Here is a 119,375-nt window from a genome sequence, read left to right on the forward strand (position 1 = left end):
TCAACTTCACATCATATCAGACACTGCATTATGGCAGCTGAATTGATTACTTGTGTAATTGAAGGGCACCGATAGGAAAATTTTTAATCATTTTAGTGACTAATCAGCTTTATATAGAAAATGTCTTGCTTTAGTGGCACCATACAGGTGACATACTCTCAGGCCATAGCATTTTTGCCCACTTAAGCCACTTTTTATTTTTGTCATCTTCATTGGCAGTACAATCCTACAGACGTACAAAAGGCAGAGCATAAGCTGAATGTTGACTAAAAAAGGATTTCTTTTGAGTATCAGACTCCTGTTTGCAGTACCTAATCAAAATCCATCTAGACAAAAGTAGCTTTCTTTCTGATGGGAGTTTTTGTGGGCCTGTTCTTCTTCTTTTTTTTTTTTTTTAACTTTAATTTAAACTCACCATAAGAAGTCAGTCTTTTCTTCATATTCAAGAGTCAGATGGAAAGATCCACAAACACTTTTGGTATCATATTGTTCTTTTATTTTCATCTGCACTTGCTGCCCATCTGCTAAGGTAGCAAAACCTCTGCTGCAAAAAAAGTGCCTAACTTACTGCTGCAGAGCACATTCAGCAATTTCCATGTCTTGACACTGAGGTGCTGTTCAAAAGTTTAAAAAGCAGTACCTAAAGGATTCTGAAAATCCTTCCCTTTCACTTGAAGTCTTATTAAGACCTTCTCCACTGCTGTCACATTCCATGGAACAAAGAGCAGCTCAGGACATTCCTGAAACTTACTTGTTTTTTTAAAAAAACTCTAATCATCTTCACAGTTTCAAACCACAAAACCTGGATTAAGCCCACTGGCTCATTTTCACAATACAAGCCTGCATATCTTTGGCATTCATGTCTGCACTCCATTCACCTGACAGAAAATACCCTCTTCAATGCTATTTGCAAAATTATGGCAGATCCAAGTTTCACAATAAGGATGTGTCCCTGTCAATCCCTTAGGGCAGACTTATGAAGTAAGAGCAGCTCTATTTCATTCTCTCTGCCCTTCCCATATCCTCAGCCCTGAGAGTCCTCATCTCCTCACTCTTTTCCGACAGTGCCATACACTGTGCTTCTCCAGGCTTTCATTTTCTCCTAGGTCTCTTCTTTACAGATTTCTCCTGTTGTTTCCTGCACTAAGCCTCTGCCCACCATCAGCAGCTCCTGCCTGAGAAGGATGACCAGCTCAAGCAATTTCACCCCTGCTCCTCTCACTGAACAGAGGACTGCAGTGGTTTTGTGGCATCCCAACTTTCCCCTCTCCCAACAGGAAGGTGAGCCCTTCCCCATTCCCCATGACCCAGATATGCAGAGGCAATAAACTCCATTGTATTAAATATATTATACACTATGACCACAAAATGGTCCTACTCAGAGTTTATGGAGGAATTTCTTCCTACAGAAACTCTTGCTTTGTTGTAACAGGCACGGCACCACACAAGCTAGTTCATGCAAAGAGACATTACATGAATTGGGCAAATAAATATTCCAGCCAGTCCCGAGTAACAATGGATTCAATCAGGTTATGGCTACTGCTCCAGGTCTTTCTCTCCTTCTAGTAAGTCATCTAAAGCCACCTCCATGCCTTCAGTTTAAAAAAAAAATATTTCTAATTGCCAAACAGGCATCATTTTTGTGTGTTCATCTCAGGATTCTCTAAGTACCTCCTTATTTTACCATGGTGCAATGAGTGAGCAGCCCAGGGGACAGGTGTTGGACCACTACCACTGTTTAGCAATTTTTCTACTCTCTCACTGCTACCCATATGGATCATCAACAGCGGGGATCTCTTCCATTCCCTGCAAAGCACTGGAAGACAGAAACTGCTGTCAGCTGCCCTCAGAAACCTGTAGCAGGGTTCAGATTCAGAGCAGCTCACTGTTCCTTGTCCTCAGCCTTCTCACAGTCCTCACACCCCCAGAGCCAGGCCAGGCTGGCACACAATCCTATGGGCACTGTCTGTGGCCCAGCTCTCACAAATCTTCCAGAGGAGCTGGTGCCCTGGAGGGTGCTACTACCTCCCTGATAGACCTGCAGCCAGAAAAGATCATTTATTCCTCATGAGGGCCAGCTAGCAGGTCAGCTTCTAAAAGTAAAGGTGAGGCTCAGGGAATCCATCTCACAGTCACCATAAACTGCACTGTGGCTCCAAGTGTGAGCAGTGGGGAAAACCTGGTCCCTCTGATTTGGCTGGTAAAATGTGATTTATTCAGTAGAGGTGGGAATTTTTGCATTAACACTTTCAGGAGTTTCAACTCACTCATCCGGTGGGTTACATGTGCTGGATACAAGCAGTTTCTTTAAATTAAATTGACTGATTAAATTAAATTGATAATCATCAGTATCTCAGTGAGATGAGTCATACACTGACATGAAACATGTTAGTGAGAACTTTTAAATTTTTCACTGCACTGCTTCACCACAAACAGTTCTTTGCCAACTAAATTAACCATCAATTCTGAGCCCTAGAGTGCTCCAGAGAACCACACGAGGCCTCCCCATTTTCTCCTATGAAATTCAGAAAGGTCACAGGTCTTTTATGTTCAGCCTTAAGAGCAAAAGCTACAGGGATAACTGGGTGAAGGTATAATGGCTTGTGATTATCAGAATGACCCAATAGTCCCTGCTGGCTTATTTGCTGCTATTTATCTATTTGCTGCTATTTATCTATAAACTCACCCAAGAGTGAGACTGCTCCTAAGTGCCATCAAGCAGACCAAAGAAGTCAGCACTTGAAAATGCCAGAATGCACTGGAGTGATGCTGGACTTCTACTGAAAAGTGGTTTTTTTGTCTTTAATTTATTCATTTGAAGTAATAATCCTTATAAGCATAATTATCACGGAAAATGAAACAAGAGAGTTGTCTATCCTTCTCTAAATTTTATTGGAATTGCCTGCAGATTTGTCACCAACAGAGATTCTACTTTGTTGGCCCCGCTGTTAAAGAAAATACAGACTGAAGTAAGCATTTAACTTTATGCTGTATAGTCAACTTCAGTAAAATCAAAAATAAAAAATGAGATTATCTAGACTGTGCAATATTAAAGGGCTTTGTAGATCACTGAAGAAATGGGTTCAGACATTGCATTTTCCCTGATAAAGCACAGTAACTACCAGGGACTACTGTGTGATATATGTGGGAATAGGGTAATACAGGCCTAATTCTTATCCCAGAAGGAACCCTTGGGAAGCTCACAAAACCAAGCAAACATTCAGCTGAAAGGCCAAAAAGCTAAAAAGACCCTCTAGAACAGGGGTATTGTTTGGAGAAAAGATGCACACATGCAGGTCCCTTTGGGCCAAGAAAAAGTAGGTAGAGCACTGTAACAACCTTGAGGCTTCTCTGGGCTGCACAGGAGTTTGAACTGCCCCAACTCCACTCCAGGCCCTTCCCACAGACCCCAAAGTTGTGCAAAGTTTGGCTCAACTAAACAGAAAACTGGTCCTGGGGATTGTATTTTACTGCATTTTCTCCCTTCCTATTTAGCCTCTCTTCCTATGATTCTACAGAAATCCTCAGAGAACGTATTTCTTTAGCTGTTGTTGTTGTTCCATTACAAAAATGCTGCATTAAAACTCATTTTCTGGAAATAAAATCCACTGTAGAGCAAGATGGTCAATATTTGCATTCTTTAGGAGGGATACTGCAGACATTCAGTATGTAGAACAGGGACTAAATGCCTAGGAAAAAAAACAAGCTGCAGGAGGATGCAGATGGTTGATAGAGGAAGTCAGTATAAGGTCACAGCTGAATTTGAGGTCAGAGCTGAATTTAAAATAGAAGAAGAAAGGAAAACTGTTAGGAACTAAAAATAAAATAAACAAACAATCTCAATAAAGCAAGAGCCCATATTTTAACCATTAATATTTCATTGTAATCTAGATCTTCAATCAGAAACTATGCTGGACAGGTAGAGATTGTGACATTGCAACCAAGTCCAGATTTCCATGATGTTTGCCTCCCAGAAATTCATCAGCTTCTGGACTTACTATGATGTGGTTTTCATTATGAACAAATTCCCTTTTTGTTTTTTAATTGAGTAGTAGGCTGAACACAAAGGTGGTTCTCTGCTACTGGTATATCACTGTATCTTGCAGCTCTTATACATCAAGAAAATAGTTTGTACCATTAATGATATGTGATCTAGTGAACAAAGATTTATAATTTTTTTCTAAATATTCAATAAACAAAATCATATGGCAGGATATGTTTCTGTATTTACACACTCCTTTATCACACAAGGATTGTAAAAAATTATATATGCAACTCCACTCAAAAGAACAACCCTAATTTCATAACTTTTTATTTCTAATTATATATTGTCATCATCAAAATGGAATGAGATTAAGAAAATCCACAACAATCTCAGCAGAGCACACTCAGTTCTGAGTGTCATAAATACTTGCACATATCCTTCCCTCGCCATTTCTCTTTTTAAGTTCATGTGTATCAGCAACAAATCTTTTTTGTTGGTTTTACAGGCTCTTCTCTCCCCTATAAAGTCAGAAGTTCAGGTAGTTTCAATCATTTCTGGTTTTCTTAGGGAAAAAAAAATGGAAGCAATTTTTTTACCTTCCAAGCAATTTTTTTTAATACCATAAGCAAAATACACAAGCCCTTTTGTCTGAAGAAAGAAGGTATTTAATTTCAGGAATCTGTCACAAGGAACAAGCATGGTTGGGTTCTGTGTATCTTCTAGAGTCCCTCCAAAGATCAGCTGGAATGATCTTCCACTATCCCTGAGGACTCCAGTCATGTTTTATACAGCTGAGATGGAGGATCTACCTGCTTCTTTCTCTTGATATTACAATTTTCACTGCCTCAGGAGAGACAGAGAGCTGGAAATAAAGCACCTCAAGTCAGAATTTGTTCACTGGGCTTTGAATCTGTCTCTTGAGCCTCAGCATGTGCAGCTAAAGGAGAACCAGCCTGAAAAAACCTCCAGCTATTAGTGAAAACCATTGGAAGCAAACCCTCAAATACTCAGAGGGCCTTGGAAAGAATTGATACCAAAAATTAATCTCAGCAGTGAAGAAGTTCCTCTGATCTCCATTATAAACTGAAAAAGAACAGCAGGATTTATATAACAATACATAATTAAAAAGTGGCATAGAAGATACTGAGTATTTCACTAATGTTAGTTCTTAGAGTGTTGTTTGAATTCTGCGGTCAAATACATGAGTTCTCTGAGCCTGACAGAGATAAAGCACAAATAACTGAATCTAATTCCTGCTTCTAAGCCTTTTCCCTGAGCAATAAATGTACTAATTGCAGAAAGCAGGATCTAGCTTTCCTTTTGTGCTCTACATGTTGTCACACATGGATGGAAATAATTAGCATAATTAGCAGAAGGATTTTGGCTCAAAAAGTTCTGTGAAAGCCTAAGTCTTTTGGAGACATATAATAAATAAACATTTATTAAGAAAGGCTGGTTGGGGCTAGGTCCATCTATGAGATGTTCTCATTGCTTTGGCTCTCATGCTAAAATCTTGGATGTACCTGAATGAACTCCCATCTAAACCTGCTCTCAGCAAGCAGAACAGAGGTGTGTGCATTGTAGCCCATTCCCAAACCAGCTTTATGAGCCTAGCTGGGTATCTCTGCAGCCTTCTAATTGAAATACCAAGGTTTCAGTTCCAGAGATGACACCCCAGTACAGCTCTGGTTGTGGAAGCATAAAAGTGAAGCTGAAATCTTCCAGCGTAGAAGAAAATGAAATGTCAAAACCTCAAAAAACTTTCCTGAAACCAAATTTCTGTTGTGTAGCCAGCCTCTATTGTGACACTCTATGAAGTAAATTGTCTTTTTACTGAACCAGACAGGAAGAATGAAAAATCTATAGCTAATTTAAAGTCTGCCTGCTACACACAATATCTAAAATATTTTCCAAATGCATAGTGGCAGAACAGTTCTCCTAAACAAGGGATTTGCTCAGTTGCCCTCCAAATCATCATTGATACTCCCTTAACTGTTGCTTAGTCTCTAAAAAAGTTCATTAATTTTCTTTCAGAATGTTTCTTACCAAGGTCCTGAGGTAAAAAAAAAAAAAAAAAGTATTTGAAAGCAAGTTACATGAAAGGACATGACATCTCCCAGCCTGAACAAAATTAGGGAACCTTTAGCAAAGTTCCTATCCCTTCTCTCTCTTTTCTTCCCCCCTTTCTTTTTCCACATGAATAAACTCTCAAGAGTTAAGCTCTGACATCCCCGGATTTCTATTACACTAAACACTACAGCCAGAGAAACAAGGAGTGGAAATCTGCCCTGTACCCATGATAATAAAGGATTCCCAGTACAAGAGGGCTGCAATGGTTTGTAAGTACACTGTCCTTTGGAGACACAGATCCCCAGCTCCTGCCCCACAGAGCCAAGCTCAGGAGTGTGCACTGAGATTATTGCTTAGGCTTCAATGCAATTCACAGATTTCCAATCCACTGCTAGGACTGCCACCTAATTACTACAGCTCTCCAGGGAGAAAGAGAAGTATTAACCCTGCTTCAACCCCTTTAATGAAAACCTGCAAAGAAAGAGCTCTTCACACGTGGCAGCTCAGCCCCAGCTGCACCTGTGCAAGTTTGTGCCTGGCCTTTGACACAGCCTGAGCACTGCAGGGGCAGCAGCAGCATCTGCCCGGAGCTGCCACAGGCACAGACTGCACCGCCACAGAGGTGTGTGGTGCTCCTCTTGGGCTGAAGTGCAACACTGGAAAAGTAGAGGTGACACTCAGGAGTGGGAATGACCTTCTGGACCGAGCTCTCAGAAACCATTGTCCCAACAGAGCTCCTTTTAAAGCGTTGCAGAAGTGAAGGATAGTAAATCCAAATCCATTGCGCACAGAACTCTTACTCCTCAACATGAAGTGATCTGGTCATCCTCCTCACACTAATGGTGCTAACCTGAATTTCTGTGACACCTTTCCAGCACCAAACAAGATTAAGAATAGTGTTTTGAAAACTCTGAGAAGCATCACCATGTGGGACTCATAAAAGTGACTCACACAAAGTAGAAACCAGAGCATTGCAGCGTTACCAACAACTTGAATCTTCACATGCAAGCTTCGAGACTAAAGTTAAATCCTGCCAGGATCACAAACTGTCACATCTATTCCTGTTAGTCATTTCTTCACTTTCCAGAAGCACCTCTTAGCAATGGGGACTGAAATGACTGATGTTTTCAACCTTCCCCTTTTCTTAGAAAGGGTGGCTTCTTTCTGGTTCCTAAAACCACAGACTTCAATTCCATCAAGTCTCTGTCCATCATGGGGATCTCCAGATAAGCTTCTTTGGAATGTGAGTCAAGGGAAAGGCAGCATAGACTGGTGGCTTTTTCCCTCAGCTGAAGGTACTCAGGCTGACAGGCATCTGATGCTTTCCATGTAGTATTTTTGTTCTGTACTAAAAAGCATAAAAATCTGTGGGTGTATGTATATTTTTATTGCACCAGCACCACACAAAACAGAAAGCAAGAAGTAGTGCATAAAAATTGCAGTAGGGGAGAGCAGAGACAGGCAAAACTATTGAAAAATAAATAGATTTGCAGGATCTAGATACTTTATGGGTGTGTAGAAAAGGACACCTGAAGTACTACTGACTGTCACTATGAGTGTTCCTGCTTTTAGTTCATCAGGAATACCAAGCTAAAGCAGCCTGGAAGTGAGAGTGACAGTAGCAATTCATACACTTGTGAACAAGTCTTTTTTCTCCATCAGGAAATCTTCAACTTGGGAATATGAATACCAAGGGAATACCATTAGGTACATCCCATTAAAAAAACCCTGACCAAACTGCCAGAACTCCAAATATGGTCCCTGGATATGCATGAATTCTGTCTCTAGCGAGTACATAGGGACAGAGTGCTCATGTTCACAGTGCCAATTTGTCCTAGATTTGATGATATCTGTAGCCTACTCAGACCTGGAGTTACAAGAGCATCATAAAACACCAAGAAATACAGGAAAAACAGCATGCTCAGATCACACCCAACATGCACAAGAACGTGTAGAGTAAATCCAGTGCACATTAGATGTGTGTGCTTCTTTTCAGGAAATCTTGGTCAGAACTCTGGTAGCTGTAATTACAGGTTTTTACCTGTAAGAATATATAATGATTCTCATAATAAATCAGAAGTGTTCCTCTAAAGTAAACAATGGAATTTGCTCAAATGGATTCCCCGTCAGAGTACTTCAGAGTAATGTGAATTTCAGGGAGCAATAAACCCGGGATGTGTGACTGCACACAGCTGGAGCAGCAGTGCAGCACGCAGGGAGGTGCAGGCACATCTGATGTTGGGCACTGCTCCCTGTGTGCTGATGTGTCCCCATGGAAAGGGTGGCACTCACTCTGCATCTTAATATGCTGCTGTAGATCAGCCCATCCCCAATTCTCCCCCCAAAGCAGTTTGCTGAAGCACGACCACAGGCTCCAGCTTGCTTCTCCTCTCAGCTACGCTCACCCTCTGCTCCAACTCCTCCACTCTCCCTTCTGTTCCGTTAGGTTTATTTTCATCACAGCTACAGAAGTTCCGTGCTGAGCAAGTAAAATTATCGGTCCTTTTCTAAAAATCTTTTGATGTTTCCCAAAATAACTGCATCTACCAGACCTGTGAACCAGACTTTCACTAGTATTCAAAGGCAGAGAAGATAAACAGTACTATATATGAAATCAGAGTATGTTCCCCAGTGCAGAAAGTCCTTTCCAATAAATCTTTTTCTGGTATTTTACTGCTCATAACAACACAGATACATACTGCCCCCTTTTTTTTCCCCCTGGGAAGAGGACAGTTTACTTGAAGCCACAATCAAATGAATCACATTTCCACCTTGTAAAAAATTAAAGCAGCAAATTAACCCTCAGATGAGAGATACATCACACTGCAGAATATTAGATTAACTTCAAGCAATCCATCAAGTAACAAAGGAAGAAAGACTCATCCATTTATCCTAGATAATTTCTATTGCTGAAAGTTTTTTCACTGCTATCTGCAGAGAAAATAGCTTCTCCCTGTCTATCAGTCCTGGGATGTGCCTAGAATAGGAGGCATAAAAGCAGCTCAGACCCTCCAGATGGAGGCCCAGCTTTACCTCAGAAGCTGCAGAGGCACAGGGTCTGCCTGAGACCTGAGCACATCTCTCTCAGCAGTGCTGACCAGTTAATACTTCACCAGAGCTGAGCTTGTTCCTCACTGCTGGCTCTTCTCCCTGCCTCTCCCCCTCTACCAGGTTACTGACATCTTTTGATTTTTGAGTTTGGTGTAAACTTTCTTTCCCAGTGCAAAAATTGCTCCCTGGGCATTTGTACAACACCCAGCACAAGCAGCACGAACAGAACACAGTCACACCCAGCACAATCACAGGAACAGAATCACAAGAATCTTGTGCAATGTCTCTTACAACAGATTTGTGGGATTATGTGCAAATAAAAGAGCATTTCAGCTTGACAGTGCTGTTCTGTAAATTTGGATTCCCAAACCATTTTATTTTGTCATAATCTTTGAAACTGATTAGTTTGCATATAAAATCACAGTTCATTTGGCACAGGATTTCCATACCTGGCTGCTTGTCAGTGCTTTGTGCAGTGTTATGAACCTCTGTTCCACCATTAGTATTCACTGCAGCAAGATGATGAATGACATTGAAGATGTGTTTATCTGATGTGATTCCTTACTTGTCTTCACCCATTTACTATGTACCTCATTTTGTTTCCTTTGTTGTCTTCAGTCTTTTACCAAGGAAAACTGCTAATTTTTTTTCATGATTACCATTTTCTACATATCAGTGACCCTGATCCAGCTTCTTTGAAAAAATTCCTGTTGAAGAACACACTGGAACTGGCCCCTGTGGAGGATGAATGTGTCTGGCATGCCTAATGCTGCAGTACCACCACCTACGCATCCTCTCTGGTTCTTGTCTCTTTTGGGACTTCACACTTTACCAGATCTGCCAAGAAAATGCTAACATTTACCCCCCCCTTGCTTGCATTTCAGAAATATCCCAATCTCTGGCCCTGCTGACAGTGTGTGGCAGTCCTGCCTAAGCCTCAGTCTGCACTCTGACCTCAATAAACAGCCGTACCTTTGATACCCAAAAGCCAACAAGAACCAGCTCATCTTGTCAATCTCTGAACCAGCAGCAAGGTCCTCATCATTTTGTGACATGCAGCTTAATCCATGACTGATCTTAGTCCCTTTTAAGCAGTCAAGCATATGTGCTCTATTTCTGCATCATCTGTAAAAAGCTTTATTTTTTTTTCTGGATGTGACAATGCAAACATACTGCAATACACACAAGAATTTTCCCCATTCCAGGTAGCAATCTTTACCTTAGGACTTTTATTTCCCAATTCATATGCAATTTGCAGTACATGTCATTTCAACTGGGAAAAACAAATAATGCCAGAAAGAATTCAGCTCATCCTCCCTCTCCATAAGCCCAGCCAAAGGGACCGGCTTTTTAATTATCGAGCAAGAGAGCCAGTAAAACATCTCCACCTCCTTTACAGGATCCTCAGGCTCCAAACTCATTATCAGATTGCTTTTCAAGAGTCAGCAAATTAAACTCCCTCCAGCATTATAATCACCACAGTGATTATAATTCCGTGGCGCAGTGAAGTTTTAGGACGCTACAGACTTGGAGCCACTGTTACAACCACAGACTGCAACACGCAGCCCCCACCAAGCAGCACCACGCTGGCAAACTCAATCTGCTTACTGGAACAATCTTTAAATAGTATTAACTGGCAGACAGCATTTCCTCTAGCTCAGGCTGCAGTAACACTAGGGGGTTGTAATGCATCCTGAATAGAGCACAGCACATGCTTCGTAAGCTGTCCTATAACTGGCTCTTATTTATTAGAGATTCAACTCTCCCAGAAAGTGGGCTTAGGAAGGCAATAGGAAAAAAAAAAAAAAAAATCTGTACATTATTTTCAAACTATTGCTTCAAAACCAGCAATTTTTAGATAATTTTTTTTTTAAGCCATGCATTTTTTTAATAACCATTACAAAATAATAATTGAGTATATTTCAGAAAGCATTCTATTTGATCAAAAACAGTAAGTCAGAGATGGCACTTTCAGGCTGTAAAGTTTCATTTACATAAAAAAAAAAAAAGAAATCCTCTTTTATATTTTAGCCACAGACTTGAGTGTGAAGGGCTTGGATCATTTCTCAAGCACTTAGCACTTGCCAGGTGAGGTCCAGGTATGGATAAAATTTGGCTAGACTGTAGAATCAGCTTCTAGGAGCACTCTTAAATCTGGCTGTAAGTAGATGCCAATCGTAATCAAGTCTCTCTTGGAGCTCCGTCCCTTATCAGATTCAATAATCGCTCTTCTGAATGACAGCAGAAGGAAATTCATTAAATAAAAACTGTTTTGAAGTCTGAAAGGATCTCTCCCAGAGTGATAATTACAATGTTTCCATTTCTGTTAATGACATCTAAGAACTGGAAACAAAAGTAGTGGTGGAGGATTAAGTAATTATGGAGTATTAGATGCACTTGAAGAGCAGGGTCACAGAAAAAGGCAAGAGGAGGAAAGAGTGAGCATGCTGTGGGCTGCTCATCAGCTTGAAAGCTATAAAATATTCCCCCTTATTCACAGCGTGGTAGCTGTAAAGGACACAGGCTCACAGTGCAGATCAGCTGTTCTTTATTGTCCCCATTCTGGAGAGCTACAGCTTTTATGGGTAAGTAAAGCTCTTGTTAACTATAGATAGATACAATCTCAAGTCTGTGATTAATTTTCTCTCATCTAGAAATTGCAGATGTATGTGACAGAAATAGAAAACTAATTTGGGATCATTTAAATATGCAAGTATAGTTCTATGATAAGTGCAATACTATAGGTGACCTAAAATTCTTGTGTCTTTTCAAAACAATACTTAACACTTACAGTCAGATGAAAATTAAGACTGGTTTAAAGAAAACTAGCAAATCATGAGAACAGCAGTGAAAAGGGAATTTAAAGCACTGGAAAATGCTGAGTTCTTACGAAATTTAAGTATTTGAAAGAAAACTGAAAATTCATTGGTCTCTATTGACAATATAAGACCCATGAAAGCAAATATGCTCACATGTGCCTCTGCACACACAGTGCACTTTGCCAGGCACTGCTGGGAGGACTGCAGCTGCATTTAGGTGGTCCAGCCTTTGAATGTGCTTCTTTATGACTCAACCCTCAGCACAGGTAAAGCTGGAGTACAAGCCCTTAGCTATGACCTTTCCACGTGAAATAATGTCTTTCATACTGGATTTAAAATATACCTTTGAGACTTTAATTTCCATTAGTCTCCAGATCATTCCAAGGTATTGGTTAACTGGATCAAAGGGTTGAGTCTTCCACCTTCATTCACATGATGGCAACTCACGTCACAGCTGGACCTTGTGACATCAGCAGAACTAATCTTAGTATCTATTGAGTATACTCAATATGTTTAAGGGTGAAATAATCTCTCTCTAAGAGCAGTATGACAACTGAGCTGCCATTTAGGGTAATTGCCTAGTCAATTAAATGATTATTCAAGTCAAGTTTAACACCTCAGTAGTTTTGGGACACTGATAAAAAAGCAGGTCAAAATTTAATTTAAAAGCACTTTAAACAGTCAGAGAGATGGGCACAAAATGTAAGTGGATAAACCAGTATTAGACAGGTATTGCTTCTGGCTAAACTACTCTATTTGTACAGGTCATTTCTGTAGGACTGACTTCCTATTGCAATGCAGGTGGAGACAGCTGAACTAGGTAGCTTGTTTCTTCTACTCCTACATCATTTATGTGTGCCTGTCCTACTTTCTGGATGTTCTGCTCAGAAGGCTTATCCTTTTGATATATTTGCTGGTAGTGGCTCAAAGTTTTTATTCCCACTTTTGTTCCTGCTCTTTCCAGCCTGCTTTTGCTCACACAGCACTGTTTCTGTTGCCCAAGTACAAAACTCTGGGCAGGATAATAAGAAATGACAAACAGAAACCCACACACTTCTAATTACAGGTTTGTCAATCTTTAAAAACAACAACAACAACAACAAATCCATTCATGTAAAATCATGCAACAATTCAGGCAATTTTTAGATGTAGGCTCTATTACCTTCCTTACAACCAAAAATACTAAAGCCAGCCCTGACAATATTACAAATTCCTTGTGTGTGTGCAGTTTTCAGCATTCCCCAGCACCCTGCCACTTGCTTCAACAGCATTATAAACCCATAATACATCAGAACCATAGGGAAATCCCACAGCTGCTGCTTTTAATTCAAGTTGGTTTTCCTTGTAGATTTTAAAGCATTGTATCAGAGGCACTTAAATAAATCAGAGTCAACAAACTTATTGCTGTCCAGCACCTAATGAAAATTCAGCCACTCTTATTCTGTAGAACTAGAAATAGATTGCAGCAGAGGCAGTAAAGCCATCCTGACCTGTCGAGGCTGCAGGAGGGGAGACAGGGTCCCAAAAGCAGTTTTGAACCAACCCACCAAAGGCTCTCAGCCTCTTTTCTGAGGTGCTTTGTGAAACAAAGCTCTGGCACTTGAGGAGGGATGAGATTGTGTCTGAAGGCTCATATCCTGCATGTGTTGCCATCTTCTCTATTTCTGAGGACCTGTTTGTATCACAGGGCCACCAACAATCTGAAAAAAATAACAAAAAGTAAAAATCAATCCCCCTCTTCTCGCTCCATTGCAGTCCAAGTAACTTCTTATATCCATTCACCTAAACCTATCATTCTTGTGCTTTGGGATCCTTTCACATGCATTAAAAAACCTAAATTAAGTGAATAAAATACAGTGCTGCTTGGAAAGAGCTAAATTATCTTTTCACTATTCTAATACCAAAATCCAATTTTCAGGGGGAGCTGTTTTCTAATGGAGAGACAATTTAAATTAAATCTATAAAGAAAAAGTGCTTCATTCAGGGCACAGTCTAGGGAAGGACAGTGACAGTGTATTGTTTATAAACTGGAATGGGGACTTTACTATGGTCCTTTGTAGTTAAGAGTACAAAACTATGTCTTTTCCAGTCTAAAAAACATCTGGGAATAAAAGCAGCTCAGCTTTACTGAAAGATCTGTAGAAACTCCTTCAAAAACACCAATTCTAGACAAGAAAAAAGAAATACCCATTTAAAAGAAATTAGCCCATGTTATAAATCAGAGAATATATTAAGACTATAAGAAATATCAGAAGTACTTGGAATCGGTGCTGTTCAATGCAGATGTTGAAATATCTAGCATCCCAAAACTATTTTATCCAAGTAATTTTATCATTCTTTATCTTGTTTGTGCAAAAGAGTAGAGCAATAAGAAGAAACCTTTCACAAAGTAGTTCAGCCAAGGCAAGCTCATCACAGCAGTAGAATCTCATGACTTGCTCAGACAGTCCCTGTCTCCCTTTATTAAATGTTTCTTTTTAGAAACATTAGAAAAGCCTCTCACACAAACTTTGTTAATTTTTATATTAATAAAATTATTTCGATAATTTCTAATTCTTGCAATCATTTCTTCTGGACAAATAAAAGTGAGAGAAACCTGCCAAGATTTTTGAACCTGATAGTTCTAGGTAATGCCCAAAAAGCTTGCACAGCATCATGAAAACACAAATTTGTCCAGGAAAATCTTATTGCAAACTTCAGGCAACACCAACCCACTTGTAAAGCAGAGCTCAAACCTACTCACACAGCACAGGTAACCAGGTCAACATAATGAATTAAGTTAAAGCAAACAAGAAATTACCCAGCAAAAATTACACATTTTCAAAATTGTTAAGACACCTGTGTCCATCTGCATACATTTAAAATCTGATCCTTCTTGCTCTGCTGGGAACAAGCTTTAACTATAATTTTATAGATATTGATAATGTGATGCACCAATAAGCAGATTCTGCTGAGCAACCCAGGTTTGGAGCAGAGCTAAATTGTAGGTCATACCTTACAGCAGAATGTTACTTGCATTAAGCACCAACAGAACTTATAAGGCCATAGCTTTTAAAATGTGTGTCAGAATTCAGAATGATGTTTTATTACAGTACAAAGTCTCTTATGTTACATAAAAATAGCCAAACACACCCACTAAGCAAGAAAAAATATTCCTGGCATGTCCATTATGCAGCCAACTTCAATACTGTCTTCCAAGGATCATCTTCTCATCTCTCTCACTATAAAGTGGGTCAAACACACATGTCAGGGTCAGAATTGTAATGCTCAGCACTACAAAATTTCAGGCTGTGCCACAAAAAATATTTACATTTAACAGAATTTAGGCAAATTCTCACTACTGTCCACTTCATTCTGGAGATCTCTGAGATTAGTAAGGTACCTCACCCCATAAGTCATGCAATACCCTTATCTTCAACAGTGCAGGAACAAAATCCTCCTCTTTCCATGTTTTTTTTCCAGATCTTGAGTGGAGTCATACAAGAAATTAGCAAGAACAAGACAGGTGCAGGTGGAGGACAAGTTGCAGACAAAATATACTTTTTTGGCATTGCACCAGAGAAGCAAAAGAGAAATGAATGCCCTTTCAAGGCTGGCAATGTATCTTTGCACTACAGATCTTCAAACAACATTTGTCACACACAAGCAGAACAGACAAAAGCTCAGGCCTGTGAGTTTATTTGCATGGAAGCAATCATTAATTAAAAGCTAGAAGTCCAGGAACTTTAATCTGGACAGTGGGACCTTTGTGCTGTGCCTGTTTAGGCGGAGTCAATAATTGCATTTGCTCTGTTATTTGTCATCTCTCCACGTAGCTCTCCTGCCACTGGGCACCCCTTGCTCTGCCAGCTGTGCCCAACATCCACCCACACTCCCAACAGATTGTGTTTAGCAGGGAGAGCTCAGGACTGGGCTGATGCTTTCATATCAGCAAAAAAGTTCCTTTTTTTCACAGCTGTTCTTTTGCTTGGCTAAAAAGCCCCTTGTAGGAGCTGTCAGCCAAAGGAAATTAGTGTTTTCTCTGCCATGGAGTCTAATTGGTTTTTTCTCCACTGACAGCTCTTCAAGCTAAATTTAGGGAGCCAGGAAAATTAGGCTGAATGCTGTTTGGCTGAGACTATGGCCTACTTCCCATACATACATGATAACCACAGGAAAGGGTCCCTTTAATTCACTTTATGCCACAAAACTTAAGATGTATATTAACTGCATGATCAAAGGTATATTTAGAGACCAACATCACTCAACAAATGCAGAAAACCAGATCTCCAGTGAGCAAGACAGAAATTTCATTCATTTCCATAAATGAAGCCAATTTATCCCCAGCTGCCACAATTTGTCTGATTGCTTATCTGCTCACATGTACCTTTGCTGCACTGACAATTTACTCCTCTTTCACAATACATGAAGAAATCAACAGCTTCTGGGACCAAACAACTGAAGTTGTTTGAAAGAAGTGGAACTCTGATTTAAACCATCAAGTTTCCTGACCCCTTGTTTATAAAAAAAAAAAAAAAACCTACCTGAAAACACTACCCAAACACAAATTATGCTGATGGTGTTTTACTCATTGCTTTTGAGTGCAGCACATTTGTGGCTATTCCTGTCCAGCCTCTGGATCTAGAATTTCCTTACCTTGCATCATGAATTGGAGCATCTGGGAGCCCAGGCTCAGCATCAGCCTGTGAAGCTGGTGTGTGTCCAACAGACCTATTCCCTAAGCACTAAGTCAGTTAAATGATCAGACTTTTGGTACCCTTACACTAAGGTGAATTTTATCCCTATTCTCCAGCCTTCAATAAAAGGAGTAAGTTTAACAGAACACAATTAAGCAGCTTTTCATGCTCTTCAGGACATATGTTCACTCTGACTGCACTTGGCTGGCTTTATTTTGACTTATCTCACTGACCTGTTGCAGGCTATCATATTTTTCCTCTTATCTGTTTTCAGTCAGGGTTTTGAAGCTATTTTTCTTGTTGACTCCACAGGACATAATATCAGCCACAAGCCTATGGGATCTGCTTTCTACCCACAGCTTTCCTCACACACACTTTTTCTGTACTCCTCCTTGGTGGGATTCAATTATACAAGAACAAAGCCAAAAATTATAAAAATATTGAGTTGCTTTTCCCCTCCCAAACAATCTCCATTTCACGATCAATTGCCATTTTTTTTCTCACCATAACAATACATCAATTTGGGTTACCACAATAATATCAGTATCTCCTTTTACCAGGGCCTCTTCTGAGCCTGCATTTCTCTGCTAGTTTTCTGAAAACTTCTTCTGTTCATCTCAGTTTTCTCTTCTACTTTGCCACTAAGTGATTTCTTTACCTCATTAAAAAAAAAAAAAATAAATAAAAGCCATGCTTGACACCACATCAAAGACCATTTGTGGCTGTCCTACCTGACTTGTGACATTTAGGAGTATTGTAGACATGGATTATGGAAAGTCTTTTTTAAATCCTTGTGATTAATAGATAAAATTAATGTAAGTACTAGCCAGCCAGGCTTAAATTCCTGTCTTCATCAGCCCTTCCACCTGTGGGTCAGGCTAAACAGTGAAAATCTCCTTTAAAACCTGTTGCTTTCTCATGTTCCTTGAACAGTAAAAGGTTCAAAGGTCAATCCCACAGGACCAATACTTTAAGGAGCTCAGGATGGGCCAGTGCAGTGCAGAAAGGCTGCAAAAACAATGAGAAAAGTCTATATTTTGGGAACAACACAGTGGGCTTTCCTCTGGTTTCCAGTTCTAGGCAAGACATATTTTTAGTGCACACTTATGTATTCGGGCCATTAACATTGAGAAAAATTACACATAGTCTAGACCAGGAGGAAAGAATATTGGGGAAAACATGGGCCTTTCAGATTCCAAAAAGTGAGTGGAAGGAGATATTTCAATTCCCAGATAACTACAGGGCTCCAGCCTTCTAGGAAAATCTATACTCATACATTTCTACTCCTTTCCTCCTTGAAGAGAGTTACTGAAGAATGCAGAGGAGCAAGAGTTAAAAACCAGCCAGGTCAGGATTCGTTCAAAATTATATCCCTTTCATCCTCAGGATATTAGTTTTAAATTCTCTCCCTGGGTCCTTTTTAATCTCATGATTTTTCTCCTCCATCTCATCACCCTTGAGTGCAGTGACAAAGACACAAAATGTATCTTTTAACATGGCCGTAAGTGGCTTTCCATGGAGACATAGATAATAGCTTATCTGATTTATAGGACAATTTTCTTGCCATGGGTTTGAAAGTCTGAAGAGATGGAGGATCTGTTCCTCCAATACTTTACTTCATGCACCAAGATAAGATAGTTCTATCAGAAAGAATATAAGTCAGCCCAGTCCCAAAACAGCTGCATGACTTTCTAGAGATGAAATACAATAATTCACCACTGGAGAAATTAAAAAAAAAAAAAAAAATCTTTCCTTGAATTGAATTGCACCTTTCTCCTCCCTTCCCTTGTAACAAAATCAAAAGCAGCAGCTTTTGCTGCCCTCGGTTACTGTAAAATGCTATAATCATGTAGCTGCACCGCTCACAGCCAGCAGGAATGTATTTGACCTTACAGGCTTTATTTGCTCTTAACACACACACATTTGCCAGCCCTCCTGGACTTCTCCATCTCCAGTTTACGCCTTTATGTTTCATATGAAACAAATTTAATATCACATTCCCAGACAAGGAGACCTGGAGCTTTATCTTGACTATGATACAATAATATTTCTACTCAGCATACAGGTACACTCATTACCATAGGTTTATTTAGGACATGCCCCAACAAACCAGGAATTGTTTTATCTGTTTTAGGGAAGAGCATTAAAAAATGCTGTGAGAGAATGAAGACTTACAGGTCCATGATTTTGCAGGCTGCCACACTAACATGAATGCAGGTCACCTTTTCTTTTTGCTTTGTTCTTACTTACATTGCTAGACAGACACAACAGCTATTTTGCAGTATTATGAGTTGAAATTTTAGTTTCTTCAGGCTACATCTGATGCTTTTCAGCTACTCCTGCAGAAGACTAGGGGTTTTTCAACCCTAACCCTCATCCCTCAGCTGTTACACAGGATATGTCAAAATAGAGACTTGTGTTTCCTGTCCTGCTGATACAATACATTTATAGAAAACTATAGTCAAGAGAAGGCCAGATGACAATTTCAACAAGAATGAGTTATTTTTTCTCAGTTCAAACTTATTTTGTGGCACTTATCTCCATGTTCTAAAAGCTAAACTACAAACAAATTCAACATAAATTCTTCAATGAATTTAAGTGCAATTAAACAAGATGAAACCTCCACCAAAGAAAATCCCTGTGCAGTTGATTACTAGAAGTTAAGAAAGCATACCTGGAGAAGTCTGTATAGTGTCTTCTTTTACTGTTCTTTAATTGTCTATTACTAGAGACATTAGACAGTGCTAAGTAGACCTCCATTGTGAGCAGCTACCACACCTTTATACTCTGGAAAAACACATTACCTTGTTTTTCTGCTTTGAATAATCATGATGATGATAATTATCCATGGAAGACCCTTCTAAAGTATATTAAAGAAAAGTGACAGAAGAACAAGTTCAGTATGTGAAATTACTGGAGGAAGAGGCAGAAAATACAAGGCATTTGACTGGATTAAGTTGTTTCAAGCCCTCAACTTGGCTCATACAGACCTCATGCTGCTCAGGACCCAAACAACAATAAGCAATATCAAGAGTAGCATTCATATTGAAGGATAGAGTCCATAGTTCCTCCAGAAAAAAAAGAGAAAATAGTTTCCACACATGTGAGCAGCTATAAAAAGGAAAAAGATCAGAAGTCATTGCTGTTTTAGAAGGGGGCAAAATCAGTTGCTGAAAGAGTGAGATGTGTGGGATTCTCTCGCTCCCTGAGGACTTTATAGGTCAAAAGTAGCACTGAGAATTGACTCAGCAGTGATTCAAGGGCTCCAAAGAGCTCACTCCTCGTGGCTCTTTCCCCACAGCAGAAGCCAGCTGAAATTGCTGTGCTACAGCACGTTTTCTGCACTGTTGTCTCTGCTCTCATTGGGATTATCAAAAACCAACTCCCACAGCAAAAGTCCGGTTCCTATGCCTTACTCAGTATCATGTACAGATCTACGTGTGAATTAATCATCTATGCCTTCAGCTCAGGAAAAAAGCCTTTTGTACCTCAGCCTCAAGAGATTTCTAAACTCAGGCCCTGCAGGCAATGAGTGCCCATTTCCCTCTCTTCTACAGTGAATTACTAAAGCTGGAGAGCAATGGTCTAGCAAAAAACGCTGATTCAAGAGAACGAGCAGTATTCCTTTGGAAGATGTTTATTCTGCTAAAAGGCTGCTCAGAGGCCAGGCAGGCAGGCACTCCCTGCTGGCTGACCAGCTGCCTGGCCTGGCTGGCACCCTTCCAGCCCCTGGCTGGCAAAGAACCACTTCTGCAAAAAGCCTGAACAAATCCTTCTGCTTTGCCTCCAGTTCCACCGTGTCAACAGTCTAGTCCAGCACGGGATGAAACAAATGTCAACACCCCAGAATTTTCCACAAAAGAGAAATAAACACACTTTTCTGGTCTGCTTTAGTCACAATCTGCATAAGCTCTACTGCTTTTTCACTGCCATAAATAACTGTATTAAGTGTCAGCTTCACTGTCCCTGCAGAGTCATGGACTTAAACACAAGGAGTACTGAGGAATCAGTCCCAAGCTGGTTAAGTTAATCAAGATTTTATGAATAACAAGCAGGATAAAATTCTGAATCCCTTAGTGTTAAAATGCTGAACCCTTTTCTGGTTTAGTTAAATGCTGCTTTCTGTGAGGCTTTTATTGAGTAACTCTTCAGTCAGCTACTGCTCATACTCCTCATTTCAAAATACTACAGCCAGAAGGGTGATTTACAAGGACTTTGTCATCATGCATATGGTGTTATTCTACTGATCTATTCCCTGGAGAAATGACAAAGCATCTGGATTTCTAGTTACCACTGTACTGACCCAACCAGTCACCAGTACATGTCCCCTGTCATTTGTAAAACAACCTCCTCCATTTTAAGAAATCCAGTTTTCTTTCCATAGCTTTATAGAACCTAATTAGAAACATCTTAGAAATATATTTGCAAACATCACTGTTGCTCTAGTTAGAGAACACAGTACTAGAAGTCAAATGCCAACACATTTTGGATCTTGATAAGATGAAAGCAGAGTTCAGTAGATAATTCAATCTCACAGGCTCCTAATTTATTTCAGGTTGCTCAATCAGCAGTTGTAGCCTTCTGTCCACTCCCACTAGGTCTTTGTTTAAGATCAAACCTGATTCAACTGTCAGGTTGCTCAGGTAGTTTGTTTATTTTCTGCTTTTTGTGTAAAAGAAGCTGCATTCTACTGTACTTCATTTACACAAAATTATTTATTCAGCAGATTTTGGTAGGAGAACTGGACCTGATGAACTCAGCCATTTTTCTAGAGATACCAGTTTCTTCAAAGCACAAAAGCAAAACTATTTTTAAATAACTGCTTTTAATTTTTTAAGCCAAATAATTTTTCTTCTCAATAGGCAGCTTTTAATTATGTTCAACTCCCTTTACTCACCCTCTTTTCAAAACTGCTCAGGACACTTCTGTTCCTCAGAGGTAAATTCGTGTATGCACTAAATTAATGCATTTTCATTTTTAAAAAATCTCATATTAATTAATGGATACATTGGGGACAGAGAATACAGTTAGTCCACCAAACAAAGATAAGTGATCAATTATTAATCCTCATCAAATAATTTCTGAGGCATGACCCATGAGTCAGCATTTTCAATGAAACCCTTTGGAAAGCAGAAATGCTATTTTACTACAGTTTTGGAAACATCCTGCATTATACCCTACTAAACTACTTCAGACATCAGTTTTCCAGCAATATTTCTTACATTAACTTCAGCCACTTTAGGTCTTTTTGTTTTTGGAAAGTAGATGGAGGAATCCTCATATTGAAAGGACAGAAGATTTGGAACAAATCAATAAAATAAGTGGTAACCACCTGTCAGAATTGGATGCTATACTACAGAGTTTATAAGAGATTAAAAGATGATTCATCAAATCATTAACTGTGAGACACAGAATATCACTGAGATCAACAACAGCATTAATAAAGTTGGAGGCAGTAAGAGTGGGATGAGTTTACAGAAATAGCTGCAAGGAATGTGGGAAATTAAAGTGCAGAAGTCTGCACAGGTAAATTGTAGGATTATAGTAAAGCACATAGATACTAAACACAGACATGATGAAAAAGGATAGTCTCTCTGACTTCCTGTGGAGGTAAGTAATGCTCAACCTGTCTCTAAACACATTTTTAAGGAGCTGGTAAGAAGGTAAATAAAGGAGATATTGTTAATGCATTTCAATTTCTACAAACCTTTCAATAACCTTTGTCTAAGTTGTCTTGGGATATGAGAGATGATTATCTGATGAAGCCTGAAGAGCTGAATAAAGGCTGCTTTTACAATAGAAACCCAAAATTATTAGAGGTTACCTTTGCTGGAACCTGTGTAATTCAATATATTCATAAATGACCTAGAAATAGCAGAATGGTAAGGAGCTTTTTTATTGTTTGGAGTATTCAAAATTGACTGTCGAGAGCTACAGGAAAATTGTATCATCCAGTGTGACTTGGGATAAAGAGGCACATCAAGCTCACTTGTCTGCAAATGCTAAACAACCTACATGGGGAAAAGATGGCCAAAATATAAATGATGGTGGGGTTTGAGTTAACTCCTGCAGCCTGGAAGAGATCATTTTGATTAACTGCACAAAAGCCATTCTCAAACAGACAAAGAATTAACAGAGTAGAAAATAAAACATGACAATCTCTGTCTGAATCCCTGTCCACCTGAGTCTTGAGAACACTTTCAAATTCTGGATCTTCACAAAGAATGAAAGTGAGCCAGAAAAATATTCAGGCAAGTTATCAGCATTTCTGTAAGTACTAAGCAAACTGGCACAGGAATAACAAAGGAGGACTATAATGAAAATCCACCTGATCATGAAAGACATGGAAGAGGAAATAGTGAAGGATAATTCCTTTCTTGTACTACAGCAACTCAAATTCGACCTTTTTGGTAATTATTTTAAAATAATGGGAAGCATTTTCCTCTTACAACAGTGAAACTGTGGAACTAAATGTTACTGTGTGATGTGGAGATAAAAATTCTAAATTAACTTATATAGGTAAAAAAAAAAATCAAATAAAAGTTGATCAACAAGTATTAGATATATATTGATGTAAATACTAGGTATGTTTCTAAAGGCCAAAGTTGCCAGAAACAAAGGGAGAAGTGTTTTACCTCATCTCTTCTTTCAGGGCCTGCTCCTGGCCACTGCCACGTTAGATACTCAGTTGTTAAGCTGCAAGTACTGTCTTTATCACAAACAGGTATTTAGAAATGACAGGCTTGATTTGGGCCCTGTAATTATTCCTCTCTCCTCCCCACCTCAAACTCTGGCACAATTATTATATGTTAATTTCTGTTTCCAGATAGAATTCATCCCTGCATGTTTATGCCTGCACAAGAGCTATGTGCTGTCTGAGAAGTGACCAAGCCTTTGACCTCATGTTCTTGGAATAAATGAGCATACTTAGATCATGATCCTTCAGGAAATTATTTTATAATAAGATTCCGGCACTGAAAAGAGCTACCACAAGGAACTCAACATTTTCCATGCTGGCTCACCAAAGTTTTCTATCCCATTCTGTTTAGAAACCCTGAGCAAGCACCTGGAATACCTTGGGCATTGTGGAGATGATACAGAAGCTGAAGATCAGATCCTTGAGAGTTTGAATGGGATTCTCCTGGCTATCACTGAAGATAGTTAAGTATCACTCTGGATTACCAATTAACCATTTGCACAATTCAAAAGAATTCATGGCAGGTTTTGCTTACTGAAAATCTGTATTTCAAAAAGTGATTGCTGCTGGAATTACAGCTGTTTTCAGGCTGTGTTGCTTTCTTTTCTCTCTATATAAAACTCACAAAATTACCTGTGACCAGATAAAGTTACTAAAATACCAAAAGCTCCAGAGAAATTCCAGGTTTAATATTCTATTTACTACAAACTCCTAGGATTAATTTAGGGTGACCCCCATCAGGTCGGACATTTTAAAATTAGTTTCTAATCTACTTATTCAAAAGTCCCTAAAGCCTTTCTCCTAAAATGACATAAACCTGCATTTATTTGAGTCTCCTGGCAGATGGTGATTTACTGCCTTCAGGACAGCTGGCCGTATTTTTGATGGAAAAAGGCTAAGGGAATTGTCTGCTCTAATTGCCAGCCTAATAAAAGATGCTGTGCCTACCTACAGAATTAATTGCTAGGCTATACCTCAGGAATAGCATCTTAATCCCTGACTTCCCCTGCCTTATGCAGGCATCCTTTTATAGTCAGAGAAGATGAAACTGTTTTCCTCTTTGCTTTGCCACCCCTGCTTCAATTCAGCATAAAGCAGAGCAATCAGCTGGAACCACACATGCTGCAATTCAAGCAGATGACTGTGCCCATATATTCAGACTCAGACAGCCTTTAAGAACCTTGTTAAACCAGAGAAGCTTGGATCCCACAGATACCCACTCAGAACCCTGAGAAACAAAGGAGCACGTGAATAAAGCAGCTGCAAACCTACGGCAGGTATTGCTAACACTCTTATCATTGCAGAGCAGAGATCCTTCCACCTACTCAGAGGGAGTGGGATCTTCCCAACTTTGGCAAAAATCCTGAAGGGCAATCCACCATGTGCAGTGAGAGCTGCCCACGTGCTTTCAGAGATAGCCAAAAATGGTAAGTTGTGCTCCAATATTACTACAAGGCATTTTACAGCACATTAGCTCCATGTTTCCACTCTTGGATTTTGTTTCATGGCTACCAGCTACTGCTATTGCAATTGTTTTATTCCTAAATGGCAAAAGCCTGGAATTCCCTCTCTTTTATCTATGCAGAGGAAATGAAGAAACCATGTATTGAAGCAGATTTGGTTCCAACACTGATACCTTTGCTGGAGAGCACAGACCAAGAAATGCTGCTTCACGCTGGGAGGGCCATTGGCCGTATCTGTTACGATAATCGTAGGTATCCACTGAAGAGAATCTGCTTTTTCCTGCCTCTAAGGCACTCTTTTAAAAGGCATTGTAACCTGCAACTCAAAATAACTTCATGAGACCTGAGCACATCGTGCACTTCAGCCTCCAGTTAGGTGTACAATTCACAGGGCTCACAGTCACCTGTCTGAATGCACCCCAAACACTGCCTGAATTCTGGGTTTCTCCCCTACATTTTTTACTTCAAGGTGGCACATCTCTGTCAGAACTGCTTTGAAATTACAAGAGCAGAGCCTCACACATATCTTAACCAATTTTGCAGACTTGCCTTGGGTCCAAATCCTGAATGGCCTGGACTTCTTCTATAATAATAAGGACATCTATAAAGCAAGGCACTTGTTTAAAAAGTGAGTTAGAAAAAAATAGAAATTAAAAAAAAAAAAAAAAAACAACCATGAGACATTTATCTATGCAAGGAATGGTCTTCCTCTGAGGACCACTGCTTGCATGCAGATTTTTGTGCTCCAAATTGCCTGGACACCAACTTGCTTGCTGGTCTCAAAAGTTAAACAATTTTCATTTACTTGCCCAGAAGAGTTAAAGATTTTTTTTTATCTTTAACTCCCAGACTGACCAAAATATTTACTGTATACTGAAAGCAATATGGAAATTTTCACCCAGTATCTTGTACCCATTACCCTCTGCCTCCAACCTACCTTCTGTAATCCTTCTGGTGTGGATCTGCCCAACTTTACTTAGAAAGTTGTGGGTTTACAGTGTTCTTATGAAATCCAGGCACGATAGGTACCTGGTATAGATTCCACCAAGCTCCCTGCGAGTTGTGTGTATTCACCAGGGAATGACACAACAGTTTAAAAAAGCTTTTCCCTACAATTACATTCCCAGCTCATGCAACTCCTGTACACAGCATTTCTGCAGCATATGGCCCTCCTGCACATCTGCTTCCCTCCTGGCAGAGCACAGCCCCAGCACAGCTTTGCCAAGATGATGGTGACATGCTTTAATAAATCCTATTACTAACACAGCAGTAAATGCATCAAAGAGAAGAAAAATTAACTTCACCAATTCCCTGTCTGAATTCCAATTGCCTGTGCTACAATAGCACCAGACCCTTCCTGGTGTCTGCCATGCACTCTGTCACCCAAGCAGCAGCCCAGCTCCCAGAAAGACACTGCTGCAAAAGCAAATGTCATTGTACTGTCAAGCAACCATCACGGTCCAACTTTGTATCTTATAGTTCTTGGCATCCTCTAAATCATTTCAGCTATTAAGCTTTCATTCATTACAAAACAAACCACAAAAAAACAAGAAAACAGTTATCAGGGTTTTCCTCAGCAGACACATGTGGTTGGACACAGTGGCTTAATACCTTAAGTCAAAGCTGAACCAGATTTAGGAAAAATCTGCTCCAAACTCACATTTCCTCCATGCACACATTAGCCCAAAGCCACCAAACTAAAAGCTCTACAAATTCTAATAGTGTGAGAAAGAACCAGGCCACCTTGCTGCTATAAACATCTCAGCTGGACCCTTTCCACTGATTTAATTAGTTCCTGATTTAACCACCTTTAACAGCTCTGCTTTGCTGACCAGGTGGCCTTCAGGAAGAGCTGGTGAAGGTTGGAGTAATCCCATCGCTGGTCCGGATATTAACTGACTATGCAGAGAGTGAACCACTTGTCCACGTTGCTCTATTGGCCTTGTTCAACCTGGCAGACCTTGGTAAGTTTTTTTAAAGTTTTTGCAACTTAGAAAAAAATATAATCTCCACACTGTCACTGCCTTTCCATGCCCAGAGGTTTGTGGGCTTTGCTTGCTTTCTCCTTTGTTTTTGGGGTGAGGTGGGGGATGTTTGGGCTTTGTTTTTAAAACACTGCTGATATCTAATCAGGAACTGGCCATAGTGTCTGGACTGGAGAAATAACTACTCTTTTATGGAATACCAGCTGTCACTTATACTACATTAAAACAATTAAGTTTTAACAGTCAGATTTTGACTCCAAATAAAGAGATAGCATAACTTCATATGATAAATAAACAGTTTCATCTACTCCAGATTTGGTACATTAAAAGCTTGTTTAAAAAAATTTCATTTCTACTTAATTATTAAGTTTCTATACCTTACTGAAACAGCTTCCATTTCAATTTACACAAATTTCAAAGCAAAAGCATCTCCACTAATTTTAAATCTTTTTTACCTACTTTACGCAAGTTGTGAGTAGTAATGGAAGAAAAAGACCATATACAAAATTATTACCACTCTCTATATATGGTCTGGCTAAAATTTGATCTACTGCTTCCTGAATTTAGGGGGAGATGCAGGACAGGGGACATGATATCACACTGTCACATTATTCTCCTTATTATATCTGTTATATTATTTTATTGTATTATTATATTGTTTTATACCATACTCAACTGAAATGTATTCTGTGAAACACTGTCAAGCTTTGCCAACATACATCTTGCAGATGTTTATGATCCCAGCAAGACTAGAAGCACCTAAGCAAGGCCAAAAATAGACTACTACAGCAAACAGATATGTACCAATTGTTATATTAAATAATCATACTACAGACAGACTTGTACAACTCAGTGAAATGAAACCAGGATTAATTTGACACCTATGAGATCTACAGAAATTACAGAAAAACAGATGACCTGGGGGGAGAAGGGATAGAGTTCTGCTGTCTCAGTGCTGTCCAAAGAAACAGAAGATTCTACAAGAACAGAAAGCCTTCAAAAACAGTGTTTAATTACTTCAGATCATAGAGAGGTATCTTTCAACATTTAATCAAATAAAAAAAAAAATTCAAAATTCTGACTTTATCACACACAGATTCAGCCAAGGAAGCTCTAAGCATGACAAAAGTTGCTGAACAGCTGGTGAAACAACTGAGGAGAGCAGAGAGCCATGAGAGGTTAGAAATGGTCTTTGAGGTCCTGCAAGCACTTGCAGAAAATGGTAAGGCTCCCTTTGGTCTGGGTGGAACTGGGTATTGTACTGGTTTAAGCTCTGGGTTCCAAGTTTGCCATGGGACCCTGCTAACCGAACCAGCAACCCTTTCAGGAGAAATAAACCCCAAGAACACGTGAGATCCTGGCCCAAATAACACCTGGACAGGTGAGACAACAAAGAAAGGAGGGAGAGAGTACCATTCCACTGCATTTCAGTAGATCCAAAAGACAGCAGATTCAAACTTACTCTCCACAGTGGGGAGGAGGAAAGCAGAAACACAGATTTTTTTTTTTTTTATTTTAAAAATCAGAAAAACTGGGTAAAAAAAAAAAAAAACAAACAGAAAAATCAGTTAAATCCCAGTTTGGACCATTTACTTAAGAGCTGGGCTTGCTGCAGATTGAGGATCCCTTCCTGCTCAGAATATTCTGTGAATCTGTGAAGACACATACTCTTAGCAGCAGTGCAACAAACACTGCCCCACTAAAAGTATCTAGATATCTGACACAGATTTTAAAGGCGTGAAAGCTCATGACTGGCAACACAAGAAATGTCAAAGAGCAATGCAGAAAGCTTTGCTCATTCTGCCTTGGTGTCATCCTAGCTCCACATAGCTGTTACAAACAAAACCAGAACAGTGACTGCACCTGAAAAACAACTGGCTAAAGTTCAAGGATTTAGCTTTCTAGTTTGAAATGCTTCCACAAAGAGCCAAGACACTTTTAATGTGCTTTTCCTGTCATCTCTACAGATGCTCTGAAAGTGCAGTTGGTGGATGCAGGTGTGCCAGAGGTGCTGTCTGAGATCCTGCTGAGGCTCCAAGGCAGTTCACAAGCTGAAGATACATGCATTGTCAAGGCTGCATCAGATCTCATTGTCTCTCTGCTTCTTGGAGGTAAAAAAGGAAATATTACAGGCCAGGTACACAAAGAATCAACATCCAGAAGTCTCTTTAGCAGAGGAGTTGCCATCTCTGTTGTTTCTTTTACTTATTAGGGACCCATCCACAATCTCTTTTACCATCATTGAAGGAATTCTTTTTCATTTCTATAGCCTATAGCCCAGTGCTTGTGCCTAACAGCAGCCTGGATTATATTACTGCTATGCTGTATTTTGAGTATTACAGATTAAAAAATAAACTGTCAACAACTGGCCATTTACACTGTATCCCACCACTCTCACCCCAAAGCAATCAACACAAAGGTCTTTAATTATTACCCTTAACAACAAAGTCATCACTGACTGACACAACAGTTCTGTTTGGGGCTAGTTATAACCAGATATGAGATATTCTCTATTTCTCACAACACAAATAAATACATACAGAAGGTTTTTGCTACAGCCTGTGGCATTGTCTCTTAGAGCAGATACTTGCACCACATCCAGGCACTTGCAGGTGCCAAGACAGGGGCAAGGCTTATAGCTCATTTTACAAAAGGAATGGTAAGGTTGGTTATTCTCTACCCTTCAAAGATGGAAAGATGTTTGTGAGTGCAGAGAAAACCAACACTATCAGATTTCACTGTTCCCTGGTTCTGAAACTTTCTTGTCTGCAGACTAGAGACTTGTCTGCTTTTAAGTTACAGATGCTAGTGATAACAAAATAATTTGGGGGGCATAATCCTGAAGAAAGGAGTGATCCAGGTATGCAGCCTTTTGCACTTTTCTTTTTCCTGAACTACACCTTATTAGAGGGCAGACTCTAGAAATACTTAATAGGAAATATACCTTTTAGAAATAAAAAAATAAAAGACAACAAACCAAAAAAAGAAACCAACAGCAAAACACACATAAAAAAACCAAAATTGCCCAAAACCCACAAAAACACACACAGAAATACCCCTAAACAAAAAAAAAAAACCAAAAAAACCCCCAAAAAAACCCCAACAACAAACAAAGTAACTCCACAGATTTAGGTTTTAAATTGCTTTCAGGAGGTGAGGGTTGCTCAGATATGGAGGGGAGGAGAAAGAATGGCTCATCTTTATCTTTCAATTCCTATTATAGAAAGCAATGAGCCTTTATACTCTGCAGAGAGAAAGAGATTCTTATGAGCAGACTCCTGGAAAGCATGCTGTGCTCAATCAATCAGCAGATCCCCAGCACACTTCCTGTCCCTTCTCACTGATGGCTACTGTACTGGCTTCAAACTCAATTAACAAAATTGCTCAACTTCCTGCTTTAATAGGCACTTAATTACTAGAAATTTCCCTCACATCTGTCTGAATGTTGGTTTTTGGGATTTTTTAAAGCAGGCTATCATCCACGCATCTCTTCACCTCCACCTCACAACCTTTCTAGAGTTCCTTTCTTCCTTGCCTCGTACCTTGTTCTGAATCAGCCATTGTGCCTCATGGCTCTACAAAGGCCACACAAGTGCCCCTGGTGCCTTTAACTGGCTATTTCAATTTACTCAGCTGAATGGCTTGCTTTGTCACTCCCCCTTCTCCCCCCATCCTCTCCACAACAGCGTTAGATGTTTCATGTGGAAGAAGTGAATAATCCCTCTCATTCCACAGTATGTGCCACTGATGTATGCACAGCTTTTAATCTGAGAGAAAAAAAATCCTATGGAAATCTGTTCTCAGCATCAAATGACTTGTAGGCACTGAAAAGATGACAGACAGCTTTTGCAGCTATGAAAAGTGGCTGTTCCTATCAGACTAACTATGAGCCATTAAATTGAATGTTCTGCTGCTATCCAAGCAAAAACTCCATAGGAAAGAAAAGCAATTTGGAGCTCTGTGACAATCAAAGCAAGGCAACCACTAATGGGCTCTGCCTATTTGCACTTTACTACATGAGGAAAAAAAAAAGTGCTCTGACATTCTTCAGTTTGAGAGGTGGGGGGAGGAGAGAAATTAAGTTCAATTAAGGTTAGTCTATATGAAGATCAAAATATTTTCCCTGTAGAATTTTATCAGACCAAAAGAGGTGACCTATTTCTATGGAACCTGTTCCTAAAGGGGACTGGACAATTTTCCTCATATACTCTGATCTCCAAAGATTAGGACTAGGCAAGAGAACACTTGAAGAATGACAAGCAGAACCATTAGCTTTAGAGAATGTATGCATAAAATAGTATCAAAAGATTTTTGTGTGAGTCAAATTCCAACTATTTCACAGACTGACAGTTCTCTCATGAAAATATCCAATTACATTTTACAAGCATTTGACAAATTCTTATCTAACATATGTAAGAATACAGGGGAAATCCAGGTTACTAAATGAAATGTTAGGAGATGAAAAGAATAATAGGCACTCACTCAAAAGACAACAGGAGCGTCTGTGGCTTTGAGGTGGAAATAACACCAAGACCAGCAAAGGTGTTAAAATTACTAAGGCCATTTTTACATGCTATACATACAAAAATTAGAAGTATGTACACCTCAATCTGTAAATTCAGTTAGAACCATAAGTACTAAAGCTACTTTTGGCCAGACCATGTATGAGGTGTGTATAGTTCCATGGATAACTCTTTATTCCAGGTGAATATGTATTCTTATTTAGTGTGCACACTGTTTTGCCATCTTTAACAAACAGGTTTCACAATGTAAGAAAACAGGAATAAGGAGATGTTCATGTGTATCAGGCATATACTTCTCTTGACATATAATGAACTGCATAAAGCAAAAGACAGAAAATTATTTTCCAAATGGCATCTTCAAAACACTTCCTTCAGAAAGGATGCCATCTGTAGCACAGAGAGTTTCCTTTTACTCTTTTTAGCAGAACTTTCTCATTTCCTAACAAGGTGAGCTAAGCAGCTTCTGAAAACAAAGCTGCCACCTGTACAGAGCAAGTTCTCAAAGACAGGAGAGATCCAGACACGCACTGTCAAAACCCTGCAGAGCATTGCTGGGAAAAGTGGTAGTTTTTTGGAATGTATAAGTCTGCTCTTTCATTGGGATTTAATAAACCAGATCTCTCCAGGTCAACTCATATTTTCCGAGCTTTGTGTGAGTGCAACGCAAATAGACTTCTCATTTCAGAAAGTGGGTTTCTCAAGAGGCAAGAAAAACCTTGTTCCAACTCTTTCAAGGAGTAGTTAATGACAATTTATTTCATAGAAAACAAAGACTAACAGCAGTACAGAACAAGTAATCAGATTTGCCATTGCTGGGTAATATCCCTGGTTTCACAAGTGTCTTAAATCAGTAGAATTGCAAAATTAAAGGAGTGTTAAAGCTATCCTGGTGAGAAATCAAAAATTCCACTGGTATTCTACTACATGTGTAGTGGAAAATACAGCAGCACTGAGGGGGGAGAAAAACGGACTGGAGAACCTCTGGTTTTGAATTTGACAGTGATTGTCCCTTGAAAGCTCTCTCAGGCTAAGCTCCATTGGAGTCTCTCTCAGCATCAGTTTACAGGTAGCTGATGCTCACCTCTCTAACAACCTGAAGGTTGCAAAACAGTGCAAAAGCTATAGCCTTGATCTCAGCAACACATGAAAATAGTCAAGGCAAGGGCTCCCTGAATTCTGAATTTACATTATTCATTTCTATCACTGTGTTTCTTACCTCTCTGTTGGTTCTGCCTCTCTCTTCAGATGGCAACTGCCTGCGGATATTCCAGCTGGGAGTCATTCACCAGCTCCTGGATGTCCTGGAGAAGCACGTGCAGAGCGGGGACACCTCTGTTCAACAGGCTGCGCTCAGCGCGCTGCAGAGCCTCGCTGTTCCAGGCACAGTCTGAACACCTCTGCCACTCTCTGTACACATGGCTCATCCCTACAGCTCTGCCCAAGTCACCAACACCAGCCCCCTGTGTTCTGAGGGGCAATCGACCTTTCCCCCCTCCCCTGCAGGAACATATATTTGAGTAATTCATCAGGACTTCCTCATCTACATAAAGAGTTCAAATATCATCAAGTGTAATCTCATTACCTGCTGCTGAAATAGTTTTGTATTAATAGCACACAGCAGCTCAAGACCAAAAAAAATCAGAACAGGGTTCATAACTTAAATACAGAGTATGGGGTGCAGACACCTGGTAGGGACGTCAAACTTTCTCTTGTATAAAGCTAATATTCATTCATATGAATATCACCATCTTAATGTTTTTTTTGAAGCTGCACTTTAAAAGGCTCAACTCAATCATAAAATATCAATATAGAGCATTTTGATCATGTGTTCTGTTCAAGTCTAATACATACCACTTTAGATGTTTCCAAGTGTGTGTACATTTAAAATGCTATTCCTACAATGTACTTTTCCTTATGAATTCATAAAAATATCTGTACTTTATCTGTAGTATCTGTTAAATATTCTCTAACAGAAATACAACACTTCTAGAAACACAAATTATATCACTTTCAACAATATAATATGCTACTTGAAAAAGAAAAATACAAGACTCTGAGTAGAAATCCATAAACATGAATTAAATACGGGTCAACACTTGGAAATAGACACAGAGGAACTCTTCAATTCAAGTATTGATCTTGAAAGAGAACAAATGCTTATAAAAAATTGAAAAAGTCATTATGATCCAGTAAAAGGAGTCAGTCTGTGCCACTGAAAAACAAGGACATTGAGAGCAAGTTACTTAATAGGGTGTGCTTCTCAATTTGCCCAATAAAAGGATGAAGGGATATATCAGTTATCTGCCTCATTTCACTGTTCCATCTTCCTCAGCACTCCCCCAAAAATATATGCAGAAGACAGGAAAAAATTGCTCTGGAGGAAGCAGCTTTTGGTAGCACAGTTAAGCAGTATTAAGAGTCCTTCCAGACAAGCTTCTGATTGTTACAAGGGATTTACTGCACCAACCACTGGAGCAAAGACACAGAAATGAGGACAGGAAAGCACAGAAGCAAAGGCAAGAATAACAGGGGATCAGTGAGCTCAAATAAAAAAAAAAAGAAAATAAGAAATGTGGCTGAGTAAATCACTTCTGCTCCCCAGTTAAGATGAGCTAGCACAGAACAGGCTTCCTCATGTGACTGGGCAAGTGGATGGATAATCTATTACAACTAGAAAAAGGAAGAGAAACAACAATCCTGTGTTTTATGTACTTTGTTCTGGAGACAGCTAAGATCAAAATTAACCAAAACCACCCAAGAGCAGTTCCTATGAAAGCTTTAGCCCAAAAGAGAATTCTAAACAATCTAAACGTGACTTAATTTCTGAGCTCTCTAACAAGTTGGGCTTTTCACTAGAAGCCTAACACAGCAGACAACTCACAACAGTCATATCTACATTTTCAGATGTTTGTGCCATTACTGAGCCTCGTGTCAACATCTCTTTTCCATTTTCTAGCGGTCAGCAAGGTTCAGATGCTGGAGAAAGGTGTCGCAGAGCGGATCGAGGCGCTGCTGAGGTCAGAGAGTCCTCCTGTGCAGTTTAAACTCCTTGGAACATTGAGGATGTTAGCAGATGGTCAAGGTAGGCAATGCTCACTGAGATCGGCTGTGAACTCCCCTCCTCCCTCACCCTGCAGAACAACCTCTTGGGCTGAGTGTCCTGCTAACCCAATTCCACTCAGTCTGGAGAGCTTCCAGCAGGGATGATTGCCAGAGGCTGTACGCTTTCCAGCCTGCCCCAGCCAGCCTCACAGGTAGCTGAGCAACAAACCACATGGAACGAATCCACAGCAGTCAGTGAGAATGGGCAAAAGCCTAAAATGATATTTTTCACCAGAGATACAGCAGCAAGGCATGAGTGTGGTGAAAAAGAGCCATGTTTTAGTGTCAAATCACAGGACAGCAAATCAATAAAGAACTAGAGAACATAAAAGGAATAAAGGGAGCTGGGGTGGAGCAAGGCAGGAGAAATTAATTTCTACCAGTCTTTCTATACATGTTGCAAGTTTTATCTTGCTCGTGTGGCTCAAACGTTGAATTTACTTTGCATGTTAATGTATCGGATTATCTACTTGCACTTCATTCAGTTCAACAGAGGGGGGATATGCAAAAGCAACAATAATCTTTCTGTCATCATTGCATTTTGAGAAACATGCACAATGTTGGAATTACATTAAGATATACTTCAGTATCTTACTTTATCCTTAGGCTTACTCAGCTCTTACCAGACTGTACACAAAAACAAGTGTTGTGTGGTTTGGTACTGTCTTTCACATTGCCAGAGGAGCTGCTCTAGAGCACTAATCAGTAGTGATTCCTTGACATGCAGGAATAACAGAAGTTAAAACCAGAATAGTTATGACCATTTTGTGATGGGAAATGATAACTGATATAGGACAATTACAGACATCACTTCATTAGTTACATAGAAGAGGATAAACATCACTGCTACATTCCACGCTGCACTCCATTGTACTACCACAGACATAACTCAATATGAGAACTATTTGCATCTTTTATCAAATTAACATGCATGATAGAAGACTTAGATCTAGTCCTTATATTAATTTGGACTACTTCCAGTCCAGTGAAAAGCCCCTTTCTCTTACATTTCACCATGGTAGGAAATGAACATTGCAAGATACACAGAAACCTAGCATCTTCTTGTTCTGAGGCTTTGAAGAAGTCATTGCAAGGCAATTTCTCCAAAGTTATATCTCAATTGTGACAGGGCATTTCACATTTAAAATTGAGACATCACAGTAACATAGATCTAAACTTTCAAACACCAAATTATCTTTTGTTCATTTTATTTACCAGCCCTAATACAAAGTTGGAATTTGGCACAAGGTACAATTTCTGGATTCTTATGAAACAACATAATTACCAAAATGTAAAGTAGAATAAAATATGTAGTAGACTCAATGTTTATCCACTCCCAACTATGAAAACACAATTCTCCCACTTTTAATTACCTTCTATTCTGTTTACCCAGGAGCTAACATCGCCCTCAATTAACTCAGCCTGAAACTCTTATGAACACACATCTCCTAAGAAGTCCACACAAAATTAGTTAATTGCCTTATCTAGTATAAATTCATTACTCTGACTATCAGCAGGCATGCTGAGGCTTACAGAGCAGAAGAGGCAGGTTTCTTACTAACCACAGAAAACTGCAGGCAGACCTGTCAGCTTCCTAACTCTAAAGAGATGGTAACTCCTGGTTCTTCCACCATTTGGCTCCAGAGGAGCAGAATAACTTGTGCCCTTGTAGCCAAAGGACTTCCAGCACAACTGAAAGTTCAGTCTTATAAAATGACACATTTGAATATCCTAAGTTAAAAGGTCTTTGCGCTAATAACTAACTGAATTTTAGCTCCAAGAGATGTCAAAATGAGTAAAGAACCTGCCTTCACAACAAATCTCTTAAACTGGTTCCATCCTCCAGCCTCTTATTTCAGCTTTCTGTACTAAACTGGATTACTCTCTGCAGACTAACCAGGAACTCCTGACAGGTGTTACAGGAGATAACATGCAGGTAAGCTCTGCAATGCCCAGTAACTCTCATCCCAAAACAAAGTTTGTCAGCTAGGCTATGAGCTCCCAGATTCCCTCTGGGCTTTTGACCTGTGGATTGTTCCTTAGCATACTGGACAAATTAAAAAGCAAGTGTGTGTACTTCCCCATCTCCCTCCCCCAAAACAAGACTTACAGCTTCTGGAAAATATCCAGAGCAATCATGGTTTATCGACACTGACCTTCTGGTGCATGCTCCATCTGATTCTTCCAGCATATCTCAAAATAAATGCAATGCACAGAGTAAGGGACAGGTAAAGGAACAGGAGCAGGGTGATGCCTCTATCAAACCTATCCTTCTGTTAGAGATGTTAACATAATTAGAATTCCACTTGCTAGGAAAAGTTACCTAGTGAGGTCTTTTTCCAATGTCAACCACAGACACCAATATTTCTAGCAAGTCTTGAGATAGGGTTCCTGAAACAGAGAGGAATGCAAATTAAAAGGCTCTTCCACACTAAGGGGAATTTCTGATAATGTCTTATTCATAGTTCAACACACATTCCTAAGACTCAGGTCATCCAATTACTGACATGCTGCCATTCTGTACTAAGGCTTGGCTTCTCACACTACCAACAGTAATGAATTCTCACCAAAAGAGCACAAGCAGGCTCCCAAGAGCCCATGGGCACATTTCTGCAGGGCTCAAAGGCCAAGCACCAAAAGCCAAGTGGGAAAGGGATGGGCCTCCTGAAGTATTGCAACAGAATATTTGTTTTCAAAGACAAAGTCACTTATTTTAAGCCCCACTTCAGCAGCCCCTTTGAAGGGATAGGTCTTCTGGAGCAGCTCATTTTGTCCTTCCCCTGACTGATTCCTTTGGTAAATATTTCCAAGATCTTTTAAAAGCTCCATGCTTCAATTAAGAGTTCTTGAAGGTTGCTGAGCACAGCACAGGTCCACAGCCCCAGTTACCTCTACATTCACATTCCTGTGACAGACTGAGGGGTCTGATTTTGAATGCCTTTTGGTGATGCTTGTCTCTTCAGCTGATGCAGCTGAAATCCTGGGCCAAGACCCCCTGCTGCTCCACAGGCTGGTGCAATGGTGCAGCGTGAGCGACCACAGCGGCGTCTGCGGAGAGGCAAACCGGCTGCTGGCATCCATCCTGCACCACAACAGATCCCAGGTACGAGAACCACTGACTGATTTCCACCTCACCCTTCTCAAACTGTAGACAGAGCTAGGGATTAAACAGCAAATACAGCTTTGCAATGAAACCCCCTGTACTCTGCCTCAATACCAGAAAGGGGGAATCCTGTGTACTCCATGAACACTGACACCTCACAGAAACGAGCACCATGGTCTCTTACTGTCACTTGTCAACATTGACCCTGCTTGAGTAAGGCTTGACAAATGGTAAGCAGGTAAAGTTTTCTAGGGCCACAAATATGTTTCAAATTAAATTAAAATAGTATGTTTCAAATTAAAATGGTAATTATGTTTCAAATGTCAAATTAAAATGGTAAAAATAACGCAGAGCTGTCCTAATTGTCAGTCCTCTGGAAGCTCCAAAGAGCCCACTTATCCATGATGGATGAATCTGGCATGATCTTTATGTGCTGGCATTTTTTAACAGGCTTCTGGTTTTTCTAAATTGTGTTATTACACACAGGCATCCCAGCCATGCTTTACTATGAGGCAGTGACTAAAAAAATAGGTATTCTCTGCACAGGCTTTGATAAAGCAAAACTAATCCTTGCTAGTTTGATGTCTTGAAATGAAGGAGTGGAATAAGGACAACTGATGCAACACAAAACATGTATTTATCTTACAGATATGCATCTATAGTTAATTCTAAGTATTGATATTACACCTATATTAGACCAGCCCTAAGCAGACAATTATGATCTGTGCCAAAAGCAATGTTATCTCTAGTCTTTGAATATTGGCAGTTTGCACTGCACCAGACAAATTTCTCTCTATTCAGAAGCTGAGGAGTGCAATCTCATTTCTCTCTTCATTCTACTGTATTCATACATCAGATTTCCATCTGTTCTACCTCTGCTTCCACAGGAAGTGGTCAAAGCCATCCAGGCAGCACAAGGAGTGAAGCATCTCATTTCCATGACAACAAGTGAACATGCTGCCATGCAGAATGAGGCTCTGAATGCCCTGGCAATAGCATCTGCCATCGATTTAGGTATTTGCCTTCTAAAAGAACTTGTTTGTGCAAGATCCTCAGTGATTAAGAAACATTGTCATGCTGTTAATTCTAGGTAATGTGTACAAAAAAAGCACGTTTCTTGTCTAGATTTAACTCTCCAGCATGAAATAAAGGTTGTCACCATTCAGATCATAAAATCAATAAGCTTTGGGAATGGCCTGAAGTTTTATTTTTTTTTTTTAATTTAGGATTGAGTCAAATTATCATGCTCTGGCACTATTTGAGTAGCATAATAGGATGCTAGAAATCTATACAAAAAAAAGGGGGAAAGTGAAGGTGATGGAGATAAAAGATGATAAAGGTTAAATGAAGGACAAATTATATACTCAAATGGTCATTGAAGACTAAAAGTAGCAGAAATAATCCTCAGACAGACGTGAGGAAAGAATAAAGCAGAAGCATAAATAAAAAGGCATTGTAAAAGCTGCAAATGAAGCGAGAAAACTGTAAAGATTCAGACTACTTTTCCTGAGCTAATTTTCAGTTAGGTACAAATTTTTTTCAGATTTTTCCTGTATAACTTGAAAATGGTTCTCAGTTTATTACAATAAAGAGACACCACAAATCTACAGGGTGGTACACCGAAAAGTAAATTGAAAATAGAAATTGACTTGAAATCTGTAATGTCCTATACCAACAAGTAGGACTGAAAAGCCCATTTTACTGCTTGTCTACCATTAAAACTCTCAAACTTATTTGGGCAACTAACGAGAATCAACATTTCTAGCACTGAACAATGCAGGTTTTAATTTACTATAAGGTTAACTATATACAGTCAATAGCAGATTGGTCCTGTCTTCATGAAAATTCTGTACAGAATGAAAATTAATTGAAATTGAAATGAAATGAAAAGAAATTCTGTACAGAAAAGAGCACAGAAATTCTTCAGTGCAGAAGACAGATGCTCAAGACATCCCTGAATAGCCAGCTTGAAATGAAGCCAGTCCAGAATTTATTTTTAAAAAGCAAACATATTCACTTTATAATTTCTTTTCAGGTAACAGCTCAGGCTTACTATTTGTTTGCTTGTTTTCCAGAAACCCTTGAAGAATCTTTTAAAGAATCACAGCTAGTTCAAAGCTTACACAAACTTCTGCAAGATGATAACACAAGTCCTGAGGTGAAATACAATTCAATGGGCCTTTTGTGCAGGCTTCTTAATTCAGGTAACTTCATTTTAAGTTGTCTGCGATGGAAGGATGAATATCTGTGATGAAGACAAGTGGTTTCTGTTACCAAAATATGCTGTTTGCAATGTTCTAGTGAATGAGTAAAGGATATTAGAGGTTCATTCTGTATTGATCACCAAAATTCATGCTCGTTTCCTTCTCTATGAAAAGACGATTAAACCATCAGTTAAATAAAATAAAAAAAGAGAAGAAGGCCTTATTCCAGTGAGTCAGTGGCATAACCAGGTCCCAAAATAGCAAAATTGGAGTCTTGGAGTAAAGACATCTTTGTCCAACTTCACCATGCACAAATGCCTGGCAGTCCCAGAGCATTTTTGTGTCCAAAGAAACAGTCTGTACCATGCTCATAGGCAGGCATACATTTGTTCTGCCTGTGCTGTGAGCAAACTAGCAGCTGAGATAAAGCAGTCATTTTAGCAATGCTGCCTTCACACAGTGACTGTCAGTAAAGCATGTGAAGGGCACGATTTCAGTTTCACTCCATGGTCAGGGAAGACTTAAAGTGCTTCAAGCAGGATGGCACTATCCTAGATGTGTAGCACAAAATGAAAATGAGCACCTTGAAACCAGGAGTCCAAAGATCTCTTGGCAGTTTCTCACATCTTAACACAGAAGTTACATAAATTGAAAACAACTGTACTTAGGCAAGGATGGATCACATGGTGAGCTGCCTTTCAAATCCTGAAGCCACCCTGTATTGACAGACAAGCTGGGTTTTGCAGTATATATATATATATACACACATACTCTTTTATCCCTGTAGCCACACACGTGTGGCTAAAGGAATAGGGATATTGGAATAGGGATAAAGAACTTGCAGCTTTCAGTGCTACTATGAAGTACTGACATAACAGATACAATCTGTAAGATTTTTTCCAGAGATGTATATACTTAGCATTTTATAGACTAACAATAGTAAGGCTAAGAGTTGACTCTTACTAATATGGAATGGTAGCAAAAAGCATACAGGCAAAAAAGTGCTAGAAATTGTCCTGTGTTAGAATTTCAAAATTTGCTTTATTTCTGTCAAGCAGGAGGAAAAAGCCTTGATCTGTCCTTAATACTTCCAATGGCTGAAAGGGTATCTATTGAAAAAAATGTTTTAATTGAAGCACCTTATTATGAACAGCTAGTACCCCAAACTTTTATCTTACAATTGTTGGGAGCCACTATGCTGTGACAGGTAACTAAAAGCCATCATTTCATCTCCCATTCAGGTGATCTGAGACAAGAGATAGAAGAGGACAATATCAAGGACACCCTTGAGCACCTCTGCAGCCACAGCAATGCCAGTGTGGTCCAGGAAGCCATCACAACATTACAGGTTTTGAGAGGAGAGACACCCCACTAAGCTCCCTTCTCCCATGTGCCAAACCAGCACTGCTGCTGAGGCAGACACCACCAGCTTTGCAACCCTTGCATTTGTCATGCTGCTGCACAACCAACACTGCTGAAGCACAGATGCAGCTCCTGCTTTGAAAGCTGTGTATAAAAAACCCCTCATTAGCACGTCTCCTTGGCCTGATACTTGCACCACTGCTGCTCTTCACTGAACCACTAACACACAGCAGCAGGAAAAAGACCCTTCAAGCAAATGGTGTTAAGAAACATCACAGGAGAAACATCAGGCAATTACCACTCATTACACATTTTTCAGAGGCTTGGTTTTGTGAGATTAGGATACACACTTGCGATTTTTCTTGTATCAATGGGACTTTTAAATAATTATATAAAAGTCTTAAGCTTTTATCACACAACCTGAAACACGAGCTAGATTAAAGCTATAGCTTAAACAATTCAAAGGGCTAACTGGCACCAACTCAACATCTGCACACTGTGGATCACACTGTGCACCCAACTGTTAGGTGAAACATGTTAAAACCAAAATTATCTTGAAGCTAACTCCCCCTTCAATCTCCAACTTTAAAGCTCGTCTCTGAAGCTGTACCTGCTCCTGCCACAAGTTATATTCCCAAATATGTGAGGCTACAGTCTTGTCCTGATTTCAGAGTTGCACCAACTGGAACGGGACTCTGCAGAAGCAAAGTTTACAAGAAACCACCGACAGTGAACACACAGTACTTGGACAAGACACAGAAATAAAACTAGTCAGAAAATTTCTGACATTAGGCAGAAATTACAAGTGAGCAGGGGTAAGGATGTAGAGGCAGCCAGCATTCCATTATCACCCATAAGAGAACCTGGGTTTAACTTTAGATAATGGAAAAATAATATAGTAAAACAAACATCCCTGAACATTTCTGTGGAATCCTTTTGTATTTAAAAAGGTCACTAGATGGGAAGGTAATAGATTCTATTCCACAACTTGCTCCTATGGGAACTTTTTGAAGCAGTTGAAGGTATGTTGCAGTCATGTTTTCCAGGCCTAGGAGATCCAATTCAAAACCATGAAGTGGTAGAGACTGAAATGCTTGGGAGCAATTACTTTTTTTTTTTTTAGCCAGCAGAAAAGCTATTGAGAAAAAAATAAACAAGCACCGATCTTCAGAAACCCATTATAAAGAAGTCTGTATTTAGAAGTCAACAAGGCCTCATGTTCTCAATTTGAGAACAACTGGCTTATGTCTGCAAACAAACATGACAACTTTGTTCCTGCAAAAGCTTTCCCACTTGCAAAACCCAGTAACACTACTTAGCCTACCACTCTCATCATCAAATATCATTCTTAGGAAGAGGCTTGAGAAAGAAACTTCATAAAACCACCCCAGAGAACTGTCACTTGTTGAGTAACACACAAACAAGTTTTACCACATAATAGGAGAAAAGAAAAACAGCACTTTTAACTTTTTTTTGGGGTCCAGAGATTTAATAGTTACTCTACACCATTCTGCAGCTCTTCACTTGTTCATGGCTTACCATTAACAATACAGAGAAAAGCATCAGTCTTATCTATTATTCAACAGCCTAAACTGAAAAGAAAAATTATCAAGAATTAGTTTCAGCAAAACACAAAAACAAGCACCCCTGGACCTTCATCATTTCTGAGTTACCCACAAACTGCAGTCTCAGTAGCCAGTCTAAACCTTCAAGAGTGGAATATTAGTGACTGGAAGCAACAAATATCAGGAATCAAACTCCAGGAGTAGAAAACATTAAATTTTATTTAATCAAATTTAAGGCTTGAGAAAAAAATATATTGAAAGTCACTCAGAAAAACCATCTCAGAATAGGAGACAGGAGCTCCCCTTCCAGTGGCTGAACAATGTTCAAGCTGCATGACAATGCACAGGAAGTAAGGGGAAGAAAGAAGGAAGGATGGAAAGGAGACAAAACCCAAGGCAATTCTACACATAAATCAATGGCCACATTGAGCTCCATGGACTGGAAGCACGAGTCTGTCCACATGGCACTGAATGAGGTCACCAAAGCTAAAGACCTCTTAGGAAGAAACATTCAGGTTTTCACAGGGCAACCTGAGGTCCTTTGGTCACTGCACTTTTTGCAGTACTTATATTCATCCTCCTCCTCATGTACAGGGAAACAGTGTCCAAATGCAGTTTTATTAATAAAAACAGAGGCAGCTGAACTGTCAAGACTCACAAATACATACATTGCTTAATGGAAATAAACCGTGCTCATTTCTGAGGAATAAAAGCGACCACACTGAAGTTTGCTTCTCTCAGTTCAGTTCTTCAAGTCTGACCTCATTTGACATCTTCATGAAAAACCTTGGTTCCACTGTAGTTAGTGTTTGTGAAGCTGTTGCAAATGCAACCTCTGAAATCTCAGCATCAACAGTGTATCAAACCTCTCTGTGAGATCACTGAATTACCTTTCCTTTGAGGCTTTAGAGGCAGGCTCACACCCAGCTGCTTTTGCTGATAAGACTTTTTTTAGACCATAACCTAAATCTTTAGCCATGAAGCCACTGCAGCTCCACAGAGAAGGTGCTAAATAAAGCTAAGTAGAAAGTATTCCCATTACAAGTCAGAAATTACACTAACCGTGTATGCATGTACTTCAGAACAGGGGCAAAACAACCTAGAGCCCCAAAATTTTAAAAATTATACTGAATAAGCAGAGAGAAGTTTGATCCACAGTGGCGAAAATGAAAAATCACTTCATGAATTTAAAGATCCTCAAATAGGTTGAGCTTCTCTCAAATTCAGTTCCAAATAACTGAAACACTTGTACAAAGGCTGGTGTTGATATGGCCGAAGCCATTAAGAACAAACTGTAGAAATACAATACTTCAGTTAAACTCTGGTTTGCATACAAACAGTACTTAAAAAAAAAAACCCACAAGTATTAATTTGTCTTCAGGTAACCTGGCAAGATTCACAGACCATGGAATTCTTATCTGTAATGCTGGCTCTTGTCAGCAGCTAATTTCAGTACATGAACTCCACAGCCATCTTTGACACCAGAATGATTTTCACCAAACTGCTGGAATTCCTTCCCAGCATTAGGAGCTGGCTGTGTCAAAAACTGGCAAAGGGAAATGTACTCCCTACCTGGCATTTTCAATGCAATGTTTTATGACTAAGGAGTTCCAAATAGGAAGCATCCTTCTCCAATTTTACATATATCAGATTATCACACATAACCAAGTAAGGTGGTTGAAAGGGTGTTGCAAAGTTTCAAGCACCAGAATTTCAAGCCAAGTTTGCTAGCCACTGCTCTGCTGCTTGCCATGCTGTAGTACAATCACACATCTCTGGCTGCTCCTTGTGGATCAGATTCAACAAATTAGTAATACAGACCTCAAATTCACAGCTTTACAGAAGAAATGCCTCTTCTCTCCCCTCAGTGATCTACTGCTGTTGCTTTCTTTGTACACCAAATCTGAAAAAGCCACAGTGTACTTCTAGCCATTTTACTTTCAGGTTTTCAGATGAGTTTATAGCAGACTGTTCTCTGCTACTGTAAGGAAATCAGCCATCCTTAGACAAGCTTCCTTTTCCTGTTGTGTCTCAATCACTGGCCAGAAAAAGAACTATATGAAGGCTGAAGTAATTGAGCACTGTTTGAACTGCTTCACAGATCACAAGCTAGAAGGATGTCTGGACAATCAACCAGACACAAGGATTCTAACTGTTGATAAACTTTTGCCAGTGAAATGTTTGTTAATACATGCATAATAGAAAAAAAGGACATAATATATTTAAAAGTTTGGCTTCAAGAAAAGCCATATACTTTAGAAATACAAGTATTAAATCCTCCAGGCACACTACAGATAGTAAAATATCATTATAAAAATAGATACTAAAATTTACACTGTTAGGCACTGTAAATGAACCTGCTCTCCCTGAAAAAACTGGTGTCACTGGAAGCAGTTAATTATGGCCCACAGTAAAACTGACAGCTACATCTACTTCCAAGAACTTTTCAGCCATATACTTTTACCTTACAGCTAAGGATACAACACCAAAGTCTTACAGAAGAGACTGGAACTCCTACTGAACTACAGATCCATCTACTTACCCTCCCCCCCAAAGGGAGGACTGAAAGAAGAATTTACTTTTCTCTTTATTAAAATAAAAACCCTGCCATAAGAAGGACTAGTTCAGTTTCATGTAGAAAATGACTGAAGAAATCATTCAGGTTCACTGTATTTTGATTCACATTTGAACCATGAACCAGGCAGAACTGATGGCTCAATTGCTTTATACAAGATTTAAAAGTTCAACAACTTTAATCTTTTGCTAAATAAAAATCTTTTGCTTCCTTATTTAAAAACATTTTCCACTAAGGATTAACACTGAATTTGTAAGTCTTTCATCAGTCCTGGTAGTGGCAGCTCAGACTTGTGAAAATCAACATAGCAGTTGAGAGAAACTAGAGGAATAACAAAAGCCATCAACAGCTAGCCCAGCATGCTACCTACTGAAACAAGGTGCATTCTGAAGTGTATGCAGACAGCACTTGGTAAAGGTATTATTGATCATTGAAAGGATAAGCATTTTTAAAGAGGTTTTTCTTCTATAAAAAAGAATATTCACATTTTTCTCAGACTGGAAGCATCAGGGCTTTACACCCTCTTGCCTGAAATGGAGATTTGTAAGACTTAATGCTACAGGATACTCAGATTTTTCCCATTCTGGGAACCAGCTTGCATTTTTCAAAACAGCGTGGGGTTTGCACAGCCTAAAATCAATTCAAGATCTAGAGAGTTTGTGATTTATTCCACACCCCCCCCCCCAACAATTTCCAATTATGGTTGCTGGATATGTATCCAAAAATGACTGTAGAGATTAATATGATTGCAAGGTTCTAAAGAAATCAGCATGCAACATTTGAAAAGATTACATTTTAAGACAGAAGAGAGGAGTGAAGACAGAACAATTTTCATAGCAATCCTTCAAGGAAAGTGTTTACAGCAGTTTCATGTCTCCCTGCTACAGTCTTTAAAATCTGTTCTGCCGATGTCTTGGGAAATTCCATTTCTTCCTCAGAGATCAACACTGGTGCACCAAGTTGTCTTGTTAGAAAAAAGGTAGACAGTATATGTGTTTGGCGATTTTTTTTTGTAACAGCTTCTAACAAAAAGCATGAGCAGGGAAAAAAATATCCATATAAGGCTTTTAACAACAGAAGTATTTCATGGCCTGTGGATTTCTTCCACTTTGGTGTCCAATCAATAATCTTAACATATATTGTCTTGCAACATGCGTCTGCTTTCATATTCAGAAGGCATTACTTGCCTTTACAGCTTCAATATCAGAAATCAATGTCCTGGCAAGGAAAATCCCAAAAATCTAAAAAGATAAAAAACATACCATTTGTGAGATAAAACACTTGTAATGCACCAGTCTGCAAGATGCTTGGTGGCAAGCTCAGATATCATTTCATAGCCAGCATAGCTATTACTAAAAAGTAATAAAGGCAACAGAATCCTGCAGGTAATAAAACTCATGAGAAAGCTGCTTTCATGTAAAATTTCCACAGCATTCAAAATAATAAGCTTTCAGATGCCTTAGAGCTAGAAGAAATCCACTTAACCAAGTCTGAGTGTCATAAACACCCATGCCATGCTTACCTACTGCTACAAAGCAGACACTTTCATTCATTCCACAACTTTGAATAACAGCCCAGTCAGTTTTCAGATCAATTTTTTAAACACAGGCAGAATGTACAATTATCTGTACTAAAATGAAATTCTTGTCACAGACAACAATTTGAGTAATCCCAGATGATTCAGAGACATTTGAAATTTTAATATTCATGTAAGTTCTCAGGGAAATCTTCCTTTAAAAATTGAGGATAAATTTGTAACTCAGCAAATTTCCTGAAACATTCTTAGAAATAACATAAAACTGGGGTGAAGTTTTGGAAAGCTAAAAGATTTCATTTAAATGTAGTCAGGTCACATCTAATTCTCAGTCTCACTGTGAAACAGCTTAATGCACAAGAAAGACCCAATTGGAAAATACAAAGAACAATGTGGTTTCACAAAGCCTTGGGACATGAATAAAGAACAACATTGTCGAGTTGTTGTCAACCAACGCACTGCCAGAAGATTAAACTTTGTGTCTTGACCATCTTCCTAGCAAGAGGTGCTGTTCTTAGCACAGCATTTCTCAAACCCATGGAAGCACCATCACCAGATAGTGATAAAAGTGTATCAAACCCTAAGCTACAGAAGACAGTATTACCAGGGCTGAATAAAGGTCTTTTGCTAGCACTCAACACTCAACTATTGTCAATTACATTGAAAATACTTTCTGTAGCAGATTTGCAAGTTTATTATTTCCCATTGAAGTGAAGGAATTTCACACCATAGAAATTAACACAGTGCAAACAACTGCCACAATGAAAGCAGGATCCACCTTGAAAACAGCAATCTGATTTATTGAGAATTTCAGCTCTCTCTTTGATGAATCAGGCACTGATAAGGCAATAGAAGCCAGCATCTTCCATCTGATTCTGCTAAGATCACATTTGCAACATGTTCACCTATTTCCCTGCTCTTACATTCCCAACCTTTTTGAGCAGCATGCTATACCCACTTACAGCTGGCTGAGGCAACCTAAGCATGAAGGACACGATTTTATCTTAGTCATTTTTAGGTCTGTGATAGAAGGCTGGAGCTCAGATCTACTGGAGCAGACAGCAGATCCCCCCTCCTTAATGGCATTGAAACACAAGGACTAGTCTAGATAATAATTATATAGTTTATATGACTATATTAATATTACAATATATATCTTAATTATCACACACTATTATTACTGCAGTGTACATTTAGAATTACTTTCATTGCTTTGTGCAACAGGTATTCTCACACTAACTCCCCTTTACTATACTTGGTGTTCCTGCTATCCTCTTATCATACCTAAACAAGCCACATTCAAAATATTTATTTTACCTCTGTCCATAACTACTTTTACCTTCAGCAGGTTTTTATCTGCAAACATGGAATTTTTTTCAAATAATCAAAATAACAACTAACCTGGAGCAGTGAGATAGCTATGAAGACACCTGCAACAATGTAGATATTTCGGGGTAACCAAGCTTCAAGTGCATGAATACATCCTTTGACAAAAATCTGATCATCCCATTGACTTTTGCTCTGAATGTAGAAAGGAAGAATAAGAATATTAGTTTTCTGCACAAGTTTGTTATAAGATAAATCATATGATCTAGCTAAGCTTATGTTTTGTCACTTCTGCAGTAAAATTTTTAACCACACTTCAAAAATACACATCTGAATCAGGGACTGCCAGAGATTGGTATTTGTATCTTCCTGAAAATCCTGTTATTAGAAACACCATAGAATTAGCAGATAATAGGTGGTCAAATTAGCAGACCACCATAGAGCAGCAGTTATAATATTACAACCGATAACTGAAACACACACTTGAAATCCAAGTCCTACCTCTTTTTGAGACACACCTTTCCCCTTACCTGTTCCCACTTATGTTCTCTACCCTCCCACAGTAGAAGGTTACTTTAAACCAAGGACAATGTCTACCTTGCTCTACCTGCAGTATGATGTAGCACAGTTGTTAGTTCCTGGAATTTTGAGCTGACAAATCTATCAGCAACCCTACCACTTTTACAGTTTTGTCTATGCAGGCACAGAACACAACAGACAGCACCTTACCTTCTTTCTGATATCATAGCCACATTGTGTATTCACAACTTTTTGCTGCAAAGCAAAAGAGATTTTAAATAAACCAATCAATTGACTTCTGCTCACAGCAAGCTTTTCTTTTATATTCATAAACGTATCAGAATTGTCAGAGCCAATTGTTTTAAAGTGTATTTTTAGAAAAAACAAGCAATGCCCTTGCAAAATACAAGAAAACTAATGACAAAGCAAAGGTGTGTACTAGCAAGATGATATCCTGCAGCAGAAATCTCAGCTGCTTCTATCACTTGGCATGCAACTTTTTAACGTGAAAACTGCGCTGCCAGCACACAAGGAAGACATTTGCATTTACAAAATGCATAGTAAGTTATATTGAAATATTAATAATAGAATCTCACATTAAACAGATTTAAGCATCCTCCTGCCTCCTTAAATACCAAACCAGAAAAATGTGCAGTTAAACAGTACCACTCCAAACTAAACTAGAAAATAATTACTGGGGAATCTGAACATGGAATACGTCCCTGACACAGGCTTTCCATGGCTGATTTCCAGTACAGTCAGAAGCCTACCAAGGTATTAAATATAACTTACCAGTGGCTCACTCTCTGCACAAGGATTCCTGGATGGATTTTGAGCTGTAAGTATTCCAGTTAATACCATAAAGTACTATATGTCAGCTCCTACCTCCACATTTTGGCATCTTCTGTAAGGCTCACAAACAGTTTAGTAAAGCAAATTAACCAGTAAGCACCTAAACCTTGCCAAAACCAAGGACTGACTCAGAAGTTTTAAACTTCATACATGAGTACTTTACTGACAAACAAGCAGCAAATGGAGTTACTCCTGCCTGTCTGGCAGAGGGGTGGTGAAACATTAATTCCTACTGGGGCAAACACACTGCTAAGACAGAGCTCTCAGCTCCTTACAAGCCAGGAATAAAGGCCAGGAGTCCAAGGATAGATACACCACACAGGGAATAGAAAAATGCCAGCCACCAGTGCTTCAGATCCAAACCATACTAAAATAGCTTGGATTCCTGGTGACAATACATTTTCAGCTACCAGGTTGCCACGTTTAGACTCTAAAAAAAATACAACAGAAACTGAAAAAAAGTTTGTCTGCACAACAGTAATTTCTGGTCATTTAGAACACCTCAAAGCCCTTCAACACCTTATTCAGGAAGTACTTCCTGTCATAACTTTACAGTCTCAGAGCAAGAACAAAGCCAGGAAACAACTTACAGCAGGATCAGGTATACAACAGGAAAAAGGAACTCCGCACTTCTCACGACTTTTGCTTTCACTCTTGCAGTCAAAATATATGTTAAAATCCCAGTCTTCTGGACCTTGAGCACCACAGCAATGGTTCTGCAGCAGATAAATATATGCCAGAAGCTTGTTCAGTGGATAAATTATCTCTAAAATACCTCCAACCAGTGAGTGTTTGCTTACAAATCTTCGCCATCCCTAAGTCTGTGCAGAATTAATGCAATAGCAGAGTAAACTAACAGGGCTCTATGAAATCAAAGCAATACATCTGGAATACTGCTCCTGGAAACAGGTGTCAGCATGTCAAGCAAAATCATAAAAATTATCACTTTAGATGTAATTGTCAGATACAATTAGTTACATTGTAAATTTTTTTTAAGAGAACGATTTTTCTTAGGGAGCAAGGGGGAGAGGAGCAAATGAGAAAGGTCAAAGGCATATGCATGTCTGAGAGAGCTTCCACAAAGGACATCAGAACAAGCCTGGATCTCAGAATATCTTTCCTTCCTGCTGCTTTCAACACAGAAGGAAGAAAACTGTCACATCTGTAACACAGTACTATTAGCTACAAAATCTTATAATTCTATTAAATAAAATGACAACTTCTAAATCTATATTCTCCTAGAAGGCATCAAAGAAGTGACAGGATATGAACTTACAATTCTCTGTAGTGAATCAATGATGTTCTGGAGATCAATGTCGTCTCGGTAGGATTTAATGTTATTCTCAAAGAATTCTTTCACCCTGTCCCTCACCCAGTCTTGGAACAGGAAAGCCATAACTGCTACTGCCAGCTCCAACAGGAATATAAACACAATTGTTCCACAGAACTGTAAAAAAAAAAAGTCCTAAATTAGAAAATATGCATTCATTTTGAATGCACCCCTATATCACCAGAAACAGACAGAATTGGGTTCAAATTTTGATTCAGTACAGACACTGAGCACAGTGAGAATACAAGGTAAAGAAACCCTCAGGACGCAGAGTTATCCTTTTGTTTTTGTCACCTGAACTTGACAGTAAAAAGCATCACACACAGTCATCATGCACAGCAGTGAAAACAATAATAAATGAGAATCTGTAAAACACAGGGTTAAAGAAGTCTTGTTATTACCTCTTGGATTGTTTCTAATTTTATAGTTACTTTTTTTAAAATTTTTTGTCCAGCTTAGCTGTTTTCAGATCTAAAGCAAAGAAGCAGCCTTAGTATAAAAACAGTCATTTCAGAAATTTTAGATCAGTCACTGAAGTCCCAAAGTTTTGGAAAACACAAGAAACTTTGAAGCTTTTAAGGGATTTTGTTCCACTGTACTATATTCTTTCAGTAATTCCTGACAAGCACGTTCCATAACATCACAATAATAGATTCTGATATGCCTACTATAACATCACTGCAGAGCAGAACAAATTAAAAAAGAAGAAAGAACATGTTCCACAAAGAGGAAAACAAATAAGCTGGAACCACCCCTGCTTTCAGTACCGTTACTCAGAGGTTTGTCAAAGCAGCAAGCTTACCATATACTTTGTCACAAACCAAATTCTATCATTAATCATCTGGGTTCGCACCCAGTTCTTCATCATTTGCCAGTTTCACACATACATTAATTCCCTCATATCATGATGTTACTTACAAACTTCAGCAGGCAGATGTTTTCTCTCAGTGCTCCCACACAACCAGCAAATCCCAAAGTAAACATCACTATTCCCACCACTAAGACAAGCACCACTGGGTCCAGACCGTGAAGACCAGTCACCTTTGTCAGATCAGACAATACACCCTGAAAGAAAAACCCAGAACAGAATGTGACTACTTGTAAGCATGTTTTTTCACTCAGCATTCCTTCTGGATGATTTCCACATGATTCAGAATGAACTGGTTGCAAACCCTTGAACCTACCAACAGTGACACCAATAAAAAAAAAAGTCTTGTTGTAAAATGGTCATTTGACAGTACCAGCTTTCTTCACCCCAGAAGAAGAATTAATAAAGTTATAGCTAGCAATTCTCTTAATTAGTCAGTTTCTCAGATTACATCCTCCTAGGCCTATTTGCCAAACAGAATTCCACAAGATGGTGCCAAAAGCACAATTCTATTACCGAATGTTCATTTAGTTTCAAGGCAAAAGAATTAATGTTTTGTATTAACTTGAAATGCATCAATCAGAAGGGCAATCCAATATCATGGCCTAAAAAATAAATTAAGAAAATTTTTCTAATCTTAATGTTTAAGTGGAAGAAAGGGAAAGACATTTCAAGGACAAAGCACCTTATGGATGACATTTTAAAGAGGGAAATAATCTCTTTTTGGCTTTCAAGGGAAGAAGATTTTTCCTCTCATTCAGTTACAACCCTTCTAGTGTAAAAGAGTCTTAGTAGTGCTCCTCCAAACTCTTTCAGAAAGATAAAATTATAGTCTAAACACTCCCTTTTCACTGCTGGTAAAAATTCTTACATCACAAGGAGTTATCTCTTCTCTATATTTTCAATTTGCCTAACATAGAAGTAATATTTTCTTTTTTGTTCACTATCCAGAAACCACTTACCTTGACAATCTTTACTATGAAGCCTGCCTAGATTGCTAAATCTGTGTGAATGTAATGCTAGCACAATGAAAACCTTCCTTAAACTTTCTAGATCAGGTTTTAAAAGTTACTACACCAGCTACCATTAAAATTCCATCAAATACACATAACAGGTTTCTCATGTGATGTGCAAGAACGAGATGGAACACACAGAAGCAGAGGGACAAACAACGGAGACTCCTCATGAGAATGATTTGTAGGGACACCCAACACTTGGAGAAATCTGAGTGTTTGTCATACAATCATCAACAACACTCAGAATATTTTAATAAGGAAATATTTTTACTTTTGAAACAAAGAAATAATAAAAATCAGCACAGCACAATAAATATCCCATTATCACATGTTCACTATTTTTTTTGTTCATAAAGTATATTCTCAAGCTAACCACATTTAGCATAAGAGAAAAATATCAGAGACAAGAGATAAGCTGCCTAATTTTTTCAATAAAATGCAAATTCCCATCTTTCTACCCAGGTTTCTGTTCTAGAGTTAAGTGCAAAGGATATACATCCTAAGACAACACCTTGGAAAAATCCCTATTGTTTTTTATTCAACTGATTACTTAACAAAAATAAAACCTTCAAAATATGGCATTAGAAGAAAATGTGCCCTTGGAGAAACTCCATCAGCTGAAGACATTGATTAACAGTACTACAGTGATCCACAGGGCTCCATCCTCTTTCATAGCATGTTCCATAACAGATTCTGTCAGAGCTGTTAATTTGGTAACAGAAAGACAGAGTTGTTTTTATTAAAACTTGCTGATGGGATGAAAAGAAAAATAAATAATTGAGTTGTAGAATTCAGAATTGCCTTGCAACAGCTGGTGACTAACAGCTGAAACAGGCTATTAGAAAATGGTCCTAGTTTGTTGATAATGTGTTACCAGTCACACAATTTCATTTTTAAAACTGTTACATTTCACAGCTAACTAACAAACTTGGTCTACCTGGCTAATTATGACAGTCCCACTTAACCAAACCTTGGCTCAGACTTCACAATCAAGAAACATGTCAAGATCAGATGGGCTAATGCAGCATCCTTATAGAAGCAACATGCTGTGAAACAAACTGTGTGACCAGGATCCTGAAACATGCATAACTATTGCCAGCCACCTCCTTCCCACACCCAAACTCAAGCTTTTTGTTTTCAGACAATCTTGCTTACTCAAGCAACATTTTTTGGAAGACAATTTCCTCTGATCAAAGCATGTTACAAATAGAAGTTGGCAGGAACTGGGCTACCCTCAGATGTCACTGGTTCACAACACTTTCTTCATGCTCATGCTTAATGTTTACATGCTTTTAAAAAGAAGGTTATAGGGATTTTGCCTAAGAAAAGATGTTAAGTCAAAAATCCTGAAGGAAGAAAACAGGGAATTAATTCCGAAAACTCTCATCCCACCACACCCATTTCACTAAAGACACTGCTGCCTGTGCCATTTGCACCTTTCCTGTACAAACAGGCTGCCCTTTCCAGCACAGAGTTCCTCAGGTACACAGGAGTGCAGCCTGATACCTGCAGTCAGTGTCAGATATTCTGAAACAAAACTCACACTTTAAATCTTTCTTTCAGTTACAGGAAACAGTGACTTATTTCTCTATGCTCTTCAAGTCCCTCCAAGCAGGAGTCTTGATATGAAAACTGACTGTTCCCTCTCCATTTCTTATTGGCCATGAACTTGTTGGAATGAAGTTAGGCTGATTAGCCTCTAGTTTCCCAGACCTCCCTTTGTGTCCTCCTTGAAACCATTCTAACAAGAAAAACTGTTTTCCTGAAAAGAGGGCTCAGTGTTACTCACCTTGTTTCTACCAACACTTTACAACAATTCACTAGTCATGATTTTTGCAGTATTTTTTGTTTGATAGATATCTTAAAATGATATGCAAGTTAACTTTTGCATAACTGTTCAAGATAACTGAAGCTAGTTACAAAATCATAAGGATAAGCCAATTAGATACACCAGTTAGAGAGACTGGATCTTAATCAAATAACAGGAGCAAGGATGGTAGCGTTTTTCCAAGTAGTATTTTCAACACTTCTCACAAAAAAGCAGTCTCATTTCAACATATCAGCCAAAAGAGAAGCATGGGATTTATAAAAAGAGAAAAAAAATGCTGAGGAATTAATCTAAAGTGTAACCCTAATGCACAAAGAGACAAAATCAGAGAGATGCAATGGTCCTAATGTACTTCATGTTGTGGTAAGAGACAGGATGTTCAGAACTCTTCCCCCACCTGTAGTTTATCTTTGGGTTTACCACTGCAGCACAGTTTCTGCAATGTTTTTCTCTTACTTCCCATCTATTGTTCACCAAGATGTTTATCTGTAAAATACAGGCACTATTGGCTGAAGAATGGCACTACTCTGAAAGACTGAAAACATAGCACAGAACAGCTGACATAAATAACCAACAGATTCCATGAGCCATTCAGAAGTTCAAAACCACAGGGAAGGCTTTGAAGTATTTATTTGCAAGATAGCACAGAGAGCAGAAAGAGCTCAGGCAAAGTTTAAAAAATAAAGACAATATGCCTTTGCCTTTAAGTAATTTCAATGTACCATAAAGCAAATTTGGCAAATGAAGATACTAGTCTCCAACAACACAGATCCTATGTGCTTGTCTACAAAACAGAAAAATGAACACTACAGAACACAAATTCAAGGCAAGTTTAACATTCTCCTTTAAGGGTTGGAAAGAAAATTCTGTTGCAACAACAAAACAGGAGGCAAATGCATTTGTGTGTTGAGATAGGTTGCTCACTATATAGCAGTGGTAGCACTAATCCAGTTATGAGAATGTGCACAAGAACACAGGGAGCAGGAAAGAGGAGAATAAATACCTCAGAATTAAAATTGCCCTTAAGCTCATTTCCAAAAAGCAGAGGAATCTCAGAACCTCTCTGCATGTGGATAGCTGCTGTGTGTAAACTACTTCAATTAAGGAAAAGTGAACATATGATGGTAATTGAAGTCTTACTACTTAGTGGCACAACTGAACTGCGAGGGCACCTGCTCTCCACTCCTGATTGAGAAGCAGGTCAGTGAATCTAGTGATGGTCATTTCTCCTACTGCTGGAATTCATTAAACCCATACTTTTACAGCCATTCAGTGGGGGAACCATTCATTTCTATACCTGTATCATTCTGTTCTCTTGTAACAGGAGAACTCTGAGTACACGTGCATTTAGCTTCCTTCAGGTGAGGAAGCTCCTTAGCTGCAAGAAACCTTTGCTAAGAATAAGAGTTATTCAGCTAAATTATGTTGCCCAGTTTTGTTCCTCTACATGGAAACAATCACTTAAGCACTCCATAGGGAATAAAGTGGATAACAGACAGCAAACAGACTGGGAGCATCTTTCTCAAGTATTTCAGAGATGCACATTTAGATTTAGTGGTGCTTTTTTAAATATAAAGACAGCTCATACACCTCACAAATATTGGTTTGTAATAAAAGGAGGAGAGGTAGAGAAATACAGATTTTAGAAAACATGCTTTTGAAAGAGAACCTGGTCACAAAGACTAAATTCTCCCTAGTGTCCTGCTCTAACAAGTTTATAAATAAAGCTCTGAATATCAAGGGTCACAGCTTAACTCCTGACGAGGAACAAGAAGCAAATTCCAACTAAAATCTGTTTAGATTATTTGAACATGTTCCTGAGCTCAGATGCTGCATTTAATTTTTGCTGCTTCCTGAGGAAGTAGTTTTACTGGAGCAGGAGTGGGCAGCCACTGAAGTAAGACCAGTCATTCCATACCTTTTCACTCCATGCCCACAGACCAGCTGCAAGGAAGGCCACTCCAGCTAGCTAAAAAAAAAAAAAAAAAGAAAAGAAAAATTAATTAGATGTACTAATCAACCACACAACCACATTCTCAAAAAACTTCAGCTAGTAGCACTATTATTGCTCAAATAAATCAAATATTGCCTGTAATTTGAGACATTAGTAATGGGACCTTCCTTCCCATGAGTCAATCTCTTACAAAGATTATTTGAAGGGCGTTTATTCCACAATATCAATGCATTTTATAAATTACTTTTTAAAAAAAGTATTTTAATTTGATTCTTCATGATTACTCAAGAAGCACATAGTGCTTAACAGATGATCCCACAGAGCAGCATGCAAGTGGGAGTTATCCTTGTCCCAATATATATCCTTGCTATAAAATGTCTGCCTGCCCACTAATGAAGATGTCAGAATATTTAACATCCTTTGAGGTTATTCCTTGTTTAGCCACTTAATAGTACCAATATTATGGCTATGACAGTAGCCATGCTTGCTCCCTGGAACTTCTCAGCATCAAGGCTCTCTATATTAGCCTCTTCTCTGATTAGATACAGTTTATCTTCTGAATCCTTACTTCATTTAAGTCCATCTGAATCAAGCTAGATTAATGGTCTGTTTGCCTACTTTCCACAAGCACCTAATTTAACTTGCTACAAACCCTCCACTAATTCATATGCTTGTATAACAAATACTTCTGAATTATAGTCAATCAAATGAAGCAACTTCAATTAGAAGTTAAATCTTGTTCAATTAGAACAAGAGTTCATTGTTCTAATATTTTATTCCCTTTCTTCAATGCACAGGCATCTTGTTTTTAATATCCATTTCAATAATCAAACTAAAATGACCTCTCCATAACAAAAGGGCAGCTCTTCCTCACTACTTAAAAAGCATTCAACCCTGTAAGGGGCCCCTACAGCTCTCTACAACTACCTGAAAGGAGGGTGCAGTGAGGTGGATATCAGTCTTTCCTCCCACATAACAAGCAACAGCACAAGAGAAAATGGCCTCAACTTGCACCAGCAGAAGTTTAAATTGGATATTAGGAAATACTTGTTCCCTGAAAGGGTTATCATGCATTGGAGCAAGTGGCTTAGTCACCATTCCTAGACATATTTAAAGGATGCAGAGACATTGCACTTAGGGATATGGACTACCTGGCTGTTGTCCATGGTTGAATTGAATGTTAAGAAATCTTTTCTAGCCTAAATGATTTGATTATCCTGTAAAAAGGACTGAAGTTGCCTCCCCAGTGCCAAGTCTTACAGGCACTGAAGAGTGAATCCCAACAACTGAAAAAACACTTTGGAAAAGGAATGCTTTTCTCTAGGAAATATAGCAGCCCCATGAACTGAATGGGAATCCCAGGCAATTTTCTACACCACAGGCAAGAAGCAAGAATGGAACCCTCTTACAGTCACACAAGAAAACAGATGTGAGAGTGTAAAATACTGCTGGGCTCATGGGCTGCTTGCTTTAACATCACTCAGGGCAAGTGAAGTTGTTCTGGACTTACTCCGTGGGGGAGCCTGGGGGGAAGCAAAGCCAGAAAGGGCTGCAAGCATCACCCACATTACTCTGTAAAAATTAGTCAAATTATGTTAAACACTTCTGTCCAGGCAGGAATTATTATATGCCATATTCTGGGTCTTATAGATTAAGCAACCAAAACCATCACTGAGATACAGAGGTACACAGAGGTACAACTGGACAAAGCAGTGCTAAATAAATTCCCAGATATTGCTCAATAAGCAATAGCACAATGACTACTCACCTCGGACTCTGAATCAGCTAAGAACATCTAAAGTGATCATCTGGATCAAAACATAACTTGAAAAATACCATTAAAAACCACATCAATGTAAAGAGAATATTGATCCAGATTAACCCTAAATCTTAACCCAGTGATCTTCTGATCAAAAAAAGCAGGGAAAACAGTCAGTAATCAAACTTGTATGTCATTAAGTTGCACGGTGCATGTAATTGATGCATCCTTCATCCTTTTCACTCCAAATGCTGTAGGAATGCTGGGAGACAGACGAAGACAGCTGGTATAATTTGCAGTAATCAAGGTAAATTACACAGAAATCTGGATCTTTGGAAACTTTTTCTACAGAAAACCAGGTGGAAAAAATAATTGGGAAGACATATTCCACTCTGTATATACAAATAAAGGATACTGGAATACTAATATTGTTCTATTGAATTTGGAAATAGGATGACCTCTTCAAATTCTCTGCCTTTCATTATAATTACTTCCTTAATTAAATTGCAATGGATTTTTGATTAAGTAGATTTTTCACTAGCATGCATTACTCTCACCTTTGAACAGGAACTTTGCTCTCATGTTTTTATAAAATGTTCCATTTCAAGAAACTGTACTATTTTAGCAAAGTTATTTCCATAAGCATTTATGTAAACTATCTAAAAGGAAAATAGAGTTTATCAGAAAAAACCCCAACTTTTTCTAATTAAACCAATGTGGATAAATCTAGAACTTAATTCAACTAAGACAAGCAATTAATATTTTTCACTAGAAGCAACCAAACCAAATACATCAAGTTCCTCTAGGAAAAATCCATTAAAGTACTATGTACTTGCAGAATAAACAAAGTCATCGGCCACTACATTGATAGGTGCAATCACCAAAATAACCAATTTGCAACAAAGTAAAATAGTAGTGAAATGAAAAATGAAATTAAATCCTTTTGCTTTAAAGACCATGTGCAAGATACTTTGAAGTATCTCACTGAAAACCATTGTAAAATACACTGTGATCTTACTAGCTCAGAAGTTGTGTGATTGAGCATGCCCAGAGTTCTACAGAGAATTAGCACCAGGAAAATATCCTCTCTAACACATTTCCACAGAAGGATCCATGTGATGCCTACGAGGCAGACCAGGGAGCTGAACTAAACTAAAGGCCAAGTTTCAACTTTCTTCAGCTCATTGAACTAAATGGCCAAGTGAATGGGAAAACAGGCAGCTGAGAAGAAAGCAAGGACAATCAAAAGTGTTCCCAGAGTGAGAGTAAACTAGTTAGCTGTTTCAAAGAAAAGCACAGCATTTTGAAATTTGCCTTTCACTAGAATCTGAATGACATGTAAACAAGAACAAACTTGACTTCCCAATTCACTACTGTGCTAAAAGTCCTTTAAGCCCTATACTGCCTGAAAGGTTAGATGGAAACATACACAAAGCAGCTCAATTGTGCCCCTTTGATTAGGAAACTGAAACACTATTACCAGTGTTTGCTTATTTTCTGCTTTAGAACTGATAAATCCACTTTCTTAACACAGGGCATCAAACTAGGCTCTGCTCAGATGTACAAAACTGATGCCAGCTCAGAGACACTGTGACCAAATTACCGCTTTTAAGCATTACTCATTTATCCATTCCCAATCACATTTTTAATTCCTAAGATTCCTATGCTGTCAGAATCACACTATCAACTGAGAAAACAGCTGATTTGTTTCTCAATTGTAGGCAGCAGTTAAGTAACTCTTGCAAGACAACTCTTTGCATACAAACTGATTGTCTGTCCCTAGGTCTGATCAGCAGCAATAAGAATTGCATGCAGTTTTTGTATACTCTTACAGAGAATAAATTTCCCACTCCTTGGATAATCCTATTTTAGACTGCAGCTCCAACCATGCTAGAGCAATCAGCAGCCTGCAGCCCTTCCTTCCTATCCTTGTCTCTTCAGAGGCTCTTCCTCTCAGGGTCAGGAAACCACCTGGTAGTATATTCTCTCCTCTTCCTGGCACAACATTGCTGCTGTTTCAGAAGTTCCTGGAAAACAACATATATAGCTAAAGCCAAGAAAATCTTACGCTAAGCCAGGTCTTCTCTTATTTTTCAAAGAGATGAACTCAGAATTCTCTTCCAGAGCTGAAGAGAATTTTTGCCCTTCATCACCACGTTCAGGGCAAAATGCCCCATCTCCTATAGGATGACTGACAAGTTCTGGTTTTGTCTCCAATAACCCTTAAGAGTCAAACACAACTACAGACCTTTAGAAGATAAATCCAGATGACAGTAGCTAAAAGCTGTTTTACCCTCTCCTCTCAATTCATTTGAGAGACAGTAAGCTCATATGCAACCTAAAAGGCTTTGGTAGAGCCCACATGCAATCCTTCACTTCACTGAAACAGCCATGGCCCAGCTGAGGTGCAATTCTCAGCCTACCCCAAAAAAGCCTTCCAACTGTAGGCAAAGCAGCAAGCACTAGAGCTTTCACAGAAGAGAGCTCACTCAATTGCAGAATGACTCAGAACAGAAAGGTGCCAAAACCAAGCTCTTTCACTTGGCATTGTTGCAGTCTTTAAATTGCACCATGAAAAATGAAGTTATTTAAGTTATTTGACACCAAAAAAAAACCAAAAAAAAACAATAAAACAACTTTCAAGCACAAAAAGGTCCAGCCTTCTTATCTTGCTCTCTGCAGGGCTATCTTAATGGCTGTACTGCCTTATCACCACTCATTAACAAGAGTGTACTTGGACAAGCTAAGTTTTGTGAGCATGCTTAAAAAGCAAGATGGAAACAAAGTAATCACACAACAAAATCATGCCTAGCCAGAGCCTTCCTATGGCCTCCATTCCCTTTCTTAAAAGAACTGGGAAGTGATATTATAAGCCAGTAGTTCACAACTGAAAGCCAGAACTTTCTATTCCCAAGTCACTCAACTGAAAAAAAAGTGACTTCCAAAGAATAAAGATTTACAGATTTCTAAAAGGTGATTACACTGAGCTTCCCATTATTAGTCATATTTGCTCTCTTTGAGTTCAGTATTTTGTTTCATCTCAATCTATATGAACTGTATTTGATGCATGACACAAACTGCAGTAACCACTCAGTGAAAAGTTCAGAAATTCTGGGATTTTACATCACCACATGCTTTAAAGTTTATACACTCTATGATATCCTTAGAGCTACAATGGGAAAGACAACATTTACCTTTAGTAAGTATAACAGAAGAACAAATGCAACTATTTACATGCACGTGGTTTGTGGATAAACTGTCCTGAGTTGAAACACAGGAGAGGTCTAACAGCTGGTATGGGCAAAAGGCCCTCTGACATCGAGCTAAACCCATCCCCTCATCCACCTCTAAAACCACGCTCACTAACAAATGTTCACAAACAAGTTCCCAGAAGCACCTCTCCTGCAACCCAAGGAAAGTGAACCAAAACTAACATTCCCTCCTTAAATGCTGCTTGTTATGGTTACATTTCTCCTTCTGGCTTTATAGTCCTTCAGTTCGCTTAAGGCACACAGCAAATTTACTGTTTCACAGATGGTGAATTTGTAGTCATCCCAGCCAGCAGGATTTCACAGGCTCCTGAATCCTTGTGTCAGCTAAATGATTCATGGATTGCCTATAGGGGTGTCTGCCTTCAACATTTACATAGCTTGTTCTACAACTAAAGGTGCCAAAAATCTTATCAGAAGAGCTGTAGCTTCGAATCATTTACTAGGTCAGCCTGATAACATCAACAGAAGCATCAGACCCCTTTGCTGAGGAAGCTACCAAGACTACAAAGTACCTGTTCAGAAAGCTAATTCCTCCAGCCAATGGATCAGCTGAAACACAGTGTGTATTACAAATTCTCCTCAATGCTTTGGCATCTCTTTAAAAAAAAAGTTTTTCTTTAAAGAACTGAAAAATCTTTAGATCTTCATCATTCATCTCAAGAGAATACAGTTTTTAAAAAAGTCTAATGACTGCAGAGAAGAAAAAAAGTTACAAAATTGATTCCTGTGAAAAAACAGAGGCAAATTCTTGACAGTCTTCCCCTTACAGTGAAGAAAAAAAAAAAAAAAAATAAATCTGTTTTTAAAAGGTTGTCAGAAACAGTCAGTCATAGACCCCCCACTTCATGAGACACTCACTAGAAAAAAAACAGATCTAGAAGAATCTTTATATGTTCATGAACAAGAGTGTCAATTTCTCACATATCCCACCATGAAGAGCTGCTCAAGAGCATCCACATAGTTATGAAGTGATTTCTCTAAAAACCAGAACAGTTTGGCAAGTCTTACTTCTCACTATGCCACACTCCTCTACAAGGATATGGAAACTGTACAATACAGAAGAAAGGAACTGTAGAGCTGAAGGCTTGTAAGCACGATTTTTGACCTGTTGAAGGCATCTTCAGGGGCAACACAGAAAACATCATCCCTAATGAACACCTGCACTATGCAATATTGTGGCACATTAACAATTAATGGAACAAAAGTTTCTACACATCTTTTGTGGTATCCACACAAGGATAACTCCCCTGGCTTAATGCTACAGTATCACATTAAAGCATTGCACTAGTAAACAAATGGTGGTGACAGTAGCAAAAAATTCTGTGGTTTTCAGCAACTTTGCTGCTAGCACTGGACAAGTCAATGGATCTGCATTTTTCCAGGACTACTCATGCCTTTCCCTGACTGCAATTCCTAGGACTTCAGGTGCAAACTCTTAACATTTGACCTGAAAGTTCCAAAAGGAATTACTCAGTATATCCAAATTGCTTCCTCACCTTCCCCTCACAGGCATCTTAACTCTTTCTAGAGCAACACCATGCACTAACCTTTAAAGGGCCTTCTTTTCCAAGGCAGGTGCTTCATTAACCATCATACACATATAAAACTACTCATCTATTATTGTACCTTTTCTCATTCAAAATTCCAAACAAACATTACAGGCTGGTTAGTCCATAGCTAAGTATTTCAAGAGTATATCAGACGATTTGGCTGCCCACAGAGCATGATATGTGCTGCCAGCTGTTGACACATCTCTGAGGAACCTTGCTTCTTTCCTGCATAGTGTATTTAGAGAAACACCACCCAAAGATCAAAGATGATCTGAAAGGAAACATTATAAGAGGATTCTTTTAACAGGGAAGCAACTTAACATGGGTAATATGGATACTGAGTCCTCACACTTTCAAGAATAATTTCTCATATAGGATAAGCTGCTTCAATTACAAAACACCTGGGGCATACTATACATCAGTTTCCTGCTTTCAGGCAACTATTTCAGCTTGTACTCTCTAAACAGAGCAGTGAAGTTAATAAAAGCTATGTCTAACCTATTTCAGCCTCTAAATTTTGTACTCACCCAAAAGACAATGTTGTAGCTGAAGAGCAGGTATTTGTACCAACAGCTGACTTCTGCATTAGAATATCGGTAATAGTGCATCTTCTATAGCACAGCGTCTGCAAAGAAGAGAAAGAATGATAGGATTAAGTAAAGATTTCATGAATAAAGGTTTTTTCCCATGTCCCTCTTGCTCTTAAGAAAGGGAATACAGTAATCTGTACCATACACCATCCAGAGCTATTTTCAAAATCAAGCTCAAACTTCTTTTCAACCCTACACTTCCTTTTGGTATCTGTTGCTTAATAATCTTATCTGTAAGCACCCTAATGTTGTAACTGGGTGGTCACACCCACAAAGGGAACTCACTATACAGTTAGTCTAGGAAGATCTACATCAGCAAGTTCACACTCATCTGCCCTCTCACTCTTTCAAAACTATTTTACTTCTGCAGATGGCTGCTTGGACTTATCCACAAAACCCTGTGGATTGCACATCCAGCAATCCAGTTAGCAGGATATCCAAAGTGGTTACCCGGAATATCTCGGTGTCTATGGATTGCTAAATATAAAAGGTAGTTGTACCCAGCTCTTCCATATTTGTGTGTTCCTTTACCAGATCATCTCCTGTAAGAGGTTTTACTCTCAAGAACCAAAGTCCCCCCATTTCAAGCCCATCTGCTCTGTGGATTTCGGTTTGCTTCCTTACACGCACCAGAGAGAGATTAGGTACAACCACAACTCCCACCTCTGCAGAAAAGCAGAAATAAGAAAAACAGAGAACAAGCAGTAAATTTAGAGCAAGAGTGAGCACTTGCACAGCCCTCACAGTCTGGACAGCTGAGTGCTGCCTAAGACAGATGAGCAGCATTTCGATCCTCCACTTCCTTGAGGTAAATGTCAGTGGAAGGTTTGCAAAGGCAAGGAAACAAGAATGCAGAATTTTCAAGCACCTCCTAGCTAAGAAAACGTGTGCCACCCTGGTCATTCACAGACAGCATGCGAAAACCAAGCCTACCCAGTAAGTCTGAAATCCAGACTATGGAATGGGGAAGTGAAATGCACCACATCCACAATCATGAGAAGGTAAACTAGGTTTTTTGGGGTTGTTTGTTTTGGTGTTTTTTTTCCCTAGAAAGGAATTTGCACCTGAGTATAAAATACACTCCCACTTACAGAAGAAACAGAAATTGGCTTTGAGAAACCCATCCAATACAGACTAGAGTGGGAATTAATACTTGAGCTTGGTTTTTCTAGAGTTCAGATGTTGACATCCATATAATATTAAACACTGAAAACAAGTTTTCTTCGTTCACCTTATAACTTCTAATGCACATAGTCCATTTATAGAAAAAAAATTTAACTTTTGCTGAAACAAAGGAATTGTACTTTATGGCAATATACAAAGGACCTTCCTATATGTGGCCCAGTAATATCACATAAAATGAGTTTTGTAATTTAGTTTGACCTTTGCAACCCATCCAATGTTATAGACAAAATTTAGGAACTTTTACAACTGTTATGAATCACAGCAAAGAACTCTTGCTTAAGCACTATTCTCCTGTTTATTAAGTCCACAGTTGAGTGAATATAAGAGAAGGAACAAAGCTTGGTTTTCCCAAATTAATTTCAGTTTCTAGCTCCAAACAGCAATTTATATTTCAACAATCACTATGCATAGACTTGTCCAAGTCAGTCAGTCTGATGTGCCTGGGCAAGAGAGGGTGCAAGAACAAAAGCCCCACTAATCTGAGCAAGAGTCCAAGATTCCACTTGCATGAGTGTAATCCCATTTTACAGCAATACACTGCCTGCCAGCATAAATATATTCTCCAGATGCAGACACTCTGAGACCTTCATCACTGTTTCTGCCTCCTCCCTCTGAAAATCAGGAACCTGGTAAAAGACCAGAGCAGCAGCTGCAAAACGCATATAAGGAGCATTGCTTTTGGCGCTGCTATATCTACAAAAGAGAAAGCAGCGGGTTGCATTTAGCTAGCACATCATTAAATTTCACAGAAATCAGGTGCTGCTAGACAAAGAGGCTTAAAATATAACCTGAGGCAAAAAGGCAAGCACCTCATTTCAGGACTTAAAGTACAAACATCATCTGAAGATTTACTTTTTGTTCAGTTACCCTCCCTGGCACTGGACTTATTCTCAACTGTTCAGCCCCAGCTTCACGCCAGCTACTCAGAGGAACAAGAGCATTGAAAATATCCTTATTGATAAGCACTACTCCCCATCTACCTCACCATTTTGACTACCAGCTTGCAAGATATGCCTCCATGCTTCACACAACTCCTAAGATGCCCCAGTCAATACCAATCCCAGTATTTTAGCAGAATGAAAAAGCAAATACATACACACCTCTAAATGCTCGGAGATGATATGGGGGGGCAGGGGGTGGAGGGGTGTATTACCACTACTAGTAAGAAGCTGTCCTGTAACAGCACACAGCTCCTCAGACAGATAATAGCTTCCAAAGCACCTGCCTATATTAAGATCTGATTTGGCTTGCTCTGTGCTTATGTTCATCTGAATAAATCTGAAGTGCAGTTATGTGATTTTTTTTTCCCCCTAACACTACAAACAAATGAAGCAGTCCAGTCAAGAGTACACAGCCACCTTCCCTGTGTTTATACTAAAAGCAGTCATGTTTCCTAACACAGAAGGCATCTGTTAGCAGTCTAGAAATCTGCTATGTCAGTAATTCACTTTGTTCACAGCACAGGCTGCATAGCTACAGTTAGGCAATACTAAAAACACTTGGAAGATTAAAGCAGTATGTGGGCAGCACAGACTAATAACGTTCTCTACTGTGTTTCAGACAAAGCAAGTCACATTCTGTCAGCTGACAGTTATCACCCACTCACAGCAAAAGGAATTCTTAAAAATTAAATACAGAGCACTGCTGCTTTGGTAGAATATAATTTTGTCTTGGTGTTTACAGCTTTAGTGAGGGGGAAAAAATGTAGTCATTCATCAAGAGGCTACCATGATTTCCAAAGCTTTTTGACACCCACAATTTCACTCTTACCCTCAAAATGCTACAGCAGTGATACTCCTAATGTATATTCCTAATTCTCATAAAGCAGATGATGTGATCTATCAACTAATCTAATGTAGATATGCAGAGAAATCCTCATGGATAAGATGTTAAGTCTAGAACAACTGAAACAAAGTTTCTAGGTTTAGGTCCAAAAAGTCTTTTAATCCTCCAGAGACATTTACTTTACAGGACACGCCTAAGTCACACTGAAGTTTCAAGTTCAGTCAATACTGCCACCGTAGAGAGAGTCCTGATCCCTTTCCCTGCTCCTCCTAAAATCCACAACCATTAATCCACCTGCTCAGTGGTGCAAACAGCCACACAGCAAACCACTAGCAAATCTTCAGGTCAATCCTGTAATCTTGTATCATACACAAAGAAGTAAACAGTTTTAAGCCTTCCAAAATACCTTGCTGGAGCATATACATAGGCCAGTGTGGGGGCAGTCAGGAGGTGGCAGGAGAACAAGGATGGGAAAGCAAAAGCAGTGGTACTTGAGTGTGTCCATGGAAACACAGCACTCCTCTAGTGCCAGCCTATACCAGCAGCACACCTGAAGCCAACACACTGAAATATATGAAGCTGGGGGAACAGGGGCACGACTGAGGCAAGAGGAAAAAAAAAATGTCATTTGCCAAGCTATTGGCTTCTCCACCACTGTTCATCAATACAAAACATTACATCTATGTGAAAGCAAATGGACAAAGAAGAATATGCTGAGAAGCAAGAATTTTTAAAATACAGCAAGAGATGTACTTAGGTCTAAGACTTGTTGATATGACCCAATTCCATTCCATCAAGACCAAATCTAAATCAAAAAGTATCAGTCCATTCAAGACATGACACCATTAAAAAGAACTGTCATTCTTTGAAGGTGCTCAATCATTAGGGGTTTTTGTGAAGGTAAAAGGCAGCCTAATCCCCAATCAGGCAAAATTCAGAGATGTTCTTAGGGCCTTCTAAAAACAGATCAATTAAGAGCCACCTATAGACTGCTCTTTCCACATCCTAGAGAGGAGCTGACCACCAAAGGGGTCCTAATGTTCAGAACAGTATTTGGGTGCCAGTCATCAAATCTTCATCTGAAGGGGCTAAGCTGGTACAGCAAAAAAGCAAGATAAACTGTCTGGATTTGATGCTTTTACAGGCTCATCTGCTCCTGGAAACAGACAGTGGTCTTGCCGATGACTCAAACTCCAAATGAACATGTCATTTTGCAATTCTGTCTCCAAGGAACTCAGACTAGGGCCTCAAAAAGAACAGGCAATCATCTCTTAAGGAATACAAGTACAGTTTATTTAGTTCTGCTGCAGTGTGAATGAGCAGACAAATATTCACTCATTCTTAGAAGAAACTTGGGGATTAATCAATAAAAAGCTGAGTCTTTTTTAACCTGAAAGACTTATTATGAAAGACATATCATTAATAGGTTATCCCTGTTTCACCAGAAAAATAATGGCAAGTAAAAAATCTCAGAACTCAATGGAAAATGTGGCCAAAGCCAGACAATTCTTAAGACATCATCTTTTGAGACCCTTATTTTGTACTGTGCTGAAGACTCAAAGACCTCAAAGAATATTTCAAGCAGAAGTTGCTCCACTGTAAGCACTAAAAAACAATCCCTCAGTGAAAAACGAACCCCCAACCTATTGGGAAGGGTTTCATGTTTCAGTGACCAGGGTTTATTCTATTACTGCATCACCAACTACAACTTAGGAAAACCTGTCAGAAACATACACCAGTGTTTCCAAACCCCAAACAAGGAAGCAGAATTCAAAAGAGCTCCACTCCAGGTCTTTATACCTCACACTTGTTATGCTGCACTTTTGGCCAAGCCACTACTTATGTGGGGATGAGTTGCATCCAAAATACCATGTAAGTGCTCAGAACTCAGTAACATTCATAAAGTGGATACTCCATATTTTTGGGAATAAGCTACATGGTCATCAAGAACCTCTTCTGAACTGCCCACTTGACTTACATCACTAATCCTTTGGCATAAAGGCTCTACACTGCACAACTGTAATTCAAGGAGCTATTCAAGCTATGATTCATGGAATATTTTCAGGTCATTTGATTTCTTAAACTAACAGAACTACACTAAAGACTTGTAAAAGGCAAGCAGAATTCATTACTGCTCCCACAGCAATTCAAAAGTTGTAACAAAGGACAACCAACAGCAGTTCCATCAATTTCACTTTTCACTGTTTTCATACAGAAGACACAGTTGGTTGGCCTTGCTTCCATGTATGTGAAGAAGTATTTATTCCTATTCAGCAAAAAAAACTACTACTAATATTAACAATATAATCCACAAAATAAAAGAAGTTCCAAAGATCCTGTATTTTCATTTACACAAGCCAGTCAGAATGCCAGCTGAGGACACTGTACAATGGAAGTCTTGACAATGTACATTCAAACTAGTATTTTTAGTTATTGACACAGAAGAGAGGCACAACGCAATTATCCACAGAATTTTAGTGCATTTATGCTAGTTCTGCCCCACTGACCCTGGAATCATTGAAGTAGTAACTGAACAGATAAGGTAGTTTCTGCTTCAGCGTACAGAGGTGCTTGACAAAGGTGTCAACTAAAAGGCAAGGATCTCTTACCTAGTTCAAGGAAAATCTGCTCAAAGTAGCTGACTGCAAACAAAGCATATACTCCGCATTTTGACTTAAGGAGATAGCACAGGAAACACAAAAGGAAACGTTACATGTAAACCTCATCTAAAAGCCAGCAATTTTCCAAACATAAGGAGAACACAGTAGAAGAGAGACAGATCATTTTGTAAGGATCTTTATTAATAGTTAAGAAATAAAGAGAAGAGCAGGAGCACAGGATGTAGGGCCTTCACTGATCTTATCAAAAGCACTATTACATAAACCTCTGGAGTTAAAACTCAGTTGAATACATCAAAGTAAATGAAAACAACACTAGATACTATCACTACAGCTCAAGAGATGCCTCATTAACATCTTAGAAAAGTTTAGAAAAATATTATGTATCTATGAAAACTTTCTTTAATACAGATATTGATCAGTTTCATCTGAATAGGACCTTGCCTGTGTTGCAATTTATTCACTATACACAGGAAGCTACAAGTCATGCTTTCCTTTTACTTCACAGAAAGTTCAAGTATTGGGAAGCACCTAGAAGCCAATTAGTCATTCTGAGCAGGAATTTATACACCCCAGGGCGCACAACCTGTCAGAACAAGTAACCAGAACAATCTTAGCTGACCCAAACTTCTCAGTTGCTTTCTACTACCTCTCATGAGAGCAGACACACACCCATTCTCTGCAACATCAACAGTTGCACGGCAAAACTCAGTCTTTATTTAAAAGAAGCATGTAATTTGATTTTTTTTCCCCTTCCAACAAAAGGTTTTGGAAGCCTTACAAAGTAAATATCTTATCTGAGAAGCCAGAACTTCCAGTTTGGGGAACATTTTTACTTCTATTTAGTAATCCAACAGTAACAGAACTTTTTTCCTACTCTCTGCTCCCTCCCATACCTCCACACAGACCAAAAGATTTCAAAAACAGAAACAGTCCCTCCATTTGCTACAGCACTTCATATCATATCATTAAAAAAAAAAGACAGAAAGTTACCAACTTTGTTGACAAATACACTCTTTCTTCAGAGAACATCCTAAACTTTTATATATACTGGGATTTTTCTCCACTTCCAGGAATGCCACTTGTTCTGTCCCCAGTTATACTTCAGTCTAAAAGAAGATACCTTCATTTTCCTTTTCCATGAGAAAAAAAAAACCCCTGAGACTGATTATAGCAATATACAACAAAGAAGTGATGAGCATATAATTTGCTTTGGGTTTTGTGGTTTGCTTTCTTATAAATGTTCCCTGCTTTGGATATTATGTGCAGTCTATCTACATTCACACCATATTTCTTAGCCTTCATACTGAATATTCCCATATATTAATTTATCTATATAAACATATATATTACATACAATAAAAGAGACATTTATTTTAACAGCTTAAATCAGATCAAGGTATTTCTTAGTTAAAAAATGAAAAATTCCAGGGTTGAAACCTGATCTCCAGTAATGAGAAAGAAATTAAAAATGCTAAGAAATTACTGCAGTAGCTGGATAACAGTAGTAACAATCACCACTTATTCTGGTTAAACAATGCTGACTCCATGTCACAGAAACAAGATGTGGAGTTCAATCCATGAAACCTCTTTTTTTTTTTCCTCCCCTCCCACCCCAATTACCAGGACCTCTGCTTTCAACACCAAAGGAGCACTCATTTCAAATCAGGCACCGGGGAACACTACATTTTGGGGAAAGGCATGGAGGGTTTGGGGACAATGCTCTCAAAGCTTTCTTTTGCTGCCTTCCACCTCCAGCAACTGCATTCGGAACACAACCAGGACAGCCTCATTTTACTTGCCAAGGACGACAATCACCAGCTTACAAGCCACAAGAGAAAACGGCTCTTTGTGGCCACGTAGACAGCTCAACCACCATGTAATTCATCTCTTTACCTCCTTTCTGGTAAAGAAACACACTCGTGAAACTTGCAAAACCCAACTAAAAGATAAACCTCTAAGGCAGCGCTGGAGAGTCTTAAAGATGTGACAAAACAGCCCTCGCAAATGTCTCATAATCCTAAGCACTGACAGTACTTCAGCAGAATAAATGTCTCAGCCCAAACACCCAGGAACAAGTTAATGCTTCAGGAGTTATAGCAAGTAGGTTCACAGAGCACACTGCACATGCTACCACATCACAGGGAAAAAGATTAAAAAAGACAAAAACCAATGGTGCTTCAGGACAAGCCCGTGCTTGAACAGCTCCAGCCCTTCCCCCAAAAGCCAGTTCTCCGGCAGGTCGTGAGAAAGCCTTGACTGTCTCGCCCAGAGTCTGCATCCGCCCCTGGGGAGGGAGGAGAAACAGGCTTTCCACCTCTCAAGATGATGCCAAGAACAACAATGTGCCATTTCGAGATCACAGCAAAGGCTGTGAAGGGACGCAGTCAGTGCTCCTTCCAACACAGACCTCAGTCTCTGCAACAGCTCATTACAAGCACGCCAGCAGAATTAGAAGGTGCAGAGCTTAGACACAAACATTTCCTAACCCGTGCCGTCAGTAAAACGAGAAACACACCTCCTGATGGAAAAAACGTGACAACACAGGAAACAGCCATCTGAATGGGCTGACAATACAGTGAGACTAGCCACACAAGCAGCACAGCTCAGACAAAACAACACCACAGAGCTGAACTGTACCTTCCCTTCTCACTTGCCCCAGCTGGACAGGCTCTGTTTTTGCAGGAGCAGATCACTGCTATGACCACTTTGTCCACATATCCTTGGCAAGCTCACCACGGCGGTCACCTAGCAAAGAAAGCCACCTTGTTGTCACTTTCCAAGAGTCACCTCACCAGTTGCCTTCTATTAGTTTCAAGTCAGACAATCTTTTTGACAAACCTTCCTGCTCCACAGGCTTGCCATGCAGCCAAACCGAAGTAACTTAGCACCCAGGGCAGGGTAGAAAGCTTTGCTGTTTTTACCCTTTATTAGATACAGCCACACCACTGCAGGTGCATTTCAGCCCCATGAAGCCTAATATGCATCAAAAGAATCAACTCCATACCCTGCCAGTCAGAAGGCTGCTGTCACATAAAGACCAAAGTCCAACCTCTCAGGCGTCTCCAGATCCAAATTACTTGAGGTTACTCCCTTTGTTTTCTATTTCAGAAGTTTCTAGATATCAATGAAGGTATTTCAGTGCCCATTTTATGCCCCAAAGCAAGAGTACACAACTTGTCAAGCTGAACAAATAAGTTTTTTTAAAAATATTAAGATTCACAGCATTCAGCTGCCTCCAAATACTCTGCTTTATCCTGTAGATCCAAGTGCAGCAACTCAAACACCTGACTTTGTTACCTTCAAGTTCATCAATTATTTAAAGCTCCTTTCCAGAGACACTCAAGTATCAATTATTTAGTCTTTGAGCAGGAAACAAAAACTGCTAAAAGAGGAAAAGAGCTTTCTGGAAAGGGCTGTTGGGTCAATTGAACATATTTGGGGTTGTACACTAACAACCTGCCTGAAATAGAACAAGAATGCCAAAATAAAACAAGCCCTAAAGCCAAAAGCTCATGTGCACACACAGGCTCATCAAATGCCTGAGCCAATTAGTGCCAAAGAGCCCCAACTACATCAGGGGGTTTCAGGACAGGTCTTCCCATGGAAGACCTTTATCAGTTTATCAGTTTTTTTATAAATGCCTGTTCTCTAGCTCAGGAGCATAAAATGGAGAGCAGCTCTTTTCTAATACCACAGAAGCTCTTTTACAATACCAAGACAACATTCAATAAAGCTTACTACAAGGATCAAAGAGAAGCAGAGTCCTGTGTTTATTACACGCTTGCCTTTCCCGCTCAGGTTTGGATTAAGGATGAAGACAGGCCTAAGATTTTCCAACTTCTTTAGAAGTTTACACAACTTCTAAAGACAATGACACAGAAAGAGCTCTCAGAAGAAACACAGGTAAACATTCACCCTAGATAAGAGCAGAAATTCCACTCACATGTATCATACTTAAATTGTGCTGCAATGAAAAGGACAAAACACTGTTTGGCTCCCAAAGAGTTGAAGAAAGACAGGAAACACTGAAGCAAAACAAGGGCTGATCCCTTCCCCCCTGCCAAATGGGCTGAGGCACACTTTGAATCAGAAAAAAAAAACCATTTATTTTTAAACCTGGTTAAGAGCCCTAGGTTTGGATATAGTTCCTATTGTGGCCAGCATATTTTATTTTCATTTGTTAAAGGTTTTCTGCACAAGTGGTAACAGAATTCACATGTGAATAATCAAGCAGAGTGGTTCTTCTCTCCGAGGGCTTCAATTACAAGATTTATGTCAGATTGGTGAAAAAATTTAGCAAAAGCCTAGCCATTCAAGGCAGAGGTTTTAACTGCAAACACCGCAATCTCTTATACATCCAATTTTTTAGGATCACTTTTGCAGGTAATCCTCAACACCTGCACTTTGCTACTATCCTCATGTGTGACATTCCCAAAATAGAAGAATTTGTTCAACCATGATTTTTAAGCTGACTGACCATCTGAAAGCAGATTTTACCCAGAATAAAGTTGTTTTACAATACAATTTCAAATACGACATTCAGCTACAGTTAAGTAGTTAAATTTGCATTTCAAATTAATTCATCAGAGCTTAGACATTTCAGCCCCACCCCTTATTTTTAGATTGCTAAATCAAAATTCAGATTCCTGTATTCTTGGGAAGATCCAAACTATTACTCTTTGAAATCCACACATCTCTAACCTTGATAAGCTTTAGACTACCTCTGACATTATTCTCGACCTTTACAAGACACTTTTGTCTGAGATTGAGCCAAAGGATCAAGGAGAAGGATCCTGTTCCTGCTCAGCCTCTGCTGGGGGGGGGGGCTGAAGGCAGCATCAGTAGCTCCACCCAAGCCACCAACAGCACAGCTTTGGAAGAGCCAGAGACTTTAGGCAATACCAGAGAGGAAGACACACAACCATCCTTTGGATCTAGAATACAATATTGTATCTAGAAATAACTTCTGCTTAATGCCCCTTTAGTAACAGCCTGCACCATTTACTGTTTGAGCGTCTGATTTACTTTATCTGAGCTCCTTCAGCTTGAAGCAAAATGAGAACCACAGCATGGTCATGGATTTTGTGAACTGCAACCATCTTAGCCCTAGAAAAGCACCACAGGTGGCAAAGTATGAAAGTCTGTTCTACCAAAAAAGAGGAAGTTTTGACACAGGAAGCCACAGTGCAAAGCAACATGGCACAGAGAGCTCACAACTAAAATTTGACTGGAATCCACAGATTTTTCCATACCCCACCCAGGTGAAACTTTTTGTAAAAGCAAAAAAGAATACAGGGAGGATCTGTGGAACAGCTTTGACAATCGCTCAGTCAACTCCACTTCCCCTCACGTACACCCCAGTGAGAATTCTGAACTAACACAGGGAGATCAAAACACACTTATCAGTGCTCAAACTGTGCCACACCTAATCCACAATGAGAAACTTGATAGACTATGACAATCAGTTGTAGCAGTTCATCAGCAGAAAAATTCCTCTTTTTTCCAAACACACATTTACAGGTAGTGGCACACTAATAGCCACCCACTAAAGCTTCATAAACTAAATAAAAATACCCTCTAAGAAAATCAGAGGTCAGCCTCTCACTGTGAGAATCAGGCAGTGATGGGCACAACACTCCAAAATTTCAGCGGCAAAAGCCATACTTTGATGTTACAGCCTATTTTTATACAGTTCTCAAAGTCATAGTGTTTAATCCTAATTGTTTTAAGTTTCTTGCCACTCCATTTATTGGTTAGAAGGTGCCTGTGTGCATATGGGCTAGGGCTCTCTTTACCCAGATGTTTACATATTTTCTTCAAGGATTCTCAAGGGTAGGATCCTCCTCTTCACAGGTGTGAACTGTAATTTTACAAGAACAGACTGTTATGCTAACTCCTACTGTTACAGGATTCTATTCTCATGGGAACTTATCAGGCTAGCTTAGCAAGGCCTAAACAGTGTTTTACAAGGCCCTTCTTTTGTAAGGTTTTACCTATATGCACCAAGCCTCAAAACAAAGCAATCCAATATTCCTCAGTTATTCATTAGAAGCATACAATAAACTCATTCATCATCCAGATATAACCAAATTCACAAGACACTGTGGCAACAATTTTCTTGCTGCACCCAAGAGCAAAAAGTTATACCTTCAATACCAAGGAAAGCACCCCAATTAAACAGCATCTTAGGGCTCAGAACAAGGGCTTTTTATGGTCCTTTCATTAAGTATTACAAGGCCTAATGCTAGTAAAAGGCAGCCCAGAACACACCCCCTTGCAGTCCTGTTATGTATGTCACCTGTATGAAGGTGAGCACTGACACTGCTTCTAGCAGGAGATCACACTTTTTCCTTCTTTTCTGCCACCCGCTCCCCACAAGGAGGCAGGAATGACAGGAAAGAGGCTTTAAACAGGAAACAGTAAGATTAGTTTGTCTACAGCGCACTGTCGGGCAAAGCCTGTGCCCAGAAACAAGAGCAAGACTTGAGTTTTCTTCTGATTTGGGGACTGGAGATAATGCTACAAATACAAAGGAAGCTAACTGGATCAACTTACATTAAAAAAAAAAAAAATCATACAGAGAACACACCACCCAGAAAATCAGCTTTCCATGATTGCAATTTAGACTGCACCTTCAGCAAGTCCATCTGAAAACAAGATCAACAAACCTAAAACGCCAACCATGTAACTTACTTGCACATTGTTTTTTCAATATAAATGCACTTTTTCCAGACTTTTGGGAAGCTATTTCTAAAAATTCCTGTTTCAGTGGCATTATAGTTTTGAACAAGACAACTTTCTAAGGACAGGCAACAACACTATAGTATATCCTCCAAGAGCAGAGCTAAAAGGATATAGATCACACCCTAAAAGTACTTTCTTCCAGTGTCATTAACCAAAGGATAAAGAACACCACTCTACCAACACAAGTGTCCTGAATTCCTTTTAAAAAAAAAAACCAAAAAACACAAACCAAATGCTACAAAGTAGTTTCTGCTACAGCTCATTCCTACTTCACACCAATGACTAGACTTGAATTCCCACCTGATCCACTCTCTCTGCACACAATTCTCCTGTCAAGGAGATAGTGCTAATACTTCAGCCATCCACACCAAAGCATTTCAAGTTTCACGCATTTATTTTGAGTATAAAGGGTCTTATTACTGATGCCTTATTCCCTGATGGAGACAGACAGAGATGGATCATCTCAACAGAGTGCACTTAGGAACAACACACCCTGTGTTTCCATTCTCTAAGAACTGCTTTCCTTCCATTTTATCCAGAGTTCCAGGTCACAAGACTTATGTCACTGTAACAAGCAAACAAAAACCCAACTAAACTAAAAAGCAGTGCTGGAAGAATTTTGTCCTGCCAGTTATTTTAAAATATTCTTCACCTCCTTGGAAGATCAACTAAAGAAAGGAAAAGACACCCAAGCAAGCGGCTTCTTTTACAGCATGAGTTAAGGTTTCTTCGGGAATTTTAGTTATTACTTTTTTTTTTAATTCGGAATGTCTCGAAACCGCTAAGTCTACAAAGAGCACGGAAGGTGAAACAAGAGCCAAAACAGATCTGACCATGGAGCATCACCTCTGGTACCCCCGCGCTCCACGGACGGGCCTGTTACGGCAGGAGGCTGAAAGGGTGTCAAGAGAGGTCGCTCACTACCACAGCCTACAGGCAATTAAAGTTAAAATATTTTTAAAATTAGTCAGGTGCCTCAATCCTGACACTCACTGCGCCGCTGCTTCCCCTAAGCAGCCTGGGCTCAGGGCAGGGTCTGCCAGCAGCCGGGGCGACGGCGGAGAACGGAGCGGGAAAACTCTGGCTGCAGCACTCCGAAAGGCCTTTTTCTATTTTTTTTTTTTTATTACTATTATTTTTTTTCCCTCGTGGCACCTCAACGAGACAAGCTAGCGTGAACTCCCAGAGGAAGCCTCACCCGGCCTCTCCGGCTTCCTTTAATGGACAAGGACAATGGCAGGGGCTCGCCATAGCCCCGCGCTGCCGGGAAACTTCGGCAGCCGGAGGGCTGCTCCCCGCCCGGCCCGCTGGCCGCCAGCCCCCCGGGATGCTGCAGGGAGCAGACCGCTCCAGGGAGACAGGACAGAAATGCCGGGGCTACAAGACGGAGGGAGAAAGGGGCACTCCGGACGGGGCGACCCCCGGGGCAGACGGCGGGCGGACGCCTGGGCCGGGACTCACCGGGGCAGCAGCCTGCTCGCTAAGTTTTGCCGAGCTGGGCGGACGGCGAGGCGGCGGTCGGCGTAGGCGGGGGTCCCTCCGGTGCCTCGGCTAGTCCATGGACACGGCGGCGCTCCCGGAGCCTCCTCCCCGCGTCAGCTCGGCCGGTGCGCCAGGCGTGCCCGCCAGGCGTGCCCTTGTGCCGGGCCGCCCCGCCGCTCTCCCGCCGGGCCGAGGCAGCGCGGAAATGAACGTCCCGGCCACGCCCGCTCCGCACGCAGCCGTGCTCCACACAAAGGGGGCGTGCAGGAAGCCCAGCTCTGCTCCGGACCCCGCCGCTGCCGCCGGCTTCGCCCGCTGTGACCCCCTGGCAGGCGTTTCCCCGAGCAGCCCGGGGCCGGGCGGAGGCTGACCCCACCCCTCACGGTGCCGACCCCGCAGCCCGGGGAGCGCGGCCCCTCGGCGAGGCCCTCGGCTTTGTTGTCTTGGACTTGTTCCGAGGCCGGCGAGGCCGCGTCCCCCAGGCCGGCCCTACGGACGGGGCTCAGCCCAGCCCGGCCCGGCTGCGGGAGCGCGGTACAGCCCTCAGCCGCGCCTCAGCCCCGCAGGGCTTCCGAACTGGAGCCGGCGTGGCAGGGACACGCTGAGTAGTACTGAAGGCACGGTCGAGCCTACCTGGAGAGCCGGAAGGCGAAGGAAAGACATGAAATAAAATGGCCCCGAAGAGTATTTCGAGTCTTCAGGCGTCCCAGAGCTTTCACACCTCCCGGGAAAGACACTGAGAAGAGAGGAGGGAGGGGAAGGGGGAGCTGAGCTGTTTAACCCGTGTAGTTAGCGAGTGATAGCTCCCAGCTGAGGCAGCCACCGCCTGGCAGGTGGGAAATGCTCCCCTGCCGTCTCGCTCGGCTCCCAACCTTCACGCTTTCCTTCTGTTCCCTTTCCACACCTTGTGATCCCTCTTGACACAAGGAAACATTTCTGTCACCTTCATTCCCTTCCTCATATAGAAAGCAAAGCTAATGTCTCCGGTACTATGAAAATACATTGGTGTGCAGGAAGGAAAGGCCAGGGGAGGTAGTGCAGCACCACACGTGTTCGTACAGGCTGCCTTACATTGTCTACATTTTCTTCACCTGCTCCTTGGACTTTGAGGAATTCCTTATTCCCCCCGGATCAGGAACAAACCCGTTCACAAAGGAACAGCAATCGCACTGAAGTGAAAGGGACTGTTGAGCAATCAAATGATGTGAGCTTAGCACTTCTCTAGTGTACTAATTCTCCACTCATCAAAGCTGACAACTAAAAGCCTGCTGGAATTAATAGTAAATGCAGAGTTCCCCTCGCCCATGCTCTTCTGATGTCTGAGACAGCAGATACACACCAGTGTGTCACCCACTTGCCGCTCACACGATCAAGATTCCTTCTCATTTCCTACATGCAGTTATTTAAATAAATGGGGGGTTTGGTTTGGATTTTTGCTTATTGTTGTTTTTTTAAGGGGAGGGAGAGTATTTGCCAGCCTCCCCCAAGGTTGCTCAAGACTTCTTAGAAACCAAAGCAAAATTGAACTGAGTGTTAAAGCTGACAGGAGATGGCAGAAGAACTACTGGAATTTTGAGCAGAATCTAAGAGAGGGGAAGGGGAGCTGAGGAAGATCACTGGATTATCAGATGGTAAGAAGAACTAGAAGAGATCCTTTCTGCATCTCAGAAGTACTGAAGTAATCTCAGAGCACTGAGTCACATCTTCAGGAGGTCCAGAGCCAAGGCAGAAAGATCTAGTATGCCAATTCTGTAAGAGACAGGAAGATGGTGTAATACTAACTGCTAAAATTCAACAGGGAAAATGGGAAATTTCAGGGAAATTCAGCAGCTTTAGGATGTAAGGACTGTAGAATTAGGAAGGGCATTTGTCGATAAAATAAGGTTCTCTTGCAATTTGCCATTTGTAAAATGATTAGTGTTAGCAGTTCACAGCATAGTTGAATTGACTGTGTTCACTGTTAGCATGGAGCTGGTTCGAACAGCCTCTCTGTGCCCCATTTATTTGCCTTTGACATTATCTTCGCACAGTGCTTCACTGTGTTGCCAAGAAAATTGGAGTAAAAATCTCATCCATCACAGAAACCATTAACTAAGTGCTAAGGCAAATTGAAACACTTTTAAAAGACAGACACTTCAGTAGTAAGAGGTGTAATAATCTGGCAGGAATGAAAATAGGAAATCTGATTTTTTAAGTTAACGTGTACAGGCCAATGTATGGTTTGTCAATACTGTTTTCCTCTGACTACTGCAAAACGTTTTCTAAAATTAATGAAATCATCATGAGGAGTAGCTGGTGGAAAATGGTCTGACCAGAACTGTTTACCACTGTGCATGTTCAACATTATCACCAAATACCATTTTTTAGTGTAAAAAAAAAAAAAAATCTATTTATGGAGGGAGGCATCTGGAAACCAGAGTTAGAGTTGGAATTGTCATGTGGTTTTGATAATTATGAGGTTAAGAGAGAGGGATGTGCAAGGAAACAAAGCCCACAGAAGCTACTGAGAGACCTTAAGCAACTTCAAATACAAAGAAATCAGTAGCTGGACCTAAATGAGAAAGCAGAAATATTTTAGGGAAAGCCTTTATAACACGTGTGAGAACAACTAGAAGAGTAATAAACTAGGATGGAACTGGTCAGATACCAAATAAAATTCGAGGGCATCAGGCTGAATCGGTGACTTAAATTTGTTCTCAGTCCCACAGCATTTCCCCAGAGACTGTCGCGCCTCTCTGCTCCTGTCCCCTCCATCTGCCCCAGACAGCCCGTGCCACGCACACCCCGGCAGGAGCCTAAATCAGTACCACAAAAGAGCAACAGGGTAAATTTTCTAAGTATTACAGTGAGTCTGTTAATAATTTATTCCCTCCACTAAGAAATATCTATATACCACAGACTGTGTCAGTCAGTGCAGTCGATCCTTCTTCCAGATCTCTTCTTCTTGAAAGGAAGACGTCCATACAAGTGAAAAAGATGGCAGGAATAGATGTCTTTTCCAACAGCTTTCCTCCAGCCGCATCGGACCCTACAGTGGTCTGTTCCTGGAACCTGTTAAGCAAATCTCCTACTGCAGAAAACCCCTCGGGTTCACCGCTCACCTGCACTTTGGCTGGGTAGCAGTGACATCCAGCGGTGCGGAGAGAAACTTGCTTTTTTATTTATTTATTTATTTAATTTATTTTTTTTTTACCACAGTGCATCACAGGAAACGCATCAGAAAATGGCAGGGAACCCTTAGCATTCCCGCCTCGTGGATATTTGCAGATGGCACAAAAGGCAGGCAATTTGACAGCCGTGGGAACAGAAAATCTGCACTGGGAAACAAAAATGCAGAACCAAAAACACCCTCTGAGCCTGACCATTTTTATCATGGCCCCAAAAGGACACTGCAAATAGAAAACACAACTGGTGATCCCTAAAGTTGAAATAAAACACACTTTCCTATATTACACCTACATGGTTGACTTCACAGCATTTTCATTCTTGAAATATTTTCATTAATCTCGATTATGTGCTGAAAAAAAAAAGATAAATGGGCTGACAAACAAGGAAAAATTGATTGAAGAGAAATTAAGACAGCAATGTTTCTCAAGCCCTACCCTTGCACTTTGTGCACTTTCCTACTGACCTATCTTCAGCCTTAAAGATGAAAATAAATAGAATATCATACTGCATGGGTGCAAAATGCACATCTCAGAATAACAATCAAACTTTTAGTTATTAGTTTCCAGTAACCAGATGAGTGTTGAAGTATGATGAGATATTTGATGTGCGGAGAAGTGATTTAGATTTTGGGTACATGTCGTGTTAAAAGAAAAAAAAATATTAAATGCATACAAGGAATTGGGCCAGCAGAGGTAGCTGTTATCACAACAAAAATCAACAACTGTAATATTTTTTTTTCAATAAATATTCTAAATTCAGACTGCAGTATTGGAAATTCAGTTAGATTTAATTTGTTCCTCCTTTACTATTTTGCTGTAATTTTAGTTATTTGGGTTAGCCCATTTACAATGGTAATTACCTGTTTCTAGCTCCTATGTACCACTTATTTTCTATCCTTCACATTTTTATTTTGTCAGTCTGGGGTTCAGAAAGGATGAGTCACCTCCAAATAATCCCAGGGTTGGCTTGAAAAAAAAATCAGATTTATCAATAACAATTTTTCAGAACTATTTCAAATGTCATTTTGACCTTCTAGGGCTCCAAATTTTGACTTGATTTCTGAAAGACAGGGTTATAAAACTTTGAAATGCAGGAAAGCTTATATAACTTTCAAATCAAGACATGCATTAACTGTTTAAGGGAAATAAAGCTGTTTAGAGCAGGAAAATATCTTGGTCTGATGTGGTTTCTGTATAGATCCCTCTGGGGAACCTACCAGGGCGAAGAACTTTCTGTTTCCATGAGTACTTTAATAAACTTGAAAATTTGTGGGTCTAAAAATGTTTTTACACTACAGGAACACTTTAGCATGTTGTAGTGTTAGTGATTTATATGTTTGGCAGCCATTACACTTCAAATGAACATTTCAAATGCTGGACAGCATAGCTTCCTGCTTCTGTTTCCACTCCCTTTGGGTATGCTGAGCAGGGCTGGAGCCCCATGGCACCCTTGTCATTATCTAAGGCTCCCTGCAGTCTGACTGGGCAGCCAGTCTGACAGAGTGGGCAGAATGCAGTTGCCTGTACACAAAATTTTAAGAAGATACTCCCAGATTCTGCAGGTTGTACAGGCACTCCACTTTATCTTCAATTTCTTGGAATTCGTCTGGCTTCCATCCCATACTCCAAGGACTGTTTATGCCTTTCTCATTTCATGTTTATGTGAAATGCACAAACAGACCTTGGGACAAGGCCTGAAATGCAGGTCTAAGTCTAAGATCAGTACCTCCTTTGCTGCTCTTTGTGCAAGATGTATTCTCTGCAAATGGCAAAGCTTTCTATTTCCCATGAGAAAGAAAACTCAACTCTACAGAAGCAAGAATACTCCTGCCATAAGATCTTTGTTATTCATAATCTCTTGCAACTGTAGGAAACTGTAGCTCACATCCATTGTTTTTAGAATTTCTTGTGTTTCCTCCCACTTGCACTCCCAAGTATCCATATGCTGACTGCAGACAAGTGGACACTGAGACAATGCTTTGAACTTTTTAGGGCCCTTGTGGCAGCACACAATACCAGTACTGCCTTTCAGCGGTAAAACCCAGGAAAAGAATCCCTCAGGAACAATTCTTTATTTCATGATTCTGTGTGCCTGTTCACGGATCCGAGGAGAGTCTTTATAGAGGAAGTCCATATCACAGAGTCAATTTGCTGCTGTACTCTCCAAATCCTGTTCCTTTCTCCATCCCCCAAAATGGTCAAACACAAATTTCAGCTGATAGTAGCATACATGAGACCAATTTCTATTTAGTTTCCAAATGAAACCTATAAATCACTCAAAATCCTCATTGCTAGTGTTGTTTCTGAGAACTTTGAAGAACAAATTCTGAAGAACATATAAATATTTTTGTTAAAATCAGTTTCAACTGGACATAAATACTACAAAAAAATGTCAGAATTTCATCCATAAGGATGCACATTTTTTTAAAATAATCTTAAATACAAAAAGGAACTTGCCCTTGAGCTACAATTATCTTCCTTGCAGGGAATCACATGGACTTAGAGGATCTAGAGCCAGTAGTGAACTAAAAAGAAATTCACTGTGCAGACATAGTGGCATGCCTTGAATGCAATATCTCAGAGTTAGGCTGACAGGGTGTAGCCTTCTAGAAACACAGATGTATTTACATGTTAATGAAAAAGCAAAAATCAAAGGCATTTCATTTACATAAAGTTTTATTATATTTTCCCCTCAGCTGGTACTCCATTACTACAGCCTTAGCAGAGTTTTACTTCCCTAGTAGACAGGTTTTCAACTGACTGTCTCTGACTGAAAACATCTAGGCTAGGTCAGATTTTAGACCCAGCCTTTCATTAATACAGTCAGATACAAAGGACCAGTCAAAATCCTGGCCACCTGGAGGACTGCAAAGGAACCAAAAACAATCCAAGAGGATATTCATAATTTTCTGTGTTTGAATAGAGAGCCTTTCATGTGCATTGATCCCTAAATAGTTAAGCAATTACACCATACATTCAAGACATGGATACATTCTACATTTCAAGCTCTAATCAGAAACATGTGCAACTGTTTTTCCACTTATGAAGCTTGTGTTTTTATCTTCTCTGCAGCTTCAAGGACAGATGGAAGGCTGACTTTGTCTCCAAATTCTTTCTCACGATGCTCCAGTAAAACACCCTAGGTCAAAGACACAAAAGACAAATTCAGACACATCTCTCTGCAAAAGATCCACTGCCCAACCAAACAATCCCAGGAAACAAACTTCTGATCTGATACGAGAGATAAAAGCCTCCTAGATGGCCTGCAGTACCTGTCTTCCTGCCCCAATCACATATACACCTCCCAGCGTGAATCCTTCTCCTTCCAGATTTCCACTATATCCACTTCTCCAAGCACGGAAGAAATTTTGCCAAACTCCCAAGCGGAAAAAGCCTGACAACATCATTTTCCGTCTGCGTGGACCATAAAAGCCTTTCTGCAGGGGAACAGAAAGTATGTCAGCAAACAAAGGGAAAAGGACCTTTTATTCATGTGGATTTTAAGCTCATCCACAAGTGCTTAAGCCTCATGTACACCTACATCCATAGTGCAAACAACAGCAGTCCTTTGTGATAAATATATTTTTTGGTTGGTTGATTGTTGGGTTTTTTTTTAAATTCAGCCTGATTCTTTCACACAGGCAGTGGGGAGAGAGAAAATAAAAGATTGTCTAGTAGATTTTGAGTATTACATATTCTTTTTTCTTCAGAACTCAAATGATTTTTAAATGTATCTCCTGATTTAGGGAGAAAGCAGGGCGGTGGTTCTGCAGGACATGAGATTGGCAATCCAGCATGTGCCAGTGTCCCAGGATAAACCATAACACTGTAATCTGGCCTGTACATCATGAATTAATTATATGTGTCACCTTCAAACCTTGATTCACACATCATAAACATCAGCAAGTCACACAGCCAGTGAAAGAAAGGAATCAGTATTAACAGGCAATATTGTTTACCTGTTAAAGGGGAGGAATAATCCTGCAAGAGTGCATTATCAGTGCATAGTTACACCACAGTTTGTAAGCTCAGCAGGATGTATAAATATAGAAAAACAAAGCCAATTAACTTCTTAAACTACAGTGCTACTAAATCCTTTTTTTATTCAGACTACATTCTACTTATTTATACAAGCTCCTCAAAGAGGGCATTCATAGATTCGATTTTAAACAAAGTAACAACACCAACTTCACTATACCTTTTCATCCAGAAAGATTTCTCCTTTGAAATAATGCTGAAAATCCTCCACTTCGGTCCCTATCTTCTCTTTCACAACAGCATAGAGAGGGACACCCAGCTTGGACAGCTGGGGTTTCAGAGAGGAGAGCTCAGAAGCCTCCTAAGCAAAGGAAAAAGCCCCAAACATTTCAGTCAATAAATGGAGGTTGGAAAGCTTCACCTTGAATTTCAAGACCATCAGAAACACACAAATTCTAGCTTGAGAATTCAGACCAGAAACAGACTTGTAACATTTAAGCTAGCTGTACTCTTAGGCAGCTCTTCATCAGATTTACTACAATTTCCTTTGTTAAACATGGAGGAGGAAGATTCTTCTGAGCATTTACTGCATAAAACATATTTTTAAATTAGAGATGTAGATATACCTTGCCTGTAATAGGGCTTCAATTATCTTTTGAAGTATTTTAGAATGATATAAAAATAATGCCTGCACATCATTTAACTTTTTCAGATTTTCAATCCTTTTTCCAAGTTGGCATCCATCATTATCAATCCTTCTGCAAAGTATTTTGAGGGCTCTGTGCAGGAGCAGTCTATAGAAGCTTCAAGTAAGTAATGAAGATAGACTCTCCTTCCTAAATCCCCCTAAATAAAAAATCAGGGAGTTTCTTCATAGACTTTCAGTATCCCAGATGCAAAACTGCTTTTTCTGGTGTGCAAGGTGCCACCACTCATCTGCTGGGTTTTTTGTTCTCCTAAAGGAATCCCAATTCCCACAGTTTGTACAAGGATCCCTGAGGTTTTGATCAGAGTGTGCACTGAAAATATGTTTCCTATCTTCCATGGAGAAAGGTCATTTCTACTGGACAGAATTCCCACAAAAACACTCAACTCTACACTTTAAAAACACGGACACACTTTACATGATCACTCTCAGTCACCTAAGTGAAATACCTTAGCTGAAAGGCTTGCAGGACATCTAGAATATACACTGAGTACCAAGGAGAAACAGGGATGAACAGACAGAAAAAATTGAAACTTTCAGTAATACTACTACTACTACTACTAAAAAAATCACTCTTGGATTCCCGACTGTGTGAAAGTTACAGAGTCAGGCATGTAAGTGCATTCTCCTCCCACCTACGCTACATCTGTTCAGAGAGCAAAGCTCTTTAACCTTCCATGAATGCTACACCTAGTTAAGTAGTTGCTACTGGGATGGGAGCAGATGCCTTAATGAAGAGGTTATAATATTAATTACTCCATGTTATAGACCAGTGAGTAACAATATAATAACTATTTTTCCCTATAGCTATGAGAAACATAATGTCCAAGGTGTAAGCTATAGCTGTTCCCAGGCACTTGGTACATTCAAATTATATTTTATGTGTCTGCTTCCAAGGAGCTCCACCCAAGGAGCCTAATGTCAAGTTAAGGATCAAAATTTGTTTTCCAGCCCACCTTGTTAAGGAACAGGAACTCCTTATCTCCAGAGTCTGTACCTTCCTGCCTAACATTTAGCACTTATTATTATTAGAGATATTCACTCTATGCACACCTCTGTTTTTGCAGTTGAGCTTTATCTGATGGCTTTCTGCCAGTCCAGTCTTGGGCTGCATTTGACCAGAGACTACCTGGCTCAAAGAGACTTATTTTGGACTATATATATATAAATAGCTCATAAGACTCATTACCAACTGAATCTTGTGCAATCTCCCTTTCTAATTACCATGGGCTAGGCCCCTGGCAGATGCAAAAATCTTGTAACTATCACCTTCAGAAGGAAAATGCTCAGGACCTGGACCATACAAAACAGCTGCAAAGGAAACTAAGTATGCTGGTAGTTGGTGACCAGTTTGAACCATAAAACAAAACCTTGCAGGCATTTTAGATGTATTTGATGACTGTCTTGTTCATCCCCTCCCTTTATTTACAGACTGTCTTATGCAATCAGACCTCAACTCTTCTTAATTAATCCCCAAGCCCAGCAAGTACCTCTCTGCACAAAAATCATCCAGGTCTTCGTACAGCCATGATCACTGCACCATTCTCCTTCCATAGTTCACCTGCTTTGAATGTCCTTTGTTCTGTTTGTACAGGAGAAACAACACCAAAAATATCAGCCATTTTTGTTTATAACAATTAATACCTTATGGACCAACACAAAGCACTACAGAAAATTCCACATTCAAAGAGAGTTCTAACAGAAAAAATATAAAAATCTGTATGCATAAAAGGAGATCAGTGCATTATTGATTTTTGGAAGTGTGTCTTGTTTCATCCAGAAATAACAGCTTTGGTTGCTTTTCCTTCACCACAAGTATTGGATATCAAGGACACTCAAGTACATTAGGGAAGACTGAGAAAACTGCTTCCAGCCCTAGCCTTAGAAAGGTTCTTATAAATGTCCAATTTTTGAAGAACATGGTCTGAAATAGCCAGATTCTTACCTGGTCCCAAAGTTTTTAGCTCTATCTCCTCTAAAAACTCCAGTGTGGCCTTTTCTGGCTTGGACAAAAATAAGTCAGTGTTAGCAAGGACAATCCCTGTCACAGCTGCACCAATGGCTCCAAGGCCAACAGACCACATGCCCATGGTGAAGGCCCCCAAGTCAGGCAGGAAGGACATTTCTGGAAAGAGAAAGAAAGAACAGCTCTGACATTGGACATGGATGATGCCGGAGGAGGAGGAATTGGGTTAAAACAACTAAAAGCTCATGCAGGTATTTTTGGTTTAATGAAGATAATCTGCATATTTATTAATGTACTGAAATGGGTTTTAAGAGATAGAGATTACATTCCAGTTCTGTGCCTGACCCACATCAAAACTGGATATTAACAAGATGTTTTTACCCTTCCCTGTCACCAGACAAAAACATTAATAATTAAGTGCTCAGATGCAATGAGGAGAAAGATGATCAAAGTGTATGTGTGTAATGAAGAGCCTCTAACAATATGACCTATACATTATCCAGTAACCTAAATTGTTATAGTAAGACAGCAGGTTTTTTTCAAAAAAAAAGAAGCATTTGTAAATTAAATGTTTTACACACACTAATCTATATTAAACTGTGAACTTTACAAATATTCCAAAAAGACTTGGAAAAAAAAAAATAAATCTAAACCTTCTATATCTGGTTCATCATAACTGGTAACCTTTCACATTCCTTACAGTTCCCCACTGAGAACCAAAGCAGGCACAAAGCCAAACTTACAGTTCCCCACTGAGAACCAAAGCAGGCACAAAGCCAAACTCAGAGCTCATGCCTGCAGACAGAAAAATGTAGACTTGCAACCATTTTATTACCCAGTGATCCAACACTACAAACATGCCCGGGACAGCACCTTCTTCCTCTATGCTAACTCACTGCCACTCTTGCTAAGGCAGAAAGGACAGCAGGAACAAACAGCCTAAACTCACACCCACCACCTGGGACTGACAGCATTGCAATGGGAACCATTACATACAAATATTGCAGTGTTAAAATACAAACCCTGCTCGTGGTTACTGGGGGCTCAAGTTAGAAGGCAATTTTGTTCAACTACCTTCCATCCACAAACCCTCCACAGCCCAGTCCTGACCCTTGCAAGTATTTCACAAGCCTGGAAAGGGCTTCCAGTGATGCAGTATCAGTTAATGAGGATGCTGGAAATCACAACAGTCATGGGCAAAGTTCAAGATCCAGCTCTGAGTAATAAGTGGTACAAGAGTCACTGGAGTTTTGGCAGTATAAGAAGTCACTGTACACTTACATCACAAGGGCAGTATATTTGCACTCACGCAACTGTAGCATTACACGTTATGGAGAATCAAGGTTTCTTTTCACAGAAACCCCATTTCCTGATAGAATATTTTAGTAAGTATTGCTGTCTGTATATAATTTTGTGTGGGTGAGGTTCCCACCTCAATAAATCTAAGAAAATATTACTCTTTTGAACTGTGACTGACAATAAACCAGACATACACATCATCTTTATCCCCACAGCTAGCTGTTGCCAGAATTCAGAAACAATTAGGACTAGCTCCTCTCTTTTGTGACCAGAATTTTCTGTGAGAAAGCCCCTTTCCATCCTTAAAGCCAGCTCCAGAATACTACTGAGAAACAAATCCAGCATTGGGAAACAAACAAACAAACAAAAAGATCACATTGTTCTTTTAACAGCATACTTAGTTTCAAGGGTGGCAGTATCATGGTATCTAAAAACTTAAGTAATCCATGATCCTGAGCAAGAAACAAGGCCACTTTACACAAACATCATGCAGATAAGAGAACAGATACTACCCTATTTCACCACGTACTTCTAACTATGGCAAAACTTCCTTGACCGTATCTGCTTTCTTTACATCTTTCAAACATGAAGTCACATTGTAATGACATTTCTTTATATCAGCCTCTGACACCTATCAGAGACCATCCTGACCCCAGCCTGTGGACTCATGCAAATATAAGTCCAAACATATGTAATGCAGCAATATCCTCATGCTATGACTTAAAATTTTTGTGGCCAAAAGGCTAAAGCCCTGCTCCCTCCCAGAGCTTGATTACCCAACTATTTGGATTTCAATCTAATCAGGTCAAGAAGTGTTTTTTGGGTTTTTTTTTTTTACTTATATTTATGGACAGTGGAGAGGGACCCAAGTTTTAATCCCTTGTGCACATCATTTGTGTACAAAAATGTTATAAAATTTGTGGCAAATGATAAATGAGTTCTCACATAGCTTTTCATTTTTATTAGCACAAACAGCATCTCTAAAGGTCAGCTTCCAATCAGTAATTATTGATCTAGGACATCATTAACTGTAGTCAACACACCTTTCAGTTTAGTTGGACTCTGATCTCCACACAGTGACAAAAAACCTAACCTTATTCAAATATGGGATTTTTTTGATATTTATATAAATAGGAAAAAGGAAAATGCAGCTTTGCAGGTCGATACCTAAATTCCTCCCCTGCTAAGCAAACATCATAATGAGTCACTTTAAAAAATATGCATGGGAAGCAGCAGGCAGGATTATTAAAACATTTGCTAACAAGACAGGCTGAGCCCTGTCATTGAACCCCAAGTGGCGAGACTGACTGGAAAACAGCTGAGCATTTGCAGCTGGCAGCTTCACTTCTGGTTAGCTGCTGTTTATGAAGGACATCTGAAGCCCAAAAGAACTTCACAACCCTCCCCCCAACCCTAAAATACAAACAGAACCGCCTTGTAATCAAGTTTTTAAGCACCGAGCAGCATAAGAAGACACAAGAAAGTATCCCACGAGCCATAATGCAGGAGAAGAGCCAGGAGAGCATCCCGCAAGGCTTCAGCAGGGGCGCGGCACTCACCCGAACCCATGCGGGCTGCTGAGCATCGGAGAGCCGGGAGGGGAGTGCCGCGGCCCGGCCCGGCCCGGCCGGGGCAGGGCTGGGCTGGGCTGGGCAGGAGCGCAGGGCTGCAGCCTCTGCCAATCCCGGCCCAGCCGCCCTGCAGCGATAACAGCCAGCACGCCTGGCCAATCCAGGGCACGGCTCATTTAAAGGCATCTTAATCACCCTACCCTGCGGTTTGTTTTTTTTTTTTAAACCGAACACACGCTTACCCTTTTTATGGGGTGGGTAGGCACAGGGAACAGGAATTACAAAAAGCTTTTCTGAAGCTGGGAAAGCAGCACAAAACTTTTAGATCTGCATCCTGAGCCATACTCTTCTGTAGAGCTGGGCATTTTAACAAGTAACGTTTTCCCTGTGTATCAGCCTATTCTACATCTAACCCCTTCACACATGCACACCGTATATATACTGTATAAATATTTGTGTATATATACATATACAAACAACCCTGGAAAAAAACGTAAAAGTCATCTCAATACACAATATTAGGAAAAAAATTATTAGTATAGAGCCTGTACTACAGAATTAACCCAGTGTCTCTATGGTCAGCTACCTGCTTTAGTGGCAACATCCCATTGCTAAAAAGTATCATTTTCTCTGGGACTTCAATCTCTCAACTCCGTAAAAATTTCCAGAAAATAATGAACATTCCTCTTTAAATGGTACAGGCCAAAGTAAAAAGGAAAAAAAACATATTTTTGTGTGTATGTTTTTGTGGTGACCACAAGAGATCTACAAAATAACAGTGAGTTATTTTATGGCCTGTCAGTATTCAGTTAACCAAAATTTAAACCAATTTAATCTTAATCCTGTTGTAATAGATGGCCTTCACTTTTATCAAGACCAGTTAAAACCGTTGTTTTCTAGATGTCTCATTTCCCTCCCACCCACAACCAAAAAAAACCTTGTCATTCCGAAGAGAGCTATCCTTAAACATTTATTTTAACAGCGTAAACAGCACTTACTACAGCTGTGTCAAAAAAACCCCTAAAAAATAGGAGAAAGCCGCTGTTTTCAAGATGCCAATAAGACTCAGAGTAGCAAACAGATTTCCTTACATACTTTTCCTAAAAAGAAAACTGTCTTGCAACAAAGTTGGACTGCACTAGTAAATACTCTCTAGCCTCAAGCGTCTTTGACCATTGCTTGTTCTTCACTTCTCTCCCGCTCCAGCTTCCCCAAGACATTCCATATCAAGCCTAAAAATGTTTCAGAGCTTTGTCAGAACTTGCGTATCCCAAACAAGTTGAGATGATTTTTTATGAGACATTCCCCCCCTCCCCAAAATGAGTCATGATTACAAATACCTTTGTAAGCTAACTCCTATAAAGAAAATTTACAATTCACAATAACCTGGTAACATGCTCATCAAGATTTCATGAGCGTTTAAATACCATTAAGGATTACAAAATACAGCATTCTGACAGACCTTCAAACTTAACCCTGCTTGAAGCAGGGATCTGACTGGAGAAACCTAGAAGGACTCTTCCAACTTAAATTGGCCTGTAAACACCAAAATCAATGCACAGAGAAACCTCCTAGCATTTCTTGTGGCATAAATGTAATTTTCACAACACAAGGGATTATTTTCCTTTCTTTATACCGTTGTGAAGACCTAACAAACCACACATTGTGTTGAGAATAACAATCATCTTTTTAGGTTTCTTCCCAATCCGTGCACAGTTCACTACTGAATTCCATGCTCTTGGCTGTAGCTGTAGAAAAGGTTGCTGTGTCAAGCAAACAAACCGTACTCCTCCCTTTGAAAGGAAGTTAGCTGTTACCCCCATTCCCAGACTGTTTTAAAGAAACCCAACATCTCAACAAGCCTTTTATTTTGAGCAAGGGAGAGCCAAGAGCTTTGGCACATCACCTTGGAAATCTTCCAGCTCTCTTGGTTTATTGAGAGGGAACAGGCAGCTAGACACTGTGTATGGAAAGATTCAGATCTCTGATCTGTCAGTGAATGGATACTACACAGATGTGAGGTATTTCATGAAGCACAAAACTGCAAAAAGTACCTATCTGATGACAATACAGGTAGAACTCACTGCTTGGTCTGCTGGTGATCCAGAGCAGGAAAGCTGCAGCCTGTGTCAGTCTGCAGAGGTGGCAGAAGAAAGGGAATACCAGCAGACCCACTAATAATACAAATCAGCATTTACTGAAAGCACAGCAGGTGCTAGGCAGCAAGTGATCCCTCCTGTTCTCACCCAGCAGATCCAAGAACATTAAGTCCTGCAGATTCAAGCCTAAAATTAGATTTTCCAGCCTTTTTGAGTTCTTAGGCCTTGCTTATATTTTAACTTTCTCATTTCTTAACAGCAAAATTGATACTAAGATCAAAGATGCAAGAAAATGGGACACGTTTCAACTCCACCCCATAGGGCAGAGGAGCTCTATGCATAAACAAGGCTGTAACACATTGCCATGTACCCATCCAGTGCAGAATAATTTCCCCACAACCTTGTTTCTCCTTTCATCGCCTGCAATGAACCAGGTCTGATGGGAACAGTGCCCCTATGGTTATAAAAGAAAAGGCTGGGAGGGCTCCAAGCTGGTCCTTCGAGCAGCTCAAAGGTGGATTTCCTGAGCTGAGCTATTGCACCCAGGACCCAACCAGCGCATCACGAATTAAATGAGAAACGAAGCACGGAGTCTTTTCACGGATCCTGCTGTGCCTACTTACATACGGGGTAAATTTGCCTAGCAAGCAGGGATCTCTTGCCTAGCAAGCGTTAAACCACGAGGGCAGGCAAAAGCAGGATTTCAAACCTCGACAGCTCGGGATGGGCAGCAGAGGTCCGCTGGCGAGAGCGGCGGGGGTCCCCGGCCGCCCCTCGGTGCTCAACAGCCGGCGATCGCCGCCGCCTCCCCGCAGCAGCGAGCGGGACCAGCGGGGAGGGAAAGAGCAGCGCCCCGTGAGGGGACAGCCTGTGGGAGGGACAGCCCGGCCCCGGGCGGCACAACGCGGGCCCGCGGCCCTGCCACCCGCCGGGTGAGCGCTCTGCGACCCCTCTCACAGCGCCGCTCTCACGCCCGCCCCGCACGCACACGCGGCCCCGCACCCGCACTCACAGCGTAGCCAGCACTCGCACCGCACCCGCACTCTCAGCGTAGCCAGCACTCGCACCGCACCCCGCACTCACCCCACAGCCCCCCTCGGCCCCGCACTCGCCCCTCGGCCCCGCACTCACAGCGCCGCCGCTCCGGGCCCGCCCCCGGCGCCCTCCGCGCACGCACCGCTGCCGGCAGCGCTCGGTGCCCTTCGGGCCGCCGGCTCTGCGCCGGTGCGGCCAGCGGGATTAGCCCCGCCGTTAGCGGCTGGAACGGATGGAAGCCTTCCGTTCCCTCTCGGAACCCATTGTCCCCTCTCGGGGGCTAGTGTTGCTTCTGGCTAAGTAAAGAAACTAAATACATTATGGGATACAGTGCTTAAATACGCAAGGCAAGAAAAGCATCCAACCCACAACGACCCGAGTCCAAGAATGTAGTGAGTTTATCATTCAACTAATCTGATTAATGGGGCACTTAAAATGTTTGCATATATATTGCATTCAAGCATATACTTGCTCAGATAAGCCAGCCAATAACATGTCACAACACCGTTTAACAAACACACTCTTCAGATGCTTGTGGTCCTTAGGCACCACTCCAACCAGAAACTCAGAGGACTCGTCTTTACTACCTTGGGACTGTTTCCTGAGGTCTCAGAACAGCCTGGTCTGTAACACAACAGTAACTCAGGAGAATGAACATAACCCTTTTCATGGTACTGGCATGTCTACATTCCACCAACCACTGTTTTTCACCACGTTCCAAACTTAACTACACAAAATGGCCTTTTCTTATCACTCTGGTCCTACAGCACAGCACAGCAGCAGCCGTGTGCTGCCAGAAAGCCACAGGGAGCTGCAAGTTCTGCAAGAAAGAGCCTATTGCATTCATGTACCATGTTGCATTGCACATGCCAGAATGGCATGGGCTCAGGGAGTTGCAAAGAAAAGATTTTGAGTCTTTTCGCCCAAAATTGTGGTAGTTATGTTTTTATCTATGCAGATTCTTTTAGAAATCAAATGGATTATAAAAAGCACTGAAGTCTTAGCAGCAATAAAAAAAAAAATAACCTAAGCAAACCTCATAGCAGAAACAGCGTTACCAGACTGCCTGAAAGAGATGGGGAATTTGGAATTATTAAGAATTTGTGGCTGTTTTTTCATGGGAACTACATGAAACAGTTTCTCTGTTTTTTCTCCCTCATCAAAGTGGCTTGGTTGTCTGTCAACACCAAACATAATATGCTGAAGTGACTTTCTAATTTTTTTAAAATTCAATCAGCATTAGAATATATGTATCTGCCATGCTGACACAGCAATCTTTAGAGAAACATTATGAGAAAAAAAAAAGATTGGCAAATTTTGTCAACCATCATTATATAATTAAAACCCTAACTTCTGCAGGCTGTCAAGATTCCTTTCTTCTGAATTTTACCATAGTTGTGGACCGAGCTGACAACATTTGGCAACAGTAAAATGGCAGCTCCATTATTTTTGTTTCCATGGTAAACACACAAAATTAACTTTTTCTTAATGATACTTCTGCACATTACACCTCTAACAATGTGGCAACTGGCCTATCACAATTCCAAGGTAGCCAGTATTGCTGAGGAGGAAAAAACCCCACCTATCAGAAAATGAAAATATTTATTTATTCTTTGCCCTGGGCAGGAGTCCATGACAAGGCACCAGGTGAGAATAACAAGCACTTCATCTCACAATTGATACTGATTTCATCTGTCCCTATTGTAAAAATCTTGCAAAAAAAATGCAGCAAAATCTCAGCCCACACATCTGGATTCCATCCAGGAATACCCTCCAATTTTACAAAGCAGCAAAATCCTTTGAATGCATGCACATATCTAATAGACACAGAATTTAAAGAAATATGGTGTCATGAAAATAGTGGAATCTAACCTTCCCTACTCACACCTCCAGAAAAGCTTGCTTTCATTGAAAAGCTGTGTTGCATTAAGTGGAGGTGCAGTAACAATTACTTTGTCTTTATTAGGATATCTTTGCCTTCATCATTTCAGAAAAGTAGTGAAATTTTGGCAGGAAAGCTGAATGGAAATTAGACTTCTTTGGTTTTCTGGTTTTTCCTCTTGATAAAATCTTATTAAGATTGATCTATTATAGTTGAGTTTTTCCATGCACCTATTCACATGTCATTCCTCTATTTTTCCTCTTAAAAAAAGAGACTAATAAACTCTCTAACACATATACACACACACTTCACAAAGCAACAGACACCAGTATTTAATCTTCGAGTTCCCAGGCTTTGAACAGTGTTCTTAAAAAACACATCCAGCCCTTCTCTTCCTGCCTTCATAATTCAGTTTCATAGCAGTGAATGAGGAGAATCAGTCTGTAAATTGCTTGCACATCAGTTAATTAAATTTCCCTGGCATGCCTGTAAGTCAGAATGCACTGTATCAGTAGCTATGCTAAAACATGATCTACTATTATGAAACTCTCAATTCATGTACAGAATGACAAAGCTGTGCATTATTTCAAGAGTTTTTTCTTCTTGTTGTTGGATCATGCTTCTATAGATCAGCCTTAGACCAAGGGCATGGTTAGACAAATGGCTTCTGTTAAAGAAACTGTCTTTTCTATGAGGAAACAGGAGACCCCTAAGGCAACAAAGACACAGTGGTGGGGTCTAGGCCCTAGGTCTGTAAAAGGACATCCAGACTAAGACTTTCAACACCAAGCCAATAAGATCAGATGTAGATATAAAAAAAAAAATAAATATACAGCTTGAACTTTTCACCTACATGCTGCTAAAGACAAAGCCACACAGAAGCAGACTGACATAGGTCTCCACTAGGCCAGGCAAAAGCTGTCTCTTGCGTGGAGGCTGTACAGTGACATGAACCCTTGTAGGGGTGTTCTCAACCTCATCCTGATTCCCAGAAAATAAATACATCAGTCAGCCTAGACACAGAACCTCAGATTTATCTTAGCTAAGATGACAGTAGTAAAGTGCTGTAGTCACAGAAGACAAAGGAAATACAAGTCTTTTGAAATTAGTTCATTCACATAAGAAGTTCACAGTGGGACAACAAGAGATTGGTGCAATACCTTTCATCTGAACAAGAACAGGAAGAAAGAATTACTAAGTTTTTTCACTGGGTATACAGTTTCTTACAACAAATCTCTTTTGCAATAGCTTAACAAACACTGAATCACAGAAAAGCCTGTCATTTACAAGACAAAAGATAACCAAGGCATTTGGAAAGTGCAGATGAGGTCATTAGTCCTCCCACTGTCCTTCAGTCTTTAAATATCCTTGATGAGTGTAATTACTAAGAGTAAGCAAAATAGAATCTGTGGTCTATAGTTTGTCTCCTGTTTACTGCAGTGTTACAAATAAAGTATTTTGATATTTTGTTTTAGTATTCTCATATTATGTAGGACACTGAAGACCAGTAAAAAAAAAGGTATTTTTAATGACTATTCAAGCCACTAGAACAGTGATCAAGCCTCAGGCTCTGCGTGCAAAACCAGGTTCTTGAACATCAAGAACCAAGTTCATCATCAAGTTCAAATTAGCCACAAAGATAGCACTGAAAAGGCAGTAACAGCACTTCTGTAAAATCAGAATATCAGAGGAAAACAATCATTCTACAGTGATCCTGGTGTTAACCTGCAACTACTCTGTAGTTTCTATTAAAATCCATGCACTCAGTATGTTTCTAAGCTATTTCTCTTGCAAGTTGTAGAGATAAAACTGACATGTTTAATTTCTTACTATGGCCTTCAAGGGTAGCGATGCATCTTAAAATCTATAGAAATCATGAGTAAGGACAAGACTGCTTGTGTTAATACAAGTGGAATGTGTTACATTGTCTTTAAGACAAGTTTCTGTACTCAGTCAAATAACGTATCTCACCAGGGTGGTTTTATGTAGCTAGAAAATTTGATGTAAATACTTTTCAGGTAAGCATTGGAGGTGAACAATTTTAAGGTTTAAAACAGCCTGTTGATTTAGCTGTTACTCAGAAGTATTTGTCCAAGTTTTGAGGCAGAAAACTGGGCTTTCTGTAACAAATTTGGCATTCTCCAGTAGAACTGCTTTTTATATTTAAGATCTGGGAGAAAAATTATATGACCTCTTTTGCTATAGAACATCCATGTGATAAAACCAAAATAACCCTGGTATTAGAAGTGTAATGCCAATGTGGGTCATTTTGACAGAACTTGGCTAGGAATCAAATACACATGCCTGCAAGCCTCAGCTCCAACTCCTGGTGGCAAGGTTGTAATGACTAGCTAGGCACGGTAAACTTCTAATCTAGCAGAGTTACAGCCACACTCTAACCACAGCCTTAGAGTTGAGCTCTTAATCCTCTTATTAGAGTTATTTGTCTGTGTAACTTTCTTCTGCTAGAGCAAAACACAAATGCATTGCTATCAAACTGAATTTCAACACTGCATTTCTGTACTTTGTGATATTATTTGTTCTTGGTCTTTCTACATCAACCTAGGAAGGCCCACAAACTATGTATTTTATATTTGCAATGCATGGTTTCTGTTTAATTCTTGGTGAACTTCCTTTTTAAGAGGTTATGCTCATCTTTCATGGGCATATGAAGAATTTTCATGTTGACATCTACCATTTTTACCTAACTTGATCACAACAGCTTGAAAGAAAAGCAATGTAAGAAAGTATCCAAAGCACAGTCATTGAGTATCTGAAATGAACAACTCTAAATAATGACCTAATAAAGGTGAACATCATGGAGAAATGCAACAGAAAATACATTCTACTTACTTAGCAAGGTACATTTCAAGTCCACAGCATCCCTCCTGCAAGTCCTGTTTCCAAGAACATATGGGTTTATGTGCCTTTAATGGGAATGTGGAAGACTTCCAGCCTAATACATAACTAAATCATGATCAGCCTTTCTTCCTAGAACCAAATTATACTTCATAACCCTTCCTCGTGACTGGTTTAGTCACCAACATAGGATTAAAAGTTCGCAAAGAAATGGTTTAGATTTTGCCTGAATGTTTGGTTTGTTAGATAAAGCCCGTCAAATTGTAATTGGTTTGAAGAATGTTGATAAGCTTTTTTTTTGTCCAAGTTAAAAAAAAAAGCAAAATGTGAATATCATCTTCTGTTACTAATGTGCTTAAGTGTACTTTCTTTCAAGTGTTTTTCCCCACACCCATTTTGGTCACATCCCCTGTAATTTTTTTCCACTGTATAAACTGTCAAACCAACTTAAGTGTGGAACATACTTAAACTGATTGTGTAGGGGGTAAAACCCAAGAGCTTTTTGGTTATTTAATTTTGCAAAATTAATAACAAGTGAAACTTTATTGCATTTTGTATCCTCAGTTCTTGATGTAACTAAATTTGTATTTGGGTGATAAGTGGGTGAAAGTAGGACAGCATGATGGGTGATATGAAATAGTGTGCTGATTATGTTGAGAACTTTCAAGGTTGCCATTTGGTGTGCTGCACTACCAAGCTGGCATTTTAACAGGGATTGTTCATTTCTATCTTGCAGGTTAAGCTTGAAACACAGTCTTTTGGAAGGGAAAGGAGTTTGCTTAGGTAAAGGGCAGTGGTAAGGTTAATTCCATTTCAAACCACAACTATCCATTAAATGATCCATGTCATTGTGCATTCCTGTGGTTTCACTATTATGATCCAAGAACAATTCACAGAAAAAAAAAAGGTAGCACCCTGAGATAATTTGGCAAGTGCTTTTTTGCCTATGTCAGCTATTGTTCCAATAACAGACAACCTGCAGAGGCTCTGGTTAGCTGAAATTGAAAAAACTCTGGAGAAGAACAGGTATGGAAAACCTGATTAATTTACAGCTTCTCATGTGTAGCAAGAGATAGACTACTGCCCTGAAAGGTTTATGGGATAGGAATGAAAGTCACTTCACCTGGGAGATGACAGGTGAAAAAAGATGACTAAAGACCTACCAAGCCAGATGAGCAACGCCCTAGATGCTCAACAGGGAGAACACTGAAATTCACAAAGAACTCTGAATTGTAGCCATTTGACTCACATGGAAACCATCAGAGTTGCGCTCTTGTGGAACCAGGGGAAGCTCTAGGTAAGCACATTACAGATGACTCAGAGGAGTTGGCTCTGAACTGAAGCCAACTTCTAAATGACAGAAATGCCAAAGACAACCCTATCATCAAATGCCATAAGTTGAGCTTTGGATGAAATAAAGAATAAACAGGAAAAAATATGTTTCAAATTTAATTAAGATGGTATTCAGGCTTACCCTAATTAGTTCATTTTTAGTAATTTCCTTTAACTATTGCTATTAAGCCATTCAGCTAATTAAGAACCACAGAACATCACAGATCTAAATGGCTGCCTAACAGCTGCAAGCAGTTCATTAGGTACCTACAATCAAGCTTCTCTCCCACAGGAAGAAGGTATCAGTAACTACCCTTCCATTAATCCAGGGCTCTTTTTCTCTCTCAGAACAGTAGCAAATTACTCACATACTAAAATTCACTGAGAGCTTACCCTTCCTAGGACAGCATCTCCTCTATATGCATCAGAGGGACTGCTACACAAAGAAGCCAAACATAGCTTTTTCTCAGAAATGCTGGTTTTGTTAAATATTAGCAAAGCTCTATGGCATCTTCATGCCATTACTAAACAAATCAGTGTCTTGAATCAAGAAACACATGGCTATTATTGTGACATCCTAATCACTATGTCCTTAATGCTACTAGGCAGGTCATCTCTTAGGGAAAGTGATAATGTCCCTTTGAACGTATTTTTGGTCTTATCTGATCACTTGCCTTAATCACCCTGTGATTCTTTTATGCTACACCCTGCAATTATTTTCTGGCATTCTCTACCTGCATTTCTATTCCCAAATTTCATAACATATTCATCATTACTTCATGTCACTGTATAAATAGAGCACCCAACCAAAATTAATGACTCATGGGATACTTTTTGCTACCCCAAGTAAACATGGATTGCTTAAAATTTTAATAACTATTAAAACAAATACATGCAGTTCAAAAAATGAACACCTAAAAAAGAAGACCTAAGCTGTTAGGCTTCAGAATTCAGAGCTAATGAAAGCTTGTAGAGACCATCTTCCCATTAGTCAGAAAATTCATGAACATAAACAGGGCTTCATAACTATAAAGATAAGTTGAAACAAATTCCTTAACACAAGTTGAATGGATAAAGAAGGGAAAGAAGAACAACCAAAGTCTAGTACATTACTTAAAAAAAAGGCTTTTAATATAAATCTGAATACAAAAATAACCAAAACACCCTACAGTAATCACAAACAAATCCCCAAGGTTTTCTCTTATCAGTTCCCTGACAGTTTGGCAAGCGCTTGTTTTCTCTGTTCTGCAGTCATATATTCACAGGCTTCCAAAATATTTACTATAATTAAAGTCTGTTGAACTGTTTTTGCTTTTACCCATATTCTTCCATTCATTCCCACCACCAGCTCAAATGGGTACAACTGTGACAACTCTTGAATTATTTCACAATTGGGAGCCAAGAGCCTGTGAACAAGACCAAAAAAAAAAGTCAGAGGAAGAAGTGCTCACACTTACAGACACCACATTATTATTGACCAGTAACTCCAGCAGTACTCCTGTTATAGGAGCTATTTAAGAAACACTGGAAGATGATTAAGCTGTATATACATCCAAAATAGCAATACAGTATCAGATTTTCAAGGTTTCTATCATATAAAATAAATGCGCCTAAAAAAATAAAACCATTGTAAATTTAGGTTTTTTTCTCACTAGATTCAGAAGCAATCCCTAGCAAGTTTTAAGTGAGTTGATACTTTTACAACAATTCTGTGATCTAATAAATTCTAAAAGTACATTGTTCAACAAAATGTAATTTTTAAGTGCTATTTATAAATTTGATGCCCCAGAGGTGTCTTTCAAAACAGGACTTCCCTTCTACTTCAGGAAACAATATTAACAGCAATAAACAGACTACTTCATTTTTATAAGATGACAGCATACTAAATACTGTAATATGTCTAGGATTAAATCAAGCTTGAACAAGTATTCACAAAAACTAAAAGCATATCAGGATTTAGCAGTCTACTTGTAATATGCTGTTACTCTTTAACTTTCATACACACAAAATTTGGAAAACAGAATGGCTGCAAAAAGTTTTTGTATCAACTCACACTGACTTCTGACAGGACATATAAATCAGACAATTACAGGTAGGGAAAAGCTGCTCTGCACTGCCAGATTGCTTATCCAAAGAACAACAAACAAAACACCCAAAAAGCAACAACAAAGTTTGACTGCTGTTTATCCATCTAATCTGGTATTCTTTGACAGTCACAAAAAAAGTCTTACATTTACATCAGCATAAGCAAGTCTCAAGTTCATAATGCATTTAAAATCTTAGAAGACAGTTCCTGGATTAATGTGTCAGTTTTAAACTAAAATCCTACATTTATTTTCATCTGTATCCTTATTTCAATGCTATTTATTTTTCTTTGGAGATCAGAAAGTAAAGATCCCTTTAATCAGCTGTCAGCAAAACATACACCCTTCACTACCCCATTAAACAGAACAAGGGCAATAAGCATTGACAAATTTTAAACTCCAAGGTACTACATACATACACCTGAAACACTGTCCTGAATGTTTGACTTCCCCAGGTCACTACTTCTATTTCCTATACTGCCTTGGCAACCACATCACTTCTTTTAAACAAGTCATGCAACACTATACAAAAGACCTTCTAAGCCTCTTAAGAGGAAAAATAAACTTTCCTTCTAGATCAATCCATATTCTATTCAGTAAAACTGGTTTAAATGCACTACAAGAATTATACAGTCTGATTTACCAAACTGTCCACACTGCTCAGAAGAAACACTTGTGGCAATCTTACACATGAGAGCAACCACTGATGTTTTTTAGTACTTACTTTCTTATTAGACCTAAGGAGACTTTAAAGAGGAAGCCGTCTTGTCCAATTATTCCCATTCCACTTGATTTTCCACTGCTGTCTATACAGACCATCTCTGGTTCCATGTCTTTATTTGCTACAACAAACTGACCGTAAATAAGATCTCCCACCTAAACAAAACAGCATCAAAGAACAAAAGTATAACTTCTTCTAATCATTTAGCCAGGACATCAAAAACAAATACCACACTGGTCTATTTTGTCTTTCTTTACAGCTCCTTTTCCATTCTGGTAAAGGCATTTCAGCCAAGAGCAGAAACTGTGGCATGCATGTGCAACACTACAATTCATAATAGTGCTGTTAAAAAACTCACACAACTAACATTTTCTACCAGCATCACATCTTTTAAAACTTTAACATCGGAATGTGCTTTCGGATGCACCTTACTCGTGAACTGCACTGCTCCTGTCAGCACTATGAGCAAATGAAAACATGAGAGTGAAGCACCCAGCTACCTGAGAGAGGGCACACCACGCTAGTTTGTCCTCCCAAGAAACCCCAGAAAGGCCGCGGCCTAATCGTGCAAAACCCTCCGAAAAGGACCAAGGCGAAACCATTACAACTAGACCCGCACACCTCCGGTAACGTGGGCTTATGTAAACACTTCCCCTAGGAAAAGCTACTGCAACGCAACAGAAGCGCCACCAAACGACGCGGCTGGAGCGCTACCGCCAGCTCCCCAGGGCACCCACCTGCACGTTCGGCCTGTTCCTCTTCGTGGCGCCTTCGAAGGCCAGGTAGGACAGGGACGCCGGCTCGCTGCCGCCCACGTCCAGTCTGAACACGTCCCCCGCTTTGACCGTCACGATCCCTATGACGTGGTCGCCCTTCACCGGCACGTACTGCAGCGGGGGAGGGGGACAGAGGGTCAGGGGAGCACGGGCGAGACCGGGGCTAACACACACACACACACACACACACACACACACACACGGACACGGACACCCGGGTCCCACCGCGCCCCTACCCGCTTCTGCTGCGAGTCCACCCAGTAGGCGCCGCCGCCCGCGGGCCGGTGCCGCAGCAACCCGCACTTGGTCACCAGCAGCCCGGCCCCGCTGCGCCGCAGCCCCGGCCCGCACAGCAGCCGCCCCTGCGGCGCCGCGCCCGCGCTCAGTCGCAGCCGCTCGCCCTCCGCGTCCTCGTCGTAGTGCGCGGGGAGCAGCAGCAGGTCCCCGGGCAGCACCACCTGCCCCACGAGGGCCTCGGCCGCCGTGCCGCGCTCCGCCGCCATGGCCGCGCCGGCGCAGGGCCCCTCAAACCAGGCCGGGCGGCTGCGCTCTGCGGGCGGCTGCGCTCTGCGGCCTGCGCGGAGCGTTCGCGGGCCGCCAGCGACACCCCCCGGCCGCAACAGCCGTGCCCAACCCGTTCGATCCCAGAGCTGCCGGAGCCGAATCCACACCGCTCTCGGCACCTCCGCCAGCTGCCTTTCCTTCAGGGAAACCGCCCGCCTTCCATTTCTGCCAAGGAGCGGCCAAGATAATGTCGGTGCACCTATGCGTCGGAATTAATAAACACACGGAGTTAATTCTTCCAGCTGCAGTTGTTTTCAGGGCTTTTTAATACCCGATTAGAAGTCGACAGTAAAACAAACAGCTGGTCAAATTTGAGGTGAACGTCAGCCGATGAGTGTGGCGGGGAGCAGAAAAGATCACGTCAGTTGTGAAGGGAATCTGCTCACAGAAGAGATGGCATTAAAACAGGTGGAAAGGATCACAGTGGGTCATCTGCTCCGTCCCCCCCGCTTAAGCAGAGTCGTTCTAAAGCACATACACACAACTGCGTCCAGACAGTTTTCAGTACCTCCAGACAGAGAGATTCCACAACCTCTCTGGGCAATCTGTCCCAGCGTGTGTGGTCATCTGCACAAAATAAAGTTCTGCCTCCTGTTCAGATGGAACTTCCTATGCATCGGTTTCTGACCACTGCCTGATGTCCTAGTGGTGGGTACCTCGGAGCAGAGCTTAGCACCTCCCCTCTAGATATTTATGCATATTAATGAGGCTCCCTATCAATCATCTCTTCTCCAGGCTGAACAGGCTCAGCCCTCTCAGCTTTTCCTTGTACGAGAGATGCTCCAGTCCCTTAATCATCTTCATAGCTCTCTGCTGGACCCACTCCATGTCTCCATCTCTCTCTCTCACTGGGGAGCGCAAAACTGGACACAGCGCTCCAGGCAGAGCCTCACCAGGGCTGAGCAGAGGGGCAGGATCACCTCCCTTGACCTGCTGGCAATGCTCTTCCCAATGCACCTCAGGATACCACTGGCCTTCTTGGCCACAAGGGCACTGCTGGCTCATGGAGCTCTTGTCCACCAGGACCCCAGGTTCCTCTCCACAGAGCTGCTCTCCAGCAGCTGAGTCCCCAGCTTCTCCAGGTGCTCGGGGTTATTCCTCCCCAGGTGCAGAGCCCTGCACCTGCCGTTGTTGAATTTCGGGTTCTTCTTCTGCCCATCCCTCCAGCCTGTCGAGGTCTCTCTCAAGGGCCACAACACCCTCTGAGGTCTCGGCCCCTCCTCCCGGTTCTGTGCCATCGGTGACCTTTCCGAGAGGCCCTTTACCCGTCCATCAGCTCCCGCGGGCGGCGCTGGGGCCCGCTGCGCTCGCGGCGCTGTTGCGGAGCAACCCCGCGCCTTCGGGGCCGGGGCCGGGCTGGGAGCGGGCCGTGCCGAGGGCTGCGTCCCGGGGCTCTGGAGCTGCTGCCGGCAAGGAGCCGGAGCGGGGCTGCTCTCCGAGGGAAGGCGAGCGGCTACAGCGCAGCCCCGCGGCGCCAGAGGCAGGGCAGCGACAGCACCGACTGCCAGTGACTGGCGCGGGGCGAGACGGGCTGAGCGGCCAGGCCCTGCCCGGATCCCCAACACCAGGCGTAGGGATAAGGAGCAGATCCTGCCCGGATTCCCAACACCAGGCGTAGGGATAAGGAGCAGATCCTGCCCGGATTCCCAACACCAGGCGTAGGGATAAGGAGCAGATCCTGCCCGGATTCCCAACACCAGGCGTAGGGATAAGGAGCAGATCCTGCCCGGATTCCCAACACCAGGCGTAGGGATAAGGAGCAGACCCGCCCCGCCCGGAGCGAAGGGGAAGGGGAGAGGCCCAGCCTGTGCTCATGTGGAGCCCGGGCAAGAGGGCGCGGTGGCGGCTCCGGGTTAAGGGGGTGGGCACCATTAAGGTCACCCGGGGCCGCCGTGAAGGTGGAGGATGGGACAGGATCCGATGCTGTGCCAAGTGCCCGGGCGCTCTGCCCCGCCGGGCCACGGCTGCCCCACACGGATTCAGCCCCCTTGACAGCAAAGGAGGGCTCGTGTTTACTTAAACTGGGCTAATAAAGTGTGTGCACGGAGATCTGTGCCTTTTGTAACTGTAGAATGAGTGCTTCAGGCCCTCGCCTTGCAGACATATCTTAAAAATTGCTTTGACAGTTCAAACTAAAATTACCCTTTAATCGTCTTTAGAACTACTCCCCAGTTCTCCGAGTATCTGTATAGAAGTTTTCTATGTCCTGTTGTGGTTTGCAATTTGTTTGTTTTTGTTATCATGCAGACCTAGAATTAGCAGCATGTTTCCAAGTAGTTTATGAATTATACGTATCTAAACTGTAAGATGGGGTTCGAGCATTTTTTTTTCTGCAGTGATTGATATAACTGACCTGTCACTGGAGCTTTTAAGAACTAAACCACTATTAAAATAACCTGTATAAATTGCAAGCTTAGTAAAAGTAATGTCATAGTCAGTGTTTGGTGCCTGAAGCAAGAATTTTTAAACCCCCTAACTTAATTCAGATATTGATGTCCAATATCTGTCTGCTTATTGCCTGTAGATTTGGATGGAGTCTCAGTATCTGAAGCAATGCCTGGGAAGTTGTTTGAAGAAGGGGCTGGCAGAGGTTGTAGAGCATCGGCCGGCAGATCCCATCGAGTATCTTGCACACTGGATTTACAATTACAGAAGAAACTTAGATGAAGAAAAAAAGGTGGATCCAACTTAGGCATAAAAAGATTGCTGCAATATAGTTGATGACATATTAAATAAATATGTCTTTCATTTTTATGTTCAATTGATTCTCTATTACCTCTGAAATAGAGAGTGCTGGAGAGAGCTGAGCTGGAACAAGAACGGGAGGCAGCTCTAGCAGAACTTGAAAGGTTGAGAATCCAGGAGGAAGAGCAGCGGAAACTTGAAGAACAACGTCAGGTTATGAATACTTAATAATAGATAATTCTAGGCAATGCTCACTTTTATCTTACTTTTCTGAGTAACTGAAATTATTAATCAGCACATGGATAGGAAAACTTATATCCTATGTGGTAAAATATTATTAAAAAATGATGACTGTTAAGGTAAAAAGCAGCCAATTTAGGACTTAGGTGAGAAGTAACTGAAAATACTGTTTGAGCTTATAATATGAGAAATAAATACAGTATCTATGTTTCTAGCCATTCTTTATAAAAGAGTCATGTGAACTCAGTGTTGCTGTGGTGATATTGATGTGACCTAACTGGATTTTTTTGTATGGATGACTTTCACGATGTTAAAATCAAAAGCTTAATTTTAAATTTATGCTGATCATATTACGCCCAGCTCTAGTGTAAGATGCATTCATTTTATTTCATTTGGAGTTTAATAATTTGCAAACAAAACATAATGTGCTTAAGGGTTTCATGAGGGATGTAAAATAGTAAATGAAAATAGGGATTGTGTGCAGAGATAATTCACTGAGAATTAAATAAATCATGTAAGCTGTGGGAAAGATGTTGAACAATACTCACATTAGATGTGTATTTTTTTAATCTCTTTTTTGGCTGTAGTCAAATAGTGAGGTAAGTTTTGCTTTTATGTACCAAAAAGGAACAGAAAACTATGACCACACTTGTAACTGCTCACAAAATGCAAGAGCAAACAGTATTTTCTAGAGCTGTAAATGTAAATACTTAGATTATGCAGTTTCTGAAGTTTTGATGTAATAGGACTTATGTTCACAATTAATAAACACTTCCTGTTAGATGTTTCCTGTTGTAAATAGAAAAGGTTGCTGATAGACATAATTAACATTAATGACACTGCTTGCCAAATTTTTCTGCAGTTTTGATTCTATATTGATTCATCCATCTGTGCTAGGTACTACACAAAGTATCAAAGAGCTTAATCCAAAGGGTAGGAGACAACTGATACAGACTGATAAAGAGCATGTGTAATAAGACAGGATCTGAAGGGTGTACACTAACTTCAGTTAACTGTTTATTCTTCCTCTTGGTAGTGAAGCCTTTTTATCCATAAGAGTCTCAAAGTTTTGAAAATGTGAAACTAGATGATACTGAAAGGACTTTGTTATTAACATAGCAGCTATGTTTTATGCTTACTTGTTATTTATTATTTCAATAATAAATTCATCATAAACAAAGTGCTGAAAAATATAAATGTGGGCTTTTTTTCTTTCTAATTTGACCATTCTTAAACTGATTGCAGGCTCAGTTGGAGAAAGAACGTGCAGAGCTGGAAGCACAGATTGAAGCTGAAAAGCAGTTGGAGCAGGAGGATCAAGAGGTTTAAGCCAATGCTTAGTTGGTGGTTTGAAAATGCCATTTATCAGCCACTTTTTCCAGATGCAGGCATCAATTACAAAACACAAAGCAGAAGCCCATGGGTGTTGAATTAACACATAATTAAAGAAACAGGAGTGTAGATAGGGGGAAATGTCTTATGCTTGGCTTTTGCAGTCTGGGTTTTATACTTGAATTTTGGTCAGAAAAAAACATAAATTTATTGCAAAAATCCAGCATAAGGTCAGCTTAGCTGGTTCTTCCACATTCCTTGATGGTATTTATTAGAAAGTTTTATAAAATAAGCATGTCTAATTTAAGTATCAAGACAGTAATGTTTTACAGGGTGTTAGCACAAAATCCATTTACTGTACCTGGAAAAAGAACTGTGCTTTGGGTTTACAGTGCCTCTGGATTCATATATCTTAGTGGTGTATGGGAATTTATACTAACAGAAGAGTGCATATACAGATATTTGTGTTTATGGTCCTTAAATGCTGCTTCCTTAGAAACATACATGGATAACTGGCATGTTTATCTCCCTAAAGCTTTCAAATACTCCACAGAGTATTTTATAAATACTTAAGTTTTTAGAAAACTCTCTTATAATACTGACAGAATGTAATTGTAGGAAGATGAGAGTATGAAAGTGACAGAAACAATGAATATGGAAATAATTAAATTGCTGTTAATTAAAAAAAAAATATAAAAAGTAGGGCTAAGCATACAAAGACCGTATTCCCATACTACTAAATATGTATAGCACTTATCTAAAGTATTCTCTTTATATTAATACATAATGTCATTTTAACACACCTGAAATGTGATTTCATGACATGGGACATTTTAACTGAAAACTGGTTTTCATTGCCACAGGAAGATGAAATCACAGTATCTGAAATTACAGATAGACCTGGAACACCTACTTCTGAGGAGCCAGATGCAAGTGAACTGGTCAGTATTTAGAAAGAGATTATTAATGATTGATTGTTACAGATTTGCTTTTCTCTGCTGACCTATCAAGAGGTTGAAACTGTTTAAGGGATGGTATTTTGGCCACAACCTCCAAACTGCCCATAGCTGCGTTCTGGTAAAGGAGTTCAGCCATTCTAGAAGACTCTCTGGTATTAGCTCACTAAATCCTCAAGATTTAAAACACCCTTTTGTATTCAAATGTGTTACTGACTAAAGCATGGATATATTTAAGGAGGAGACTGCCTTTCTGTGCTGTGTGAACAGTTATGTACAACGAGTACTAAATCATTTCTGGTATTAGTTGTGAAATTCTACCTCAGAATTTATGTTGTTCTATTAATATGTTTTATTCTTAAGGTTGCATTAATTGCAGCCTGTTTTAGAAGTGTTCTCTCAATAGATTTTTGAAAATGCTTGTGACTGTTCTTAGGGTCAGCTTCTCACAGGTGTTTTTTCCACTGAGGTAAATCAGACGTGTATGCAATATCTCTTATAGCCCAATTTTTTATAACTTTCTGATAATTACATATTTAAAAATATTCTTGAGGCTTTGGGCCTATTTTATGAGTTCTTATTAAGAAAATTGAAAACCAGAAGTGAAAATGAGTCGTCAGTAGTACCTGCTGCTTCCTACATGTGCCAAGTTTTCATGCCTAAAGGCATTAGATTACATTGGCCTTTGGGGATGTTATTTCAGGTTTTACAGTTGATACATTTGCTACAAATTAAGAACAGATTGATAAAATAAGACATAAAGGCTTATACTATTGATTCTGCCCTCAGAATCACAATGCTTCATCCAAATTTGCTGGATTTTATAGTAGAAATCTGGTGATAACATTCATTTTATTCATTCTATTGAATGGAAGAATGCATGCTTACACTGATAAGTAACAACTTGTCTATCATGGGCAGTTTTTCCCATTTTCCTTTTTACAAAGTTCAGTGAATGCTGGTAAGTGATAGAATTTTTTTTTTGTTGTTTTTCAGAGTCAAACAGATCTCCCAACAGTAACAGAAGAAGAAGAAGAAAGTTAGAACTGACCTGAAAGCAGTAAATATATTTTCTGCTCATTACTTGCTGATCCTCAAGTGTAGTATCTTGATTTATGTATTTTATAAATAGAACTGATTTACATGCCTGTTTTTCCAGTGTCTGTTTCTAAGGTGTTTGTATAAAGTCTCTTAATTCTGACACTAACTCTTTTTGTTTTTAAACCATTGTAGCTAACATGGCTGACTTGCAGGAAGAAAACTGCAGCAAATATATTTTCTACTTATTGCATATCGAACTGTAATAAATACAAATATAACTAATATGTCAATATGATTTGAGGAATAGATGCTACAATATGGTAACTTGAATCAAAAGAATAAAATCTTACTGAAAATGATTTTCCAAAAATTTGCATGGTTTCTGATAGAAAAAGGGGATGCTCTACAGATTAAAAGATGGAGAGAGTATTCTGGACATCAAACTTGGTGCAAAAATCCAATCAGATTTCCCAAATGTATTTGAAAGAGGTAGATTTCACTCTGACTCAGTATATACTAGAAGATCTTGTCTCCTAGAAGTGAGGTGGTCTTTGTAACATGAGATGTTTGCTCTAGGCTTTATTATTAGATAAATATATTTAATATTATAGTTATTATTAGAGTATTTTGGGTATTGTGTGGTACATACAAGGTAAGCTGTGTCTGCATATTAGTTTTGATTAGTAACATTTTTAATCTTTTCTGCATTTTCCTTGAATTTGTAAACCAAGAAATCAAATCTATTTTCTCTACTAAGTACCATTATAATTTCTCAAAACTTATTTTCTAAAAATTTAGAATATTTAGCTTGATCCATGGTTATCTATAAAAATAAGTTCTATAATCCTTAAAAATGCATTTTTACAAGAACAGATGTTTGTAATCACTGATATCTTGGTATAGGTTATTAAAAATGTTCTGTGTCTCTTCATGACAAATGGAAAAAGCATCAACATTAAGAAATCCTGTGCTTCTTCAATAACATGTGCCTTTACATTTCTGTCTTCTGCTACAGGTTAGATGGTCATGGCCAATATTGAAAAAACCTTTCATTACAAAATCAGTACATGGTTAATGTATTCACTGCATTCTTCAGTCTTGGGATGAAAGAGATTTCTCTGATAATTTCACTTCAATTTTTTAATAGTATAGCTTAGTCTAAGGGATTTGCTGTGTAATATATTATTTTTTCCTTAAAGATAAAGTACCTTTATTAAAAGAATCCTGTGCTCATTTTATTGGATGCTAATAACCACATCTATATGAGCATCTTTAAAGTCAAAAGAGGAAAATATCACTTACCAGGTATAAGTACTTAGAAATGTTTGTGTAACTTTTGGAGTCATGAAAAAATGGAACTGCTTTTGTGTCTAAGTATTCAGGCTTTGTTATCTACAATAATTCTGATTGGTTTGCAGTTTTTGTGATCGTCAGAACCTTTCCTGTAGCATGAATACACCTTTGTGGTTGATGTTTTAGTAGACAGATTTTGACAGTTTACGATTATGTTTGTTAGTAACAGTTAAAATGGAATAATTTAAGGACACACTTTGACATCACAGTTCTAATTACACCTGTTAACACTGTATTCCCAGCAGCCTCTTGGGCCAATCTCAAAGGAGGAAATGGATAAACAGATGGAGTTTGTCTTTTAAATCAATATGTATATGATTCTTTATATTTAGATTAACACTTCCAAAAACTGGTAACTCTTTGTCCATTTACACTTAATGTCCAGTCATGTTAACCATGAAAATTTCAACTTTCATAGAGCCTTCAAAATGTAAGATACTATTTTAAATATACTAGAAATTAATTCTAATGACGTGTTGCTTTCATTTTCTTATCATTTCATTCTGTTTGTAGCTTTGTTTGATTTTGTTATACATGCGTCCACTAGAGTGCATCCTAAATAAACACACTGGGAACTCTGTCAATTATAGCCCATGAAAACTACAACTTCTGTTTGTCATTTTGTTTCAGCTTATTTTTAACTATGACTTTTTCTTTGTGATGCTGCAGTCTATATTCCTCATTTATTTCAAGGGAGGAAGTTTTGGATGGAATTTTTATCAGAAAATTACTGAACAAAGGTCAAAATAAAGTGGCAGATTCCAATTTACCTGTTTCTTTATTGTTAGGTACAGAAAACATTTGTTGTTAAAAAGTTATCCATAGAAATGCCCATATTTTTCAGGATCTGATGTGCACAGACCTGGTGCATTATTCCCCTTCTACAGCTTTATAGAAATTCTTATCTTGGATATGGGACAAGAGGTAAACAGTTCTTGTCTCAGTGCTTTCTTGAGATGCAAACCTGCCTGTAGGTTACTCAAAAACATAGTTCACAACAAAGATGAGTTCTCCTTGGCTGTCTAAACCTGGAAGGAAATTAAGACAGCTTAAAATAATTTCTGCCTTCTCTTCCTGAACTTTCACCTTCTTTGGAGTATAGCAAGCTAGAGTCTGGAGGAGGACAGATGGCTATTTTAGTTGCTGCACATGATGTGATTTCAGAAGTGTTAACACAATTTAACCTCTGCATAAAATGTAAAATTGTATGTTGGAAGAAAAAAAAAAAGCAATTATAAAATGTAACTTCATCTGCAGTTTACACTCCCTTTGAATAAACTTTCATGGAATGAAGAAGATAAATTCATAGACAAATGATGAAAATTGTCACTGAAAATAAGGTGCTAAATACTGACAGAATACTTATGAAATTTTCATTTTTCCTTTTTTTTTCATAGTAAGAGCAGTCTTGTTTAGGCTGTGAGCAGGCCATGTTTGGATCCTCCAGAAAACATGCTGGTAGTAACATGCCCATTCACAGCTGTTCTCATTCCAGCAATACTGAAACACAAGGATGAAAACAGATAGGAAGCCCAGAATAGGACAAAATTATTCAGATTAGCTATCAGTCTGCTCACAGAGGTGAAAACAGTTCTGCAGTGTGAGAACCTTCTCTTGCATGGAGAAATATGTGTTGCAAAATGCACATTTTAAAGGTTTCCTTTTGAAGTTTTAATAAAATAAGTTTTATTAAGTTTACAGTCCCCTTTATGATGAATGGCTTTCCTTCATAGTCAAAAGAAACTAATTTATCTTTCTGTAAGCAAAAGTTTTATACAGTAATTTGCTAATTGTAATGGGAGCCAGATGAATTAGTCTGCATTAAATGTTACATTTAATTCCTCTGAAGTTTGCTAATACAGCTTACTCATGTTTGAAGCCAGTTATTAATTGCTTTACTTCTTTGAAGACTTTCCTGTACTTAGGTTAGAAAAAGAGCAGTGTTGTCTATTGACTACAGCTAGAGAAGAGTCTAAGCCTGTTATTTGCTGATAAGGACTGATGTACTTTTTAAAATAACTTACCAGTACACTTGTTTGCTTTTTCAGTTTTGTTTGGGAGGTGCTGTTTTTTGGGGGGTTTTTGTTTGAGGTTTTTTTTTGTGGGGGAGTTTGTTTGCTTAGTTTTGTTGCTTTTATTTGTTTTCTGGCACTGCCATTATAAACCTTGATGCAGGCATTGTGTTTTATACTTGTGTATTTGTTATAGTTCATACAGTGGAAGAAGTTACACTGTTAGAAGCATTTGTACAGGCATTGGGCTAATAGGAATGGAAGAAAGGCTGGGTATAGGAAGGTGCCCTTTTTTTGAGCTGTGTCAGTGTAGCAGTTTTGGGAAGCTAAGCACAAGACTCATGCCCAGAATTTGAGAGTTCTCAATATGCAACTTCAATCCTGTGGGTCTTCCCTGTTAACTTGTACATCATGGAATCATCATCATTAACCAAAATCAGTGTCTAACTTAGATAAGAATTTTTGTAATCTATGCTATTTTTTATTTTAAATGTATTAGAAGATACTACATCATGAAAAATTACATTCATTAGAGCCTGTCTGAAGATACTGGAAAATTGCTTCCATTTTTTCTTTAGCTCTAGGTCATCCAAAATCAATGCCCAAAATTTCAAATAATTTTATTATTAATACTGGGCATGTTTTTTTTATCACCTGAAAGTAAATGCACATTGATACTGTCAAGTGATGTAATGAAGGTTGCCATTTGGTTCTTGTTGATTCATCTTTTTTGAGTTACCTATTTCAAAGGTTGTATTGACATTTCTATACTGCTACAGAAATATATGCTTCACTAAAAATTCCAAATTTCCCCCATTCCTTTCATCCATGACAATTTAAAATTTCAATGTACTTTAAATGATGATATGAAGCTTGGATTTGATTTAGAAATAAAAATTGATATTTAGGCATATCATACCAAAGTTATCTGAATAATCCTAGCTTCTCTAAGGGCATTTAGAAGGTTTAGGAATTTTTCAATGAACTCCCCTTGGGAATTGTGCCATTTTCTCTATGTAGTCATTCATGGATCTCAATAGAAGTTGATATCTGTCCTGGTTTAGGGGTCACCCCAGGACAACATCATGAAAGTTTTGGGTTTTTCTTCCAAAAATCTTGGGAAAGTACTCATGAAAAATGTGACTTTAGTTTGATGCAAGAATCAACTGGTGTTTGGGTTCAGTAAATTCTTTTATTCAGTGGTTCCTCCATAATTTAGATGTTATCTATTAGATGCCAGATAAAGGAATTGGCTTTTCCTGGTGGAGGAGGAGGATGTGTGTTTGAACTTGATCAGTATTTTCGTTAGTCTATTTTTCTTAATGAGCTGAGTCATATTTTCAGCTCTATTATAGCTGATTGTTGTTGTTTTATTTAAAAAAAAATTGAGGCAAACCCTTTTTTGGCGCACTGAAGATGCATTCCAAGACTGAGAGTCTTGGTCTATTGAAGTTGCTGCAAAAGTTGTGGTTGAAGCCATAAGAGGATTGAGCTCTCAACTAACATGGAGTTCTACCTGTGAGAAGCCATCTCTTGGTATTAAACTTTTAACATACTTAATATTGCAACAGGAGAGAATTAATTGCCTCAAATTGTATGCAAGGCAGATACCACAGAAATAAAATAGCTAAATTGTGGGGAGGGTTGGAGACAGGAAATAATAAAATAATAAATCATTCCCATTTCAGCAGAGGGGCACTGCAGCTCTCTTTTGCTCTGTTTCAAGTCACATTCCTGGGAGCGTGTTAGGCTTCTCCAATCATTCTGCTTAATTTCTACTCCACCTCTTGGATATACTTTCTTCCAGAAATGACTGGCTGCACACTGACACACCTGTATTTGGTTCATTATCTTAAGCAATTGCGGTTTTGCCACTGATGTGTTTAGTAGATAAGTTACAAAAATTCTATTTATTTAGCTGATAATTGTAACCCTGGAAACAGGATCTGTTTGTTTCATTGTATGCCAGGCTGCACTGAAAAGTTACCCTCAGGCCCTGACAGCTGAAAATTTCTAGGGCTGGGGCTGTGGTGCAGTTTGGAGACAGCTGTTCTTCAACATTTTTTCCTGTGGGCATATGTGTCTAAGAGGAGCCTCTAGCGAAAATGCACCAGTATTTTGTTTCTCACTTGAACTTGGGTTGAATGTTATTGTATTTGCTTTTATTTTAAAACTATTGAGTCAGATTCATTGTTAAGAATTATGAACCCTACAAAAACTACCACTGATGATATACTAAAGCACTATACTGAAACACTAAGTATTCTCTTACCTCAAAAGTTTGTGTTTATGGACACCTGCCTCTTAGTATCTTTAGGATAAATGGTTTTTCCACTGCTCACATGTAGGTCACTGTTACCTGTAGCATGTTTTCCCCTTGCACTCCTTATATGACTTTTCTAGGTTGTTTTCTTTTAGCTATCACTTAGAAACTCAGCATAGCTACAGTGTGTGTATCTGTCTATTAATTTTTCCAAGCTTTGCATGGCACAAAAAATCAGGAAATACAGCCAGACCTATATATTTCTATTTTTATACATTTGACCTGTCTCTTGACAAAGGCAGACTTCTTTATTTTGGTGCAGTTTCTTCAAAAGTCTCTCCAGCAGCTACAACTCTTTCATTATTCTGTGACTACAAGAAAGTCACCACTTTTGTGTGTGGTAAGCACATGCAGCTGGTAGCAATACAACAGTATTCCTTTTCATACTTCTTTAAATCAAAGGGTCATCTAACCTTGAGAGAAATGTCCATTGACTTCCCTCAGTTTGGTAGGATAAGTGAATTCCTAGTTTTAAGTAAAATAATTTTTTATTGCTTACAGTATTTCATAGTTATAAACACCACAAAAATGAAACCTACAGCTTTCAATAGGTTCACATATTTTTGAACTCAAAATCTGGTAATGAATTTCATATTTTAGTTTCTAAGGAGATCAGTTCTGTGCTTACTGAATTTGCTGGCAGGAATCCCACTCGAGTCCTAGTAAAACACTGGTGTCAACTGCGTGGGAATATCTTTATGTGTCTTAAAAATAATTACACATTGAAGCCACCTTGCTGACCTTGCCTATAAAGACTTACAAATCCCAGTGACATGTTTTATGGTACTGCAGAGGTGGAGAGGGAACAAACTAGAACTGATTACCCAAAACCTCTGACTGCTGCTCTTGGGATTCTAACCCATTATTAGCAACTGGGAAGAATTTAACAATAAGCTGCAGTATAAAGTTGCCATTAGTTTTCTCATTAGCCAGGATTTCTAAAAACACAGAAAAGAGGATACCTGAGAGGAGCTGGCTTATGCTAGGTGCCAATTTCAATAGCAGTTTTCAAAAGCAGAGAATTGAGATGCTTCACTTCACTGGATAAACCTTCTAATATGTGTGAGTCAAACATTTTTTCTTCTCAGAGTCAATAGGAGTAGTTGATAGGTTTTGATTGTGGCAGGTCTGCTCTGATCTCTGTTTTCTGGCTGACTTATCAAACTGTTGAGAGGCCAAAGGCAACTGGTGTTTAATTACAAGCAACACAGATTTGTGGACATAAAAAAGAAGCAGTAGCAGGAAACCTGTAAGTTGTCAACCTTCTGTCAAGAAACAGGAAAGAATCCTCTGCAGAGAAGTTGAATCAGTGATTGGTATAAATGTAGGAAATTTAGGTGCTCCTTAAATCGATTAGTAGGAAAACCTGGAAGAGGGGAAAAAAGAAGAATCAAGGGGTAAGATAATATTGGAGGAGAAGCTAGAGATATACCCTAAGAGCAGCTCTTCCACATGTTTATGAGCTTTAACTGTGGGGAGCCTATATACCTATGTAGGGTAGGGTTAAAATGGTAAAGAGAATAAGTTTGTTCTTCTCTTTCCCTGCCTAGTAGAGCTTCAGTTTCCACTTAAAGGTCCAAAACTGTCTTCTTCCTTGAGATGATTTAGTGTTGCTGGCTTAGTTTCTGGAGTACTGAGATTTGTGCATAACTTAAATACTCTCCATTGCAAGAATGAAAAAGTCAAACCTTAAGAATAAAATTTTGAAGTTTATGGTCTTAATTCACATTGCAAACAATGATCATATTCAGGAGGTTTTTTGGGGGCTTTTTTTGGTCATTTGAATAATTTTGCATGTTTCAGTACAGCGGGTAAGATGTAACATTCCAGGTACTGATATTTCTCATTGCTAAAAGTATTCTTGTTGCTACGGGTCAAAGCAAGATTGTAACACAGTGCAAGTCTTGAGCTTTTAAATTTGTTTCAGGGTAAAGGACTTGGAAGAAAAAAAAAGAGGAAGAGTACCATAATGAAACTGTGAGAAGGTGATTATGTCTATAAGTCTAAGGAGCTTTTGGTGAGATCCCTTTTCCATTCCATATTCAACCTGTTAACAGGAATCAAAAAATATTGATGTGTTGTGATTGCTGTATGAATTTTTGTGTAGTCCTGTTTATATACTTGTGTTAGTTGATCCTACATACCCTTCATCCGTTATTTAATATCCCCTGTTTAGACAGAGATCTATGAATATTTTTGGCCATGTTTTAGTTCAGACCTGCCTCTCTGAAACTGCTAAATGACCAACTGCAGTGAAATCTTTCAGAGATGAAAGATAATAATCTTTGCTAATGTATTTGTCCAGGTGAGGTATGTGAAATTGCTACTTAAGTGGCAACCTTCCCAGTCTGGATCAACTGTAGTAACAAGATCAGGTTGGAGGATTTTTGGAAGATGTCACCAATCAGTTGATTCAGTTAAGAGTTTCCTGCAGACCTCACAGCACCAGTAGAGCGTTTGAGCTCTGTAGCAGTGACAGTGGGAGAATTTCTGAAGATGCTGTGAATAACCATGGATGGGAATCATGGATAAAATGGATGTTGGATGTGTGCAGTATCTTTTTCTCCTGATAGCCATACAAGCCTAATTCTTGAGCTCACAGCATCATGTAGTTATTTTCAGTCTTGCAAAATGCATGTAAAATTATGCTATGCATTATTTACTAGATTAGTAGTGTTTGAGTAGATGTTTGCCTGTATCAAGCAGTTTAAGTATGTAAATATTTTCATTGCAAGCATAGAAGAGGTACATCTGCAAATATTGGTTATTGTTTCATATATACTATACATAAAGGGAAGACTTGTAAAGGGTTTTGGTCCAGAGAAGTAACTACAATTTTATACCAGATGAAGAAGTATCTTCTGGCATTATATCTTGAAAAAGTCAGATGTGTCTGAATTTAACCTAATGTTCCTTGTCAGAAAGCCAGAATTAATGAATTCCACAACTGTTCTTGCAGATAGGTTTCTGAAACCTGACTTCATGTACTAAAGTCAATATTTGTTTCAAAGTCCAAAGACCACCTGTACTCTAAACATCTATGAAACACTGCAGCAAAACCTCTTGGGTAATAGCTGTTTAAATGCATCAGTCTCTTTCCTAAGGTACTGAGGAAATCCTAATGGTTTACATATATACACTAATAATGTCACAAGACATGGGAAAGCAGAAGATTGTACAGAGCCCAAGCTGCTGGAAGCCAGCTGAAGTTCCCTAGCCAAGCTGAGATACAGATCTATGGCTGCTGTGGGGTTTAGTCTGGGCAGGTGATCAGCCCTGTCATTCACAGCAAAGAGCCCTGTGACTACTCCCACAGAAAGGAATGGTGGCTGCCTGTGGACCTGGTGTGTGGTCACACCCCATGCAATTGAAATTAAGAATTGTACTTTGTTACATGTCAGATGACAATCTTTCCCTAGCCAAACAACTGACCACAGCAGCTGGAAAAAAAGCTTCCAGTACAATATATAGATTTTTTTTTGGTAAGGTTAAAGGGAGACCATTTCTAATTGAAGACTTTTCCATACCTATCTAAGGCATAATTATAACAATCAATTTACTAAATTTATTATGGTGGCTTATGAGTAAAATGCTAAATCTTTATGTTGTACACTGCTACCTTTGCAAACTGAAAATTTTAATTTGTGAGGTGACTATGGAACAGGGCTCTATTATTTCCCTTCTACCCTCTCATCATTTGTGAAGGGTAAAAAGAATTTGTGATTCTGTTGTAATACTTCACATAAGTATCTAACACAAACAAATACTTGTGCATTGCTCTACAGAGCTCGTAACTTAAACAGGAAAACTGCCAAAGACTAAAGGCAGAACTAATTATATACCAGTATGGTTTAATATTGTTTAAATGAAGCAATAGTAACTAATCAGTGGAAAACTTTAAACTTCAACTAATCTATCTATTTTTGCACCATTTCTGATACAGCAAGGCTTATTTGTGAAGACTGATTAGAAAAAAGGAATTTTTAATTTTTCATTATT

At 39.7% G+C, this 119,375-nt stretch overlaps 5 protein-coding genes across 11 annotated transcripts; 2 read left to right on the plus strand and 3 right to left on the minus strand.

The window, feature by feature from the left end:
* Nucleotides 1-24,414: 24,414 nt before the first annotated feature.
* LOC107206931 (rap1 GTPase-GDP dissociation stimulator 1-like) lies at nucleotides 24,415-41,683 on the plus strand. Its single transcript, XM_033515756.1, has 11 exons — nucleotides 24,415-24,725; nucleotides 24,884-25,009; nucleotides 26,597-26,725; nucleotides 27,843-27,968; nucleotides 28,714-28,857; nucleotides 32,515-32,649; nucleotides 34,226-34,351; nucleotides 37,335-37,474; nucleotides 38,362-38,488; nucleotides 39,550-39,678; nucleotides 40,920-41,683. Exons 2-11 carry the CDS (start codon nucleotides 24,889-24,891, stop codon nucleotides 41,051-41,053), a joined length of 1,311 nt encoding a protein of 436 aa, XP_033371647.1. The 5' UTR covers nucleotides 24,415-24,725; nucleotides 24,884-24,888; the 3' UTR covers nucleotides 41,054-41,683.
* Nucleotides 41,684-42,800: 1,117 nt separating this feature from the next.
* TSPAN14 (tetraspanin 14) lies at nucleotides 42,801-78,129 on the minus strand. 2 transcript variants are annotated; one of them, XM_015633406.3, is made up of 9 exons: nucleotides 78,029-78,129; nucleotides 63,516-63,613; nucleotides 56,372-56,422; nucleotides 51,660-51,806; nucleotides 50,688-50,858; nucleotides 50,002-50,127; nucleotides 48,770-48,814; nucleotides 48,116-48,235; nucleotides 42,801-46,421 (listed from the first exon to the last, which is right to left on the minus strand). In XM_015633406.3, exons 2-9 carry the CDS (start codon nucleotides 63,594-63,596, stop codon nucleotides 46,350-46,352), a joined length of 813 nt encoding a protein of 270 aa, XP_015488892.1. In that variant the 5' UTR covers nucleotides 63,597-63,613; nucleotides 78,029-78,129; the 3' UTR covers nucleotides 42,801-46,349. The 2 variants fall into 2 exon arrangements, with proteins under 2 accessions (XP_015488892.1, XP_015488891.1); XM_015633405.3 differs by lacking the exon at nucleotides 78,029-78,129 and adding an exon at nucleotides 77,375-77,573.
* Nucleotides 78,130-83,220: 5,091 nt separating this feature from the next.
* On the minus strand, nucleotides 83,221-93,398 carry PRXL2A (peroxiredoxin like 2A). Of its 4 annotated transcripts, none has more exons than XM_015633444.2 (6): nucleotides 93,313-93,398; nucleotides 87,192-87,371; nucleotides 86,737-86,828; nucleotides 84,761-84,901; nucleotides 83,835-83,999; nucleotides 83,221-83,701 (listed from the first exon to the last, which is right to left on the minus strand). In XM_015633444.2, exons 2-6 carry the CDS (start codon nucleotides 87,367-87,369, stop codon nucleotides 83,603-83,605), a joined length of 675 nt encoding a protein of 224 aa, XP_015488930.1. In that variant the 5' UTR covers nucleotides 87,370-87,371; nucleotides 93,313-93,398; the 3' UTR covers nucleotides 83,221-83,602. The 4 variants fall into 4 exon arrangements, with proteins under 4 accessions (XP_015488930.1, XP_015488929.1, XP_033371646.1 ...); XM_015633443.3 differs by lacking the exon at nucleotides 93,313-93,398 and adding an exon at nucleotides 92,891-93,017; XM_033515755.1 differs by lacking the exon at nucleotides 93,313-93,398 and adding an exon at nucleotides 92,167-92,251.
* Nucleotides 93,399-100,394: 6,996 nt separating this feature from the next.
* On the minus strand, nucleotides 100,395-103,476 carry EXOSC3 (exosome component 3). The gene is made up of 4 exons (XM_015633440.3): nucleotides 103,107-103,476; nucleotides 102,832-102,981; nucleotides 102,098-102,249; nucleotides 100,395-100,695 (listed from the first exon to the last, which is right to left on the minus strand). The coding sequence occupies exons 1-4, from the start codon at nucleotides 103,371-103,373 to the stop codon at nucleotides 100,494-100,496; spliced, it is 771 nt and encodes a 256-aa protein (XP_015488926.1). The 5' UTR covers nucleotides 103,374-103,476; the 3' UTR covers nucleotides 100,395-100,493.
* On the plus strand, nucleotides 102,610-111,806 carry DYDC1 (DPY30 domain containing 1). 3 transcript variants are annotated; one of them, XM_015633445.2, is made up of 6 exons: nucleotides 102,610-102,876; nucleotides 105,959-106,111; nucleotides 106,222-106,332; nucleotides 107,605-107,682; nucleotides 108,555-108,632; nucleotides 109,644-111,806. In XM_015633445.2, exons 2-6 carry the CDS (start codon nucleotides 105,965-105,967, stop codon nucleotides 109,689-109,691), a joined length of 462 nt encoding a protein of 153 aa, XP_015488931.1. In that variant the 5' UTR covers nucleotides 102,610-102,876; nucleotides 105,959-105,964; the 3' UTR covers nucleotides 109,692-111,806. The 3 variants fall into 3 exon arrangements, with proteins under 3 accessions (XP_015488931.1, XP_015488932.1, XP_015488934.1); XM_015633446.3 differs by lacking the exon at nucleotides 102,610-102,876 and adding an exon at nucleotides 104,790-104,874; XM_015633448.2 differs by lacking the exon at nucleotides 102,610-102,876 and adding an exon at nucleotides 105,111-105,180.
* Nucleotides 111,807-119,375: the final 7,569 nt, after the last annotated feature.

This window comes from Parus major, chromosome 6 (assembly GCF_001522545.3).
Source record: "Parus major isolate Abel chromosome 6, Parus_major1.1, whole genome shotgun sequence".
Classification (NCBI taxonomy): Eukaryota; Metazoa; Chordata; class Aves; order Passeriformes; family Paridae; genus Parus; species Parus major.

Excerpts from the sequence above, each read along its gene's own strand:
- LOC107206931 (XM_033515756.1), top strand. The coding sequence starts at position 24,889 with ATGAAGAAACCATGTATTGAAGCAGATTTGGTTCCAACACTGATACCT. Across the intron at positions 25,010-26,596 it reads CCGTATCTGTTACGATAATC|GTGGCCTTCAGGAAGAGCTG; the intron begins GTAGGTATCCAC and ends TTTGCTGACCAG. Across the intron at positions 32,650-34,225 it reads GCAGAGCCTCGCTGTTCCAG|CGGTCAGCAAGGTTCAGATG; the intron begins GCACAGTCTGAA and ends TCCATTTTCTAG.
- TSPAN14 (XM_015633406.3), bottom strand. The coding sequence starts at position 63,596 with ATGCACTATTACCGATATTCTAATGCAGAAGTCAGCTGTTGGTACAAA. Across the intron at positions 56,423-63,515 it reads GCTACAACATTGTCTTTTGG|CTAGCTGGAGTGGCCTTCCT; the intron begins GTGAGTACAAAA and ends TTTTTTTTTTAG. Across the intron at positions 48,815-50,001 it reads GTTGTATACCTGATCCTGCT|CAAAAAGTTGTGAATACACA; the intron begins GTAAGTTGTTTC and ends TTTGCTTTGCAG.
- EXOSC3 (XM_015633440.3), bottom strand. The coding sequence starts at position 103,373 with ATGGCGGCGGAGCGCGGCACGGCGGCCGAGGCCCTCGTGGGGCAGGTG. Across the intron at positions 102,982-103,106 it reads TGGACTCGCAGCAGAAGCGG|TACGTGCCGGTGAAGGGCGA; the intron begins GTAGGGGCGCGG and ends CCCCCGCTGCAG. Across the intron at positions 100,696-102,097 it reads TCCTTAGGTCTAATAAGAAA|GCTCTTGGCTCCCAATTGTG; the intron begins GTAAGTACTAAA and ends TCTTGTTCACAG.
- DYDC1 (XM_015633445.2), top strand. The coding sequence starts at position 105,965 with ATGGAGTCTCAGTATCTGAAGCAATGCCTGGGAAGTTGTTTGAAGAAG. Across the intron at positions 106,112-106,221 it reads ACTTAGATGAAGAAAAAAAG|AGAGTGCTGGAGAGAGCTGA; the intron begins GTGGATCCAACT and ends CCTCTGAAATAG. Across the intron at positions 108,633-109,643 it reads AGCCAGATGCAAGTGAACTG|AGTCAAACAGATCTCCCAAC; the intron begins GTCAGTATTTAG and ends GTTGTTTTTCAG.